Source organism: Phodopus roborovskii, unplaced genomic scaffold (genome assembly GCF_943737965.1).
Source record: "Phodopus roborovskii unplaced genomic scaffold, PHOROB, whole genome shotgun sequence".
Lineage (NCBI taxonomy): Eukaryota > Metazoa > Chordata > Mammalia > Rodentia > Cricetidae > Phodopus > Phodopus roborovskii.
Genome location: NW_026126517.1, coordinates 35,837,442 through 35,959,337, shown reverse-complemented (window position 1 = coordinate 35,959,337; position 121,896 = coordinate 35,837,442). Strand labels below are relative to the sequence as shown.

The following is a 121,896-nucleotide window of genomic DNA, read 5'->3' as shown; positions in this document are numbered from 1 at the left end:
TGTGCACTAACTTGGGTCCTCTGCTAGAACAGTAACCACCCTTAACTGCTGACCCATATCTCTAGTCCATTTTCTTTTGTATTAAGATTACTGAACTTTTCTGATCAGTATTGACATCTTTCGTTAAATTCAGATAATTCACATATTTCTCGTGTTCAATCTGTTTCCTGAGATCAATGCTGTGTGTAGATGGCTTTGCTATTTTCCTCTAGATTTCAGATGCCTCCCTACCACTTGTTTTAATGTGCATGCTTTTCATTTAACTGTTTTTAAGTTCTCTGGTTTTTTTTTTTTTCTAATCTATTAAAATTATCTGATGACCTTTTCTTCATTTCTCTTAGTTTCTTTTGTATTTAGCCTTCCATTACAATTGTGTAGTGACCATTTACTACCAGTGTGTCCCACTTCTTTTTCCAAGATGGTTTCTCTTTGTAGCCCAGGTTGACCTGAAACTCACTCTGTAGACTACGTTGGCCTCAAACTCATAGAGATCCACCTGCCCCTGCCTCCCAAGTGCTGTTAAAGGCATGTGCCACCACCCAGCTCCCACTTCTTCTTAAAAAGGTTTATTTATTTATTTATTGTAATTACTTTGTTGTTGTGAATGCTTTGCTTGCATGTATGTAGGTGCACTACATGCATGCCTGGTGCCCAAGGAAGTAGTGAGCCTCCATATGGGTCCTGGGAATTGAACCTGGGTCCTTTGCAAGAACAAGTGCCCTTAACTATTGATCCAAATCTCCAATCTTAAAATTGTTTTTAGATTTATGTATTTTATGTGTTGTGAGTGTTTTACTTTCACTTATGTCCTTGTATTACATACATGCCTGGTACTTGTAGTGGTCAGAAGATGACTGTCTGGGACTGGAATTATGGGTAGTTAGTTGTGAGCCACCGTGTGGGTGCTGGGAACCAACCCTGGGTCCTCTTCAAAAACAAATGTTCTGGGCCAGGCAGTGGTGGCACATGCCTTTAATCCCAACACCTGGGAGGCAGAAGCAGGTGGATCTCTATGAGTTCGAGGTCAGCCTGGTCTACAGATGTAGTTCCAGGATTGCCAAAGCTACCAATGAAATCCTGTCTTGACAAACCAAACCAAAACAAAAAATGAGTGCTCTTAACCATTGCCATGTCTCCAGCATCTTTTTTTTTTTTTTAAGGATTTATTGTTTTTATTTTATGTGTTTGTATAGGAAGGACTGTTTATATGTTCACCACAGAAGCCAGAACGTGGGAGGGGGTCAGATCCCATGTAACTGAGTTGCCTAATATGGATGCTTGGAACTGAATTCCAGTCCTCTGTAAGAGACACACGTGCTCTTAACTGATAAGCCACCTCCAGGCCCATTGATTTTTTTTCTTTTAATCCACAAATGGAAGCATACCTGTGTTTACATTTTGTTTATGATCTAACATAAAATTTCCCTTAATATCAGAGTGCAAAACTAGCCACACTACTTAGCCATAACAGCAATGGTGGAACACACCTTTAATCCCAGCACTCTGGAGACAGAGTCAGATAGATCTCAGTTCAAAGCCATCCTGGGCTATATGAAATTGATCCAGTCTAAAAGAGAAATAGAGCTCACACAAAGGTGATCCCAGCAGTAGCATGCCTTTAATCCCAGCACTGAGGAGGGGGTTACAGGAAGGGATATGGTTGGGCAGAGAGGAATATAAAGTGGGAGGAAACGAGCTCAATGCAATCTCTGGAGCAGTCAAGTTTAGTCAGGATTGCCCATTCAGTCTGAGGTAGAGGTAAGAGCTAATGGCTGTCTGCTTTGCTTTTCTATCTTTCAGCTTCACCCTGATAGCTAACTCTGAGATTTTATTATGAAGACTAGAATTTCTGCAACACATATATATTCTTCACCTTTCCCCCATATAATCTGAACCTGCGTTTTTCTTTTACATCTTCAAGAATTTTTACAAACTGCTTAATACATCTTACAATAGCATTTTGTCTTGATTCATTTAAACTGTCCTTTGTGATAGACATTTGAATGTGTCTGGGATTTTTTTTCTCACAGGCAAAGCACTGTTTATGCTTGCCGACATTCTCCACTGATTACTGTTATTTATGCTATCATGAATAAGAAATATTTCATGAAGGATTTTTGAAAAATATGAACACTTAGTGTTTTGTTTTTTTTAAGTGGCATTTTCCTACAATGTTGAATGTATTCTTGGAGTTAATGGGAGTGTGGGTCCTGAGAGGACTAGATATTTCTAAAGAGACCTGAGATTGTAGAGAGTTGCCCAGCAGATGACATCAGAACAAATATTGGCTGGGGACCTTACAGTCCAGAAATTAAAATACTAAAAATGGAGAAATTTAGCTGCAGCTTCTTTAAACTTACACCAAAGAGATGGAAGTTAATGCTTTTCTAATTTTCTTTTTCTTCTTTTCTTTCTCTTTAAATATATATAAAATTAAAACCTTGGTTGAGGGTATTGGGGGCTGTGAGCTACCATGTGGGTGCTGGGAATTGAACCCGTGTCCTCTGGTAGTCAATACTCTTAACTGCTGAGCTATCTCTCCAGCCTCAGCAATTAATGCTTAATTCTCTCCTGCCACAAATCAACTCCATAATTTTAACAATCTAATAAGCAGGGCCACGTTACTGAGAGTTTGCTAAGGGAATGAAAATGTGCATGTGACACACAAAACATGCTCTGAGGAATTTCTAGGACTTTTTTTTTTTGAGGACATTCTAATTACCTAATTGAAACACACTAAGTTTGATGAATGCAGTTTGAGAAACTAATGCCCATTTTATGAAAATGGTAGCTCTTGCAATTAAAAAAAAATGCTTTACCTTTATCCTAAGGCCTGGGGTCAAAGGTTTGTGTAACATGGGTCAGTGGGTAACAGTGCTTGTTGCCAAGCCCAATGTCCTGAATTCCATCCTCAGGACTGACAGTGGAAGGAGAGAGCCGAGGCACCACAGTATGTGCACCCCTCCTCAGGATAAATAAATGTAAATTTAAAACATAATGAAGGCTTCTACATGTTAAAAATATCATTTATCCTTACAGGACCCCTTCCAAGGAGAGAAATAAGATCATTAACTTCTACTAATATCATCATCCTTAAGGTGCTGCTTCTTAGAAACTGGCTGAACAATTCACCTGATTAGTTTTTGCCTTTTGTTTTTGTTTTTGGGGACAGGGTTTCTTTGTATAGCTTTGGCTACACCTAATTTGTTTTTGAGGTTAGAAACCTGGCAGTATTCCTTTAACAAGAATATTTCCCTCATTCATCAAGATTAATTTCTATGATAATAGGTTTACTCTAGCTACTTCCTACATTTCTTGAAGGTTCTTTTATATAGACTAGACTGCCCTATCTTGGGTGATCCTTTTGTCTCTGTCTCTGTCTGGGATTACTGGCATGTGCCACTGTGACTGGCCTATTTGTTTTGGAGAAAAAGTCTTACCATACAGCTGAACCTAGCCTGGAACTCATATGTAGTCCACAGTAACCTCAAATTCATGAAAATCCTCCTGTTTATAGTTCTCCTGAGTGCTAAGATTGCTAGGCCTCCTTTTTTCTCCTTTTTATTTATTTACTTATTTTTTGAGACAGTGTTTCATGTAGCCAGACAGGCTGGCCTGGAATTAAATCTGTTCATGAATTTCTTGTCTTTCTGCAGCCTCTCAAGTGCCAGGGTTATAGATGTGTGCCACCACCCACCTGCTCTCTCTCTCTCTCTCTCTCTCAGTTTGTTTGTGTGTGTGCCCCATCTCTTTTGTCCGGGCAAACTAACCTTTTGTAGATTATCAATTCTTATCATTTTTTTTTTTAAATACAGTCTCATTATTTAGCCCTGGCTATTCTGGAACTCTGTATTGTAGATCAGACTGGCCTCAAACTCACAAATATCCACTTGCCTCTACCTCCCAAAGTTCTGGGATTAAATGTTTGCCACTACACCCTGCTAATTCTTGGCATTCTTGTTTCGTTCTCCACTCAATAGCTAACAAGAACTCTTTATCTGTTCATTCTGATCAAGGTCTTCCTTGCTCAAAACTAGGTGCCTTCCCACTGTCCTTTCTAACAGACCCCCCCCAATATGGCCTTGGTGGGTCTACACCATTGGACTGTACAACCTCCTCAACCATAGGAACCAACACTTTTGAAGTTTTTTTTTTTTTTTTTTCTTTTCCAGCCATACTGTCCTCTTTTTGCTGCAAACTAGCCAAGCTTTTTCCATCTTCAGGGTCTTGGTACAATTTCTCCCTCTGCCTTAGAATTCTTCCCTGGGCTGTACACTTCTGAAGCCTGTTTCCTCCAGCTTATAATGCCTTATTCTGTAGATGTGATTTAAAATCTCTGACCTAGAGAAAGCTTGCCTTGCTAGTTTAGGTTGAAACCCTGATTATTTTCTCCTACTGTTCTACAATTTTCCTTCTTAGCAGTTATCACAACCTGGATGCTATGTGATTTCATTATTTTATCTTTATTACTGGCATAGATAATATGTCTATATAGTGTAAAATTAAAGTTGTAAAAAGTCTACCTCTGTTCTTTGCATCCTTGCTACCCAGTTCTCCTCTTTAGAGGTAGCCATTTTTAGTATCTGAATATCCTTCCAGAAATATTTTCCAATAAAGAACTGTGTAAACAAGTCTTTACTTTTGTTTTATCCTTATTAACATAAATACTATATGCACTTTTGCACCTTGTCATTATCTGTTAGTGTGCTTTGGCAATTCTTATCATGTAAATAATTGCCTCCTTTCATATGCCACACAATATAAACTTATAATTTATTTAATTTCTACTGTTGGTTACTTGGGTTGTTTTTTAGGCTTTGGTTTATTCCAAACAATGGCACACTGGATACCTTTGTATGTAAAGCCATGTCAAATGTCTATACGTATAGAATAAATTCCTATAATGAAACAATTGGGCTAAAGGTTATGTGTATTTTTAATTTTGGTAGTTGTTGCTAGCCTGCTCTTATTGGAAGTTTGACCATTTCATTTCCACTAATGAGGAAGAAGCATGTTTTCCTCACAAATACGTCAGTGAAAAAGTTTGTTGTCAACGTAAGAGGTACATCAAATCTCTTGCATTTCTCTTCCTGGAAGTTTTATTTTTGTACGTTTAGGGGCTACTTGCATTTACTGAGTGAAATGTTTCTTCATAAGCTTGGCTTCGTTATATAATGTCTGACTGACATGCTACACTCTAAAGTCATCCAGACCGGTGCAGCGATCTTCTCTGACTTCCGGCTGCGCATCCCCTCAACTTTTCCTTCCGAGTTACGCCATCTGTGGCTGCCTCCACGCTGTGGAGACTCCTGAAGTTCATCCATCTCACCGTACCTAACTTCCACTGGGCACCCTACTTCCTTCCTGGTTCAGGTTCCTCCTTCCTTCCTCGGCCTACAACTTCCGGTTCTCCTGGGTGTCCGGGAAACGGTTGGCTTCCGGTCGCGCATCGGTGGGCGGAGTCAAGATGGCTGAGGAGAAGCTTAGGATGGTAAGCGCTGAGGTTCTTTGAGGTTTCGTGGCCGCCTCAGGGCGGGCCCGGCAGGGCAGTGTGGCCGGGCGGGGCGCCGAGGCCCCGCAAGTGCGTACACCGAGCCCCTTGCTGAGGCCACAGGGAATCGACGCGGCCAGGCCTCGCTCCCCGCCAGGCTGGGTGACTGGGAGCCTGTGCAGTGCTTGCTCTGTATTGGGTCTGCGCCTCCATTGGGCAGAAGAGCGCGTTTTTCATTGGAGATTGCTGTTTTTCCTGCTCTCTAGTTTTTTGTTTTTTGATCGGGGGGCGTACTGCACCTTTGCTAGACAGGTTTTGATAACCCGTGGATTAGAAATTTGATAAGACGAAGCCTAGAAGCTCTCATCGCCCCTGCCCTCTCTCTCACTGCGATTGACCCATGTCTTGGAAACGTGCTGTTTCAGAATTGAACTGTTTAATTCTGTGTTTGTTAATTCCACAAAACAGCCTACGTGAATTCAGGTTGACCCTTTAGTAACCGGCTTTTTGCATCACTGTACATCTCTCGTGTCTTTGCTTGTTTGTGACGGCCTTGCATTTACATAGTATTTGCCCTGTAGTCCAGGCTGCTTTCGGATTTGCCGCAATCCTCAGCCTTAATCTCCCTAGTGCAGGGTTTAGAGGAGTGCGTCATCACTCCCGCTGAATTTTTTTAATTGTATAAAATTGTACGTTCATGAGGTACAGTGTGATGATAATCAGCACACGAGTACTGTGTATAATGGTCAAATCAGTGTAATTAGCATTTCTATTTTAGCATTTATTCTTTGCGGGTTTGGAGCCTTTAAACTGCTTTTCCCGTAGATCTTTATAGAATGTAAATTTGTGAAGAGTAGCCAACCTACTGTGCTGCAGAACATCGTCATTTGCTCCTCTTAATTATTGGTCCTATTATTGAACTTTTCTCTGGCTCCATCTTCTCCTTTTCCTAACTTCTTGTTCTCCTACTTTCCCAACCTCTTATTCTAGTATATTTTCCCATAAAAATCAACTTTTTTAGCTTCCACAGAGGAGCAAAAAGGTGCTTTGGCTTTCTCTGCTTGATATATTTTCTTAGCATAATTTTTCCCACACTGCTGCAGGCTAGACCTCACTCTTTCATGACTAAATGATATATGCATACCACAATTCATTTACCCAATTGTTTTTAATCCATTGTTGGGCACCTCTATTATCTCTTTGATAACAATGATTGTATTTTCTTTAGGTATGTACTCAGAGGTAGTATGATAGCCAGATCATAGGGATTTTTGTTGTTTTGAGATAGTTTTCTCACATATCCCAGACTAGCATCAAACTGCCTTTCTTTTGTCTCAGCACCAAGCTCTTGCCACTGGGCAAGGCCTGATTATTCTATTTTTAGTTTTAGGGTTTTTTTTTTTTTTTGGTGGTGGTTGTTTTTGTTTTTTAAGACAGGGTTCCTCTTTGTAACAATCCTAGCTGTCTTGGAGCTTACTGAGATCCACTTGCCTCCTGAGTGCTGGGATAAAGGTGTGCGCTGATGCCACCATCCATTGTCTATTTTTATTTATTTATTTTTTAAGGAATATGTTCATAATTAGACCAAATTTCTAAGAAAACTCAAGTATGAAACCTTGTCCCTTACTTTACTGCTGCCTTTCAAACCATGCCCTGAACTAATATGTTTTTTTTTTAAAATATATTTGGAAACACCATGGAAATATAGACTAAATTAGCTGTCTCTGGTTGACAGTTTTATAATGTAGTGTTGTCTTAGGTAGGGCCCTCTGTTTGTAAGACCCTAATTCAGGGGTCCTGTTTGGCTGATGGGAGAGACACAAACACTAAAACCAGGATATGCAACAACCAAGAGGTGTTTATTGAACGAGTGCACACTTGGGTGTCAGCAATCTCCAGGAATGCTGAACACCCCCCCCCAAAGGGTTCAGGCTCCTTTTTATAGAGAAAGACCACAAATTAGCACACATGCATGGGGCACAAGGAGATTGATTACAAAGTATGATCTCATGCTTGAGAGATCACCCAGGTGTGGACCTGTTCTTTAAAGGAAAACCATAGAATGACTTGGAAAGTCCCCAAACTGTCTGTTGGCCAGGTGTGACCCAGACAGGACCGTTCATATGGAATCATTTGTTCCAGGGTTGGGGGCCTATTTCCTTGTTGTGGGCCAAGGCCTGTGAGAAACTTTTTATTCCTTTTTTTTCTTTGCAAACTAAATTCTTTCATACTCTGGCTTTCTCTTGGCTGTACATTTAGAGCCTTCAGTTATTCCACAAAGGTTTGATGATTTAGTACCTAGCCCTATTTAACAAGATCAGCCTAGCATATAACCACTAGCCCCGTCACCATAGTAACTTTTCTTGTTCTCATAATTCCTGATCTTCCCACCCATGTCAATGTCCATTTGTGATTTTCTGTATTCTGCTTGCAAGAACTATTCTCTTGCCCCTTTCCTACATCCTTGCTCTGCAAACTAAAATCTTTCATGTTGTTTGCCCTTTTATTTGCAGAATAATCACAGCAGTCTATAATCAAAAAACTCAATACAGAGAAGAAAGTTCAACACATAAGCTAAAAATTAAGATAGTATGATTAATGTTACTGGGGTGTCCACCAGAGAAGACTTTTCAGACATTGATTTAAACCAATAGAAAGTCTATTAGCTGACTGTCTGGAGACTACACTAGGTGTTCAGGATCCCAGTGTAGCACCAAGCCTTTCTTAGGGTGAGCTTTTAAGCACAAATCCATACTCTGGGTTGACTTACTTCAGTTAATAAGAACAGTTATATGGAAGCAGAACCAGAGAAGCCAAAAGGGAAAGTTAGTACATTTAGAGACTTTCCCAGAACTGTGGACTTTGGTAGATTATGCCTTAGTTTTCATTTTGGCAGGTGATGCTTTCTGTGTGTTGAGTTTTGAGGCTTGAGTGGTACTTCCATCATGGAATAAGTTGTGCTAAGGTCTTGGGCCTACTAAGGTCTGGAGGCCTGTTACAACCATAGGGGAAATTCATAATGTACACAATCCTAAATATTAAATATGAAGAGTAATATAATACCACAATATTGCTGTACTATGCCTTTTTACTTTCTTTGAGGTAGGGTCTTAGTATGTAGCCCTGTATATCCTGAACTAACTGAGATCCTCCTGCCTCTGCCTCCCATGTGTAGTGCTGGGATCAAAGGTGTGTGCCACTGCACTTAGTATGTATCTTATTGCTATAAAAGATAAGTGTATAACAGACCTTGAATTTAATTTCTTTGATGGCAGAAATTGGGCAATATGTTTGAGTATAATTGTATTAGAGAGGATGGCTTTAATTTTGAAATGACTTTAATACTTGATCCTTCACTTACCTATTTTCATTGTTACCACATTTACTACTAGAAGTTTTGGGGTTTGTAGTAATTTTGTATTTTCAGTGCATGGAAACTAGAATTTCAGGGGTGAAGTTTGTCGTTGTCGTTTTGAGACGGGGACTCACTAGGTAGCTTTGGTTGACCTGGAGTGAGATAATGTAGACCAGGCTGACCTCAAACTCACAGTGATACTCCTGTCTGTATCTCCCATGTGCAGGGATTATTTGTTCATTTAAAAAGTGGCTTACAGGCTAGAGGCTGGAGAGTTGGCTCAGTCGTTAAGAACACTTGCTTGAGGATCCTCCTGTAGAGGATCCAGGTTGGGTTCCCAGAATCCATATGGTGGTCTTCATTTTCTGACAAAGGAAAACACATACATCTGTAGATAAATGCTGTAGATTTGGAAGAGAGGAGCTAGAGGTGTAGTGCTTCCCTAGTACATGTGAGCAAGACAAAAACTAGAACTACAACAGGACCAAACAGATACCAAAAACAAAAATAAAAGCCCTTACTTTCCCTACTACAGTCCTAGCCTTGGCATTGCTGTCATGGTTAAGAGTTGTTGTAGGATATGCCTGCTGGTGAATTGCTGGATCATTGCAGCGTAATTGTTTATAGGAAATTCTTAAGGTGTTTATCATAACTTATGCTTCTACCAGAAGTTCTTTAGATTGCTTACATCCTTAAGACTGCTATTTCATTGAAATTTCTCAGTTATGGTAGATATAACATTATGCCTTACTGTTATATTAACTTGCATTGTCCTGATTATTGGGGTAGAAAATCATTGGCTATCCCTTCCTGAGATACAGTGATTCTTTGTGTTGCTTATTTTTGTACTTTTATGTTTTCCTGATTGGTTTGTATTGTAGTTTCTGCTGCTAATCTTTCGTCATTTGGGGGTTTTGTAAAGCAAATACCTCCCCATAATTTTATGTTCATTTTTGAGGCAAAAATAAGCCTTAGACTCAGTTTCTTTTATACACACCAATAAGACAAATTGCTTCCTATACCGAATGTATGTGTGGGGTTTCCTCACACTTAAACAAGGGAGCAGTTCTGCAGCAGCAGATGCCAGCTGGATGTCCTCTTAAATTTAATTCTATTCTGGCAGTACCAGAGCTCAGCCTCCAGGACTGCCCCATTCTGTGCCAATTGAGCTGCAGCTTGTTAATTTGCTTCTGAGAAGCTGCTTATTTATTGGTTTGTTATAAAGGATTCTGATGAAGAGATATATGGGACAAGGTATGGGAGAAGGAACTCAGTTTCATGCCTTCTCCAGCTTTCCACCCAGGAACTCCCATGTGTTATCTCTCCAGAAACTCTAAAATTTGTCCTTAGGGGTTTTTTTTTATGGAGGAAGGCAAGGAAGAATAGGGAGGAAGTAGGAGGAGACATGCTTTGAAGCCTTTAATAATGTTCTGGTAGTATCCTGACCATTGAGGAAGTAACAAGAGTTAAGGGTTATAAGCTAGTAACCACAGATTTAACTGTGTGTGTATCTATATATCTCACAGCTCTTCTGTGAAACAGAAATTGTGTAATGTAATTGAATATGAGCTCTTTTTCTTATTTGTTTACATACTGTTTAATCCTTACTTTCTGTATACTTTATTTAGTCTTTAGTCTATTCTAACAAATTTTCTTTTTGAATGTTTCCTCTAAGGTCCATTTTATCTAGTGTGTTAATATTGATATTCCTTTTTTTGTATTTTCTTGACATATCTTTTCCTATCATTTTTCTTTACCTTAACATCTTAATGTTAACATGCATCTAGTTTTTTTTTAATGTTTTGCCATATTTTTAATAACTTTCTGTAAATTTGATGTATATGTGTGCGTGTGCATGTGCATTTGTTGTATATCATACAGCACATGTGTAGAGGTCAGAGAACAACCTAAGGCACTCAGTTCTTCTATGGAGCCTTGAACTCAGGTTGGTAGGCTCGGCAGCAGGTACCGTTACCTGCTAAGCCATCTCACCAGCCCTAGACATTTTTGTTTGGGGATGAGTTCTTTCTGTGTTTCTTAGGTTGGCTTCAAACTCTTTAAGTGATCCACCTGCCTCAGCCTCATGAGTAGCTGGGGCTATAGACACATGCCACTATGCTTTGCTTAGTATTTTTAAAGATCTTTTTTGATTTTTTTTTTCTTTTGACTGGAGAATTTTGATTTGCTTTTCTTGTCCTTCTGTTCCTCTCATTTTAAGTTGGAAGTCATATACCTGGAGCTGCAGTGTAACCTGTAGTTCACTCCACCAGTGTATCTCCTCCTTGACCTTGTGATTCTAGTACTTGCTGAGCTTCCTGAAAAGTTACTTGTAAGTTTCCTTAGCTCCTCCAGTCCCATCAGGAGGGAGTGTCAGTGTTGTAGTTTGGAGGAAATAGCTACACAGCACCACACTACTTCTGCCAGCTCTGACATTCTCTCAGTTACTTTAGAGGTGTGGTGCTGGTTATTTTCCTCCATTTTTGGTTTGAATATTGAGTCTTTGGCCTACTGTGCCAAATAGTCATTTATTCTCAGAGACTTGATAAGGTATGAGTTTACACTGCTCATTGCTAATGTGAAATTTCCCTCCATGGCCAACCAAAGACAACAGTAGCAGTAATCTGTGGGCTTAAGAACAAATGTCCAGAAGGCAGTTTAACAAGCATATCATGTTTGTTTAATAAGATGTGAATAGTTGCTTCCCCACTAGAGCCTATGAGTTCCACAGCCACAGGTGTTTGTTTTAGCTTATAGGACCAGACAGATGTTTCCTCTAGTGATGCCAGCCTTCAATCCAATCAGAAAGTAATTGATTACCCCAGTGGGTACCTCATGCATGTTGGTAGTGGAGTTTGCCGGTCCATAGCAGAGCAGGACTGTTAGCAGTAGTCATCATCCACTCCCACCTATCTGCATATTGCTTTTCCACATTTGGAAATCCAGCCAGCAATGCTGGAGCTCCCAGATCAACCCTTACCCTGATATCTCCATGTCCTCCAACTGAAGTGTGTGGTGTTTTAAGCAGCAGAGTCCTCCCTCTATATTTCTGGCTTGCCTCCAACAGCAGTAGCAGTTGCCTGTATTGTTTTAGAGGCATTAGGGACCTCCTTAGCCAATAACTCATGGGAGGTAGCCCACTCCTTATACTAGGATTTTTACCCAACAACCTTAATGATGCCTGAGTGACCTTTCCTGCCCATGGTTGTTTTTATTCTGATTCCCTAATTGCTATTGTTACTGTCTTTCTAGATGCTTTTTGAAATCTGTATGACTCTCAACACCTAGTATTATATAATGAACGCTTTTCTTTTGCATATATTTGTGTGTATGATGTGTGTATGTATGTTTCCATATGTGTGGGCTTACATCTATGGTGGGTCAGTGTGCACATGATGCCTGTGGAGGCCCAAAGGTATGATAAATGGTCTTTCCTTGTTGCTTTTTACTTCTGTTTATTGAGGCAGGGTCTCTCATTTGAACCCAGATTGTTAGCCAGCTTTTTAAGAGGATCTTGTTTCTGCCTGCCATACCTACCCAGCTTCTATGTGGGTTCTGGGTATCTGTATTCCAGTTTCCACACTTGCAGGGCAAGCATTTTCTCCATGAGGCATCTCCCAGCACTAATGAAAACTTTTTATAGAGGGTGGGTAGGATCTGCTACAAGCAAGTGCCAGATGGTCTTGGGTAGCTAAGGAGATGCTAAAAATGAAATGTTAGTAAGGTTCAATATAGCATGTAAAGATCTCATCACTTGTGTTGCTTTTTACTCAAAGAACAATGTTGGATACAACAGTTGCACAGGTGGGTAGTCCTTCATAACCTACAGTCATTCCCATGAGCATCCTGGGTGCTGATGTACACCTTCCCACCTCTAATAACCTTGGCTGGGGCTGATTTGTGTTGGTAAGCTTGATTCATGCCCAAGGGGAAGCAGGGATGTGTTTTGCCTGCTGTGTTAAATCTGCATCCAGCAGGCTCTGGGCCAGCACTGTGGCACTTACCTTTCCGTTACTAGACTGTTGGAAGGATTTTGGCCTGCATTAATCAGCTCTACCTGCAGTGCCTTTTCTTACAGTGGAGAAATGGACACCACATATTTTGGAGAAATAGCTGTTCACCTCTGGAACAATCCTTTTTTTACTTCCACTTCATTGATGCAATCTGTGAAATTTTTACTTGGGCTTTAAAGTTCCCCAGAAGTTTACTGATACCACATTTTTGTTGTTGTTGTGGTTGTTATTTTTTTTTTTTTTCACTCTTGTTCAGCACAAGTCTTGCCACATCTACCATGTAATGTCCTGGACAGAACCCATTATCTGCTTTATTTTTCTCTCATCCCCATTTGGATGCTTTAGCACCTTACAAACTAAACTTATGTATATGCCTATTAAATTACATCTTCAAGGGCCTCTCCTATCTCATAAAGATCTCATACAACCATGGAATTCAACAAAAACACTAAAGCCCCATGCCTGTTGAGTACATGAAATTGGATGTCTCAGCTGTCCCAAGCTGGTGCTGGAGCCCCAGGGAAATCCTAGAGGGCTTCCAGTTTTTAGTTTGCACTGGTATCCCAAAGAAGTAGGTTCTAGCACCAATGAAAGAATGGCTCATGAACAGGATAAATGAACTTGCCAGTGAGACTGAGGGCAAGCTGGCAAAAAGCAAGTTTCCTTCTGTGGGCTGTCAATGGAAAGTGTGGCCCAGGTTTAGTGTGGCTCTTCTAACCAAGAAAAAATCCCTAATAGGTGTGCCCATCTGCTTATGTTTTGGTCAATTCCAGATGTAATCAATTTGACAACCAAGATTAACCATCATAGTATCTGTGTGAGTGCAGGCACACATGTGCTAAGGCATGCATATAGAGGTTAGATGACAACTTTCAGGATCCAGTTTTCTATTTCCACTCTTGGTTTCAGTGATTGAACTCAGGTTGTCAGGCTTGCGAGGCAAAAGCTTTTACCTACCTGTGGAACCATCTCACCGGTCCTTTTTTCTCTAAAACCTTTTTTATATTTGCGTGCGTGTGCGTGTGCGTGTGCGTGTGTGTGTGTGTGTGTGTGTGTGTGTGTGAGCGCGCGCACGCGCTCATGCAGTAGCACACATGTGGAGGTAGGACCTTCTACCATGTGGATCCTGGGGGCTTGAACTTAAGCTGTTAGGCTTTCTGAGCCATCTTATAGTGCCTTCAGGTCCAGTAGACTGGGCATCAAATCCTGCCTTTCTCATGCCTAATCCCTCAGTAATGTTTGTCCCTCTATTGTCTTTCATGGGCCTCAGCCTGTAATAACCAAGTGTCCCTAATGACTGATGTGAGCCAGTCCATCAGAGACTTTATTTTCTTTGTATTGCCTTAGGTTATGCAGCCTTTTGTTCAAGGAAGGATGGGTAGTTATATTACTGTTTTTCTACTTGCACAGCACTTGGATTGATCACATCCACCTCCATGTCTATGGTCTCAGGCTATAAGAAACTCTTTGATTCCCTGTTTAAAAGTCTTCCTCCTGTCCAAGAGTTCAGATGGAGAATTTTCCATAAGTATCACAGTTTCCTATTCAGGGCCAATATTGAGGCCTTTGCACACTGAATTATGGGTTTTCCCCTTCCTCTGTCTTGAAGGTCAGACTTGAGGGGCATCTTCTCTCTTCTGTGTTCTTCTACACTTCAGTTCTTCCTCTGAGTTCCAAGTTCTTGGGTCCTAGACAGAGTGCTTCAGATCTCACTTGTATTCCTTCCTTTGTATCCATCCTGTCAGCTGTAAGACATGGCAAGGTAGCTCTCCATCTTGCTCTCCCCCTTTTCTGCCAGATCAGAGGCTATAAACTGAAATTCTGAGCTATGTCTGATTTTTATTACTGTTATTTGTGGAACTGAGAATTAAACCTGGATCTTATACATGCTAGGCCTGTACTATACCACTGCATAGCATCTTAGCCCTTTAGAGTTTATTGAGCTAGGGCTGGATTTCAGCGGGAATTACTTAGTATACATGTTTTTATTACCCTTGCTATACTTCTTTTTCGTTGCTATTATTGTTCTGTTTTTAGTTTTTTTACAAAAAAATTACATGTGTGGGGGTTTTATCTGAATATGTTTGGGTGCACCACCTGTATGCCCACAGAGTCACCCCATGAGTGCTGGGAATTGAAATTGGGTCCTCTGTAAAAATAGCTGTCTGCCCCAAAGAACTTGCCTATATTCAAAAAAAGATATAGATGCTCTTAACAGCTGAGCCATCATCTCCAGTTCTATTGTTTTTTTTTTTTTGGAAACAGGGTTTGCTTATATATCTGTTAGCCTCAAACTGGAGATCATCCTTTCTCAACCTTCCAAGTGATGGGATTATAGGCCTGCATTGCCGTGCTTGGCTTGGTAGCTTTCCTCATGATATATCGGAGTGTGGAGTTTCTTCTGCCAGTTAAGGAGATACAACTAGTAGTATATGTTGAAGTGGCAGAGGTAGGAGAATCATGAGTTTTAGGCCAGCCTGTGCTATACCTTTTTAAAAGTTTTTGCTTTGCTGCTGGAGAGATGGCTCACTGATTAAGATCATTTGCTCTTGTTCTTGCAAAGGACCCAGATTACATTTTTAGCACCCACATGGTGGCTCACAACCATCTGTGACTAATTCCAGGGGATCCAGTGCCTCTTCTGACCTTTGTGGGCAACACACACACACACACACACACACACACACACACACACACACACACACCCTATAAAAAAAATTCAAACACTTTTGATTTGACAGCTGAGTAGAGCACTTTATAAGGTATCTAACAATTTAGTATATTAATATGAGTGTATGTTGTACATTGTAATTTTGGTACATTATAAATGCACATATAATATGCATTATACATTTTGAACAAGTTGGATAGCCAAGATTATTGTAATTTAAGTCATAACCAGAATGCCTCTTTATACATCTCTTTGTCTAATGGATTGAGTACATTTCTGGTGAGTTACTGATCATTCTTGTTATGAATGTTCTTTCAATTAGCAATACATGGGGCTGCTTTAACACAGATAACTTCTTTCATTTCAGAAAACTCAGGTTCCTGAATCTCAAAAACCCAGACCAAAAAAAGGTCTGTATGCAATTTCATTGTATGTCTATGTACCCATTTCTTTGCCTCATTCATTGCTATAAATACCAGAACTTTAAAAAGTGTGTTAGGAAAAGGAGTTATGGTTCAACTTACACTATATCTAGCTTTTTCTCTCATTAGAGTTATCATTGACCTGTAATGTACTTAAATGTTGTTTGGTTAACATGTCAGTGTACACTAATTTTTATTTGTGTCATAAGATTCAATTATTGTGCAAATCAGACCTCTATTAATTTTATGTATGTTATGTAAGTGTGGCATTTAATTTTACTTTAAAACTTTTGGGGGGGAGGTGACAGGGCTTTGCTATGTCAGTTTTCTGAGGGAAGAATCCATGCTCTTTTTGTTGTTGTTGTTTAAGACTGGCCCAAGCTGGGTGGTGGTGGCGCACACCTTTAATCCTAGCACTTGGGAGGCAGAGGCAGGAGGATCTCTATGAGCAGCCTGGTTTACACAGCTAGTTCCAAAATGGCCAGGACTGCACAGAGAAATGCTGTCTCGAAAAGGGGGTAGTGGTAGAAAAACCTCTGTCTCAGAAAAGCAAACAAGCAAAAGAGTAGCTCAAACTCACTGTGTAGTTAAAGCTGGTCTTGAACTTGAAATACTTCTCAGCCTTCTGAGTAGCTGAGATTTATGAAATTCAATTGTAATTATGCAAGTATCTGACATAATTACTAGTATTTTTATACCATTTCTGGATATGTGGATCATCCTGCTATTACCTCATTTAATGACCAAATGATTGAGCTAGTTAGGTAGGGCTAGTATATGCTGTGATTGTCAATCCAGTATGTATTTTACCCTTTCCTTAGAGTCAGACCCATGGGTCAGTTGACCACAGGCCTAGAAGAATTATTCCAAGGGTCAGCAAGATTGCTCAGTGGGTTAAAGGACTTGCTGTCAACCTGATGATCCAAATTCAATTTCTAGGATCCACATGGTAGAAGGAGGGAACCACCCTCCAATATTGTCCTCTGACTTCTGCATGTGTGCTGTGTATACCCACACATGGAAAGCCACAAAATAAAGATAATTCAGAAAACAAGATCTTTACATACATTTCCAAATTCCATGAAGAATTTAATATGCTGTTGTAAGTACTTACAGTTAGCTTAGACATGAGGATATGCTAAAGGAGAAAATCTGACAGTGATTATATTGTTTGTTATGTCAAAATATGATTTCTAGCATCAGAGTTTCCTATTGTGGAGAAACTGAACTGGCTGATCCATCTCCACTATATCCGGAAGGATTATGAAGCATGCAAGGTGAGAGAATGCAACACTGGAGGGAATGAGAGGCAGGCTGGGCAGACACTAGCAGGGTCTGAAACACACTATGGCATTTAATATCTTGAATCTGCACCCCCTACTTTCCTGCTTTAAATTTCATTGTTTTAATTTAAATAATAACTTTGACTTTAATATTGTCTCTTTTAGTGTGTTTCTGTGTAGCAAATAGGACCAGGTTAAAACTATCGAGATTTTTCCCATTGTAGTAAAACCCTTTAGTATGACATTTTTAGTCTTCCTCTTTCCAACCCTCTCATTTGCCTTAGCTTTTCTTCCACCCCTTGCCAACACACAGTTTGAAACTTTGCCTTCCTTAATTCTCTGAGTTAGGATCAGAGATGCTGTTTTTTGAACTCCTAAAGTACCTGAGCCAGGCCTATCACTGTATAGAACCCATGTGATTTGCTCCTCAGAGGATCCTAGTGTCTGTAATGGTGCTTAGAAAGCTTTGCCTGTTTTTTTAGCTTCGCTTGTTAGATTTTAAATCAGGGTTGAGAAAATGTTTCTGTCATGAGCCAGATAGTAACTTAATTTAATTTTTTTTGAGACATGGCCTCACTTTGTATCCCTGGCTAACCTGGAACTTGCTAAGTAGACCAGGCTGGCCTTAAACTCATAGAGATCCTGTCTCTGCCTCCTGAGTGCAGGAATTAAAGGTGTGCTTGCCTCCATGTCTGGCCAAGACACTAATTTATAGACTTTTGGGTTACTGTAGTCATCATTTCATATTTGTCATCATCATTTTCTTTGAAATGGGGTTTCATGGAGCCCAGGTTAACCTCAAACTCAATAGGTAGTAGAGGATGACCTTGATTTCTTGACCTTGTTTCCACCTCCTGGGTGCTTGGATTGTAGGCATATAGCATAATACATGGCTTCTTTTTTAAATAACAGAAAATGTTTTTAAAAATTTGATTTTATGTATTTGGATATTTTGCATACTTGTCTGTACACATCATGCAAGCAGTTCTTGAGGAAGCCAGAGATGGTGTCAAAGATTGAAGTTACAGTTGTGAGCTGCCTTGTTGATGCTGGTAATTGATCCCCAGTTCTTTGGAAGAGCAGCAAGTGCTCTTAACTGCTGTGCTGTCTTTCCAGCACTAAAAGTATTCTAAATGAGGGATATACAGAAATATCCCAAGAGCCTTTACAGTGCTAAACTCAGTCTAAAATAAGTAATCATAATAAATAAATATGAAAGGAACTACTTAGTCATTATTAGTGTCCTGGGTATCTCATACATGCCCCTTGTCTATTTCTACTGTTTTCTTGGTAACACCTAATCACTAACTCAGGTATTCTTATCTTTTAGGCTGTGATCAAAGAACAGCTTCAGGAGACTCAGGGGTTATGCGAATATGCTATCTATGTCCAAGGTAAGACATACTGTTTCTTTTCTTACTGGACAAATATATTTAGCCTAGGTGCTTGAGAAGCAAAACAACTTGGTGAATACTTAAATTCAAATAATGTTTCACAAAAGACTTATTCACTATCCTTTGATATTTGAACATAATTCTGTGTGTGTGTGTGTGTGTGTGTGTTGTGCATACACCTGGAGGCCAGTACATGACATCAAATGAATATCTTTTTTAATATATTTTGAAATTATTGTTTTACATTTTGAGTGTTTTGTGTGAATATATATATCTATGTGTCATGTTCATACCTGGTGCCTGTGGAGGCCAGTAGAGAGCATTGGACCCCTGGAGTTACAGATGGTTGTGAGCCACCATGTGGATACTGGGATTTGAACCCCTGTCCTCTGTAAAAGTAGCAAATACTCTTTTAACAAATTGAGTCACCGTCAACCCTTCAAAATATTATTCTTAAGAATAATTTCTGTGATTTGCAAAAAGACTAGCATCTGGGTATAGATGCTGGGAGCAGAGTGGGTAGGTGGAAATTAGCTTATTACAGATTTTACCTTACTAACACTTTACTAGTTTTTACCCATTTGGTAATGACTGATCGAATTAAAAGTTATCCCAAGACTTTCTCTGATGTAGTATCTTACCTCCTCTTCCTCAGTTTTTCTGATGCCAGCCTTTTCTTCCAAGAATATGGTTTATTTTCTGTATTTTCTTTTGCTTGGCAGCACTGATTTTCCGCCTGGAAGGGAATATCCAAGAATCCCTAGAACTCTTTCAGACATGTGCTGTTCTCAGCCCTCAGTGTGCTGATAATCTCAAGCAGGTGGCCAGATCTTTGTGAGTATTGGAGCAGTCACTGAAGACCACATAAAACGCGTTCTCCTAGCTGGGTGGTGGTGTCACACACCTATAATTCCAGCACTCAGCAGGTAGAGACAGGCAGATCTCTGTGAGATCCAGGCCAGTCTCATCTACAGAGCCAGTTCTAGGACAGCTAGGGTTGTTACACAGAAAAATCCTACCTTTGGGGGGGTGGGGGATGATTTTTCCTGGCTAGGCAGTGGTGGCACATGCTTTAACCCTCCATTTGGGAGACAGAGGCAGGTAGATCTCTGTGAATTTGAGGCCAGCCTGGTCTACAGAGCCAGTTCAGGACAACCAGGGCTATTACAGAGAAACCCTGTCTTGAGAGGAAAAAAAAAAAAAAAAAAAAAAAAAAAAAAGAAGGAAGGAAGGAAGGCACCTGTTGCTGGCAGCCAGATTACTGATAGGTAGAAGACTGTAGAAAGAACTTCATTTTGAAGAGCATGGATTATATCTGGAAGTCAGATAATATTAAGGAACTCAAGTCTTTCTAGTTGGATGAAAACACTGTCATTGTGTTATACCATAATGTCTCTATAATCATATGGGCAACTCATAGGCTGTTGTTCTGATATTAATAATGAGCTTATGGTATGTTTAATGAATGGCCTGCAGATTCCTAAATGGAAACATTTCTGAAGTCTTGGTCAACTTTTTTAGAGTAGTCTAGTGTTCCATGCAGTGCCATCTCCATGTTCCTCTCTACACTGCCTTTCATCCGTGCATCATTTTTACATAGAAACCAATTCTCTTTTTTTTTCCCTCCAAATTCATGATCAAGGAAAGAAACTTGCATTCGGGAGGAAAAGACATGCTGTTATTGGATGATGCTTAATGTCATGTCACTTGCCTTTTGTTTTTGTTTATGGAATTATACAGGAAGTCGTTACAGAAGAGTGCCACCAACAATGTGGAATATGTAGGATGTGGAATGTAAACTTACAGGAGTTAATCTTACAGGAGTTTAGGTTAGCTGGATATGGCAGTACACACCTGTAATCCTTGTACTTGGAGGTGGATCCATAAGGATCAGAAGTTCAAGGTCATCCTTGGTTACACAGTGAATTGGAGGCTAGTCTGAGTTACATGAGAGAACCTGCCTCAAAACAAACAAAAAATAATGAAATATGAATAACTGTAGAAAATGTATTTTCACAGATTTCTTCTGGGAAAACATAAAGCCGCCACTGAAGTTTATAATGAAGCAGCTAAACTTAACCAAAAAGATTGGGTAAGAAATGCCATTTCTTTCTTAGCATGTTAATGGTTCCATTTATCAAGTGGCTTTTTCTTTGGAGGTGGGGTTTCATTATGTGTATAGCCCTGTCTGGTCTCAAATTCATTTTGTAGACGAGGCTGGCCTTAAACTCAGAGAGATCTGCCTGCCTTCTGTCTCCATAGTGACCAGCCCTTGGCTAGAATTCTTAGATGATCAGACTGTCTTTTTGATTCTTTTTTCCAGCATGGCATTTCTACATAACTTTGCAGACGTTGTTGTATAGCTTCCACCTGTTAGTGTTGCTGATTTTCACTGGTCTGATTCTGATTAGGAGCTGAGTTGTTTAACCTTTGGAATTTGAAAACATGAGCAGTAGATGTCTTATTGCATTTTTCATATTTTTTCCTTATCTGCTTGGCAATCAGTCAGCTGTTTCTTTTGCCTTTCTTTGGATCATGATAACTTTAAGTGGCTCTTTGATTATTTTCCTTCCATTATCTTCCCTTTCTTATTAGTGTATATTAATTGTAAAAAACAGTGGGTTTCACTGTGACATTTTCATGGTTTGATCATAGTCGCCTCCCGTATTTCCTTATTTTCATCATGTATTTATATATATTGTGGATTATGTGTAAGTATAATACAAAAATCAGACTAAATATTCTCTTTACAAATTAATGGATTCCCGCCCCCCCATGAAAACCCACATCACTGATTTTGGCATTCATTTGGTAGTCCTAGAATTTCAGGGACAAGACTTACTTAATGGTGACTGCTGCAGCTCAGAAGTATTAATTCTTAGATAAGGAACTCCAAGAAGCAAGGAAAGCAATCCCTGATAGAGCCTGTGTTTCTGCCACAGCCTCTAAAAGGAAAGTTGGAAAGTACTATTTCATTGTGTAGCTCAGCTGGAATAGGACTGGCTAGTAAAGTGTCTCTGGTGAATGAATAGTCCCATATGTACACGGAATGTCACTTCCTATCAGACACAGCAGCTCTGTGGCTTTTAACTTCTCTCTTATTTTCTATTATTTTACTCTTTACACCCAGTTTTGCATCTTTTCATTTCTGTCTTACCTCCCAGATCATTGTTTTTGCTTTTAGCTGTATATATTCTAGTAGCCTATCCTTTCCCTTAATTTCAGCAGTTGATTTCTAAGTAGTCTCTCTCTCTCTCTCTCTCTCTCTCTCTCTCTCTCTCGCTCTCGCTCTCTCTCCCTCCCTCCCCTCCCTTCCCCCACCTTGTTTGTTTGCTTGTTTGAGACAGGGTCTTACTGTGTAGCCCTGATTGTCCTGAGACTTGATCTGTAGATCTGCCTGCCTCTGCCTCCTGAGTGCTAGGATTAAAGGTGTGCTCCACCATGCCTGGCTTCTTTTCTTTTCTATCCTCGCCCTGCCCCTTCTCTTATAGCACCCTCTCCATATCTTAGTCTTGTCTATGTTTCACATTACTGTTCTCTTTCTGCTTTCCTTTTAGTTCTTTTTCTACTGTTGACTTATTCTTGCAGACACCTTCCTTCAGAGAAGCAGATTGATTATACTAGAGAGATAACATGGTTCTTTTTAGAATCCTTAGGGCAACTATTTATTAAAAGTTTAATAATGTTTTACTTATTGTGTGTTCACAGGGTATTTGGAGTGAGGGTAGGGACAACCTGTGGGAATGAGTTCTTTCCTCCCCCATGGGTGCAGGGTTTGAATTCAGGTCAGTGGACTTGGCCACAAGTACCTTTACCCAGTGAGCCATCTTGGCAGCGTTATTATTTTCTAAATATATTTCAACCTCAGTTATTTTTTCCTCTCTGGGTATGATTATTAAGTTAATTTTTTTATCACATCAGTATTTATTTTTGTATATGTACTATATTATATGTGTATATGTAAGGACACATATGCTCTAGTGAGTGTAGATGTTAAAAGGACAGCTTGTAGGAGTTGATGCTTTCCTTCAGTAGATGGTCAGGGTTGGTGGCAAGTGCTTTTGCCCAATGAGTCTTTTTAGTGTCATTTCTCTTGTCTTTTAGACAGGGTCACATTTAGCCCAGGCTGGCCTTGAATTAGCTGTATAGCAGAGGATAGCCTTGAATTCCTGATTTCCCTGTCTTCACCTCCCAAGAGCTGAGCTGAGTTGAATCATCAGTGGCCAATGTGAAACTATACATACAGTTAGATTATAGAGCTGGGAGCAGCTCAGGAAACTTTGGGCCTTGCAGGTGAGCATGAGTAAATGCACACTCATTTATTTTCTGATTTTTGTCTTTGAGAAATATTTGGACAAAGTAAATTTTAGGTTCTGGTAAGATGTATAGTTGGATGTAGAGTCATGATGTTCTAGGTTATATATGAACATTTTGGAGTCAGGAACATAAAGTTAGTACTGAGACCATGAAATTGGTTGAGATAGCAGTGAGTTGAGGGTGGAGCTCAGGATTAGCAGAACAGAAAAAAAAAAAAAGATGGAAGATGAGTCAGGAGGGCTGGCAAAGGGGTGGGGGGGATGAAGCATGCCTGCTGCTCCGTGTAGTTGAAAGAGCTCACTTGTAGTATGACTCACTTGGTACTGCAAATACCCAGATATCATCTACATGATACCTAATAAATGTCTGTGGGAAACCTTTTAGCTCTGTTTCCTTGTCCTCATCATGATATTCCACGATCTGGTTATAACAAGGCTATAATAACCCTCAATGCCATTGTCTTGACTTCAGAATTAGCTGTTAAGTAGGGAGAATTTCCACTAATGTCAAGAGAGAAATCTGAGGCTTTGGGGGGATGCAATGACATGGCAAAGGGCACCCAGTGAGGCGCTGGAAGAACAGAAGGGAGTCGCAGCCTGCAGTCTAGGGTTGCTGAGTATAGCCTGAGGTTTTTCTGCAGTGTCTACTGCCTTGGCAGGGTGTCCCTGGACACTCATAAGGGAGAGGATTTGACTCTAATTTGTTGTGTTTTCCTTTCCACATTTCCTGTACTGTTCATTATTTAAGATATATTGATGCTATCTTCTCAACTATCGCCTACAGCAGCATGTTTCACAAGGTTAGAGGTCAATTAGTATGCAGAGCATGAAATGACTAGGTGTTTTTCTTGTCTGTCCATGTACTTATAACATGGTAAAATGGAATACATACAAGTTTTGGAGACAGGCTTGAGTTGAAGGCACAGTTCTTGGTAATGTAGACATTATTTCAATTGTAGTTTAAGAGAAATAATTTTAAAATGTGAGACCTTTATGAGACAGATACTCCTTTTGTTTTTCAGGTAGAATAATAGTATTGTAGGTTTAAAACAGTTTTTAAAAAGATTTATTTTGGGGGTTGGGGATTTAGCTCAGTGGTAGAGCACTTGCCTAGCAAGCACAAGGTCCTGGGCTTAGTCCTCAGCAAAAAATAAATAAATAAAATAAAATTTATTCTGTGTGTGGGGGTGCTGTGGCTACATGTGGGAAGTGTCTGCAAGGCCAGAAGAGGATATTGAATCTCCTGAAAATGATGTTATATATGGCTGTGAGCCACCATGTGGGTGCTAGGAATGAACCCAGGTTCTATGCTACAACTGCCAGTGCTCCTAACTATTAAGCCATCTCTTCAGCCCTGATTTTTTTTTTTAAAGACCATGTGTCATTTGAGAAATGTACTGAGATACTTGTGAGTGAAATGTTACACTGTTTGATAGTTGATTATAAAATAGTAATAGATAGGGTAAGGATTGGATGATTATTGGGCTCATGGTTTTGCTGTTTACATTTGTACATGGTTAGAATACAAAACTAAAGAAAGAAGAAAAAAATAATCCCAGCACTGTCACTTTCTGTGTTAGGAGAATGAACCTCTCTGAGCCTTGGTTTCCTATAAAAGTAAAAAAAAAAAAAAATAACTTCTTGGAAAATTAAATATATGAAAACATGTGGCATTGAGCCTACAGTATAATAGGTGGTCTACACTGATTGTTTTGTTGTTCTAGATCTGGAACAAAACACATTAAACTAGTTGTCTGTTCCTAAGACGGGGTTGCATCCCTACCAAGTAGGATCATGGGCCCTTGCTGCCTTTCAGGAACACTTATTCCCCCCCCCATCCCCCCTTTGGTTTTTCGAGACAGGGTTTCTCTGTGTAGCTTTTGGAGCCTGTCCTTGAACTCTCTCTGTAGACCAGGCTAGCCTCTAACTCACAGAGATCCACTTGCCTCTGCCTCCCAAGTGCTGGGATTAAAGGCATGCACCAACAATGCCCACCTGGCAGAAACATTTTCTTAATTCTGGTTTCTTTTCCAAAGCTGCTAATGTCAGATTTATTACCAAGGAATTCCAGAGATTTCAACACTTATGGTCAGAAGACAGAGTAGTCTTACAGTGAACTAGAATTAGAAATTGTCAGCATCCAAGGCAGTCACTTTAGATTTTTGATCATCTTTCTTTTCTGCAGGTCCAAAGCTGGCAAATTCTTTTTTTTTTTTTTTTTGGTAAGGAACTATTTAGTATATAGTCATTACATGTATTTACATAGTATTGCAGCTTTTCACACTTACCGCTACTTAACTTTGTAGCTTTGATTCTAGTTTAGATCTAGTCTAGGAGAAGAATGGATTTCCCCCACTGACCTCTGTTATAGATTTCAACAATTTAGCCATCGATCTGGGAAGATTCTGTCAGCTCTTTTGCATCTTATATTCTTTTTTTTTTTTTTTAATTTTATGCGTCTGGGTGTTTTTTGTCTACATGTATGTATGTGCACCACATACATGCCTGGTGCTGGAGGCCAGAAGAGGGCATTTAACACAGAGTTACAGATAGGTGTGAGCTGCCATGTGGGTGTTAGTACTCAAAACTTAGTTCCTCTATAAGAACATTCAGTACTTCTAACTGCAGAGCCATCACTCCAACCATACATTTTATAATTGTAATTAAAAAAATATATACTTAGGAATTTTTTTGTAGAATTGCATATATTCATGAACACAAAAACCCCAATTACAGTCTTGACTGCTGTGCTCAACTGCTTACTGTAGACTAACTCCTCACCACTCTCCTTTCTTTTGTGTAGGAGATCTGCCATAACCTGGGAGTGTGCTATACTTATCTAAAGCAGTTCAACAAGGTAATTCATAAAAATGGTGATGATGGCTGACTGGAATCCACTGTGGTTCATTTGTCACAGAAGAGCCACTGTCCATTGTTTATTGGTTCTACTGTCTGCAAAGCTTGGGTGGTAAAAATTGCCTTTTATAGTTACTGCTGTGTTAATACTTGTCATTACTCATTTTTCCTACTTTCTTATGATTTATTTAATTTTATTTTAATTTTATGTGCATTGGTGTTCTGTCTGCATGTATGCTTGTTGTGAGGGTGTCAGATACCTTGGATCTGGAGTTACATACAGTTGAGAGCAGCCATATTGGTAGTAGGAATTGAACCTAGATCCCTGAAAGTGCTCTTAACTACTGAGCCATTTCTCCAACCTATTTTTTCCTACTTTTAATTTAAAGGGGGTGGGGGTCTAGACTATCAGTGGCAGTCCAGTTGCCTTTTCTCTCCTTTCTCTCTACCTGCTGTTAAATGTTCTAGTACAAAAACACATGAACAGTAAGACATTAAAGTGAGTATTAAAAAGTGGACCTTCTTGGGGCTGGAAAAGGAATTTAAGTGGGTTGAATTTTGTTTTATGATAAGAATTTTTTCTGATGTGAATTTATATTTCATTCTGACAAACTCTATGCTCTAAGACTTTGATATAAGATAAAGCATGTTAATCTTACCTTGGTTCTCAAATTAAGAAATAGATACCTGTTTTTTTGTTTTGTTTTGAATTAAAACTTGAAAGTTTTTATTTTATTACGTGTATGGATGTTTTGTCTAAATGTATGTCTGTGTACCACGTGTGTACCTTTGGTGTTTGTTTTCACACTGTAGAGGCTAACGGCCCAGCTGGTGAAGGTTGTGCAGGTAGTCAGGAGTATAGGTGGCATTGAGTTTACAGTGGTATTCTATACTATGGTGTCCCTTTGGGGTTTTGAAGTTTAAGTCAGTAGGTGTAAATACCAAAGAAAACATTCAAAAAGTTGATCACTGAATATGAGCTTAGCAAAGCCAGCTAGGCTATGCTTGGTTTTTAAGTGGTGAAAACTATATTGTGAGACATGATGTTCCCACATGAGAACATCAAAGCTCAGCCTTCACATTCAACAGTATTGATTTGATTATCTTTACTCCATTAAACTTTAATTAGGCACAAGACCAATTGCACAGTGCTCTCCAGCTTAACAAGCATGATCTGACTTACATAATGCTGGGGAAGATCCACTTATTGGAGGGAGACTTGGACAAAGCCATTGAGATCTACAAGAAAGCAGTAGAGTAAGTGTCTCTTTCTCTTAAGACTCCAACAAGCATGTCTACCCTTTTAACATTACAACATGAAATTATCACCAACAAAGTTCACCCTCAAGAACTGCACAGTTGAATAACAAAAAAATTATCTACCTGAGTTCTCTGTAAGTGTGCCATTTTTGTTGGGACACATTCATAACTATCATGGAACCCTTGCAGCCCATGGGCACAGGTTGGACACACCCACTGAAAACAACGAGAAAAGCAATGGAACAGATATGTAAACTCTTAGGAGAACAGATTGTTTCTTTTTTCTGTAACAGTGTTTGTTCTAGGCTAGCTGCTTCACAGGCCAACTGGGGATTTAGGTTCCTAGGTGTCTTTTGGGTTTTTTTTACCTGCATGATTAAAAGTGGGTAACTTAACTGTAACATGCATTCTAGGCCATACTGAAGGAAGATGATACTAGAAGCTAAATATGGCATAAACATCTCTACCTTTAAATAACTCTAAAATTGTACACTTTTTGAAATTAGGTAGGAGCACACAGCTGCAAAGAGGGTGGGCATACACTCAGCAAGATTTTGGGGGTTAGCTGGTAGTGTGATCTAGTTTAATACTTTATAGCAGATCCTATGTTCCTAGAGATCACATTAGGGACAGAAATCTCCTAGCTCAGTAACAGACAAGTGGTTTTATTAGTCTAAGGCCAAATATGCCTTGTATTACTGTTATTTTATCTTTTTTTATGCTGAGGATAGAATCTTGCCCATGCTTAACTGAATACAAGTGCTACAACTCAGCTGTACTCCAATCTATGGGTTTTGTTGTTGTTGCTGTTTAAAAAATGTATCATTAAGGTAACATGTTAACCTGTTGATAATGGATGACTAAATTTCTCATGCTACTATCTCAAGTTTCCTCTCTAGGGACACATGGAATCTTGCCTTTTCGGTGTAGTATTATCATGTTTCAATTATTTATTTTGAGATAGGATCTCAGTATGTGCCTTGGCTGCCTTGAACTTGCTATGTAGACCAGGTTGGCCTGGGGCATACAGAGATCCTCCTGCCTCTGTGCCTGGCTTGATTTTTTAAAATAGGACAGCTGTAGTACAATGCTCAGGTGTTTTGTTTGACCACAGAATAGAGTATGGACTAAAATTTTGAACTGGTGTAGAGTACTGGTCACTTCTTAGCTTCATCTAACACAGGGTGAATTTCCTGGCTATATCAATCATAGCACTGCATTATGCATTTTATTTAACCACATTTTGTGACAGAAAAATCTCTTGTGTTTGGTAAGCTACAGCAAAAAGGTCAGGCTTATGTAGACAAGTAGAAAGGAGCCTTCCAACAAGTCAAAGGTTTCTGTAATGCTGGAAAGTAGGCCTGTTCCTGACCCTTGTCCTATACAAATCGGCATTTTGAGTTAATACATACAAACCCCAGTTAAGGGACTGACAATGACTACTCAAGAGAGTTGAGTCACTTTCCAAGGAGAGAACCCAACAGTTGAGCATTTGAGATGGTAGGTTCAAGACCCAAAGCTCTTCAGAGAACTGTTCTTGGCAAGGGGACAGGTACTGATGGAATCAGAGGAATGGGAAGTACAAGTTATATATGTGGTTTGGGAAGGGACAGGATCAAAATGGATCCTTACTACAGAAAGGTGAGAGGCAAATTCTCTATTGCACTGAGAAAGCTGTTTGCCAGCTCAGGCATGGGTTGGTTGGGCTTTGACGGTTCTGGACTTCCTACAAGGAACAAGCATTTTCCTTCCTTCCTTCCTTCCTTCCTTCCTTCCTTCCTTCCTTCCTTCTGAGACAGCACCTTGCTATTTGATGCTTTAACTGTTGAAACTGATGATCCCATATTTTAGATGGTCTCACCTGTGTTGCTTTGGCTTTTTGAAAAAGACAAGTATCAGTGAGAGACTGAGAAGGCAGATAGTACTTAAGTGTTTTTCTCAAGACCCAGTGTCTAAATCTGCCCAGGGCTGGAATGTGCCTTTCTTCTTTTACTTAGTTTGGCAAGTTAGAGAGTACAGTGTCAGGGGCCTTGTAATCCTAAATAACACAGGAAGTAGGATGGCTTCCATTGTTAAGCACAAAGTGGCAGAGAGACTTCTCAACAGAGGGACTAGCGTAACTGTGGCCTAACTGACTTGGCTTAAACTTGTTTATTTTCAGTGTGATGAATCATTCCACACAGTTCTTTTTTTAAGGTTGCTGGATTCTAAGCCCCATTTTGTTCTGCTAAGCAGGTCTTTTCTATTGCCAGGATTGAGATGTTTTGCTTTTGAAGGAAATTGCCAATCTGCCCTCAGAAGTTTACATGGGAACAGAAGAAGTTTAATAAAGGGTCCTGGGTGTTGGCAGTGGGGCAGATGGCTGTCCAAGTCTGTATCTCATAACCATGGTTTCCTTGTGAGCATCTCTATGTTACAGGTTCTCACCAGAAAATACAGACCTTCTTACAACTTTAGGATTACTCTACTTACAGGTAATGAAAACTGTTTATTCACACACTGGCATTAGAAATGCTTTTTTAGGGTTTGTATCTATGGTGGTTTCCTTCATTTTTCTATTTGGCACATTTTACTAACAGTCACAGTACATACATGAACCTTGGTTTGTTTTTTTATAAAGAATTAACATTGGTTCTCAAGTCATAATTATATTTCAGCCTAGTGTAATAGCAATTCTTATGCAATAGGGAATATCTATATCTATAGATGCATACACACATACACACACATGTGAATGAAGTGGCTGTGTGGTTTGGGGGGCAGCTGTTGGGAGAAGGAAGAAAAACTGATATGTTTTTATCACTTTGTGGGGCTTTGAGGCTAAGATTGTTCCTGTTTGTTCATCTTGCTAGCTAAGGTCCTGCAGGAATTAGGAGTGAGGAATATAATTTTAGAGAGGAATCCCCCCTTCCCTTCACATTCGTAAGTGTGGATGGGACTCTAAAGTCTGCCACTTCTGTCTTCTTAAGTACCTGAAGCCCCAGATCTCTGAGCTGTCTTACCCTACCCACCCTACAGTCTTGCTCAGCTGATGTGCCTCTGAAGTAGCTTTGTAACTATTGCTTTAAGAAGAACCAAGGGTTTAATTCTGTGTCCTCTGGGCTTTGTTGTGCACAGGCCCAAAGGTACATGATGCTAACTACCACAGTCCCAGCTAGAAAGCATTAATATTGACCAAAATGAGTGTTTCTGAAATTTTTCTTGGTTTTGCTTTTTTTTTGGCAGAAGGTATTTAACCTTATTAGGAGAAAAAAAAAAAAAAAACAGAAACATGGAGATTTATATTTTATTTGGTATACTACTTCATTATTTTTTGTCTTTATTATTTTTTAATTCCAATCCCAGCCCCCCCCACACACACATTCCATCTGCTCCTCAGAGAGGGTAAGGCCTCCCCTAGGAAATCTACTAAATTTGCCCCATCACCTTGTTGAGACAGGACCAAGGCACCTGCCCATCCCCTACACCCTTGTGTCTAGGTTGAGCAAGGTATCTCTCCATATAGAATGGGCTCCACTATGTCAGCTTGTGCATTAGAGTTTGGTCTTGGACCCCACTGCCAGTGGCCTCATATATTGTCCCAGCCACAACATTGTCACCTATATTAAGGGAGTTTAGTTTGGTCTTATGCAGGTCCCCATTTGTCAGACCAGAGTCAGTGATCTCTCATTTGTTCAGGTCAGCTGATTCTGTGGGTTTCCCCATCTTGGTCTTGACTCCTTTGTTCATATTATCGTTCCTCTCTCACTTCTATTGTACTCTAGGAACTCGGCCCAATGATTAGTTGTGGATTTCTGCATCTGCTTCCATCTGTTTCTGGAAGAGGGTTTAGCTTCTCTGGGGTTGTGGATCGTAGGCTGGGTATCTTTTGATTTATGCCTGGTATCCACTTATGAGTGAGTACATACTATATATACCTTTTTGGGGTCTGTGTTACCTCACTCAGGATGTTTTTTTCTAGTTCTGTCCATTTGTCTACAAACTTTAGGATGTCATTATTTATTATTATTATTATTGCTATTGTTATTATTATTATTAGGGGGTAGGGTCAAGAGAACTCACAAATGACTGCATGTTTCCATTCAGGGTACAGTTGGCCAGACTCCAGAACTGACATCTGCCCCCTGAGGTAAATCCTTTGGTTTGCTTTCTTTCAAGCTCGGTGTTTACCAGAAGGCATTTGAACATCTTGGGAATGCACTGACTTACGACCCTGCCAACTACAAGGTATTGCAGGCTATGGAACTACACACAGAGCCTTCCTATAGATGGTTCCATGGCCTCTATAGATAATCAGACCCTAGGAAACGGGGGATAGGTTTTTCATTTTAAATACCCAAGAAGTTTACTTTGTGTGTATCTGTATGTTGGTACTGAGGAACAAAACCAGAGCTTTGTGTGTGTTAGGCAAGTAATCTACCATTGAGGTACATTCCTGTCTCAGAATTTATTTATAATTCTCACTTTTAAAAGTTACTTTTTGGGCTAGAGAGATGGCTCAGTGATAATGAACACTGGCTGCTCTTCCAGGGGTCTTAAGTTCAATTCCCAGCAATCACATGTTGGCTCACAGCCATCTATAATAAAATCTGGTGCCCTCTTCCAGCACGCAGGCAGAACACTGTATACATAATAATTTTTTTTGGTTAGTTTTTACTGAAACAATAGTAAAGTGTTGATGTTTAGTTTCTTTAGAAGGAGCACATTTGTGGTAACAACTGTCACAAAGTCTGAGTGCCATTAGAGTTCATGTGTTGCTTGAGAATTTAGCCAAGCTTCCATAACAACTGTCTTAATCCTAATGAATTTGAAATAATAACTTGGAGATGTGACTTGGGGATGAGAAAGTCAAGTGAATGAACATTACTGAGGGAGACAAAGCTGTTCGACACGCATGGTGGCTCATGTCTTTTATCCCAGCACTCAGGAGACAGAGGAAAGGCATGTAGATTTCTGTGAGTTCCAGGCCAGCTTGGTTTACTAAGGGAGTCCCAGGACAGGCAGAGCTGTTACAGAGAAACCCTGTCTTGAAAAATCAAAACCAACCAAACAAAACCGAGGAAGAGCTGAATACTAAGTAGCCATATACAGGTAGGTGTATGTGAGTTATCTGGAGCATTTAGTATACAAAGCAAGGTAGATAAAAGGCAGATGTTACCAGAATACTGGTTTCCCTAGCCAGAAGGAGACAAATGGAGCTAGATAGAGCCAATTATATGTTTTTTATGTTGTGGGATTCCAAAGACATTTCTTAAGAAAACCTGTTGTAGTAATATGGATACATTCATACCTGGAAGAAGTTCCTTGGTCATGTCTGTGCTGATGGGCTTACTTTGTACACTCGGGAGACTGTCTCATGGCCTTTGTGGATGACTGAATTACTAACTTTACATGCACTGTGTTTTCAGGCCATCTTGGCAGCAGGCAGCATGATGCAGACCCATGGGGACTTTGATGTTGCCCTCACCAAATACAGAGTTGTAGCTTGTGCTATTCCAGAAAGTCCTCCACTTTGGAATAACATTGGAATGTGTTTCTTTGGCAAGAAGAAATACGTGGCAGTGAGTGTTCCTTATAATCCTTGTTGGTACTCATCCTTGGGTATTACATCTGCTGAGCTTGTCTTATGCTGGGTTGAGTGCCCCTGTTTCTGCAGGCTATCAGCTGCTTAAAACGAGCCAATTACTTGGCACCCTTCGATTGGAAGATTCTGTACAATCTGGGCCTTGTCCATTTGACTATGCAGCAGTATGCTTCAGCATTCCATTTTCTCAGTGCAGCCATCAACTTCCAGCCAAAGATGGGGGAACTCTACATGCTCTTGGCTGGTAAGGGACATTTATATAAAAACCCCTTCTTGTGAGTTATAATGATGGAAAGTTAATTAGAATCATAGGTTAGTAGTTAAATGTCCTAAAGTAGATATTCCTTTGGAGATCTTATAGGAATCAGAATTACTGCCTCAGAGTTTGAAGAAGTTTAAAAGAAAAGGTATCCAGGCAGTGGTGGCACACGCCTTTAATCAGGAGGCCAGTCTGGTCTACTGAGCTAGGACAGCCTCCAAAGTTACAGAGAAACTGTCTCCAAAGAAAAGGTTTCCAGGTATCTAGTTGCTTGTAATCTAAAGGTTTTGAACTCAGAGTCTTAACAGATTAAATTAAAGTCTTTTTTTCTTAAAGACAGAGTCTTACTGTGTGGTCATTGCTGGTCTGAAACTTACTGTGGTCTTCAATTCAGAGATCTGCATGCCTCTACTTCTAGAGTGCTGGGATTAAAGGCGTGTACCACCACACCTAGCTTTTTTGAAAGATTTTAAAATTTATTTTTAAATGTCTGTGTGTGAGTTTATGTACACGTGAGTCCAGGAAAAAGCATTGGGTTCTTTGGAACTAGAGTTACAGAGAGTTGTGAGCCACCTAATGTGGGTGTTCTCACAATCAAATGTCAGGGTCCTCTACAAGAGCAGCAAGTATCCCTCAGAGTTCCCCTCTTAACAGTTTTTTCTTTTTCTTTTTTCTTTCTTTTCTTCCTTTTCTTTCTTTCTTTCTTTCTTTCTTTCTTTCTTTCTTCCTTTCTTTCTTTTTTGTGCTGGAGATTGAACCCTTGGCTTTGCATGTAGCTTAGGTAAACATTCTACCACTGAGCTGTACTAACAGCCCTCATATATATTGAACCTAATTTAATTGAGCTCACTAATTAAGAAACAGGGTGTAAGTACAGTGGAATTCTGCCTCCGATACTAATTGTATATAGTCAGGGTTGATGTGAGATTGTATGACCAAACATAAACCTTTGGGGTTTATCATAGTTACTAAATCATTTGTCCCTTTTCAAAAACAAAACAACAAAAAGTTATACCACGGTGCACATATGGAGGTCAGAGGACAACTTGAGGGAAAAGTTTGTCCCTTTCTGTCATGTGGATTCCAGGGATCCAACTAAGGTCATCAGGCAGCAAGCACCCTCACTCACAGGCCATCCTACTAATCCCATTATTATTTTTGTTACTATAACTGGTAGTTCAAGTGAAATTAGACTACCATTCTAGCCCCAACTTCCATTTATGCCAATACAATAAATTAAAATTAAGGTGGGCAGAGGTGGATTGTGTCTATAATCCTGGATTTTGAGGTAGAGATAGGAAGATAATGAATTTGAAGCCAGACTGAGCTACATTAGTGAGACCTCGACACTGTTTCAAAAACCACAACAAAACCCATTTTAAAGAACTAAGTAGTTTTTTTTTAGGGAGTTTTTCCTAGTGTGTATTTTGACCATTACTGTGGTGTTTTCAATTTATGAGAGAAAGATCAAATACAATTACATTGAGGTTGTTTGGAGAACACCAAGATACAATGCTAGCTCAAGTTTCAGGAGAGGTACAAAGCCTTACTGTAAGAGAAGAATGTGTCACTGCTTACATTAGGGCAGAAGCACCAGTTCTAACTTGGCAAAGTAGAGCCAGCCTCATTCAGTCCTAAGGACAAACTAGACTTGAATGGCTACATAGTATATGGTTGTGGAATGACTTATGGTCCTTCTGTATTCCTAGGTCTCAAAGTTGCCTGTTTGGCTGCTAGGAAGGTGGAGCTGCCAGTACTTTCAGAGTAGCTATTTTTAGTTTTATATATTAGGCTTTCAAGAAATCTTGAATTTGAAAAAAAGAGAAGAATTGTCTGTGATTCATTAAGTTCTAAAGATCATGGGTTCTAAAGAACAAGTGAGGATTCTTAGGTAGGACGATGATGTGGTCAGTTTGTTTGTAAGTCAGCAAGAGGGTGGAGGCAGGTAGGGACAAATGGAGAACTTGGTTTGGGCTTGAACAAGGGCAATACCAGAAGAACAGTGGCTAACGTAGGACCCATGACACTGTAGCTGATTGCTGTGGTGAGGCATCTAAGCTGAAGGATGAAAGTGACTTTATTTTGAGAGTGGTCTAAAGTACAATTTTTGCTCTCTAAGATTAGCTCTCCTGATTTTCTCTGTGGCAGTGGCTCTGACCAATCTGGAAGATACAGAAAATGCCAAGAGAGCTTATGCAGAAGCTGTCCGCCTGGATAAGTGAGCATTCTGTTCTGTGGGGGAGGGCCAGGGAGTGTTATTCTGAAAATGTGCCATAGGACTGATGCTGCAGGAGCCAGCTTAGCCACTGTGTGGCATAAATTCAGAAGGTTGTGGTTCTTAACAAGTAGAGCATGGCAAGAATTAAAAGCCCGAAAACAATTTCCAGTTCTGAGCTTTGTAATCAGGAATGCAAAGCAAGTTAAGAGCTAGCAGCACTCTGGTTTGGGTTGCTGATAAACTGTGAGCTAACCAGATTAGCAGGAGGGACTCTGGGCTCAGCTTAATCAAAGATAAATGAGATTCCTGGGGGAATTTATTCCACCAGCATTTGCTACACAGCAGGTCTTGGACCTCTTGCTCAGCCCTTCCCTGGGAGGCTTTGTTGGTGCCAGACTTGGTCCTTATCCTGTTTGCTGCTTGGGAAGGCAGTTCCTTGACTCGGCCCCCAATGGTTCAGTCACATAGCACTTTGCTGTATAATGGGGACAACCCTAGTTAGCTTTGTTTGGATTTCATATAATGAGAAGGATCTTCAAATGACTAGTTTTTGCAGAGCCCCAGTCCCACAGAGTCCCTGTCTCTCTGCCACAGATGTAACCCTTTAGTAAACCTGAACTATGCTGTGCTGCTGTATAACCAGGGTGAGAAAAAGGGTGCTTTGGCCCAGTACCAGGAGATGGAGAAGAAGGTCAACTTTCTCAAGGACAAGAGTCCTCTGGAATTTGACTTTGAGGTATGTCTCTTATTAGTAGTTATCATTAGCCTCTCTCTCTTTCTCTTTTTTTTTTGGGGGGGGCAGGTTGAGACAGGGTTTCTCTGTGGCTTTGGAGGCTGTCCTGAAACTAGCTCTTGTAGACCAGGCTGGCCTCGATCTCACAAAGATTCGCTGCCTCTGCCTCTTGAGTGCTGGGATTAAAGACCTGTGCCACACCACTCTTATTAGTATCATCATTATCATATCCCTTATTAAACAAGCTGTTAGCAGATGAAAGGTATCATGAGCTCATGTTTCTTTGGGCTTCATGTTCTTTTCAGCATGAATTTATCATTTAGTTACAGTCTGAGACAAACTTTGCTAGAAGAAAGTAACAAAATACAGGCTTACTAAGTTATGTTCTTACTAATACAGCTTATCAGAACAGGCAGTTTGGCCAGTGAAACATCAAACTTGAATTACTGCATTTTGAGATCCTGTAAGGAGCCCCCTTTGTATCCAGTAAGCAATCGGCATTCTCCATTAGAGAATGATTTCCTTAGGCCAAGTGCTGTAAGCCCAGCACTTGAAAGTGATTTCCTTATTAAGTACTTCCTCCTTCAACTGCTAGTACCAGCAGGCACCTTGGCTCTGCTGGTCTTGTCAATGGCTTATTTCTTCCTATGTGGGCACAAGATGGTTGAGATGGCTCAGAAGTTGGGAGCTGCCCTCCAGGTTGGAGAGGCACTGGTCTGGACCAAACCAGTCAAAGATCCAAAGTCAAAGCACCGGACCAATTCAGCCAGCAAATCTGCTGCTCTCCAGCAGCCTCTGGGCTCCAATCAAGCTCTAGGACAGGCGATGTCTTCAGCAGCTGCATACAGGAAGCTCCCTTCAGGTAGGAGGCTACACAGAGTTCTGTGAAGACTTAGTGGGGATAAGCTACTTCTATCAACAGAGATTTCAGCTTTGAGAGAGGCTTGCACTCTGCAAACTAATGGCCAGTTTAGTACTAGCCAGAAGGGAAAAGGTCAGAGTGACCAAACTGGCAGAGTGACCAAACCTAAGGACAAGCTGTTAGGTAGATAACAATACATGCAGGCTTGGCTGGGTTGTCAGTTTTTAGGTTTAGAAATGCATTACTAAGTGCATGTTGTACATTTTTGCTTTAATTTTCATAAGCTTAATGTTTTATTTCTTCAGTTATGGGTATCCCTCCTAGCTGGAGTGTGCACTACAGTCTTGACAGTCTCAAACAATACAGGGATCCCTCTTAAATGATTTCTTCTGAAATGGAGTAACTAAGAATTCAAGTTTTGTTTCCTTGCAAGGTGCTATAGGAGCCCAGTTCACAAAGCCACCATCACTTCCATTGGAGCCAGAGCCAGAGCCCACCGTGGAGGCAAGTCCAACAGAAGCATCAGAACAAAAGAAAGGAAAATAGCAACAAACACAAGAAAAACAGGATGACCCTGGAGTAGGGGGTCTCTTAGGTGAGACCATATAGAAGTTGGTCATATGACCAGGCAGATGGAGGCCAGCCCTGTTTCCTGGGTGGGCACTACAGAATGAATACAGAACCCAGGGTGCGCTGTGATGATCAAGAGGAGCCTAAAGCCCATGCAGCTCTTAACCTGGCCCCATCATCCAGGAATGAGGGAGAAGAAAGACATGCTAGATAGGCTTGAAGCCCTGCGTGTATAGCTCCAAGAGTCAGCAAGGCAGATGATCAAAGACCATTACTGAAAGAAGGACTTTTATCTTGATAAAGGGAAAGGGACCTCTGGTCAGTAGCCTGTGGTGATGAAGCCCCGTTCTAACTGGACTGGGAGAACACATCAGTCCCCACTATAAACAGAAACCTTGGATTAAGAACCTAGTTAAATGGCCCCCTTCCCCTTTAGATTAAGTTGAGACCCTATCTGGAATGTATCCTAGTTCTATTTGCTCAAAAAGAATCTAAAACAAGTCCCTATTTTATTTTTAAAAGAGGTCAAAGTCTGGAGCCAGATCATGTCAGTATAAGTAGTAGGAGTCAAGGCTGGTCTGGATTTGGCACCAAGGATTTAAAGAAAAGGGTGTGGGTAGGGTGACTGAGGGTATATATATATAGTTCAGTTGTTAAGAGCCCTGGATTCAATGCCCTAAACAAACAAAAACAGCTCTTAGCCAAAGAGTTTTAACCAAGACAATCAATGATGAATGTTGACAGATGCTCTCATGGCCTATTAGCAGCCTTTGTAAAGATTATGGACTACCAAGAGGTCACATTAAAAGCTTTTTTAAAAAAACAAAACAAAACAAAAACAACTTATAATCACTGTCTATCTTTACTAATTTCCAAGCCTGGTTTGAAGCTGTAACTACCTCAGAGCCAAGTTGGTCTTGGCTATAGTGCGGCCTCACAGCACCCTAGAATTTTGACTTTCCGGGCAGTCCTAGTTTTCACCTTAACTGGTAGCTAGAAAACTGACATACTATCAAGCCAGAAGTGTGGAGTTTCTTGATATTATAGTTGGGTCTGATTTAACAAACTGAACAGAGGTCTCTTCTGTTCTCTTACTCAGAAGGCAAGCACAATACCAGAAGTGATTCCTTTGCCCAGGTATCAGGTTTGTCATGGGGCAATCAAGAAAATGCACTTCTACATCTTGATGAAGGGTGTATAGACTAAGTTGATTGACCAAAACTATGAGGTCTTAGAAATAATAAGGGTACAGGCTTAGAAGGAGAGGAGAAAGAAAAATGTGAAAGAAACCCAGGAGCTAAATCAGCAGAAAGGAATGTCTGGCTGTAGGTGGCAAATGAGAAGAAACTATATAGGGTAGGTAGGTACTCATTCTGGACTTAAGACTAGGAATATGGATGACTAGGATCAAGACAAAATCTGTTCAAAGATTTTGCTAGAGAAGTGGTCCTCAACCTGTGGGTTGCAGCCCCTTTTGGTGTCATACAACTTTTTTCACCAGGATTGCATATAAGATACCCTGCATATCAGATAATGCATACTATGATTTATAACACTAGAAAAATTAGTTATCAAATTAACAAGTAGCAACAAAATAACTTTATGATGGGAGTCATCACACATGAGGAACTATATTAAAGGGTCAATCATTAGGACAGCTGAGAGCCACTGTGCTAGAGAAATCTTGATTTTTGTGCTAGCTGAAGAGTGTGGGCTTAGAAAGTCACTTAAGATGAAGGCAAAGACTGAAAAGGGAAAGCAGCTATTGAAGGAGAAAAGGTTCAGAAGGGAGGTCAGTCTCAGGAGTGTGTCTACCACAAAATTACTGTCAGGAAGAGTAAGTCTATTGGGGAGGAAGCTATAGTTAGGAAAGAAAACCCATTTCAGAAGGTACATGCCAGGCTGCACAGGACCTGCGACTGGATATAGCCCCTGATTGTTCATCACCAAGCAGCGATGCACTCTTGGGGGAGCAGTGGTGGAGACAGAAGTTCATGCAGAGATTAAGCTACTTGTTTTATAAAGCTTCAAAGTAGAGGAGAGAAATCTCTAAGGGTGGAACTGAGTTCCTTACTCTGAGAGAACTTTATTTTTTAAGACAGGGTGTCATGTAACCCAGGCTAACCTCAATCTTAATATGTAGCTCAGAGACTAGCTTTTATTCCTGATCTTCCTGCCTCTACCTCCAAATGCTATGGCAAACAGGTGTGCATCACCACCCCTAGCTAAAATCTTAGTATCTGAGGATAGACAAATGCACATTGCTGTTTTCTCCAGATGAAGTTTGGCAGAAACTAAGGCCTGCTTAGTTTTTCCATCCATCAGGGGCAGTATGGTACCTGTCTTCCAGGAACAGTCATAAAGCAATGTTTTCCATAATGCTTGGGCATAGGTTTTCTTAGATAACAGGCTACACATGTCCAGTCTGTTGGGTGTCTGGATTTGCAGTTTCTTTTGCATTCTGAAAAGAATAAAAAGTTACTCTATGAATACAGCTCACAACACAATTTTAACAGATTCAGGAAAATGAGATCAAAATGATAATCACAGATACAGGTATGGTTTTGACCCTTCAGAAAATCTGAAACCCAAAACATTGACAATACTAAGTGCTAGCAAGGCTTCAGCATAGGTAGGGACCTTGGAACTAAATTAAAAAAAATTTAACAAACTAAACTTATAATACAAGAGTCACACTTAAAGTATTTGCCAAAGTGAATTGAACTTATAATACGAGTCACACTTAAAGTATTTGCCAAAGTGAATTGGAAACAATCTCAATCCCCTACACAGATGCCTAAACCTGTAAACAATCAAGATATCTACAAGTGTTCAGCCACTTCCGTAAGGTTCTTTGCCTGGCCATTCTACAGATTCTCACCTGAAAAGTACCTATTCAAGCTCTTGTTGGTGAAAGTTTATTCACCTGAAAGTGTAAACCTGCAAGTAATTAGGGCCATAAAATACCAAGCTGTAGGAAACATGCATGACTTTCCAAAGTACAGGCAGTGAATATTTCACCGATAAACCCAGAACAGGCAAGTTGAATTTTTTTTTAAACATTTTTTTTTATTTTTTTACATGCCAATCCCAGTTGCCCCTCCCTCCTCTCTTCCTACCTCCCCCCTCCTGTCGGCTCCTCAGAGAGGGTAAGGCCTCCCCTAGGAATAAGCTACTTGTTTATGGAGGGATAAAATAGTTGAATGCTGGTGATGGACACACATTTGCTGAGACTTACCAAGTAATATGTGTGCAGCACCATCACAAATTTTTAACCTAAAACACAAGAAAAAGCTGGATTACAACAGCTTTCAAATGACTTAAAGTGGTCTTAGACCCAAAGGTTACCTGTTCAGCTTAGTGAGAATTGGTAATTCATTAAACAGTATGTGCTGCATACTGTGCTAAATACGTACAGGGCATCTGTCTTCCTTATCAACAGCTCCAAGGGGAAGGTACCAGGATAGCTCCATTTTACAGCTGAGCTGAATGAGGTTATGCCAAGGGAACCTGTTAGCATTATCAACTAACAATCCCAACTCAAATACCCTTCAAAAATATGGATTTTTGCCTACTGATGTTTACTCCTGCCTCAGACACCACAGTAAGAAAATAAAATGAAGATTGAACGGATAAATGTTACATGATTGTAGCTGCCATCTTACCTTTTGTCTAGTGGTGTTGCAGGCTGCAGCTTTTCCCAGGTTAAATCAATTTCAAGTGAGTGCAACAGGAGTGTACAGTTTCTAGGTAGCCTGCTAATGGCTAGGGGATGTTCAAACCCTGTCTCCTATAAACACTGCTAGATAGATGGTGGTGCAAGCCTTTAATCCCGGCAGAGGCAGAGGCAGGTGGATCTCTGTTGAGTTTGAGGCCAGCCTGGTCTACAGAGTTCCAGGACAGATTCTAAAGCTATATTAAGAAACCCTGTCTGATAAACAACAACAACAAAAATAACCCTGTGTGGAAACCTCAGTCAAATGCCATCCACAGCCTAGGGGTAAGCAAAGCCACACCTGTTCTGTTTCACCCACCTCCACACCCTCATCCCAGGTAAACAGATTCCAGTCTTTCATGGCTTAGCCTCCTTCACAGGAAGGCATTCTACAGACAGAATGCACTGTCAAGTCTGTGTGCATTTATTCTATACAATACAGTCAATATCTTCTCACATACATTCTGGTACATTTTACTCTCCCCATAAATTGACCTATCAACTTTAGACAAACTTATTTTGTGTATTTGACAATGTAGATGCAGGGATCTGAACTGGATTGCAGTATGCAATCTCCAGCCTCCTAAATCTACATCTGTTAATGTGCAAGGCCCATCTGTTGACACACTTGGAGGGGCTGGGGTTGGAGCTTGGTGCCAAAGCTGGTCCTGCTAATTCTCAAGAGGAAGCAGACATGAAGGTCACTGGTCACTCACTACACTTCTCTGTATAGTCTTTATGGACATTACCAGCAACACCCATCAAGGTGTTTGAGTCTATCTCAGGGCAGAAGCTGAACAAATAACTTGAAGACTATGGAAAAGAACACACAGGAGTTTACAAAATCATGGTGTTAAGAAAGTTATCTCTTTTCACTTCAGTCTTCCTAATAGGGTGAAGCCGTGGTGGTGCACACCTGTAATCTCAGCACTTAGGTAAGCCCCACCTACAAACAAAAAGCAAACAAACTTTTTTTTTTTTTTTTGGAGACAGGGTCTAACTGTGTAGACCAGGCTGTCCTCAAATGCAAAGATCTGCTTGTTTCTGCCTCCCAGAAAACTAATTTTCTTATTTATTTACTTATGAGACAGGATTTCTTTGTGTAGCCTTGACTGTCCTGGAACTCACTCTGTAAACCATGCTGGCCTTGAACTCACAGAGGGAAAAACTAATTTTAACTGAGCTTCCTTGGAGGCAGAGGATTAAGCAGCAGCCACCAATATCCTTAGTAAAACATTTGCTTCCAATTTCAAGATTCATAATTGTGTAGGCTTTACTTTTCTCTAAAAACAGGAAAAAAAAAAAATAGAGTAAGATTTTCCCTCTTACCCAAAGCAGGGAGTAGAGGTCTGTGGTTCCAGGAGCAGCTGCAGGGACTAGTGTGAATGGCCCCCGTCCTGGGAAGACCTGCTTCCAAGTCACATACATCTTGCACTTTGACATGGTTAAGATTCCGCTTATCTTCGGGCTAGCTCCACAGCAGTAGCTTCTGAGACTTTATGCCTGACAGGCCTACTGCTAGGGCTTAGCTCGGGGACTGCCAATGGCAGGAACAAAGAACAAATGAAATGCCTCAGCAGCCAAGTGACATGCAAGTCACTGGATCCTTCCAGAGTGAGGCGAGAACAAAATCAATTAGATTTTTAAAAGCACACAGAAATCTTGATTTATTAAAAAAATATACAGCATGACACATTTATTCATGATCTTGGGGCTCTTATGAGGTCAAACTCTTTAATGGCTGTGTCAAAGCAAACACAAAACACATGTGTTCTACACAGAAGCACATTCCAGTTGTAAAGCAGATCTCTTCAAGGCTCAGAAGGAACAAGTACCAGGGTTCTGCAGAAAGTTCTTCCAGGGCTGAGTAGTAAGGTTGAGCCCAGCCAGCCCCAGTCTACAAGCTGGGGCAGGAAGGCGTGGTTCTTCCGAGCAAGTTTAGAGTGGTCAGGTGGCTCAGGACTCGCCAAGCATCTCCATTAAAGCACAGGACTGTTTCATCCATTCTTGTAGCTCTGACCTATGTCTGAGAGTAGGAGGCTGAGAAGGTATGCACATCAAATATTGTCACTGTAACACTGAATGAGCAACTTGATTCTGCCCAGGAGTGTAAGCTGTCATGACTGCCTTTGCCAGGCTTTCTGGGCAGTCAGGCTTGTGAAGAGGGTCTAGAGGGCAAAGAGAGAAGTGCTCTGTGTGGCTGGACAAGCTCTCCGAAGCGTGTCCTGTAACACATGGTGGTACATCAACTGGGGTCCCAGGAATGGAGGTTTTAATTAATCTTTGTAACACAACATTAAAAAAAAAATCCAGTCTCATTAGTACATAAATAAGTTTCAATTAAACCTGAAGTATTTTTATGTAATTGCCAACAGGCTGGAATGTATCTGTACAGTTTAATCTGCTGTGATTTCTTTGGCTGTCTTCCAATTAGATCTAGGAACTGTTCTGATACCAACAGCCTATGTTCTTCCTGTAATTCTTAAGAGGGTGGTTTTCATTCCTCACACAAACTGCTTACAGCCTTCCTAATCAGGGAGTGCTTCTGAATAGAAGAGGCCTTCAGCTGAAATGGCATCACCGAGGCCCACAGTTCGAATAGGGTCTTTACACACCAACACGGGTGTGAAGTGGAAAGTTACTCCCTCCCTGCGCCATTCCATCACTGGCTTATTTGGATTTAGTACAATTTTGGAGCCGGACTCCGAATGGGATGTCATGAACTCTTGAGGTGCCCTTAGAGATACTCGACTGGCATCTATGGTTTCAGTGGCGCAGGCTTGTGTCCCAGCCACACGAGCTCCTGCTGCTACAGCTGCGAGCTGGTTGGCCCAGTGTCCATCCACGGTTGCCAGGATGTGGTAGACCAGTGTGTGGAAATGGATTCTGGTGAGATCTGAGGATCTGCTTTTACTCCTCCCATGTTCTTTCAAGATCCAGAAGAGAATGTCACTGACCATGCCCACATCAGGAATGCCATCCCAAGAGGAGAGAGAAGCATGGGGTCCAGATGCTGACTGGCTGAGAAACAGCAACTCCTGTTCATTTAGCCCAAGAGAAGTCACTGCAGGAAAGACCTGCTAACAAAAATATTGACAGGTCTCTTTTTGGTGGACACAAAAAGCCCCTGGAGTATTAAGATACGGCCAATGACTGAAATGTCAGGCAGGCATCATTTTCTTCTTATCATGGCCCCTGCCTCTGAAACCAGTTTCACGTATTAAATCTTTAACTGTCTCCACCTTCTTGACCACTTGGGAAAAGGTAGAGTTGCCTTAACATACTCCAGACCTACTCTTGTTAGGTGTTACTGTAAAAAGGGCAGAAGACACACCGTGGAGGTTCTTCCCTGTGCCTTTTGCCTCTGCACATAGATCAGATAGATCTCTTACCACTGAGGGCTAATGGGTGTCAGCTGGCATCCTGCCTGATATGCCTTTATGTTTTCTTACCCATGCATAAAAACAACACTGGAGCTATAAATGAAACTGATGAGATTCCTCAGGGCAGGTATCTGGGAGGAAGCAGAAGAATTGGATGAACGAGCTCTCACCCCACTATCTTTTCATACTTTCTGGATGTAGATTCAAATATTTCCTAAATTCATAAAGCTAATGAGTAGCCAAGCTGACATGCCAGCCCAGGTGTGAAAAGCCTGTGTTTAGGCCTGGCTCACTAGGACTTACCCAAACCATCCCTGCTGTCTAAAGGGAGGTGACCTAAGCTACCTAGCACTAGGAAGTCATGTTCACCTCAAGTTTGTGTTTAATTGAAAGCAGCTAAGTTGAGCTTTCAGTTTGCCCCTGGAATTTGAAAAGACAAAATCCTCTATACTCTTCACTTCAATATCCTCACTCCAAAAGAAGAAACATGTCTCAGGCCCGTCAGTTATCCTGCCACAGTTCTAACTCAGTAGGAGACATTATCCCCAACAGTCCTGGCTCCCCTGCACTCAGATCTGAGTGATACAGCACTCACATGTCAGATAGTAATCCTCACAGAGTCTAGATGTCTGGTCTCATGGGAGAAAGGAACTTGCATTTTAGCCCGCAGGGTCAGGGGCAGTCTATGAATGGCCCGTGTGGTTACCTGATGCACAATGCTGCTCATGAGCTCCCTGTTGGTCATACTGGCCAGCTCTAGGTGAATTGGAATACCAGTGGGGATGTCAGAAATGGAGGTCACAACCTGCAGAGAGGACACAGTGCCATTAAGAATAGAAGTGAGGCAGGAGGGAAGGCAAGATTAGGCCCCGAGCGGCCTGGATGTACTCAAAACACCGTTTGCATTCTTAAGAGTATAAGTAGCGTGGGTCCCCACCTTCTCTGTGGACAATAGCTACTTTTCCCAATAGAAAAACTCTGCAGGGAGCAACCAGGGCTTTAGAATCAGAGGATACAGAACTGGCCCCGTATGTTCATGCTGTCTTCTATTCCTGGGACGTAGACTGAGCAGTTGGTCCCAATGTATACAAACCTGCATGAAGCACAGCTTAGCTAGTGTGAAGTGAGATGGTACAGAAAACACAAGACATAGCTACAAACCCTGCAGCTTGCAGCCACACTCAGTTAAGCACAGGATATAGCAGCTCAGGCAAGATGTCTTCAATTGCCTTACTCCTGCTACTGCTTTGATAGAGCAGAGCCTAAGACAAGGCAGCATCAGCTAGAGGCTCAGTGGCAGGAGCCTGAAAGAAAATACCAGCTGAGACCTGTAGGTCTGTAACAGAGCTATTACCTCCAAGAGTCTCTTCCTCTGGAGCTCCTTGCTTTGTCCCTCCATCATGTGCAATCCAGAGAGGACCACCAGGTCAGGCTGGAACTCCTCCAGGCTAGACACAAACACCTCCAGCATATTCATGGCCCCGTTGGAGAGGTCGTGAGAGAAGATGAACCGGTTGGCATGGGGAGCTTTAAACGGGCCCCACTCCTCCCCTAGAAAATCCCAGTCAACACAGTGGGAAGAAAAGGAGAGGCTTTCAGTCTTCCAGCTGCAGGACACTTGCAGGTGTCTTGCAGGTGCCTCACAGGATCCTGCCTTGGCTCTGAGAAGACCCCTACAGTGGTGTAAGGTCACCAGGGTACTGCATCCAGGACAGGACTGCAGTAAATAAATCAAAACCTAAACCCAAGTCTAATAAAGAAACAAACAAGATGAGCCCTGTGCCTTTTAAGGTCATCAGCTCGCCTTAAGTTCCAAGAAAGCTCTGCTGAACTAAAGCACAGGTCACAACTATAGAGCACATGACCGCCCCATATGAGCACACAGGACATACCAGCATACAAAGCACAACAGCACACCCAACAGATAGGCCAAGCTGCCCTCCCAAGGGTCACACCCTGATCACTTTTCACTGAGTTGGAAGCTAAATAGGATGAAAGCCAGAGCCTAGCTAACCATACCTCTTCCTGCTGCCACCTGGAGTTTTCTGACCTTGTGGTCTAAGACTATCTAGCTGTTCCAGCCACTTCTATGCAGAATTGCTTTGGAGTAGTGACTCTTCAGTGGCAAGTTAAAGTGCTACTTCTTCACTAAATGTGTCTTCCAGTCCCACCCCATAAAGATATGATTACTTCCTTCTCAGGGCCACTAATGTGCCCTATTGTAGGAGCTGGCCCAGTACTGCACTGACATATTCAGGTATCCATCTCCTACAGCCCCTGAGCTGAGAGCAGGCCTGTCACATCCCTACTGCTTCACAATGCGTCTGCCACACAGCCACAAGGATGAATTAGCAAAGAACAAGGGAATCAGAAAGCAGACAGATGAGCTAAATGACCATGAGGACAAAAAAAAAAAAAAAAAAAAAAAATCCAGTACTTCAGCATTCAAGACTGCACAATGGTAAAAATAACATACTCTCCACAGGACACTGCTAAGAAATACCAAGGGAAAAGAGCCACACAGGTTTCAAAAACAAATGAGTTCTTCAGGGAATGGCCAGGCAAAAGTAAACAGACTCAGTCAAGAAGACAGGAGAGAATGTAGAGAGCTGCTGTTTCCTCAAGACACGGACTAAAGAAAGGAGTGGCCTGAGACTGATGGAGCTTAGCCTGTAATAGCAGCTAATGCTCCTTTCCACACAAAACCCTGAATTAATCTCTACAAGCAATTTCTTCTCTCAATTTATCAACTCAGTGAAACCTCTGCAGTGACTCAATTGACTCCCAGACCAAGCCTGAAAATGAGCTTTTCTGGGGTGCCCTAGTGAGAGAGAAGAAAAGAAATAATAAAATAAAGGTGACAGATATTCTTGGGATTTACCAGTCTAGGCTACAGAAAAGCCAAGAACTGCTTCTGTTAATGTTGCTAAGGACTGCTGCCATCAGGCTCTACCTAGAGCCTCTGGCAGTGCAGCTTCACATGAGGTTAACAGAAGGCCAATGCTCTGTTTAAGAAAATAAACCTAGGCATCCAAAGAACAAAAATGGGAGGTGTATCAGGCCAAGGACAGAGACCCTTCTAAAGACAGCAGTACTGTGTCTACTCCCCAGTCACTGTGAGAAATTGGCTGCAAAATGCTCAGACAGGCACGGGTCTACAGAGTGACAGGGACAGGGCTCTGACACACACCTCACCCATCCAGAACCTGCCAGGCAGTGATCCTGAAACAGCTCACAAGGCTTTAAACCCACTCACAGGTTCATCCTTGCCACCATTGTTAGTGATTAAAAAGTCACACCTATGTCCCATTTGGGGAAACTGAACTCAGCAACTCAAAGCTTAAATGTCGATTTCCTACTAAAACATTCTGCTTCTAAGTTTAGACCTGCTCTCCATAAGTCCCTGGCTGTTTCTAGTATGTGCCAGAGAGAACTGGAAACAACCAATCCCTTCTGTGTATTTGGAGAAAGGGGTACGTTTCAAGAAGCATATATTTGTACCCCACATGATAGTTAATTGGTCTAGATGAGGGTCCCTGTTTGGCTTGGAAGTGACTCACTGAAGAACATTAAGTACTGTTGTAAGACACCCATTAGTCTGTGTGGATCCCCAGTCAGAAACTAAAGAGTTCTTGAGCACAGGAAAAGATATAACAGAAAACACACAAAATCAGTTGTGTCCAGACCTCCATTCTTGTAACATAAAATCCACTGGGATGGGTTACTTTGGATTCATAAACACTGGAATATTATGTAACAGAAAGAAACATAACTATCACTACATTTCACCTCCAGGAAAACAATGAAGTGCTCCCATGAAAAAGCTTGCCAGAGGCCAGGTACCAGTTTCTAGAGCCTGGAAGGGCTGGGCCTGAAAAAGTCCTGGGTAGAATACAGGAGAGCTGAGCAAACGTTTGTTACCCTTCTTGGCTCCTGGTAATAAGGGAAAACTCTGTTATAAGCATGTGCTGAACACATTCTTACTTTTAATCAAGACAAATCTCTCCTGTAGCCTAGGTTCTGCAGATGGAAACACTGTCTTCAATACTGTTATACTCTTACCATCCTCCATGGAGACAATGGCTAATGTTAGCTCCTTAGACAAGGGGCTAGGAAATCTTTGGTACAGAAGCCTGCTAATTGACAAGGGCTTCTGGCACAGTCACACCCTGCACTCCATAGCCCTCTTCCCATCCCCCCGTCAGCACTCATGTACTCTGCTACCCACACCCCTGCATTCCTTACCTGCCAGGTACTCTAAAATGAGATGGAACTCATCCACTTCCTGAAGTGACTCTGGTGGAACAAACACATTGTCATCAAGAAGTTCATGCAGCTTTGGACCAATCGGACCACAAAGAAGAACCTAGAGATAATAAAGAACATCAAGTTAGTCCTCCCAGGAGACCAGTTCCTATCCTGTGGAATCCAAACAGTAACCCAAAAGGAGTGTTTGAGCTAATTCTATTCATTCAGCAAGCTATCAGAACCCAGTTGAATTTCCAAAGCTCCTGCTTTGGAGGCTGTAGCACAGGGACTCTTCATTGTCAGGATTGAGGCCTCTAAGAGTATGACCACAGTGTACCTAGAAAATGGAGAATGACAAAGTCCTAGTTATTCAATATCTACACAACTTCTGAGGCCCATACTCAGTTACAGAATGTATTTATCTTCTTCAAGTCTGGACTGAAGGCCTAACCCCAATGTGATGCTGTTGGAGCTAGAGCCTTTGTGAGGATGAAGATTAAATAAGGTCAGACGGAACTAGGAAAAAAAGAACTGTACACTCCTCACCCAAAGCTAAACTGGAACACAGTTGGCCATTTACAAGTCAGCAAAAGGGCTCTTAACACCTCCATGAGACCTTCATTTTGGACCTTTGAGCCTCTAAAACTGAGAAAGTAAATTTTTGTTTTAACATAGTTTATACACATAACCTATATTCTCAGGAGTGGGATAGGTGTCTTTCTTTCTTTTCCAGATATGGTATAGGCTAGCTATGTATCCCAGGCTGGCCTCAAACTCACCTTCTGCTTGCCTTAGCCTCCTGGGTGGCTGGAATGGCACGCATTACTATGTGAAGCTCCTAGTCTTTTTTAAACTCCTTTGTATTCTGTGTGGACAGACAGACAGGCAAGCAGGCAGACAAGGAGTGTTTGCTCAAAGCTGTCAGATAATAAATACTTGTTTGAATTTTTATACAGTATAGGAAGAGGGCTACTTCTTTTTACCAGATCGCAATGACCAGTGACTTAACCTGCGACATCGCACACTCCCGAACACAGCCTTTCAAGCTTAAGGGGTATGCTCTGCAACTTTTCCAAAACCTTTTTCTTCACCCTGAACCTGGACTTCCCCCTCCCCAAGCTGTTACCTCTAGAAGCCCTTTCCATCTCAGCTGAACCACAAACCACAGTTCAGTGCACAGTTTGTCACACCCCTCAAGGCTAGGCTAACAGATTCAAAACATGAAGGAGGATTTGCAGGGGAAATGCCTAACTTTGGTTCAGATTGATGCACCCAACTCACATACTTCAAAGCCATCTGCACTGGCAAACAAGCTCTGTATTTGTATACTGTTTTGTACATAGACTCTTCAGCTTCTGGGTACAAACATACTTCCCCCCCCTGTTCTCTACTTTGATATGAGCCTCTTGTCAGTTCTGAAAATTCTTGATCCTGCCACTTTATATCCTTCCCCTAATTCTAGCCTAGAGTTTCACTTCTGAGGTAGTAAGAGCTATATGCTAAAGCAAAACAACAAAACAACAATAGGTTAAATATAGGAAATGCACTTGGACATTAGGTAAAATACAGTGATCTATTTAAAGCATGAATGAACCTGTTGAGCCTACAAATACATCTTACCATAAAAGGGCTTCCAGATGTTCAAAATCTGAAAGAATTTATGATTCAGTAGCAGACCCCCATCAAAAGAAATGTTATTAATAAAAGGAAGTCCTTCAGGCAGAACAGCATCAAGAGGAAGTGGAAATACGGATCAAGAACAGGAATGAAGAACAATGGAAATGCTAACTCTTGAGTCATACCCGATTAAAAGATAAAGACTAAAAACACAAACAACAGAGTGGAAGATTTATAACACATGTACAACAGGTACAGCAGTAACAATAAATCCTGAGATGGCTCAGTAGGTAAAAGCACTTGCCAGCAAGCCTGATGACCTGAGCCTGGTCCCTGGGGCCTATATGGTAGAAGGAGAGGACCAGCTCTCAGTTTGTCCCCTGACCTCCATAAGCATCCATATGCATGCTGTGGCACCTGCACCTCCACACACAAACACAAGAGAATATATAAAAAATATAAACCAGGCATGGTGGCTCATGCCTCTAATCTCAGCATTCCAGAGGCAGAGGCAGAGGCAAAGGCAGATGAATCTCTTGAGTTCAAGGCCAACCTGATCTACATAATGAGTTCCAGACCAGCCAGAGGTACATAATGAGATCCCATCTCCAAATAAACAAAATATATGTACATATATAAACAAAATTAAAAAAAAAAACTATTTTAAAAAGAGGTAATTACTAAAATCTAGTGTATTCAAAATCCTTTGGCAGTCTATAAAACTTAGCATTGAGGGGAGGAAGAAAAATTGGGTATTTTAAAGTTCTTACAGAACATGTGTGTTAGAGCATGGATGTGCACTTTAAGATGTAGTTATTCTGAGAGAACAGAGAACTCCCAAGTTGCTCCTGAGACTGATGGAGCACTCAATCCTCAGTGGAAAAGGCAAACCCAGTCCCTGCACCTGCTCCTGTAACTATAAGAAAGGTTGTGGTCTTACCAAGTGTCTGGCTTCTAGGCTAGACTAAGTCACACAGTCTGGAACTCCAGCTATTCCCTAGAAGTTGTGAGTCAGAGACCCCCATTGTGGAGAGATCTGAAGGCTCTTTCAGGTCTCCTGTCCTCATTATGCTATACATCACAGCTATCTCTCTTAAAGGTCTTCTGTAGGTGATCTCATGTCATGTCTTTTCCAGGAATTTGCCATTCTGTTCTCATTTCTAACAACACATGGCTGTAATAAACTGTGAAATGCTATTTTCAGTGTCACAGGCATGACACTGTCTTGAACTTTTAGCAACTGTGATCATCTATACAAACATTCAGCCTATTAAAAGCCTTTATTGGGGAAGAGAGATTCTTCAGGCTGCAAACCTACAAGGTTCTGTTCTCCCACTCTCTAAGAAGCAGTTTACTAGGAGAGAGGTTTTGTGTATGTGTGTGTGCATGCATGCATGTTTCCTCAGTGGTGTATCAGCCTCATGTTCCTATAAATGCCTCACCCACAATCTTAAAAGCAACACTAATTAAACTCACTGATTCTGTAAACTAGATTTGAGTAGATGTCTTACTTTGGTCTGCTGTTGGTGCCCTATTTGGGGTGATCAGACATCTGTTTGTCTCCCTAGGAAAAGTTCACAGAACTGTGATAAAGACATTCAATTTAGGGCTGAAGAAATGATAAATTAAGAGTACTAGCTGCTTCAGAGGACTTAGATTCAATTCCTAGCACCCACATGGCAGCTACCACCTACAACTCCAATTTCAGGAGATATGATGCCCCCTTCTGACTTCCATGGGCACTACATATATTGATGTACACAAACACATGCAAAGCACCCATACATATATTTTTTTAAAAAATGTTCAATATAAACCTTAAAGCAATCACTAAAATATCAAAACTGAAAATCATAACCAGTAAGTTAAAGAAGATAAAACTAAATGGAACAGAATACTAAAGAATACAGGGGAAGAAAAGCAAAAGATGAAGATTAAAAGGTAAGACAAACAGAAACAAACGGCAAGATGTCAGAGTTAACTCTACCCCAATATGCCAATAACAGCATTAAATGCAGATGATCTAATACCCCATTGTCTTAGTTGCTGTTCTTTTGGTGTGAAGAGGCACCATGACCAAGACAACTTACAAAGGAAAGCATTTAACTGGTGACTTGTTCCCAGTTTTAGAGTTGATTCATCATCGTCATGGCTGAAAACAGACAAGCCCGGTGCTAGAGTGTGTAGAGCTGAGAGCTTCACATCCTGATCTACAGCCAGGCAGTGGTGGCACACACCTTTAATCCCAGCACTCGGGAGACAGAGGCAACGGGATCTCTGTGAGTTCGAGGCCAGTCTGATCTACAGAGCTAGTTCCAGGACAGCCAGGACTGTTACACAAAGAAGAAGAAAAAAGAAAAAGAAGCAAGAAAAGAAAAAGAAAAAAGAAAAACCACCCTAATCTGCTGGCAGTAGGCAGAGAGGGACTGGGCCTGGTGTGGACTTTTGAAAACTCAAAGCTGACTCCCAGTGACGCACCTCCTTCAACAAGGCAACAATTGTTCCAACAAAGCCACACTTCCTAACCCTTCCCAAACAGTTCCACTCCCTGGTGACTATATGATATATGAGCCTATGGGTGCCATTTCCTTCAAACTACCACATCTACCTGAAGGTAGAGACAGTGAAACTGGATAAAAAAGCAAGTCCCAGTATATACTATCTAAAAGAAACACACATTAAATATGAATATGCAGCTAGGCTACAAGCACAAGGATGGAAAGAGGTATACTCGAAGGCTGGAGAACACGCAGAGGTGACTCTGTCTCAGTGTAGTGTTAAGAACTGGACATCAATACCAGAGTCAACATTAGAAAGTGTTCAAAGCTTTGTTGGAGAGGAAATAGAACAAGACAGAAAGTGACAGAGGGCATGAATATCTCTACTTGTCCCAAAGATCTTAGAGAAAGGAAACACTCCATAGTCCTTTGCCCTCTTCCAGTGGCCACTCACTAAAGGACTCTGTGTAAAAGCACAAATAAACCTAGCTTACCTAACAGTTTGTCACCAGGAAGGCCAACAGAATGGGATTAAAATAGAAATTAGTAAGAAAATGACATGTAAGAAAACCCTCAAGTATTTAGGAATCAACCAACATACCTCTAGTCCATCAATGGCTTATTTAAAAGGCACATTTTTTAAAAAAAGATTTATTTATTACATCTACAGTGTTCTGTTTGAATGTGTGTATGCCTGCAGGTCAGAAGAAGGCATCAAATCTCATTATAGATGGTTGTGAGCCACCATGTGGTTGCTGGGAATTGAACTCAGGACTTCTGGAAGAGCAGCCAGTGCTCTTAACCTCTGAGCCATTTCTCCAGCCCTTAAAAGGCACATCTTTAAGAAATCAAAGATAATAGTAAGTTTTGAACCTAATGATAGTAACAACCTTCCCATACTGAAAACCCTAGGCCCAGAACATAGTGAATTTAGGAACATATAATAAATATCAAAATTCATATATATCCCTTTTAAGTGGGGCAGGCAAAATGGCTCAGCAGTTAATATACTTGTTGCTAAGCCTGGTACCTAATTTGATTACCAGAACCCATAGGGTAGAAGGAGAGACCCAACCCTGAAGACTCATCTTCTGACCTCCAGAAGTTAATTGTGGCATGGGGTGTACATGCAACCCCCATTAGCCCATCCCCACAATTAATTTAAAAAACAAAACAAAACAAAAAATCCAACAACTCCACCACTCCCAACACTTGGGAGGCAGAGGTAGACGGATCTCTGTGAGTTTGAGGCCAATCTGGTCTACAGAGTGAGTTCCAGGACATTTAGAGCTACACAGAGAAATCTTGCCTCAAAGAAGAAAAAAAACAAAAACAAAAAAACCCACCTTGAGTTGGAGGAAATAATCTCAACTCATTCTATTACTGAATGCCATTATTATCCTTATAGCAAAATCAAACATTATAAGAAAAACACAAATCACTATCTCCCCATGGAAACTAACGCAAACATTTTAAACAAAATTTTAGCAAATGGAACCCAAGAATTTACAAAAAAAGTAATGCATCATAAACTAACAGTTTACCCCAGGGATCTAAATTTGTTTTAACCTTGGAAAATGAGGCTGGGGGTAGAGTTGGTAGTACAGTGCTTCTCTAGCATGTACAAGGCCCAGCAACATTTTTTTTTTTTTTAAAAGAAGCCAGGCATGGTGGTATACACCTTTAATCCTATCACTTGGGAGACAGAGGGAATCAGATCTGAGTTCAAGACTAGTCTAGTCTGTCCAAGTTCCAGAACAGCTAGAGCTACAGAGAAACTATGTCTCAAAAATAAACAAACAATTAAACAAATAAATGAAATAGCAATGTTTAAGAAAGGACAAGTCAATATTTAAAGGGGGGGGGAGGTGCCTGGAGCAACAGCTGAGGGGTTAAGAGCCTGGTTACACACGTGCATATGCATACACACATGTCCTCTGCCACCTGACAACTTTCACTGTTGCACTAAACTGGCCTTTGCTAGACCCACCAGGTCTATGTCTATGAAACAGTTCTGAAGCTAGACTTAATTGAGTTCAAACTGGGTCTACTTAACACTAAGCAATGAACTGTTAGGACTTCTGTGCACCTCACTTTCCTATCTCCTTCCCTTAGGCACTATGAGGATTACATGAGTATGTCTGTATGTGAATAGCACTTTGAACAGTGCCTGGGCTATAGTAAGAACTATGTTTGTGTTAGCTCTTTTCACCACTTCTGGAAGACCTAGTTCTTAATTTCTGCTAGTTCTCAGGGTAATACCTAGTCTATATTGGGATGTATTTGGATAAGTTCAACTGAATTCCTGAGAGAGCAGTATAGGAAGGGGTAGCACTTGAATTGTAGCTCTGCCATTTATCTGGCTTAGGTAACCTTGGATACCTTCTTAATTATGAAAATCATAAAACCATTAGACTGTTGTATGGACAGAGCAAGTGTCATGTCTTTTTTCCTCTCAAGGCCAGGTTTGTTTTAGTGTCTTTCAACCAGACTGGTACTAGGCCAGCTTCTCCAAAGACAGAGCTAACAGTGGCCTCAGGAGAGTCCATATGAAAGGTTAAAATAGCATCTGAGTAAGTAGTTTTCTTTGGCAATAAGTGGAATGGGGAGGCCAGTTGGAGCTGATTGCTGTTATACTGAGATCATCTTTGTTAATCTGTTTACCATTTTGGTTTTGGATAGATACATTCTTTTCTCTTTTGGAAGCTCTAATCCAAACTTTGTTTTACAGTACAATAACAACTACCTGCATGCTGGCTTCTCCCTTTACATCTATCCCAATACTTACTCAGATTTTACTTTACATGTATCACATGTAAATAACTAATATTTATTTATCTGAGAGATTTTTTTTTTGGAGGCAGAGTTTTATTTTTATTTGTTTATTTATTTATTTATTTATTTATTTATTTGTGCCCCCCCCCCCCCGATTACAGATGTGTACCACCAAACCTGGCTATAGGTGTCATCTAAAAGTCTACTTACATCAAAAGGTTTAAGACTTGAAGACACACCTCAACTTATTTGCCTGTCTCTATAGTCACCAAACCTGACAGCTCCTGTTTTAGCACTTCGGATCTAGGCTCACTAATACAGCCAATTCCATTTTCTCTTATCACTGTCTCCAAAGTTCACATGCTTTTAGCCATTATGTGTTCATCAGAACATGGGCTTTTAGGTCAGGCTATCTAGATAGAATCTGAGTCCCCTTTGTACTAGTGTGAATGTCTCTAGGCCTCCTATTTTCCATCTACAGCAGAATTAACTAGCCAGGACTACTGAAGAATCAATCTACACATGGTAAGTACCCAAATAGCATTAGTTACTACTATCATCTCCTAACATATACTGCTTTCTAACCAGATGCCCAGGTAGATCCACAGACTGAATTAAGGAATCAAGACCCACTCTTGCTCTTAACGTTGAGGAAACACTAGTTTGAAAGACATGTTTAATTTGGAAATGTGACCTACCTTTAAGTCTGCGTTGGTGGCAAACCTCTGTCCAATTAAAGCTGCATTTCCTCCTACATAGTGCTGTAAGACAGTTCAAAGTTATCAGTATTCAAACAAGTATAGAACCCAAGCTTAATCATTTCTAAGGGTAAAAAATATAGCTCATAGCCAGGCAGTGGTGGTGCACACTTTTAATCCCAGCATTCGGGAGGCAGTGGCAGAGGCAGGTGGATCTCTGTGAGTTCAAGGCCAGCCTGGTCTACAAAACTACACAGAGAAACCCATCTGGGGGGGGGGGGGAAAGCTCATTTCTACCCCAACACTTTCAACCTTTTTTTGAGATTTATTTTTATGTTTATGAGTGTCTTGCCTGTGTCTGTGTCTGTGCACCTCATGTTTGTAGTACTTGAGGAGGCCAGAAGAGGACATTGGATCCCCTGGAACTGTGAGCCTCCCTGTGGTGCTGGGAATTGTACCCTGGTCCTCTGGAAGAGGAGTCAGTGGTCTTAACCGCTGAACTATCACTCCAGCTTCCATCAACATACTTTGATTTTTTTCTTTTTTTTCCTGGCTTTTTGAGACAGAGTTTCATGGAGGCTAGCCTCAAGCTCACCATGTAGCTGAGGCTGGCCCTGAACTTCCGATTCCTCTGTCTCCCCACGGGCTTCCCATGGGCTAGGATGACAGGTATCTACCACCAGGCTACCTGCACCAAGTTTAGAGATGGCCTGATAACAAAGGGTACAAATGAGGTTAATAAAACAGCCAGGCAGTGGTGGCACACACCTTTAATCCCAGCACTCAGGAAGCAGAGACAGGTGGATCTCTGTAAGTTCGAGGCCATCCTGGTCTACAAAACAAGCTCCAAGACAGCCAGAGCTACATAGAGAGAGAGACCCTGCTTCAAAACAAAACAAAACAAAACATTCAAATGCAGCTGGGCATTGTTGTTGTTTGTTCTTTCCTCTGCTTCTTGAGTGCTGGGACCAGGAGTAAGCATCATCACACCCGGCTCTAAAATGTAACTTTTTTGTGTGGGGTTTGGAGGTGGAGAAGTGGGTGACACAGTGTCTTGCTTTGTGTTTAGGGTAGTTTGAGCTCATAGCAATCTTCCTATATCAGCCTCCCAAAGTACTGAGATTACAGGCATGAAACAACATGTCTAGTTTAAAATGTAACTTTAAAAGAATCTTGTATTTTATTTAATTCAATACCCATAATATAGGTAAGCATAAATTCCAGTTATGAGCACTTAATTAACATTAGTTCCCAACAACACAGCTTAAATTTCAGCTTCTCTGGTAAGTTTTACTGCATAAAGTACAAACTTTGCTCCTAGACTATTCAGTTTACAAATTACCCCATCAAGGAGAGATGTGCATTATTAATAATTAATCATACCATCTCCTTGTATTCTATACATCTGTTACTTGCTTTAGGAATAGACAACAAAGTATGCAGCTGTATGGCCTCTGTTTCCCAGTACCAAACCCATGTGAGATTACTACAAGGAGAGATCTGAAGGAGGAAAAGAGAGAGTATAATAAAGGACAAAGGTGTGAAATGGACTCAGCCATACTATAATTGCTACAAACTAACTATAAAAAATTATAACCTAGCCAGGCATCGGTGGCATTCGCCTTTAGTCCCAGCACTAGGCAGGCAGATCTCTGAGTTCTAGGCCAGCCTGATCTACAGAGCTAGTTCCAGGACAGTTCCAAAACAATACAGAGAAACTGTCTTGAAAAAAACAAAAAATAAAAATTATAACCTGGGGAGGGCAGAAAGGACAGGGGGGGAGCCTATGGCCAGGATGTAAAATAAATAAATAAATTTATTTAGAAAAAATAAAATGTGCCAGGCACATCTTTAATCCCAGCATTTGGGAGGCAGAGGCAGGATCACTGTGAGTTCAAGGCTAGCCTAGTCTACACAGCAAGTTCCAGGACAGGCTCCAAAACTACACAGAGAAATCTTACTTCAAAAAACCAAAAATAAATAAATAAAAGTAAAAACACACACTCAAAGAAATGGAAAAAAATAAACTATAAATAGATATGTTTCCAACTTTTAGCCTGGTAACAAAAAGGGGGAAAGGGGTTCTGAATGATACAGAACAGAAATCTGAATAAAAATCATAGAATTAATGGCATATCCAACACAAATTTTCAAACAGGGCAAAACCCACAGAATTGGACCACCAACTTGGTGTATACTGGAAGAGAAAGCTGCTTCTAAGATCATGTAAGGCTCTCCCTGACCCACAACACAATTCATATAGCACTGATGAGCAGGGCAGACCTGGGCTCCGGGGAACTCAGACGCAGTCTGGGCGATGTCATGGAAGGTTTCCTTATCACTGAAGAAGCGTTCAGCAGCAGCTCCCTTTCCCATGAAGTAGACAAAGGCTTCTTCCAGATCACTTCTTGAGTGTAGAACAGCATGATCTCTTCCACTCCCAGGACTGAGACCAAGTGCCTGCAAAAGCTTCACACCAGAGAGCACCACATCCACACAGGCATTGACTCTGGAAGGAGAGAGAAGAGGAAAGAAGCTGAAGCATGGGGGCAGCAACTCTGAATTTTGCTAGAGACCAGCTTTGGAGAATTGCATTCATACAGCAAACAGTGGGCATGAGCTTGACACCAGGGCGATAAAGCAAACATCATAATCTAAGGAATGACTTTATCTGTACATACATATTGGCACCCTTTTATTGCCAGTTACAAACTGAGAAGACAGGTACTCATACTCAGAACAACAATATCATGGTAATAAAATACATTTATGAAGAGATGCTGTAGAGTTATGCTGTCTGGATGCAAGTCACTTTAATTTTTGAGTCTGTTTCCTTGCCTATAAAACTGCAACAACAGAAGTTAACTTACAGTAAAGATTTAATAAATTAATGTAAGTTTAAAGAAAATTGATAATCAAAAAAACTTGTCAAAAGGCAGCTATCAGACACTTTCCTCCAAAGACAAGAGTACATGGGGCAGAATGCACTAACCACCAAATACTCCAAGCTGAAGCTGCATCTAAGAACTGAGACTGGCTTGGAAGACTTGAGCATACATGTGGCCTTGTAGCAGGTCAGTTCATAGAAGTGGTCCACACACTACAAAGGGCTGGTGAGAAACCAGTACAGCATTACCTGGTTGGTTGTATGAAATTATAAAGCCCTATCAACTTAGTAAAACCTTGTTTTATAATTAAAAAAAAAAAATCACCAGGTATGTTGGCTCATACTTGTAATTACAGGATTTAGGAGCCTGAGACAGGATTGCTATGAGTTCCAGGCCAGCCTAGATAAGTCTACAATGTAAAAATCCTCATAAAAAAAAAAACAAACAAAAAAAGTCAGTAATAATAACAAAAAATGTTATTGACCATCTACTTCTAGTAAAATACCAAACTAATTACTCCATGTTTACTTGTCACATCCTTTCACCAATTAAACTCTTTCTCTGAGCTTAACATTGAGCGTCCCTCAATGTCAACATATACATTACCTGAGTGTCACTGTGAAGGGTAAATGAAGGCAAAGAAACTAACAAATTATGCTCAGAATTTGAAAATGTATAAATGGTTGTGTGTTAGAGAGGAAAACAAAATCAAACAACTAGGGAACAAACAGAACAAAGATACCAAGTGTCTATCTAATGAAGGGGTCAGAGAAGGAACTCAAGCCTAGCTTCTGGGTATGAGCAGAGATTCATGGTGGGAGAAGACTTTTTCCCCCTAAGTGCCTCTCAGGTAAGGACAGTGTTTCTTATCCTTTCCCCGACTGCATCCTCTGTAAAATATGTCCTCAGGCTCCTTCTAGCTTTAACATAATCTGCCTCAGATATTAAAAGAATGAATCATAATCACAAGATACCTAGCTGGGGGAGCTATGGCCTTGATGGTGGCACTGAAGTCAGGACAGGCATCTTCAAGATAAGGAACACCAAGTCAGAAAGGGCTGTGAGATTGGTAATTAGTCATCATGGCTTCAGCTGAGAAAAGCTACAGTATCGATTAACTAACACTCCAAAAGCCAGACTGGAGCAGCTTAATTCAAACCTACATTCCTCTGATAATTCCTCACATAGGGAAAAGGTAAGCAGGGCTATGAGTGAAAGGTCTAACCTTGCTTAGCATACAGCATGAATGTTGATGTAGAGTGGAGGGTTTAGAGGAAGGGAGCAAAGCTCAGGGCAAAGAAAAACTCAGGGGTGAATGTGAGGTCGAAGGCTTCATTTTTATCCCATAAACAATGGGTACCAGGGTCCAATTCAAAAGCAGGGAGGGCAGAAGTCACATTTCTAGAGAGTCAAGGTTGGCTCCATTTAAGCACTGACATCATCTCGAAAGCAAGCAACACAGGCTCCCAACAAACCCCTAACTACAGTCTCATTCTCAGAAGCCGCTTCATCTGAAATCCCACAAAGATATGCATTCCTGCCTCTGAAGACTAGCTTAGCTTTCACCACCACTCCTCCTCTCTGTCTCTTAGCTGTGGTAACACTGGGCCTCAATATGAAAGCAGAAGTGGGAAAGACTAGTCTTATACTGTACTTCCGCCAGCTGATGGCTGTGTGTGACTGTGAGGAACCAGTATTTCTAAGACGGCTTATCATTTTTGATTATGTAATACTTAGAACCACTGCTTCATAAAGTTGCTACACCTGGTATGGACGGCCTGCTTTAACTGCCTATCCATCCTGCTACCCAGCATCTCCACGCTCACCCTCCAGTATCGTGTTTTGAGTGAGAAATGAATCAATGTGTCAAACTACAATCCACCCCGAAACCAAAATGAAATTTTAGTACATTTGCTCCCCCCACCCCATGCCTTATATTTTACACTTAAACATCTCTGGGTAAGAAATAATGTTGCTAGTGGGTTTGTGTTGGCCACGGAAAGGTGCTGAGCAGTTGGAACAGGTTTAAAAACCTGCTCAAAAAAAAAAAAAAAAAAAAAAAAAAAAAATCTATCTTTTCCATTCCCATCAGATATTTTCAACAAGGAACTTAGCAGCACTTGCCTGTTCATAAAACTTAAAGCTCTTCTCCATTACTAACTGTGAATTACAAAACTCCCAACACTGCCTTCTTAGTATTCTCATTCTCAACAGTTTTCCTATTGTAGTTCAGGATGGCCCAAGCACACCATCTTCCCACTTCAGCTCCCAGGGCTGGAAGTAGTACAGGAGTGTACCACAACAACTAATGTGGCCTTGTTTCTTTCCCATGGGTCCTTGTTAATTTTCACACACCCAGTTCTTGTTTAGGTGTATCTATTCCATTCCCTTGACCTGAAGAAATCTTGTTCCCTCTAGATCACACAAATTACTATAAAATATATTTTCTATGATGGTCTTAACAAGATGTCCCATTCACATGGTTTTGTTACTATATAATTTTGATATTCCTCCCACCAAGGAGTGATCCATGTCCCTCCCCTTAAAACCAGGTAGACCAGACTTTGGGAAATCTGATCCTATGGTTAAGCCATCTGTCTGATCCTCTTTGGGCATTCTCCTAGCCAAGTCTCCCTGTTGTGAGAATCTGAACAGCTAGAAGATGTCTCCTGTAAGTGGAAAACCCCAGTGGATCAATCTTAATAATAAATCTAGTCCCAGCCACTGTCCTACTATAACTGTAGAAGCCCCTTCCCATGCTATAAGTTGAACACAATCCTATCTTAGAATAATAAAAGATCATGAAATATGGCTGTTTTAAGTTACTAAGTTTGAGGTGGGAAAGATTAGGTGGTGTGGCCTTGTTGAAGAAATGCATCACTGGGGCTGAGTTTCAAAAACCCATGCCCTTCTCAGTGCTTTCACTCTAGCTCCTACTTTTAAATAAGGATATAAACTCTCAGCTACTACTCCAGTGTCATGGCTGCCTGCCTGCTGCTATGTTCCTTGTCTTGATGGTTACAGACTCATCCTCTGAAACTATAAGGCCCCAATAAACTCTTCTGTAAGTTGCTTTCATTATGGTGTCTTGTTATGGCTATAGAGAAGAAACTAAGACAAACAAACTCCAATCCCCAGTGTAACTGTATTTGGACTTAGGGTCTTGCGGGAAGCAATTAAGATTAAATGGGTAGCAGAGTGCCCCCTAATTCAACAGGAATGGTTTCCATAAGGGGGAGAGGCATCACTCTGGACTACAAAGTAAAAGCCATATGAACACAAGAAGCTGGCCAGCTACAAGGTAACTGGCATCCCCAGAAATCAGCTTCCCTAGAAACCACTCTGGAATCTTGACTTAGGATTATCAGACTTCGGAGCCACCACAAAATTTTTGTTGTTTTAAGCAATTAGTCTGAGTTATTCTGCTCTAGTAGCCCAAGCAGTACAATAATGAATCTATCTACTTCCAACAAAGGCAGCAGAAACTTGGCTTCCTTCATACGTACACAATCAGAACTCAATACAGCTCAAAGATGAACAAGAATCTGATAGGAGTTGGGCCTGGTAGTGCACACCTTCAGTCCCAGCACTTGGGAGGCAGAGGCCAGCTTGGTCTACAAAGAGAGTTCCAGGACAACCTGGGCTACACAGAAAAATCCTGTCTTAAAGAAAAATAATTGAAAAAAATAAAACTTAAAAAAGAAGAAACAAAATCAGATACGGACAACTGGAGAAGGCTCAGCAGTTAAGAACACAGGATGCTCTCCCAGAAAACAGAGTTCAATTCCTAGCACCAGCTTGGAATTACATGTGATTGGGTACAATCACATGTAACTCAGCTCCAGGTAATCCAACTCTGCTCTGGCCTCCAAGGGGACCTGAATTCACATGTACCTGCACTCACATCCACTCCCACACATACAGATTTAAAAATTTTTAAATCTTAAACTAAGACTTTGATAAAGAAGGCTAGAGAGGGGTTGGAGAGATGGCTCAGAGATTAAGAACACGGGCTGCTGCTCTTCCAGAGGTCCCAAGTTCAATTCCCAGCAACCACATGGTAGCTTACAACCGTCTATACTGAGATCTGGTGCCCTCTTCTGGCATGTAGGCAGAACACTGTGTACATAATAAATAAATAAATAAACCTTAAAAGAAAAAAAAAAAAAAAAAAAAAAAAGGCTAGAGATGGTTCAATGATTAAGAGCAGGGTCCTCTTGCAGAAAACCCAGGTTCAAGTCCTAGCTCACAAATGTTCATCCAGTCCCAGGGCATCAGAGGTTCTTGGGAGGCACTGCACAGACAAACTGGATGACAAAACACCCATACATACAGGAAAAAAAAAAAAAAAAGAATCTGATAAAGGGATGGGTTAAGAGACCATGAACTTGGAAAAAGTTAAGAAATACACAGTAAAAAAAAAAAAAACAGTGTTAGGATACAACTAACATGTGTGTTACTTTCAAAAGTTAACATAACATTGGGCAAATGATATGATTATTTCATTGATTCGGGTCAACTTAACTCCACTTAGCCACTACATTCACACAAAATAGGAGGGTACCTGACAGGCTTGTTTTTGTAGGCCTCTTGTGCATACAACACCAGCACAGGAGCAGACAGATCTAAGGTTGAGGCCCACTTCTGATTTATATAAGTTCCAGACCAGCCAAGGAAGCCCTAGCTCGATAAGAAACAAAACCTCAACAAATCCAACCTAAAGAAAAACATACAAAATAATAATAAACTCGTTGTTGTATGGTATCTTTGACATGACAAGAAAACCAAGCTGAACTGGAGAGGGGCTAAGGTTAGTATTTAAAAAAATAATAAATTACATTCCTGTGAGTTTTAAAAAAGAAAAGAGGTACTGTGATTTGGGAGAACCTTAAAAGTATGGACTGTCACTCAGTTTCAAGAAGGATTTGCTAACTTGCTAACCGTGAGAGGCGCAGAGAGCAGAAAATGAAACCGTAACAAAAAAAATGCTGAATCTGAAAATGAGCAGTTTCAGTACAGTAGTCTTCAGACGAGATGACGTAAAGAAATAAAGTCAACAGCTAGAGACAGATGATATGCAGCTTCAAGTTCAGAATAGGAAGAGTGCTGGAATAGGAATCTGTGACCACCAGAGAACAGTTGGCCGAGGAGAAGGGATGGAAGTCAGGACAATGGAGTAACCTCAAAAAATATAGGTGAGAGGCAGTTAGATTTCTAAGAGGCTAGGGCAGGGCCAGCCAACCCAGAGGGAAAATTATGCTGAGTGTCCCTGCAGCGATGACGAAAGGCTCGCCTCACACGGACGGCACTTTTGCCAAGAGGGCAACGCGGACACCAGCGCGTCCAGGGCAGACCCCAGGGCGCGCGCACTTCCCGGGGAGGCCCAGAGCCGCAGGCCCCGCAGGCACTCACCCCACAGCCACGCGGCGCCAGCGCCGGGCGGGCTGCACGATGAGGGCTTCCCAGGCGGCCGCCAGCCGGCCCTCGGGGGACAGAGGTCCCGGGGACACGGGCGCGGGCCCCAGCCGCAGCGAGCTCCAGAGAGAGCGCAGCGCCGAGCCCGGCAGCTCCGGCTCCAGCAGAAATACGCAGCCCACGGCTAACGCCAGGAAGCCAGCGCACGCAGAGCCGCGCCACAGCGCCATGTGAACACACAGCCGCACTAGTGGCGACAGGATCCTCTCTCGGTTCGCGCCTCCTCCCAGCTGGGCGCGTGATGACGTACACGAGTTGGCGTCACACCCGCGCGCCACATGCTCCTCCTCCCTATGGGCGGAGCTACTGGTGAACGGGGTAGGTATGGGTGGAGCTATAGCTGAACTGGGGACGGCGTTCTGGGCGGAGCTATGGCTGGGTTCTGGGCGGGGCGATGGGCGGAGTGACAACGGCGCCGGAATTGGGGATTCTGTATGTCCTCGCCCTGACGCTGGGCGACGCTGTTGTGCGGTCCCGACTCTGGATGAACAAAGACGAGAGTGTGGCCCTAATCCCTTTCTGAAACTCACCTGTCTTCCAAGTAGAGTAGGGAGAAATACGTTTGCTTCTCAGGCAGATAGCGAAGCAGGCAAACCTCGCGATTTCTCAGTGTCTTCAGAGTCAGTCGGTTTCTCAGTGACACGAGCTGAGACTGAAATGAGCCCTTAGAAATCTTTTTTGATCTAGAGATCAGACTCAACACTCAGACCCCTAAAATAGCCCTTTTAGGGGTACTATTTTAACAACCTTATTAATAATCCATAAAGGCATGAGATCTTATGTGCAATATAGAGGGACTATAGACTCGAATTAAGACATCCTGGTTTAATTCTTCTCCGTGACACTACAGAAATCCTTGGTGTGACACTTCTGTTACACCAAGCTAGGCTGGATGCACAGCTCATTCTTAGCCTCATCTTCTATCCTGGTTTGTTTCTATTCGATTTTCCAGTTCTGCTAGCTCCTGACCAATTTTCTACTCTGTCATGACTTTTGGAGTTGTTAATGGAAATGTATTTCCCAAGCTATGATCTTTGACATTAGTCTTCGTTCTCCTTCACCCCACCCAGCTGACCTGACCATTCAGTCCTTTTCAAAGGAGAGCTTCACGTAAGAAGAGATTTGGGGTGCTTTGGGAAAGAGAAGCAGAAAGGCATATGAGATTTGTGTAATTCCAGGAACACTGACTTTCCTAGAGTCACCTATGCCAAGCTATTCGGGAGAAACTGTTTCTGTAGTGGCCCTCAGTTGTCAAATTTACGTCACCAGAAGTGACTGAACATCTGTTGCCAAAACAGGAGATCCATTAACTGGCCAGAGACTGTTTACTGGTTTGTTTATTCATTTACGTGTTTATTAAATAGGGTCTCATGTAGCCCAGACTAGCCTCAAACTCACTATGCTGCCAAGGATGACCTTGGACTTCTGATCCTCTGCCTGCACCTCAGTGGACTGTGCTAAGATTATAGGTGTACATCACGGTGCCTAGAGCTTGGGAAGAACCCAAGGTCTTGTGCCTTTCAGACAAGCACTCTACCAACTAAATAGCATTTTTAGTTCCTGTTTACAGAGAACCACTACCAGGTGTTTATGATAAATTGGTTTGGGTAGTGGACTGGCAAAGTCATGTGGTTGAAGATTGGATAGGGTCCATTAAATAAGCTCCCAAGATCAGCTTTGGGAGGACCAGAGGGAGCTGAAATGTGAACTAAGCACACAGGCTGGGAGGACTAGGGGAAGACTCACCAACAACATGAAGGTCCCTTGGAATGCTGCTGAGTTTCTAGCACTTCACACCTGATTCTCCTGCTTCTTTCCAGGCTAGCAAAAACTGTTGCTGTTTAGTCTCAGAGGCTAAACAGCAAGAGCTAGAACAAAATCAATGTTTATTTCTCATGTAAAAGTCCCAATGTGGTATGGATGCCACTGTGGACTGTGCTGGAAAGCTAGATCCCATCTGCTAGGTTTTTTTTTTTTTTTTTTTTTTTTTTTTTTGGGGGGGTGATCTTGTCCTCTTCCGGATTAGGTCAATGTGGGTTTCTATTGGGGAAGACAGGGAGATGAGAGTTGACCTCAATTCCAACTACAAGTTAAGAGGTCCAGAGCTCCAGGAGGTGAAGGACAGACACCAGCAACAGCTCATGCAGATTTGTGTGACTTCTGGCCACACACACAATCACAGCAGCCTTGATTGCCTCTCACACTTTATCGGGATTCAGGGTCAGGCACTCAGTTCTCTGGGAACTACAGTCCCTCTTGAAATACTTCCTTAATGAACAAAAGTCATTTCAGATTATCTGTTTGGCATCTGGGATATCTGGAATGCTTTGCTGGTCAGTTGTTTCTCCAGAAGTTAGATTTCTGGGGACAATTATACAAAACAGTTCTGAGTGGGCAGACAAGGCTCCATTGCCTGAGCTGATGAGGGGGGGCCTGAAAGAGCCTAATGGCTACTCTTCCCCCAGCCCAAATTACTGCCAGACATGGTCTTTCTCTCCTAGGACCTTAAAATGAGAAGGGGAAATAACAATTTCATTATAGAAAATTCCGAGAACAGCATAGGCTCCAGGCGTTCCATTCAAGACTCTGACCAGGAATGTCATAAAGTACATCTAGGATTTAAACAGGGAATAGCAGAGCCCATCAGAACATGAGTCTACATCACCCCCATGGTCTGGAAGGTTTTGAGGAACAAGTTTGCTTCCACCTTGGAGCAGAAACTCAAGTAGGACCAAAAGATCCCCATGTTGTGGGGCTAATCACCTTTTCCACTGCTCAGAGCCTCTGGGGATTCATCCAAGCTGCTTTCTGGAAACTACTTCCTATCAGGTGTTTGTTGATGCCAGGAACACTGCCAGCCACAGGTCAGAACAGAGCTTCAAAGGATATATATATATCAGCTCCAGAGAGACAAGAGAGGAAAAGAAGGATCCCAAGACCCCAAAGAAAAAGGCCTGTGTTCTGGTCAGTGGGTGTCCTCCTCCCTGTCATGCACTCATAGAGCTCTAGAAGGGCTCAGGAGATGGGCTGAGGCAGGGGCATGACCAGAATGTCAGCAACAGGCTGTGAGAAGGGCACACATGTTTCTTGATGGTAACAGGATTCACATACTGGGAGTAGCATCTTCTTACTGGGAGCAGCATCTTCTCGTCTTGCCAGGTAGGTGATGAGACACTGTCCCAAGACTTCCACTTTGGGATGAACTACATTGGATGGAGAAGTGCTGAGCTTGGGAAAGCAGGAGGCTGGAGCTGCTGGGATTTTTGTCTATTGAGCACCCAGGGGCTTCATAGAACCAATCTGAGTTTGGTTTTCAGCCTCCATGTTGAGTGACTCACAACTGCTTATAAATCCACCTTCAGGGAGATCCTACACCTTTGGCCTCCCAGAGTACTTGCAGTCACATGCACATACCCCTCCACTCCCTTGAACATACACATAATTATATATACATTTTTTTTTTTAAAAAAAGAAGTAAGCCAGGCATGGTGGCACACACCAGCACTTGGGAGGCAAAGGCAGGTAGACCTTGGTGGGTTGAAAAAGAAAAAGAAAATAAAGAAGGAAGGAAGAAGAGGAGAAATAAAAAGAGGAAGGAGTAAAGGTTATAGAAAGAGGAAAAGGCAGAGATATGATAGGTATGGTAAGCTGGGTTGAGAAACATTCACAGAAACCCTGAAACCTAATTGAGCACTATACAAATGCAAAACCATCACACATCTCACATGTGGGAGTGGAAATGAGATAGCACGGAAAAAGAGAGAAAAAGGAAACTTATGGGGTGAACTACTGGTGCACCTGTGTTGAGCTGGACTGTGAAATTCTCAGAGCCCTTCAGCTCTAGCAGTTTCCATGTAGTAGTTATTGCTGGGTGGGTGGAGGGGCCAAATGAGAACCACTGGTTTGTGAGGGCTGCATATTCCATGGGGTTCTGTCATGTGGGGGAAGGGAGGCTCTAGGACCTTTTCTGGTGGTTATCAGGGACCCTGGCAGTCTATGACAGCATCCTCTGGTTTGTAGGTCTCTGGTTATGAGGAACAGTACTGATCTTGTAGCTGAAGAACTTACCACTCTAGCTGGTTTTGCTAATTGAAAAGGGCTTCCAGCCTTCCTCTGCTTTCTTGCCTGCTTCACTGCAGAGATCTCTCCTGGCTCAGTGAGTTGGCTTACAGACCTTGCCATTTGCAAAGAGTTCACTGTGTGTTGTCTTTGCTGTTTACTTTCCTTGAGTTTCAGGGTTCTTCTCCACTATCTTACCTGGATTTTGCATTTTCTTGCCAGTCATACTGATGAGGATCATACCCAATGACCTCATTTAACCTTAATGATTTTTTTAAAGACCTTATATCAAAATTGAGTCACATTCTGAGATTCTGGGAGTTAAGGTTTTGACTTTTGTGTGAGTATGTATGTATGTGTGTTACATGCACATGTGTGTGTGTAGGTGTGCACAAGTGTGTGTTCATGAAAGCAAGAGTAGGATATTAAATGTCTTGGTGCATATCACTTTATTCTCTTAAGACAAGTTCTGTCACTGAACCTGGAGCTAGACTTGTGGCCAGCAAGCCTTAGCTATCCTCTGGTCTCTGCCCCCTATAGCTCTGAGATAACAGGTGCTTACAACCAAGTCCTGCTTTTTATGTGGGTGCTGAGATCCAAGCTCAGTTCCTCATGCTTGCGCAGCAAGCATGCTTGCATACTCACAGAACCATTTCTCTAGCCCCAAGATTTCAACTTCTAAATGTTCTGTTTTGGGGAATGGAGAAAAACAGTGTGTACCATTTTCTCCTTAGTAACTGCTGTGGCTACATTGATATTTTATTCCATTCCTTGTGTTACAAAAATCAGAAGTCTTTCTCCCATGTCCATGTCTCTTACAGTCCTCTCTTGGAGCAGTGTGGTCTCCCCTGTCCCCCAGTCTAGGCTATGGCAGATGTGATGCTCCAGTTCTGAGCCAAAGCCTTCAGCAACACCCTTCCACTCTTTTGAACTCTGCATTAGCACATGATCAAACACACAAGTTGTGAAAGATACATGGCCTAGCTACTCCCATCTCCCCAGCTCCTAGCCAGACAATCCTAGGAGCAAAGACACCAGCTGATTGATATTAGCCAGTACCAAGAATAAGACCATCTGAGACCAGAAGAAGAACAACCCAGCTGAACTCAGCCAAGAGCCAAGTTACTGGCTTACATACTAAATAAATGGCTACTATTTTTATGCTACTAACTTTTGAAGTTTTTTTTTTTTTAGAAATAGGGTTTCTCTGTGTGTAGCTCTAGCTGTTAGCTGTTCTAGAACTTGCTTTGTAGACCAGGCTGGCCTTGAATTCCCAGAGATCCATCTGCCTCCTGAGTGCTGGAATTAAAGGTGTGTGTCAATACTGCCTGGCTCCATATCTTGTTTTTAAACTCTGAGGCAAAAATCAGAGAAGACCAAAGTTGGCTGTGGTCACCTCCTTCTATGGCAATGGTTCTTATCTGTGACACAGACAGGCCACAGTGCTTGAGCCAGGAGTAGCTCATCTCTCAGTGGCCAGTTATTGGAGGAAGGAGTCCATAGGGCTCCTTCGGCAGCTCCTGAAGCAGTGGCTGGGCCTGCAGATTCTCATGTCCTTTCTTCCCAACCTCCCAGAAGGAGCAAGCAAGCAATTGGCAACATTCCCATTTATATGTATGCCCCTCCCCCACTCCCAGTCAATTAATGCTGCAACTAATCTACTATATCTTCTTTTGAAGGGAGGGACATTACAGTTCCTTAAAATCTATTGCAAACAAGATTAATGAAGTGATTCAGTCCCAACGTTGAAACTGTAATACAGTGGGGTTTTTTGGGGGGTTTCTTTTAGTTTTGAAAACTTTTACTGTTTTAAACAATCAAGATTAAGTTCAATTATAAAAATTGGATGATATTTGCTGTAAAATTAGTCTTAACAAAAACATGTGATTTTCACATCAAATACTACATATATTTAAAGTTATGTTAACAAGTTACAAACTGAATATGGTGGCACAGGCCTTTAATCCCAGTACTTTGGAGGCAGAGGCAGGCATTTCTGTGTGCCTGGTCTACATGGTGAGTTCCAGGCTAGCCTGGGCTACATAGTGAAATCCTGTTTCAGAGGGGGGAGAGAGAGAGAGATACAAGAGTAAAACTCACAATGTGGGCTAGTTTTTTCTGAGAAATTCTATTAAAAACAGATTCTGTTGCTTGCTTTTCACCAAATTCCACTTTGCTGAATCTCAGAAGGCAGAAGACTAAGTAATGGACAGTTTCAGTACTGTCTCTGTGCCTAGGAGAACTGGGACCTGCTCCAGTGTGACAGTTTGATTTGTCACCACAGACACCAATAATATGATGGCTTTACATCTTTAAATAGCCCAGGGCTGTCAACCTGGGAAGTGGAGAGATTCTGATGCCTCTTCACTAGAATCCAGTCCATGAGCTCCAATTTGCATGGAGCTAGAACACAAGAGAAACCACATCTTACTGCAAATGGCCAGCCTTATTGCAACAAAGACTTGGCACATGTGTCGATTACTCAACCCATTACAACATGAGTAGATACATATTGCACTTCAGCCCTCAGAATTTCTCTCTCTCTCTCTCTCTCTCCTAGATACAGAGTGAATTCAAGGCCTTGCCCATGATAGTCAATCAGCCTATTATTTTCTCTTTTTAAAGGAATTTTAACTTATATTTTTATTTTATGTGCATTGGCATTTTGCCATTGGTGTCAGATCCCCTGGAACTAGAGTTACAGACAGTTGTGAGCTGCCATTTGGATGCTGGGAATTGGACCCTGGTCCTCTGGAAGAGCAGCCAATTTTTTGTTTTGTTTTTAAAGATTTATTTATTTATTTATGTGCATTGGTATTTTTCCTGCATAGATATCTGCATGAGGATGCATGATCCCCTGGAATTGGAGTTATAGACAGTTGTGAGCTGCCACGTGGGTGCTGGGAATTGAACCTGGGTCTCCTGAAAGAGCAGCCAGTGCTCTTAATCCCTCAGCCATCTCTTCAGTCCACAGCCAGTGGTCTTAACTGCTGAGACATCTCTCCAGCCTCTATTATTATTTCTTATTTTGAGGCAGGATCTCAACTTAGGGTCTCTCTGAGGTTGCCCAGTCAGCCTCTGGAGTAGCTGAGATTCCAAGCCTGCAGCACCAGGCTTTGTTTTTGAATTATGTTTTAATCTATGATACAGTCTGGTCATGTTATGAACCCTGTTAACATCAACACTGAGAACTTCATTGTCACAGTAGCATTCTTCCTAAGGAACTTCTCTTGGTGGCTTTTTCTGTGGCTATCCTGGGATTTGGGGAAAGGAAATGCCTCATTAATACCCATCCTTTCTAATCCACCTTGTTAGGCCTCTTGGAGTGGGGAAGAAAGCAGTGGGGTCCTTCTGCTTAAAAGCAAACCCACAGCATCGTGCATGCACACACAGTATTTCTTAGAAATATAGAAAACTAAAAAGAAATTACTTTTATTTTATTTCTGAGACAGAGTCTCACTGTCTCCCTGGCTGGTCTAGGACTCACAGAGCTCTGCCTGCCTCTGCCTCCCCAATGCTTGGATTAAAGGCACTTGCCACTATGCCCAGTTTACAAAGTAAGTTTTAAATCACCCCTAATTCAGTCTTTTTAGTTCATAATTTGAAGAGTTTTTTTTAAAAAAAACGTATTTAACAAGTGAATAAAATTATTTTAATGTGTACACACACGCATAGTCACAGAAATGGACTTTTATTTCCTACATTTTTTGGTGCTTCGGATCAACCCAGGGCCTGGCATGTGTTAGGCAAGTGTTCTACCACCAAGCTATATACCCAGCCCAATTTTATTATATATGTTGTATTATGACCATTTTTCCCTAACCAGAGTGAGCATTTTGATATATCACTAATGCAGTTCATTCAATGAGATTTTTCTTGTTGGTGTAGGCTGTTATTTATTTAAAGCAGAGGGTTAGACTGTACACAAGTGTGGGGCTGTTTATAACAAGAAAAATAAAAGGACCAGAGACTGATAATGGTGTTCAAGCTGAAGATCAGGGAAGCAAAGCAGCTGGCCACTAGCTCTCACCTCAAGCTCAGACTGAATGGGCTGATCCTGTCTCCACAAGCTGTCACCAAGCCTCAGATTGTAACCTCTCCTCAGCGTGCCTGGAGAATGAATACCTCATACTGAATATTGAAGACTCTGCTTCTATCTTCTAAACTCCTCTAGGCATGTGATCTGTTACTCTTTTAGATTGATTCAATCTCATGTATTCTTGGGTGGCCTTGAACTCACAGAGATCCACCTACCTCTTAATCATGAGTCCTAGGATTAAAAGTGTGTATCACTACCTCCTAGCTTCTGGCTGCTGGGATTAGAGGTGTGTGCCTGGCTCCTATGTTTGTGGCTGACTTTGCTTTCTGAATCCTCAGACAAGCTATAATATACCAGAAACCATATATTACCATAGCTGTTGTGGTCAATGTTTAAACATTCCTAGAACAAAATCTTTGTGGAGTTACTTTTTTCTTTTTTGAAACAGGGTTTCCCTAGGTAGCCCTGACTATTCTGGAACTCACTATGGAGACCAGGCCTGCCTAGAACTCGCAAAGCTCTGCCTGCCTTGGTGAGTTTATTGTCTCCTTAGTGTCACATAGAAGGACTTGGTAGTTCCAAGGCTGCACTTTATGCTCATTTTTTTTTTTTTCTAAACGATGTAGTCACACCTCCTTTGGAAGTAGGTAAAGGCAATCCTACCTCATACCTCTATCTTTCTGTTCTGTGGAGTTCTCAGATCAGGGAAAATGGGCACTCGGGATGCCACACAGCCACACCAGAATTCTCTAGCATGAGGAGGGGGAACGTGGGTGAGGGAAGTTAAGGTCCTATAGTAATTCATTGGATTGACTCTTTGGGCGGCTGTTTCTCCAGAGGGTATGGGATCCCGCGGCGACGAAGTTGCTTGGACATGGCATCTTGGGTGCACAGAACCTAGCCAGCCTGCAGGAACAACCCCTGCAGCTGCAGTTATCCCCTGAACCAGGCTGCACCAAGGCTCAGCGCTTCCCACAAGCGGGCGGTTCCCCGCGGTGGTCGGCTCCCGGAGAGCGCCTTTTGGCCAGCAGGGGGCGCTGCGAGTACACCTCCGGAGCCGCCGCAACGCTGGGCGAGCCACTCGGTGGTCCGACCCACAAGCCTGAACACAAGCACACGCTCGCGCGCGCCCTCATCGGTCCAGGAATCACGACACAGCTCTAGGGGTCAAACGTCAAGGCCAATGTCACCACCTGGGGCAGCCTTCCTGAAGTCCTCCCAGACTCTCCCAGACTCTCCCAGACCACTCCAGACACACCATTCGGGGTCAGGGCCGTTTAGTATAAAGGAGCCACTCCTATCTCAGAGAGCACAGGGGAGAGCCCAGGAGGAGAATTGATCCATCCCAAACCTTCAGGAAGATGAGCCTAGAGCAGACAAGGAGCTTGCAAGGTGTCCGTGTGTGTCCGTGTGTCCGTGTGTCCGTGTGTGTCCGTGTGTCCGCGTGTGTGTTCTTGTTCACCCCACGTGGCCCCCTCTCCTAGTCTATAAACTCCACAGAGCAGGTGTGTGTGCGCGTGTGGTGGAGGCAGGAGGACAACCCTGGGTGTTATCCTTAGGAATGCAGTCTCTCACTGGCCTAAAGCTCACCATTTAGGCTAAACAGACAGCTGAGCCTGTCTCTGCCTCCTAGTGTGGGATTTTAGGCATACCACCATGCCCAGGATTTTTATGTGGTTTCTGGGGATGGATTCCAAGTCCTATTTAGAAGGCAAGCGCTTAGGAGTTAGCCTTCCCACCCCGGAGGTATATATATATATATATATATATGTGTGTGTGTGTGTTTGCCTTTGTTTTTGGAGACCAGATGTCGATGCTGGCATCTTCCTTGATAGAGCACCACTTTATTTATTTATTTAATTTTATTTTTAGATAGTGTCTTGCTGTGTGGCCTTAGCTAACCTTAAACTCAAGATTTCTGCCTCTGCTTCTCCAGTGCTGAGATTAAAGGCCTGTGCCACTACACCAGGCCTCACTTTTATTTTTTTGCCACAAAGTTTCTCACTGAAGCTGGGGCTCATCTATTCAGCCAATGAGCTCCAAGGGTTTACCAATATCTGTCTTCCCACTGCTGTAGTTATAAATACTGCTGCTGCCACTGGCTTCTATCTGGGCACTGGGATTTGAACTCATGCCTGTTCAGCAGCCACTTTAGCAACTGAATTGTCTCCCTAGTACCTCAAAGAAGTTTTTATGGGGGGGGGGAGGAGAAAACATGAATCCTACACAAATATAAAATAAGAACCTATGTCTGTGCCAGGTGTTGGTGGCGCACACCTTTAGTTCCAGCACTCGGGAGAGAGAGGCAGGCAGATCTCTGTGAGTTCAAGGCCAGTGTAGTCTACAGAGCTAGTTCTAGGACAGGCTCCAAAGCAGTACAGAGAAACTCTATCTTGGGCAAAAAAAAAAAAAAAAAAAAAAAAAAAAAAAAAAAAAAAAGAAAGAAAGAAAGAAAGAAAACCTATATCTCCTGGACAATGGTGGCTCACATCTGTAATCACAGCATTTGGGAGGCAGAAGCAGGTGGATCTCTGTGAGTTTGAGGCTAGTCTGGTCTACACAGCAAGGTCCAGACAGTTAGGGTTGTTACACAGAGAAACCCTGTCTTGAAAAACAAAGCAACAACATAAAAAGAAGAGCCTGTGTTTAAGATGTTATTTAATTCGTGAGTGGGGCAGCAGACATGAGGAAGACTAAGTTCACAAATGACCAATCAAGTAGATTATGAAATGAATCTTATATTTATACAAACTGGCTTCTTCCACACTTGGGCAGGAATGGGGTGGATTGTTAGGAGCAGTTTTCTTGGTGGTTTGGTCCCAGAGCTGTGTCAGCCCCAAACACACAGACATTGTATTAGGTAAAAAGCTGTTGGCCTGTTACTAGTGTTTCTTATTGGCTAGCTCAGTCTTAAATACTAACTCATTTCTATTAATTTAAGTGTTTCCATGTGGTCTTATCTTACCAAAGAGAGGGTTGGGACCTCATCCTCTCAAGTCTCTACATCTTGACTCTCCTCCACTACCTCTCCCAGAATCCTCCTTGTCTCCTAGTCCCACCTATCTTGTTTTCTTATTGGCCAACAGGGCATTATTCATTAACCAACAAGAGAAATATATTTACAGAATGACATCTCTCATCAGTGGATCATTTCCCTCTTCACTGCATAATATTTGTTGTGGGAGAGTCGACCCTGTAGGCCATAAGTGTGGGAAAGCTATCTCTAACCCCCACCAGCTACAACACTCAGAGGAGCAGGCCCTGTACCACCAGGACAGCACAATAGAGCCAATCTTGTTAGTGCAGGTGTGGGTGAGCTAGCCCTTAAATTATGATCATAGGAAAGCTGTTCCCATTCCCCATTCGTTGAACAAAACCTACAGCTGCCCAGGCCCAGACCAAGGGGTATGGCTTGGTTTGCCCCAACATTAACCTTCTCTATGATCTGCTAGAGCATGTGAAGGGACCTGCCTGAGTAGCAGACCCAAACACAGAGTCTCCACAACACAGGGTGGCAGAGAGATGTCCAGGAAGAGTCCTAGTGGGGGCCCAGCATTGAACGTGTAGTGGAGACCAGGGACCTTGAACCAGACCAATGACTCTATCATCCATCCATCCATCCATCCATCCATCCATCCATCCATCCATCAATCCATCCATTTATTGTTTTTTCAAAACAGGGTTTCTCTGTATAGCTTTTGGAGCCTGTCCTGGAATTCACTCTGTAGACCAGGCTGGCCTTAAACTTGCAGTGATCCTCCTGCCTCTTCCTCCCAAGTGCTGGGATTAAAGGCATGCACCTCCACCACCTGGCCCAATGACTTTGCAATGAGCAATTGCAAGCAGAGATATATGGACAAAGGGATATATGGCTTGACTTGTTTCGTCACACTGCAGCCTCCATGATGAGATTTTTAATTCCTTCCCCCCATTTTTTATTTTTCTCATTTTATTTTCTTCTTTTTTTTTCTTTTGAATTCTGTTTTATTGGGGGGTGTGAAGGGGCAGAGGGCAGATGCAAAGGGAAAGGGGAATGAATGGAATGGAGATACATGATGTGAAAAACATAGAATAAAAGAGAAAAAAGAAAAAAAATAATAAATTGTATTATTTTTTTCAGTTGCCCATAATTTAGAGTCAAAGAGGATGAAAAATGGCAATATCTATATGCAATCAGGTCTCCTGGACGTGCACACTAGGCCAGTACTCCATGGACTACTTCTTAATCCCTATTTCAAAAGTCTGTCCAAACTTTTCCTGGCTGCTTAGACAACAGGTTTGTAATGTGTAAAAGTTTCCAAAACAGCTTAATAGCAGTGGGATTCATTTTCTAAGCGAACTCCCACAGGAAACCCTTATATGTTAAAAAAAATCTCAACATTGAAATTATCTGTTCCCGTAAATTACCTATCGCTGTAGAAAGTAAACAGTGCTAAAGACTTACAAGTAAAAAGTAACCTGCCTTCATGTCCTCCTTGTTCTCACTTTTTATATCTGCCAGCTTCTCATGTAACTTATGATTGCTTTATATACCTATGTGAACATACACATGGAAGACGTTGGTTATGTGTGTGTGTGCCAAGGCCTGCATGTATGTTCTCCTGAATGGCCAGGGAGGATGTTGGGTAGTCTGCCACTTTATTCCCTTGAGACAGGGTCTTTCCTGAACCTGGAGCTAGGCTGGCGGGCAGCAAGCCCAGCAGTTCCTGTCCCATCCCTGGGTCACAGTGTAACCACACCTGCATGAGTGCTGGGGATTCTATTCAGGTTCTCCCATGAGCAACAAGGACCTTTACCCCCTGAGCCACTTCCCCAATCCAAGAGCATAATTACATTAAAATACAACCTGTTTTTTCTGTATCTCTTGTTTTTATTTTCAACTGAAGTCTATATTGTGGTTGTTTTTCCTTAACAAAACATAGAAGGCTACCTGTGTGTTTCATTTTACTTTTATTATTTCATTTTGTTTGCAGTACAAAGAAGTGAATGGAGGGCCTTGCGCTTACACTCTATCACTGAACTATAGCTCCAACATTACCTCAATGTTTTATTTTATTTTATTTTATTTTATTTTATTCTTTTTGATCTTGGTGGCGATTCATGCGAGATGACAACTGGAGGTTGGGGCTGAGCAATATAGGACACTTAACTACCATTTCTGCCTCCTTTTAGAATAGCAACGCGTGGGGATGAATTTGATTTCCTCTCTAATTTATCAGCTGTCTACGATAGCTGCTCTTCCACATACCTGTTTCTCAGCCACAAATCAGAACACCCCAGTATTTATTCCTGAAGCCACGTGGTAGCCACTTGGCCTTGTCTTTCTCTCCCTTCATCTTTTCTTTCCTACACTGCCCTGGAACTTCTACCTCCTAGACTTGTACACAACATCTTACCTTATATTACATTAGTTACATTTCTATCTTAATAAAACACCATCGTCAAGTAAACATCTAAAAGAAAGTGATTCATTTGGCTTATGGTTTCAGAGGTTAGAGTCCATGGTGTCTCAGCAACAGCATGGTGGCAGGAACAGCTGAGAGCTTACATCTTGATTTGAAAGTAGGAGGTACATACACACACACACACACACACACACACAGAGAGAGAGAGAGAGAGAGAGAGAGAGAGAGAGAGAGAGAGAGAGAGAACATGATAAATGAAAGACCCATAGGCTGATATAGGGCTTCAAGCTTCAAGCTGAAGATCAGAAAAACACAGCATCCAACCACTAGCTCTTATCTCTACCTCAGCTCAGACCAAAGTGGGGGGGGTCCTCAAGCTAATCCCAATTTTTCTGCTCCTCAGATTCACTCAGACTGCTATGCTCTCCTCAACGTGGCTAGAGACTAACTCTCAGAATGCCTTCCTACCCTCAATGTGGCTGGAGAATGAATGTCTACCTCAGTATTTTAAATGTTTAATAATGTCTCATGCTTTGCTAGTCACATTTGGGCAACTGTGTCCTAAATCCTTTGACATAAGTAACTTGAAACAGGAAAGGCCTAATTTGGCTCCTGGTTTCAGAGGGTTCATTCAGGCTATAGTTGGGCAGAGCTTATGTAGAGGACAGAATCTTATGATGGACAGGAAGTGGGGTGGGGAGAGTACAACATCTAAAGCAAGGCAGCTCTTAGTGACCTACTTCCTCTAACTGGATTCCAGAACCTCCCAAATGATCACCAGCAGCTGGGAACCAAACATTCGACACAGGAGCCTGTGGACAACATCTTATATTCAAACCAAAACTGATGTCATGTTTTTAATTTGCTTAGAATTCTATTAATGGATGCTTTTTTGTTTGTTTGTTTGAGACAGGGTTTCTCTGTGTAGCCCTGACTGTCCTTGATCTCACTCTGTAGACCAGGCTGGCCTCAAATTTACAAAGACTCACCTGCCTCTGCCTCCTGAGTGCTGGGATTAAAGGCATGTGCTATCACCACCACCCGGCTTAATAAATACTTTTTAATGCTTCTAATTTTATGGCATTATAAACAAATGCTACAATGAACCTCCTTAATTTTTTATAATGATAAAAACTTTATTTTATTTATGCATATGCGTGTGTGTGTACCTGCTTGTCTTTCTGTATATCACATATGTGCATGCCCAAGGATGTCACAAAACAGTGACAGATCCCTTGGAGCTGGAGTTACAGGCAGTTGTGAGCCATCACAAGTGGATGCTGGTGCCTGAACCTGGGTCCTCTGCAAAGCAGTCAGTCAGTGCTCCTAACTGCTGAGTCACCTCTTTAGATCCAAAGTTCCATAGTAATAGTAATAGCAACAATAATAGCAACTATTGTGTGAGATCTTGTGTATATATGTGTGTGCATATATGTATATGTATATGTGTATATATCTGTGTGTATATGTATATGTGTGTTTATTGTATATGTGTGTATATGTATACATGTGTGAGCCTTCAGGTCATCTAGAAGAGCAGTAGGTATTCTTAACCACTAATCCTTATCTCCAGTTTCTAATTTTTTAAAATTCTGAGACAAGGTCTCAAATAGCCCAGGCTGACCTTGAACTCTCTGTATAGAAGATGACCTTAAAATTACCTCTGGAGTTCTGAGGTTACAGACAAGAACCACCACACCTGGTTTTACATGGTGCTGGGCATGGAACCCAGAGGCTTCATGTGTACTAGGCAATCACTCCACCAACTGAGCCCCAGCCCCAGCTCTAACTCTGTTTTCGATTATTTTGAGTCAGGCTCTCACTATTGCAATTTATTTTCATCCTACTGTAACCTCCTGGGTGCTGGACTTATAGATGCTCCTCACCAAGCCTAGGTTAATCAGTGTTTGTGTGTGTGATGGGAGATGTCATTCTGTAAATATATTTCTCTTATTGGTTAATGAATAAAGCACTGTTGGCCAATATGAAAGCAAGATAGGTGGGACTAAGAGACTAGGAGGAATTTTCATTTAGATAGAAAAGAGGAGATGATGGGAGATGTCATTCTGTAAATGTGTTTCTCTTATTGGTTAATGAATAAAGCACTGTTGGCCAATAGGAAAGCAAGATAGGTAGGACAAGGAGACTAGGAGGAGAGAGGAAGTAGTAGGGAGGAGATTCAAGATGGAGAACCTACAGGGTAGTATGCTGCTCTCTCTCTCCAGTAAGATAAGACCACGTGGAAATACTTAGATTAATAGAAAGGGGTTAATATTTAAGACAGAGCCATGTGATAAGAAACTAGTATATATATATCAGCATCTTTTGGGGCTGGCACGGCGGTGGAACCAGACCAACAGGGAAAACCTACTCATAACATATGTGTGTACGTGTGTGTGTGTGTGTGTGTGTGTGTGTGTGTATGCATGTGTATTTTGGCAGTGGAGTTTCTGGCCTTAAGGGTAGTGCCATGTAACACTTTGACATATGCTGCTGAGCTGCCTTCTCCAGAAGTTGTAACACTTTATTTTCTGAAAAATGTCCTTTTTTACACCCCACCTGCATTGGGTGGCATCAAACTATTAAGCCCTTGTCAATCTGATAGAGAGAAACAATACCTGGTAATTTTAGCACACCCTTTGCAATTATCTGTAGCAGCTAAGACACTCTGCTTTGGAGAGAGCTTTCTGCAGAAGAGCTCTCGTGATGTGATCCTGGGGTACCACAGACTGTCTGGGTTCTCAGATTCTGGGCAACAGGCACTCTTAGTGGGTGCGCTTCCTCTGCTTTTCTGTCACTGTGGAGCCACATGCTGCCCCAGTGTGTCTGTGTCTCAGGGCTAGTGAGTTCATGTCTCCCTACTGAGAGGAACAGACCCACTCAGGAGAGACTAGGGTATAAGAAGGTTTATCACAGGATGCAGGGATCACTCCCCATTGGAGGAAGAGCAGTGCCTGGACTTTCTGTAATTAAGAACACTGCTTAGGAAAGGATGGAGCACAGAGTCCTGCCAAATCATTGTTGTCACTCAGGACCTGAGGTTCAGGGTTTATATATTTAAGAAAGAGCAATGGTGATGCACACCTTTAATCCCAGCACTTGGGAGGCAGAGGCAGTCGGATCTCTGTGAGTTCGAAACCAGCCTGGTCTACAGAGTGAGTTCCAGGACAGGCTCCAAAGCAATACAGAGAAACCCTGTCTCGAAAAACAAACACACAAAAAGAATCCCCACTCCATCCCACATGCTATTATTGGTAAAGTGGTCATTGCCCACAGAGAGTTTACCTGGAGAAAGAGCAGGAGCTCTGGAGGGAGTCAGACCTGGGTTTTAGTTTCAGTTAGGCCCCTTACTGGCTATGTGTCTGAGGGTTTTGATTTTTCCTGGTCTTATGATTTTGTCTGCAGGTGAACTGTGTCCACCTCATGGGTCATTGTGAGAAGACATAATATATAATAGACCTTTATAAGTGAGTACTCAGGCAGCATTGATGCTCTCTCACAAGTGTCATTTGGATGATCACACTTTTGAAGTGACAGTCTCACAGAACATCAGGGAGCATCACACATCAGAAGAAGAGGGACTCCATTTCTCTGCTGTATCCATTTGATGGCAGTTTCAGGCCTGGACGGAACTGTGAGAATGGCAAGGTCTGTCCTAACCTGTCCTCCTGTGACACTAGTTGAGGTGTGCTGGTAAATTGCAGCCACACCTGTATGAGTGACTGTATTCATTGTAAGGTTCATATCTCAGATATTTGCTTTGTCATACACTGTCCTGTTTCCAAGTGTTCTCACTGAAAATGCCCCCTTAGGGGTGTTGTGGAGACAGCTCAGTCAGTGAAGTACCTGCCATGCAAACATGGGAACCTGAGTTCAGATCCCTAGCACCCCCACAAAAGCCAGGTGCAGTGGTGTGTCTGTAATCCTAGCAATGAAAGTCAGAGACAGGAGGATCCCTAGTAAAATCTATGAGTTCCAGGTTCAGTGAGATACTCTGCATGTGCTAATAAACCATTAAACAAATAAATTAAATAAAGTGAACAGATCCAGCATGGTGGGCATGCTTTTGATCCCAGCATTCAGGAGACGGGCAGGAGTGAGGCCAACCTGGTTTAGACAGCGAGTACTATGCCAGTGAGGGCTATGTAGTGAGAGCCTGTCTCAAAAACAAACAAAGGTAACAGCAGTTGAAGAAGACACCTGGCATTGGCTTTTGGCTTTCACACTCACACCCCCACAAAAGAAACTGCCTACTTAGCTCACAAGCCATATCTGGACACAAACTACACCATTTTATCTGGCGTATCTGCCCCTCTGGAAGAGAACCAAAGTAGACCTTTACCTTACTATGTATGAAAAGAAAATTCCAGATAGATTAAGAGCTGAAAATGCAAAACTTACTAGAAATCTAGCAAACTACCATACAACACTGATCATCTCTCAGAATAGCTAAATGAAAAGGTCAGGTGGTGTCCGGTGTTCAGATGACTATAGAACAAGGGTGTGGGGTCAGCTGGACAGCTGGCAGAATCTAAGGAAACTGAACAGGCACAGTCCCTACCACCCAGAAAGTATAGTCCTGGGTAAGCTGTGTCTCCTCTAAAGACTGTGCATGAAAAAGCTCAGAGCAGCACTGTTGAGCAAAAGCTTCAAACAGCAAGAGACACCAATGTTCTTCAACCTAAAACAGAAAGTGTGTTAAGCCTATACAACAGGGATCTCAGTCATGATGGTGAATTAAAAGAGATAGCAGGAAGTGAGCATGGAGGGTGTTTAGATAAAGTTTAATCGTAAGTTATGGTGTGCACATAGGATGTAGGTTCATTGGGATGGGAAGTCCTGGAGGGGATAGGAGTGCTGGGTGCTTGTCAGTTTTTCCTCTTGCCTCTTCCTTGATTGTCCCTGAGGCTTGGAGGGAAGGGATATGAGATTCTGTTTCTTGATCTGTGTGCCTACTCCTTAAGAGTTCACCTGTCTGCAAGCATACACATATCTCGTATGTATGTTATAATTCAATAAAATTTTGGCAATATAAATTGGACCTCATATAATCTTTTTTTTGTATGTCTGTGTGGTATATATACATGGCTGTGTGGATGTGAACATGTGTGTATGAAGGTGTGTGTGGAAGCTAGAGGACAATGTTGGGTATCTTTCTCAATTGCTCTCTATTTTTTTATGACTGAAAACTGAACTCATCATTTCAGCTCGGTAGACAGAGCAGTGAACTCCAGGCATCTGTCCATCTCTGCTGGGATTACAGACAGTTGCCACCACACCTAGTTTTTTAATACCTGGGTGCCAAGGATATGAAATCACATAGAAAGCTTTTTACTGCCTGAACCATCTCTGCAACCCCATGGGCTTCATATAATCTAAATCTTGGAAGATTTTCTCAAACCAAGTTTAGAAACCTAGATCTAAAAGACAGATATTTTTGCTTTTAAGTATGCATTTTTAATGCACTTTGTGGCAAGATGCTGTAAGCAAAGTCAAAAGACAAACGGATTTGGAAAATGTATTTGCAATGCAGATGATAGACAAAGGTTAATCACTACAATATGCAAAGAGCTCTTATAAATTGATTAAAAAAAAGAAAAAGACAAAAATCCAAAGGAGAAAACAGGCAATGAGGCAATGAATAGGTTGTTCAGAGGGGGAAAAAATTCAAACTGTATGGAAAGATGCTCATGTTCATTAGAATGCAGGGGAATGCAAATTAAAGTAATAAAAGATACTCATTTACACCCTTCAGGCCCACAAAATTAAAAAGAGCTTCTACGAAGATGATTTCATGTGTGTGTGTGTGGGGGGGACCCCCCTCTCTCAATCATTGCTGGTAGAGATGTAAATTATTACAGCATTTTTGGAGGTCAATCTGGAAAAATCCATCAAAATTAAAAATACATAAGCCCTTTGACCTAGGAATTCCACTCCTGGGAAATGAAAGCACCCAAGGATCCATGTGCGGAGGTGGTGTGACCCTGGTTGTTGATGTGTTCCTGGTGTATGCCTGTGTTCCTGCGTGTGCACACACCGTGGAGACAAAGCAAATGTCAGCAGAGAAGCTGTAAGAGCAGTGTGCTGCTCTCCTTTCTAGTTCAAGGCAAAGGCCTGGGGGTTTCCATCTTCTTAGCCCACAGGAGTCCTTTCCCTGGGGCAGAAGTGGACAGTGGGCAGCAGCCTTCCCTCCTTGATTTATCCACAACATTGACACCAGAGCAGGGCATGGAGGAGTGGTTTTCTAGTATGGAACCCCTCTCAGTGGGATTCAGATTCTGTCACTCCATGATCAAAGAAAGAAAAACAATAAAAGAGGTAACAAACATGGCTCTTGGGGATATCTATTGTCCCACTAGCCTGGCTTTCCTATGCAAAGGTAGGCGAGCATCCTTATGATGAGATGTAGAATCAGCTAGAGCATCCCGAGGATGAGTTGTAGAATCAATGCAAGTATCTTTATGATGAGATGCAGAACCAAGAGCAAACAATGGTTTCTAAAAAAACTTCACTGGGAATGATAACACGGCATATGTAGAAATGTTTGAAATTATAAACCAGGCTAATAAACTACATAAAGTGCTCTGAAAAATAGTTCTTTTATGTCTTTTTTATGGTTCCAGGGATTGATCTAGGTCCTTCTGTGTTCTAAGCATATACTCTTCCACTGAGATATACTGTTCCTTGCAGCCCAAGAACGGGCTGAGGATGATGTTAGGCTTGTAGTCTTCTGGTCTCAGCCCCCTAGGTGCTGGAATTGTAGGCAGGTGGCAACAGAAGATATATGTAGTTATGACTGGGATATAGCTCACTGATAGAGTGCTTGCCTAGTATGTCCTAGGCTGAATTAACAACACCACGTACACACTTTATAACATATCTTTTCATTTAATTTAACTTTCTGCTTTCCTTGTTGTAAAATTATTAATTATGTTGTTATAATCAAGATTTTCACTCAGTTTATATTCTCTCGACAGTGATGTGAAATTTGTCTATCTCTTTTGAGTCACTGTAATTCTGAGATAATTTTAAAAAGTAATTTTGATCTAGAGAATGCATTAGTAATACAAAGAACTGCCATCAAAATTGTAAAACAATTTTTAAATTTTGGAATTGAATTGCAAGTTTTACTTATTCAACTATTTTAGTGACAGGGCTTAGAAAAAAAAATCACTGAGGGTCTAAAAATATGGCTCAGGAGCTAAGAGTGTTCCTTGCTTTTCCAGAGGATCTGAGCTCAGTTCCTAGCATCCACTTTGGGACATTCACAAACTGCTTATAACTCTAACCCCAGGGGATCTGGTGCTCTTCTGGCCTCCATTGGTACCTGCTCACAGGGCCTGTATACACACGCAAATAAAATTAAAGGAATCATCTCTACTACAGAAAGCACTACACATTATTTTAATTTCAGTGTAGAAATGTCTATCTTTTAAATTACAGTTATATATTGGATAGTTTGGGGAGTTGAGTAGTAATAAGAAGAGCTGGCGTCATACAAAACAAATCTGACAGTAAACTGATCCTGTGGCTGAAATATTCCTTGGCCACCATGAGCAGCTGCCAACCAATACCATGTTAATGTGTGAGTTCCTTTTGCACCAAAAACCAGAACACAAAGGGCAACGTGAGATGGATGTGTGGCCCTACTGGGAAATGGGATTGCACTGTGTAAAAAACCACTGCAGTCTCACTGTCTGAGTAAAAGGATTTGACAAGTTAATTAATTTGTCTTTTTCTTACCTAAGTGTTTCTGCCACTCAAACCCTCCCTGAAATCTGAAGTGGTTTCTGTCTCTGGTGTTGGCAGAGGCATAACTCAGGAACCTCTGTGACATCCAGATGCAGCTGTCTTCTGCACTGGGGGACACAGGGCAAAAGGTTGAGGATCCGTGTTTCCCTGGGGCCCGAGCAATGTTGTCACCAGAATTGATGTGTTGGGTGTTGTCTGTTAAGATGAAGATGCTGGTGCTGAGCACAGATCCTGCATATTTGTGACATGAGAGCCCTTCTCAAGTGAGGCTGCTTGACCTGGACATTCTGCAAGATCTGATTTTAACTTCCCAATCTAATAAGATCATTCTTCTGAAAAAAAAAAAAAAAAAAAAAAAGAAAGAAAAGAAAAAAAAATAAGGTACCAGAAAGGAAAAAAAAATCTATACAAATAATGGTACTTTTTAATTTCTCTCTCATATCACTTCAAGTTTCCTACCTACCTGATCAAATAGTCATTTGACAAGGACTTAGAGGCTGCCTTTGCTTAAAATACAAACAAACAAACAAACAAAAAACAAAACAAAAACAAAAAACCAAAAACAAAAACAAAAACAAAAAAATCCAAAAACCCCAAAACCCCCCCAAAAAACCCAAAACAAAACAACCCCCCCAAAAACAAAAACAAATCAACAAAAACAAACAAAAGTATCAACTCTTCACTTGGGCCTGAAGATGTCCCATACAGGCGTTTCCTTTATCATCTTAAACTTTTGTTCAGGTTCCTACTCAACTCTGAACATAGATGGTTAATTATTTTTGTGTGGGGGACTGGAAAGATGGCTCAGTGGTTAAGAGCTTGTACTGTTCTTGAGTTTGAATCTCAGACCCCTTTGGGAGTGGCTTATAGCTGCCTTTAACTCCAACCCCAGATATGACGGCCCCTTCTGGCCTCCAAGAGCATCTGCAGGCACATGCACATACACTTAACTAAAAGTATTATATATGTAATTTATTTAAATTTATTCTATGTGCATTGGTGTAAAGGAGTCAGAGCCCCTGGAACTGGAGTAACAGAAGTTGTAAGCTGCCATGTGGGTGCTGGGAATTGAACCTGGATACTCTGAAAGACCAGCCAGTGCTCTTAACCACTGAGCCATCTCTCCAGTCCCTAAAATTTACTCTTTTTATAAAGAATGTTCATCTAAATCTAGTAATCCTAGCTCTTCCTGCTGAAGGCAGAAAGCTTTCAGGAGCAGAAGTCTGAAGGCACACACACACACACACACACACACACACACACACACACACACACACACACCTCTGTAAACGTCTTTTCCAGAGCAGAAGTCTGAAGGCACACACACACACACACACACACACACACACACACACACCTCTGTAAACGTCTTTTCCAGAGCCCACAGAGGCTCACAGACTTTGACTGAAATGATAGCACACTTCTCAGTCTGAGATTTCTTTTTTATTAAGCCCTTTATTTTTATTTTTTTTTCTCTCCCCCTCCCCCCTTTCTGAGACAGGGGTGTTCTCTATGTAGCCTTGGCTGGGCTGGAACTTGCTCTATAGACCAGGCTGGCCTCAAACTCAGAGCTCTGCCTGCCCCTGCCTCCCGAGTGCTGGGATTAAAGGCGTGCACCACCGCCCTACCTGAGATTTCCTGACTGTGCACACATCTCACTCTTTCTTCGTCCAGATCTTTCCCTATGGCTCTACTGAACAGATTCCTTTCCTGTTTCATTACTCTCTCCATTTCTTTCTGGGGAAAATGGTTTGGACCTGGTTTTGGGGGACTCCCTAAAGTCAGAACTTAGAACTCCAAGAACAGTCACAGGGGTAGGGTTCAGCTTCACATGCTGGAAGCAAGGATAATTCCCAAGGAGGAAACTAGCTTTGATTTAGGAATTTCCAGAGCCCGGAGAGGTGGAGTGTTCCTCTCCATCTGGCGAACTTGAGGCAACAGTGAATGCAGTTACACTGCTTCGTAGTGAAACCAGGCCACTGTTCTGTGCCTGTGTTACCTCGCCCTGCCCAAGTGGGAGTGGGCCCAGAAGAGGCGCTCGCTGTGTACTGCCTACTGCGGCTGAGCACAAGGACTGGACAGAATGCCAACCTCAGAGTTCCCAGATACTGCTGTGTTAAACAAATCAGGCCACACCCCCTGCAGCGCTCTACCCTTACACCTGCTGGGAGGTGGTTCTGGTGAGCAAGCTGCTGTGACCCTGCAGTCTTTGGGCTACTTACTAACCAAGCTTGCTGCCTCATCGTGTGGGATCTTCCCCTCCCTCAGAAACCAAAGGAGCAGAACTCATTATCTGGTGGAACTGAAGGTTCATTCTCTCTCTCTCTCTCTCTCTCTCTCTCTCTCTCTCTCTCTCTCTCTGTCTCTCTCTTTCTCTCTCTCTCTGTTCCTCCATGTTATGCTGTCTGCAATGTTAATAACCTTCCTAATAAATTTCACACCCACAAGGGCAACTCAACTCTCACATCAAACCATCTCTCATCCCTCTCTCTAACCTAATGCTGATTGTCGCTTCCAAAGATAGATGTCAGGGTACAGCTGAAGAGAAGGAAGCACAGTAGCTCAGTGTAAAGGATTAAATAAGCAGGTTATGAATGGAAAGTCAATACCACATTAATCTCAGCAAGGACACTGTCGCTTAGCTCAGCTTTACCCTGTGTCTGAAAGAGGGAGGCTATGTGTCTGTGGAGACCACTCCTGCCTTTGGAGGCTGACAAGATCAAAGAGAAGACTATGACCCTGAGTGGCCTTGCCTGGGAGACATATTTATACATGATGGACTGAACTGGTTATTAATACCGAACGGGATCCTAGCCATGTTCTTGTGTCTTTTGGATTACACAGCCTTCTAATGTAAGGGTTCTGAAATACTGTGAAATATATAATTGGTTTTGTGGTATACTGGCAAAGGACTCCTCAGATCCTCCAAACTGGTAGTATTTTTCTTTTTCCTTTTGTATGCTGATGCGTTGGTCACTGTTGGTTGCTTCAGGGTGGGGGCTGGTGATTGGTTATGCATTGGTCATTGCTGGTTACGTCAGGGTGGCAGAAAGATGGGGGTAGTATTAGAGCAGTAGTTCTCAGCCTGTGGGGGTTGAACGACCTGCATATCATATATTTACATTATGATTCATAACAGCAATGTTACATTATGGCTGGGGGTCACCACAACATGAGGAAGTATATTAAAGGTGGCAGCTTTAGGAAGGTTGAGAACCACTGTGCTGGAGAGAAGGTTCCCTGGAGAGTGGAGAGGGGCTCGAAGGCTGCTAGTTGGTTCCCCATGGCCAATGATGCAATCACTTGCATCTGTGCAGTGGAACCTCCATCAAAACACCAAGGAAGAGTGTTGGTGAGTTTGTGAAGGTGCCTGGAGAATGGTGTTCCCATCCTCACGCCAACCCCATGCTATGCATGCTTTCACCTGGACACATTGTAGGGTCCTTTATAATAACTGGTGAACTTAAAATCATACAAAGGACAAACTCCTAATATGGGTGTGGCAGCAGTTTAAGAGACTTCTCCGGCCTCAAGCTGCTGGAGGACGCCACCTTTCTGGTAGAGCCATCTGCAGAGGGTGGGCAGATGCTTCCCTGAAGTTCAGGGTGAGGTTGCCAGCTTGTCCCCTCTCTTGATGGCTGACATGGAGTCTAGAGCTGGGCCGTCCCAGTTGCCATCTGTGTGAGGGGACTGGGAAAATGGCTCTGTGCCTTAGGGAACAGCAGATGGTTGAGTTTGGCCAGTTTATGAAGATCTGGCCAGAAAACTCATAGCCATCCCCAAACAGGGAGCTGGCTGTAGAGAGCCACACAGAGCTAGGAAGGAGCTGCCACCTCCCCTAGGTCAGTGGACAAACAAGAGGAGATTGAGTTCCCAGAATGCCTTGAGCTTTCTCACCATCCTTACCTTGCCAGGGCCCTATCCACATAGTTGTCCCTAAAAATCACACACACACACACACACACACACACACACACACACTCACCCATTGCATTTTGTGTGTGTGAGCTATTTAAATTCTCTGCTTTTGTCATTTCTCTTCATGAATATATTTTGCAATGGACATGGCTACTGTAGATTTAAGGTTCTACCTTTATAATAAAAGTGTGTGTGTGTGTGTGTGTGTGTGTGTGTGTGTGTGTGTATACATGAGCACACACACGTATTTTATATATGTGTACACCACATGTTACTTCCCATCTTATTCTCTTGAGACAGTCTCTCAATGAACCTGGACTTGACGTCTTTCCACCTACGCTTCTGGCCAGCATGCCCCAGTGATCATCCTGTGTTTTCTCCCTCAATGCTCACATTACAGGTGTGTATGGCTTCAAGAAATCTTTAAACATTACTATTATTTATTTGTTGTGCATGTCTGCCACATCACATATATAGAGATCAGAGGAAACCTTGCAGGAATTGGTTCCCTCCCTCCACCATGTGGTCATCTGGCTTAGCTGCAAGTGTTTTTACCCACTGATAAGCCTCAGAAAACCAGCGCCCTGTGTGTGTGACTGAACTGAGATCCTCATGCTCGCCTTCCAAAGCCATCTCCCAGCCCCTATGTGTCCACCTTAAATGTCTTGAAATTAAAAAGGAATAGCAAACTGTATGATACAGAAGTTGGCCTTAATCATCTTCATAGCTGAAACCCCGTCAGCCTACTGCCAAGCCTTAAAGGGTTTTAACAATGTGTCCTGACTAGTTCTTGTCTGTGTGCTTATAAACACCTGCCTTTCTCATCATTCCCCCAGGGGTGGCAATGTCCTGAGTGGCTTAGTAGAGAGGAACTGACACCTCTGGCTAAGGGCTCTGAGTGGGTTTGGAGGAGGCTGCCCAGGCTTCTGGTGACTGACATTCTGACTACAGCCTCTGAGGCAGGACCACCCTGAGGAATTCCTGTCATTGCATAATAATAAACCACATAAATTTAAGATGCTAAATTTTTGGGGATTTTGTGCTATTTAAACAATACAATTTTCATTTCTCTTCAATGTCTGACCATTTTGTTACTTTTTAAGCTCCCCTCTGTAGTAAAGCTCTACGAAAGAGCCATCCATTCCCATTTTCCCCTCCATCCAGTCCCATCTACCCTAATCCACTCATCACTGTGTAGGTGATTTGTGAAGAAAGTGCTCCCAAGAGACACAGGAGAGAACTGAGGAGCAAGATAGAGGAGAGAAATCAAGAGGAGATTCAGATGGAGTCTAAGCCCTGATGCTCTGGTGGAAGGGCTTGCTCCTCTCCACACAAATGAGCAGGCTTTCCCCTCCCGCTCTAGCTAGAAACTGTGCTGGTCATGGCAGGGGATGTAAGTCAATTCCCAGATGTGTTCCCATAGCACACAGCAGTTCAGAAAAGAGGTGTGTACATAGAGGTTGGGGGGATGAACTCATCAACCAGGACAGAAAGCCAAGGGCACCTGGGCAGATGTAGCCAGGTTGCCATGTCAACGTTTCTTATTCTTTCATGTGCTACTGTTCTTTTACAGACTCTCATTAAAATGAAGGCTCTCACCTGGCATGATGAGGTTTGGGACTTGTGTGTGTGTGTGCATGTATTTACAGGTTCATGTATGTACGTTTATAGGTGTGCATACACATGTTTGTGCACCCTATGTGAAGGCCAGTGGTCAGTTCAAGTGTTATGTTTCTCAGAAGCCCATTCACCTTGGTTGTGTTTATTTATTATTGTGTGTGTAAGAGACACATGTATTTGTGAATATGTGTGTCACAGTGTGTGGAGGGCTAGGGGACAACTTTCTGGAGTCATTTCTCTTTCCATTTTTACGTGGATTCCAGGATCAGTCTCAAAAGCAAGCAATTCACACCCAGAGCCATCATGCCAGACATCTTATGTTCTTTTCATTTAAAAGTCTTTTTGGCTAATTTATTTTTATTTTATAGGTATTATATTGGCTGGTTTTGGATGTCAACTTAACACAAGCTAGAGTCATCAGAGAGGAAGGAGCCTCAGTTGAGGAAATACCTCCATGAGATGCAGTCATATGATATTTTCTCAATTAGTGATCAGTTGGGGAAGGCCCAGACTGTGGTGGATGGTACCATACCTGGGCTGGTGGTCTTGGGTTCTATAAGAAAGCAGGCTGAGCAAGCCAGTAAGCAGCATCCTCCACGGCCTCTGCATCAGCTCCTGCCTCCAGGTTCCTGCCCTGCTTGAGTTCCTGTCCTGACTTCCTTCAATGATGAACTATGATCTGGAAGTGTAAGCCAAATAAATCTTGTCCTCCTCAGTTTGCTTTTTGGTAATGGTGTTTCATCACAGCAATAAAAACTAAGACATGTATTTTGTTTGTCTATATACTATATGTGTGCCTGGTGTCCATGGTTGCCAGAAGAGGGTGTTAGATGCCTTGGAACTTGAGTTACAGATGTTTGTGGGCCGCCTTTTGAGTGCTGGAACACAAACACAAGTCCTCTGGAAGAGTAACAAGTGCTTTTAACCACTGAGCCATCTCTTCAGCTCCCCATCATGTATTTTGAGACAGTGTCTGACACTGGAGCTTGGGGTTGACTGATTAGGCTGGCTAGACCATGAACTCTAGGGATCCACCTGTCTCTGCCTCCCTAGTGTGGGGATTACAAATGCACAGCACCAAATTCAACTGTGGCTGTGGGGGGATTGAACTCAGGCTCTCCTGCTTGCATTGCAAGCATGTTACTGATTGAACTATCCTCTAGCTGCTAAACTCTATATTCCTGACATGGTCCCTGATGCTGCCTGTGCACTGCAGTTGGGTGCTACAGGACCACTCATGAGGATCTTTTCTCAGGAAAACATCCTACAATGAAACACCATGGTCACTTTTGTCATCTGTGGTGTGTTTGCTCCCAGGCCATAAAGGTTCAGACAGAAATTCATGCATCTGTGATTGACGGGGCTCAGTTTAGCACTCCTCGGTATAATTTAGCACTCTCTAGTATAACTGCAGTGAGGTGTTATCAGCCCTGAATGTCTGTAAGGATGTCCCAGAGTCCCATTCACATTGCTGGCACCTGGCACACTTTCGTGTGTCCTCTTCCTGTGGTTGGGGCTTCTTACTGAGTTTGGTAGCTATTCTGAAGTGTCCTTAGGATTTATTTTAATTAGATATGCTAGGATGTAAGGATGTGGAAATCGTTGTCATAGAAGCAGAGTACTTCATGCAGGGCCATGATGGAACCATCAAGTCTTCTGGAGACAGAAGGAAAAGGTTCTCTTTCTTGGGAAGAACTTCGTGAGGCAGGGTAGGTATGCCGAGTAAGTTTACAACTGTATCGTTTGAATAATTTGGAGGGATTTCAGGTTGATATAGGATGATATCTAGGTCTCTAGAGTCTGGTCTGTTTTAATTTAAGGTGGGAAGAATATTAGCTGAGTGTGTGTGTGAGCTTGCTAATGGAAGTGGCTGGGGTGTGTGTGGGGGCCTGGATAGCTTGGTTGGTTAATCAAAGGCAGATGGTTCTTAGGGAATGAGAAGTCATCTTTCTTCCCTTCCCTTCCCTTCCCTTTCCCTTCCTTCCTCTTTTCTTCCTTCCTTCCTTCCTTCCTTTCTTCCTTTCTTCCTTTCTTTCTTTCTTTCTTTCTTTCTTTCTTTCTTTCTTTCTTATCTCTTTCCTTCCTCCCTCCTCCCTTCCTCCTTCCCTCACTTGACCCTAGAGAGAGTGATCTTTTAATGGGAAGTAGCCATGGAAAGACCAGTCTCTCTAGGGTCAAGGTCCCCAGTGCTACAGCATCAAGGATACTGTGACAGGGTTTGGGGAGAGAGAATCCCAAATGTGAACAGTGCAAGGGTAGGGAACAGAGGGTTCCTGGACAGTTGGGGGCCCTTCCTGGAACTGACATGGTGACTTCTGCTGTGCTGTGGTGATTAAACAGACCTGGACTCCTTGGACATAATAGGGATGTACATATCACTTCTAGTGAGAGGATGGCAAAGTCAAGTTGCCAAAAGGCCTGATGCTATTGCATTTACCATTTTGCAAAAGCACAATCTGTTACTCATTGTTTCAAGCAAGTATTTGAGTGCCCAAGTGGGTAGATTCTGCTGGTCAAAATTTTCCCATACAAAAAGTTCTTCCTGGCACTGGACAGTCACCAATTTGAATAAAAGGAAGATTTTTCCTCTGCGGTATTCCAGAAATAAGCAAGTAGATTTCAAAGTCTTGGTTCTTGCTCATTGCTGCCCTCTACTGGAAGAGCACAAACTTAGCTACTCCCACCACTGTCCAGTCCCCTGACTTCCCACCCTCACTCCTTCTGGCTTCAGTGCTTGAATCTAGTCCTGGTATGATTTAAAGTGGGGAGATTAGCTGAAGATTGGTAAGGGAGGTGGTCAAGAGCTTGGGCTCTGGGTTGGTTGGTTGGTTGGTTGGTTGATTAAAGCTGTGTTTGTAGGGGAGTCACCCATAGGCTTAGTTAGACTGCAGTTCCAGGACAGTAAGCCTTTTTTTTTTTGTAAAGATTTGGCTGTCCATTGCTGAAGTGTGGTTTCTGTGAGGGCCCGATAACATCAGACTTGGCTTTCTACCTTCCTCCATGGAGGTGCAAGTGGTAACTTTCTCTGTGGCAAGAACAGTGCTAAGGATTTAGTTCAAATCTCCTGCTGGCAGCCTCCAGGCCCGTCCTGTGGAAATAGACATGCTGCAAGCAAGTTGCCACCCCTTTGAAGCCCCAAAGCATCCTCAGCTCACAGACACAGGGATGGCAGGGTTTCCAGATATGGATAGGAAGAAAATAGGAACGTTCATTCTGCCATTCCTTCTACATCAGAGGCTTTCCCAGATAGAAGGTGCCTAAAAGCACCCTCAGAGCAACTCAGACTTCCATGTTCTGAGTGATGCAGGCTTGATACTGACTGATGAGTTCAACCCCTCACAGCCCGTCTTCATTGTGTGATTCTTATCAGCTGCTAGAATCCTTGAGCTGCCTCCAAAGGATTGCCTGTTGGATAGTTGAGCAGGGCCCCACTGGTGCTTCAGAAATTGCCATGATACTGAGCAACTCTAGGATGCTAGGGGTGGGTTGTAGGGTACACTCATTCCCATGATTGATGAACCAGTGCCCTAGAAAATGGTGTCCCATTATGACACGGCAGGACTTCGGACACCTCACAGCCTCTCTCTGTATGTTCTTGCAAAGGTCCCCATGGATCTTCCTGGCAAAGATATTTCACACATTTTTAACTGCTTGGCAAGTGGTTTACAAATCCTTCTAAATGCAGCAGATTTGTCAGTGGAAGTCCAAAATTTTAGAAAAATTTAATTGAAAGAGCTATTGAATCGAGGAGGGTTTGCTTGAGTAAATATTTTCTCTATGGAATTCTGATCCATTGATTTAATAATACTAACTATAGTTTGGTTAGTTTGGGGGTTGTTGTAGAGAGTGCCTTATGTCTTCGTGTACCTCATACCCTTCTAAAGTTCTCTCCCTTTTTTCTTTTGGGGGCCTCCTCCCTCACATCATTCTTGGTTCTCAACTCAGCTGTCACCTCCCTTAGGCAGTGTTGTCTGATTTCACCAATAGTCTTGGGCCATCTAAGGACAAAGTCTGTTAATGTTGGATGTTTCATTGCAGGCCTTGTAGGCACCTCACATTAAGCATGGCCCAAACTGGATGCATCACTGCCCTCTCTTCCCCTCCTCCTCCTCTCTGAGCCTTCTTCCCCCTACCCCCTACACTACATGTCTCCAAGCAGGGCATGGTGGGCCACCAAGGAGACTTACTGGTTTGTGTGAGTGGATATTTAGATCTGATGTGGTTTCAGGAATGTGTAAGTCCAGGGCTTTGGGAATCTGTCTTTTCAGCTTTGCTTTTCCCTATCGGTTCTCTTTGTGTAACGGCAGGAGAGCTACTTACAGGTTTAGAATGTCCCATTCTCTTAGGATCAAACCCAGCATCTATGTCTGTCCTAGTTAGCTTTATTTGTCAACCTGACATCATCTAGAGTCTTCTGAGAGAAAAACCTTGACTGAGAAGTTACCTAAACCAGACTGGTCTGTGGGCATGTCTGTGGGAGGTTGTTTTAATTATTCACGGACAGGGGAGGGCCCAGCCCACTGTGGGTAGCTCCATTCCCTGGGCAGGTGGTCCTGGGAAGGAAGCTAGTTTCTCGTGAGTCTAGGAGTGAGTCAGCAAACCACACTCTTCTATGTTTCTGCTCCAGTTCCTCCATGGCTATTTGCCACATCTACATTCTTCCATTGCCTGTGCTACCTCCCAGAGTGGAGGAGCCCCCAGAGTGCTTGTTGACCGAGGCAGTGGACTGGTTGGAAGTTGTCATACTTATAACTCAGCATCCTAGCCCCCTAGGGGGAGCCCTGGGGAAAATGACTCCCATGTGCTGTGGGAAAACCTAAGCTGTCCCCCATTAGAAGGCACTGGGAGGGGGAACAAAGCCTGCTCTCCTCGTTAGCAATCATTTCCCTTGGGTCTTTGGCTTTTTTGTCTTGGTGGAGCCCCTTTTTGTGAGGTTACCTCCTGGGATGGCTCCAAACTTTCCTGGTGTATTAAGCAGTGCAATTTAGCTTCCTGGTTTCTCATCCTCTGGAGCAGCCCTGGGGCTTCTCTTTGCATAATTAAAAGATCCATTAAGGTGTTTTCCCAAACAAAAGAGCAGTCTCTCTGCCTCAGAGGACTCTGTTATCCTCTGAGGACAACCACCTCAGCTGCAGTCAGATTTTAAAATAGTTCAGATTTGAATAAACACATGGGCAGGAACACACACACACACACACACACACACACACACACACACACACACCTCTCTAATCTCTTTTCACTAGTTATATGGAAAGAGGTGTCAGACTTCTTTTTCTGTGGTGGGCGCATGGGGAAACATGTTAGCTGAAGCTTCTGGAGTGATTTGCCAGCATTCATGACTTCAACGCCACGTGTACACAGATACACAAAGGGGGCAGACACCTTCTCCATGTCTGTGGGCATAAAGGAAGTGTGGAGAACCCTGGGTGATTTCACCTCTGGATTGGAGATGGCTTCCCTTCAGGTCCCAAGACATCCATACCCGCTGCTACATCCAGTGTCTATCTTGACACACAAATACCTCAAGCCCACAACCCAGTGATTTCCTTTCCTGCTGTGTTTGTGTGAGTCCTGCTGTCACCATCCTAGATGACTCTCCTCCTTCCTGGTTCCCCTCTTTTAGACTTTCCCTTTGGAAACTGAATTCTTGAAGTAGGGTTCCACCAGTCCAGACTAACCCAAAATGGAGTCGCATATGTTAAGCGCCACAAAAGCAAAGTGAATTAAGAAGAAAGACTGACTTTTCCTGAAAACATGAAATTCCATACAGGAAAGTTCCCTCTGCTTTTATACTACAGAAAAGGCAACCTGATGCCAGAACTGTGGCTGAATACACCTCTTTTCTTAGGTGTTTTGTTACAGTAACAATCAGTGAACTAATACAGATGGTTGCTATTGCAAATGCCATTTCCCTTGTGAGTGAAAACTGGAAAAAAAGCTTTCTGCAGAGATTGACAGACTGACAGCAATTGTAGTACTGTGGAGTGATTGGAATGTTGCAGGTCCAGAAGTGAATTACCTCTGAAAGGCCCAGACCACTCACTCAGGCACCTGCTTTGGCAGCCATGACAAGCTACAGAAAAGACCCAGCAAGGCATAGGCCTCTGACTCAGCACCATTTGCTGAGCCCCCCCACCCCCCACCTTACTCTACCTTGCCCTAAACACTAGGAAAGCCAGATGTCCTCCATGTGGCAAGGAACCAATCAGAAGTTAGCTGGCTGGCTCTGGATGTGTTTTATGATAACAGTGGAATGCAGAGCTTAGCAACCTGCCTGGGAGGGGCTCTAGGTGCTGCAACCTTCCTGCAGATGCAGCTGAACAATCAACAAAGGACAGGTTGCTGTGACTGTTGCTATGCAACTAGCAGACCCCCCCACACTCCCCTTACTCTACCCAAATGTATTTCCTGCCCCACTGCTGCTCAAAGTTCTGCCTGCTTCAACTGTGGATGGACAGGGAACCCCGTTAACTTGTAAAATTAAAGACTCTGCTTTTGCATCAGATTGGGTCTCTTGGTGAATTTTGGGTTCAGAGTTTGGGCACAACACCTCATCTTGGGCTAGTTCTAATCTTGGAACAGCCGCTTCTTGTCCATCTCTGTGTCAGAACTAACATTTTGTGACTGAAAGACAAAACCATTTGAAATTTGTTAGCTTAGCAGACCACTAGCTTACATCAGTCCAAAAAGCTACAAATGTCATCAGCTAGCATCTTGAGCACATAGAAAAGCGTCCCCCATGTCTCTGTAACTGCCTCCCTGATGTACCCACCAATGTATTTTAAACTTGCCTTGCTTTATGACTTTCTTTGTTCTGTAAAACTAGGAAACTTCATGAAACTGCTTCCAGGTTGGAACATGGAATTTGGGGTAACCTAAATCTGTGTCCCCAGGCCAGGGTCACTCAAAATGGCTCCAGAATAAACTATCTCTTATTCCCCTTGAAAGCTTTGACTTTTGAGTCATGAGGCAGAGAATAGACCCAAGCAGCCTTTGGCACTGTGGAAGGTTCAGGGAGGTCTCCTTCACTTTGCAAGCTTGTAGGAGAGGCTTTGTATTTGGGCAGGTGGCTCCCCAGAGATGGGCCCAGGGGGCTTATCATAAGTAGCAGTGACAGGTGAACACAGTCCCCAGCAAAAGGGGAATAAATCTGCACCTGTCATAGGTAACTGACCAGCCTCACTCATGACCACACAGGGATCCCTCCAGGGACTCTCAGAAAGCATGCTTCCTGAGCCAAAGAACCAGTACCCACGGTGTTCTCTATCTTTAGCGCTTTCCAGCAGGCTTTGAGGGCGGGGCAAAAAGAAACCAGGTTTTCTGTAGAAGAAAATAAAACTTCACCTTTGCTTGTAGTCAGATCTGTTCAAACAACTGCTTGTTGGAAAGAGCTGGGCTTCTAGATCCCTGCCTCACATGTGCCTTGGAGATGAGAGGTTGCCCTGGCAGAGCTGTCAGTGGCTGTGGTTTAGGCTGTGGAGGCTGTAGACTCCCGACTACACAGACAGTGTCTGCTTCCAGCACTTGCCATTCCTCAAGGTGAATGCTCTCTCCAGCGGGTCATTCTGGCTGCATCTGAGTGGTTTTCTGCTGGCAGAATCATTTATTTCTGGTGTCAGGGAGGCCCAGACGGCTTTTCCCACTGGCTATAAATGCTCTGAGCGTCATCGATTCCTCCCATCCCTGGAAATCTGCTGGAGCAGCAAGTCTGGGATTCCTAGCCAAGAAGGGGTCGGGAGGGCAGGGCCTAGTGGCTTTGTTTCCTCCCTTTCAGTGGGGGTGGGTAGGATGTGAAGGCCTCCTTGGTTCCCCTGGGAGCTGCTCTACTGTTCAGACATTGTGCTGCAGTTTCTCCAGACTGCAGCAGGGAGATTGTATCCTCTTGTCTATCTGTATACTCTTGGGCTTGCAATGCTAGCAGACACTTGCCTAGGAATAGCCTTGTCATAGGCCAGTGGTGTGGCCAGTATGTTTTTAATCCCTTGCAAGATGCTGCAGAGCTCAAGAGACATTTGTCTTGTCACAGGACATGGCCCACCAGATATTGGCTACTGCCAACTACCTGGCTGTAGAGAGGGGTGCTCTAGCTTCAGTGTGACCCAGCATGATACCTGCATCTCCTATTGTAAACCTCATGCAAACATGCCTGCAGGAGTGCCTATGTGTTGGTGGCAGCATGTGTGTGTCTCCATGTCCTCTTTGTGTTCGCATTTGTTTCTGTGTGATGATGTGAGTGCCTGTGGGATTCTGATAGGAAGGTGTACTTATGTAGGTATGCCTACTTGGATGTAATGCTTTGGCATTTGTGTTTCTGTGTCTGCTACTAGTATCTGTGGTTGTATGCCTATTGTGTGAATCTGTATGCTTGCTCATGGTATGTCTATCTACATGTGGATGTGGAGCATGAGCACACACGCTCATGTGTGTCTGTGTACATGCTCATGGAGTATGTGTGTCTGCATGTGAGTGTGAGGTATGGGCATAGATGCTGTAGTGATTCGAATGAGAATGGCCCCCATAGGTTCATATGTTAGCCTGCTTGTTCCTCACTTGTGGAGCTGTTTAGAAAGATTAGAAAGTTGGAGGAGGTGTGCCATTGGGGGTGGGCTTTGAGGTTTCAAAAGATTTGTGCCCAGTGTGTTCTCTGCCTCCTTCTTGTGGTTCAAGATGTGAACTCTCAGCTGTTACTTCAGAGACATGATGCCTGCTATTTCCACTCTGCCGTCATAACTCTACCCCTCTGAAATTCTATGTCCCAAATAAACTTCTTTTATAAATTGCCTTGGCGGTGGTGTCTTATCACAGCAATAGAAAAGTAACTAATATAGAAATTGGTACCAGGAATGGGGCATTGTGGCAGACCATGTGTTTGGTTTGGTTTTTTTTTTTTTTGTTTGTTTGTTTGTTTGTTTTTTGTTTTTTTTGTTTTTGAATGAATATGGGAGACTTTGGAACTTAGGACTAGAAAAGCAGTTGAACAAGTATATTCAGAGTTTAATGGGCCATCCTGTTAGAAGCTCAGGAGATAGTAACACTGAGTGCTGTGTGGACTAAGGAGGCCCAGCTAGAGAGGCCTCAGAGGGAAGCAAGGACTTTATAGCAACCAGGATAGAGGCTACTCCTGTATTATTTTGGCAAAGGATCTGATCTGGCTGCCTTTGCTTTTGTCCTAAGAATTTGCTTGGGGCTGAATTGAAAAGTAATTTCTAATTTCTTTGGTGGAGAAGATTTCAAGACGTCTAATATTGACTCTGTTGCATGGTTATTGTTATTAGTGAATACTATTTTTTATTTATTTATTTATGGGTTTTGGAGACAGGATTTCTCTGTGTAGTCCTGACTGTCTTGGAACTCTCTCTGTAGACCAGGCTGGCCTTGAACTCACAAAGATCCACCTGCCTCTGAGTGCTGGGATTAAAGGTGTGTGCCACCAATGCCAGGTTTAGTGATTACTCTCACGCAGGTCTACATCGAAAAAGAACATGTAGGACAAAAGGAAGCACAAAATGAAGTTTGAAGAGAAAAAGAAAGTCAGGACATTTAATGTTGGAGCCAAGGTTTGTGCTGAAAGAGCTAAGGAGACCAAGGTAAGGCCTGACCAGAAATGGAATAAAGGAAGGGATGCCCTCAGCCAAGACCCCACTCAGCTTCAACTTGTGAAAGGAATTTTCTACTCCTAAAAGGCAACAACAAAGGAGAGCTCTTGCAAATGTGACTCCATGTCTGCCTGTAGACAAATGAAAGAAATGTAAGAAAGTGGATTTTCGGAATTTTCCTCCTCAGTTAAGGAGAACTGCTGAGGCCGGGTGATATGTGTCTGGGCAGTCCCTGAATGAAGGCCCTCTGAGGGCAAGGGGCCTTGAGAGGACATTGTGTGAAGATCTGAAAGTGAAGCCTGGATTACGTTAGAGACCCCAGGATGTTGGAGATGCCAGAGCAGTGAGACCTCTGCCAAGGAGAGCTGCAGACAGTGAATGGACCCAGCCCGAGAAGGAGAAGCTTTACAGTCAGCAAAGCTGGAAGGGTGGGGCCATTTAAGCCCTCTGACATCAGACATGGCACAGGTTTGGAGTCTTCCTGCTGGGGTTTGGTTTTCTTTTGATTCAGTATTTCCTCACCATGCCTTTATTCCTCTGTTTTGGAGTGGTAATGTATATTCTGTGCCATTGTGTATTGGAAGCATGTGATTTGCTTTTGATTTTACAAGGATTTATAGAGACTGTGTCAAGTCTCGGAAGAGATTCTGAACTTCAGGCTTTTAAACTGTGTTGAGACTGAAAGACCATGAGGACTTGTAAAGTTGGACTAAATGCATTTTGCGTTATGGTATGGCCACGAGCCTGTGGGTGCCAAAGAGTGGAATCCAGAGGTTTCAATGAGAATGTTTGAATGCTTGGTCCCCAGTTGGTGGGGACTAGAAGGTGTGGCCTCATTGAAAGAGCTGTGTCACTGGGGGTGGGCTTTGAGGCTTCAAAAGACTTGTGTCATCCCCAGTCTGTTCTCTGCCTCCTTCTTGTGGTTCAGGATGTGAACTCTCAGTTGTTGCTCCAAAGACCCTCTGCTGCTACCTTCTTTCTGCCATGAGCTCTACCCCTCTGAAATGCAAGTCCCAAATAAATGCTTTCTTTTATAGATCGCCTTGGTCATGGTTAATGGGTTTTCTGTGTAACATGATGATAAGTTTCTCCACCAGTGCAGTAAACCTGATCAAGCTGAATTGAAAAGGCAAAATAACAGGTTTGTTTGAGCAAAGCAACTCCCACATGAGTCCTCCAGCCCCAGAGATTGGGACGGAGAAGTCACATGGACAAACTAAAGCAAGGAGCTTATGTACCTTGTAGGTCAGCAGGGGTGATGATGTGTCTTCCACAAGCTGGGTTTGAGCCCAAATACGGCCAAAAACTGACCAATTTAGGCAGGCTCTTGGGCTACTGGCAACTTCATGGGAGGAGCAGCCACAGCTGCCAAGAATGTGGAACCGAGCTTTTTGGCGCCTTTTCTTTCTTGGAGATTCTCTGAGAGGGTGGGGCTTGGAGAGAGAGGAATGGGGCTTTCTGGGTCAAGCAGGAGTGAGCTGGCAGTTCCAGCCAAATAATGGTGTCTTGTAGTGGCATCATGACTATGAACCTGTAACAGTGGCCACATCCCCTTTAGGCGTGGCTTCAGGTGCGGAAAGAGGAAGGCGTGAGGCATGCTCTCTTGCATTCTTGCATGCTGTGTCCCTTTGGTTCCGGATTGGATGGGAAGGGCAGAGACAGGCAACAGCGGTTCTTTATTGTTTGGTGTAAATTGTTCCCCAATAAAACACCCGTTTATTATTTATCTCGGGTCTAGTGAAATCATTACACCCACGCCTTCAGTGTCCTATCATAGCAATAGAAAATTAACTAATACACATTCTGGTATGTGTGTTGTGTGTGCTCATATGTTTATAGCATGTGTGTACTAGTGTTACTCACTCGTGGCATGTGTGCTGTGTCTGAGTGGGGTGTGTGGGCGCTTGTGTAGGGCACAAGGATGCTCCTGCGTGTGCACTTCTGCCTGTTCATCCCTCTCTCTCTGTTCTTTTCTTCCTGTCAACCAAGAATTTATGGAAAATTCCAGGAAGGAGGTGGTGGCTGGGGACAGATCTCAGAGCTGCTTTGGAGCTGGAGGGGACAATATTTCCCAGGCTTTAAAGAGCCTCTCCTGAGAGAGAAAAAACATCCATCTGCTTGTCAAGGGGTCCGAAAGGACCCAAGGGCAAGCAGGGCTGGGCATGAATTGTTCTTCTGCTTCAACTCAACTCAGTGCATGTGACTGTGAATGACCATATACTCTGGGACTGGTACCCAGTAGAGTTGGGGATGGGTGAGAAGGAGGAGCTGAGGGAAGGTGGCCTGGATGATGCTGAGCCTGGGCAGCCCCAGCTGCCAGCTAGGGCAAGTGGCTGGGGATGGTGTGTACACTCTGAGGATTGGTCAGGGGACAGGATTCCTTTCTAATAGGCACGGGGAAACATGGCAGGAATGGGACCCAGAGACACTCCCAACCCTGACCACTAATGCTGACAGCAGATCAGGAAGGGAAGGCTCTGTTAAAAATTTCTCTGGGGAAAGGTCAACTTCCCTATTTCCCCACCCTCTGCTCTATACCCTTTCCTCAGTGCCTGGGACAGCAGGACTCTAAAGCTGGACGCCAGGTTACAGGTGCCATTTCCAGGCCTACCTTTCCATCTGGGTGAGGACAGGGCCCTCCTATTCTGCCCACCTATGACTGTGTGGCTGGGAAGACTTTTCTGAGAGCAGGAGACCATATGGTGGTGGGAAAGTCTGGCCCACTGTCTTGTTGCCTTTCTGTCCCTTGCTCAGCCATCTGTCTTGGCCCCGTGGGGAAAGTATTGTGTTTCTGGGCTTCAGAAGAGAGTCCCTTCTAGTCAGGGTAAGCCAGTCATATTGACACCCGAGATGCCCACTGTGGCTGCTCTGATGGCCTTTCCGGGCCTCTCCAGGCTTGTTCTATGTCCATGTGAATGGATAGAGGAAGGTTATATATGCTGAGACCTAGGGGAAGGCTATGGGGATGATACTGTGAAGAGCTGTGTAATCTCTCTCTCCCCCTCTCTGTAATCTCCCCTCCCCTCCTCTCTGAGCAACTCTTCATCTGATGAGGGAAATACATGTTCATTTGTTCATTTGACATAGCCACTGAGCCCTTACTCTGAGTCATAGCCCCCATTTGCCTAGAGCATCTCATATTCCCTGATCTTCAATTCCCACACCTCTATAGTCTGCCTCTGTGCTGTAACCCACTCACTCAAGCAAATAAGATGCAGATAAATGGATAAGGGGAATGCGCAAGTTTTGAGTCTGGTCTTTAGGGGATTTTGCAGCCTCTGCTTTCCTTCCTAAAGAAGCTGTGCAGGCTCCTAGGAAGATAGCAAACCCTGTGCAGAAGGAGTGTGGCCTAGCCCACCCCAGCCCTGTCGGTTATCCCAGGGTTAGGCATGTGAGTGAGGTCCTCTCAGTCCCTCCACTTCCAGCTGAGGCAGCAGCTGGCTTCAGGTCCATGAGTGACTCAGAATCTATGAGTGACTCAGCAGTCATGAGTGACTCAGCAGTCTATGAGTGACTCAGCAGTCTATGAGTGACTCAGCAGTCCATGAGGGACTCAGCAGTCTATGAGGGACTTAGCAGTCTGTGAGTGACTCAGCAGTCTTTTAGTGACTCAGCAGTCAGATGAGTGACTCAGCAGTCCATGAGTGACTCAGCAGTCTATGAGTGACTCAGCAGTCTATTGGTGACTCAGCAGTCTATGAGGGACTCAGCAATCTATGATGAGTGACTCAGCAGTCCATGAGAGACTCAGTAGTCTATGAGTGACTCAGCAGTTTATGAGGGACTCAGCAGTCTGTGAGTGACTCAGCAGTCTATTAGTGACTCAGCAGTCAGATGAGTGACTCAGCAGTCCATGAGGGACTCAGTAGTCTATGAGTGACTCAGCAGTCCATCTGAGTCACTACTCAGAAGAAGCCATGTGTTGCAGAGACAAATCTCCCAACAGAGCAAGCACATCCTGGACTGCTGAGTTCAGGGCCCTAAGTTCAGAGATTGATTTTTTTTTTTTTTTAATGTGTCAAGGCTGAAATAGAAATTTGCACATAGGCTTAGAGGTACTACTATAATACAGTTTCACAACATGGGAACAGACTGGGACTGGGACTGGCTAGAGTCTGGAAGGATGGTGCAGGGCTGCTAGTGGTTGTCTGAGGGACAGCAGGGGGAAATGGCTACTGGTGGATGCAGAGAGGACAGTGTGTGGCATCTTGTGGAGGGGCAACTAGTGCTATGGAGAGGAGAGGATATAGGTAGGGAACCTGCAGACCTGGCTGAGGCGATTCCCATGGCCAATGTTGAATGTGCCCGTTGGTTTCTTTAAGTAGCACAAGATAGGCATTGTAAAAGAGAGGAGGTCCAGGAGTTGCTAAGTTTGCAGGCAGAAGGTGAAGGCCACAGATGGAGTCTGGGACAGTTTTTCAGCAAACGATTCTCAAAATAAGAAGTAGTCTCTGAGCAACAGATGGAAGTGTATTGAGGCAGTGACATTCTTTTTGCCCTTCTCAAAGACTTAAGGTGGGTCTTTGTAGATCCTTTCAGATGGACGGATGGACTTCTAACACAAACCACACATCTTCTCAAAGGAGAAAGGTCCAGTTTGGAAAGAGTGACGAATGTGGCCTTTGTGGCTGTGGAATGCCTCCAAATCAGATTTATGGAAAACTCACAGAATTTTAAAGAGAAATTGTCAGGCAACAACAACATGAACAACTCCCAATAGTTTGGATTCAAAAGGGCTCTAAATAGTAAAATAGAAAGAGATTCCCCAGAGATTCCCCAGGCATCTAAGTTATGTAGGAAGTATTCAGAGATTGAGCTACCTGCTGAAAATATGACCCACTAATCTTTAGAAAGAGAGATGTCCCAGGGGATGAATGCCAGAGTGCAAGAATCAAGGACATTGCAAGTCAGACTTACTGACCCTCACCTCTAATCCCAGCACTCAGGAGGCAAAGGCAGAAGAATCACAATTTCAAGAACAACCTGGGCAACATACTGTGTTCCATGTCTACTCAATGTGAGCCTGTCTTAAAAATAAAGCAAAACAATAAACAAGAGAAACAAAAAGGGTCAATGGATCAGGAAAGCTCTCCTAGCAGGGAGAGATTGGGCGCAGTCACGTGATGCTTTTTGCTCCTGGAGTTGAGGGAACTGACGATATCTGTCCAGCTAAATTTCAATCACTACATTCTTGTGTTGGTTAGTTTTTTGTTGCCATCTTGACACAACCTAGAGTTACCTCCTGTCACAGTCACTGTTCCATGGTGGAGAGACTCCAAGACCAAGAAAACCCTTAAAAAAGGAAGCACTTAATTGGGGGTTTGCTTATAGTGCCAGAGGTTTGGTCTATTATCATCATGGCAGGGAGCATGGTGTCATGCATGATGCTGGAACAATAGCTGAGAGCTACATCTTTACCCACAGCCTAGAGAGAGAAAGAAACACCAGACCTAATGTGGGCTTCTGGAAACTTCAAAGCTCACCCCTAGTGACACACTTCCTTTATAAGCCCACATCTCCCAATCCTTCTATTCCTATCAAAGAGCTCCACTCACTGATGTGTAAGCATTCACATATATGAGCCTGTGGGGGCCACTCTTATTCAAACTACCGTATCTGGGAAGAGGGAATCTAAATTGAGGAATTTCTCATATCAGTGGCCTTATCTATAAGGAACTGTCTGATTGAATGTTGGTGTGGGAAGTCTCGGCCCACTTTGGGCAGCACCATGCTCCAGGATAGCTGGTTCAGGTTCTGTAGAAAAGACAGCTGAGCATGAGCCAGTGAGTGAGCAAGAGGGGTAAACAGAGTTCATTAATGTTTTCTGCTTCAGTTCCTGATTTTATTTGGATGGATCATGACCTGGAAGTATAATCCAAATAAGCCCCCCCCCCCACTTTCTTTTTGTCATAGTGTTTGTCACAGCAGCAGAACAAAGCTAGGATGAGATTCCTACCACTTGCCTTCTTTTAAAATGGGGGTAGTTGATTTCTTGGCATATCTCATTTCTTTCTCACCATTATAATTAGTGTGTTGAGGTCAAGTAACTTTTCTTTTCAATTCACCAGTTTCTGGATCAATAGGAACTAAGCCCAAGAAGTTCCATCAACCTTTGTTTCTGGGTTAAGTGTGGCAACAAGAATTGTTTTACAGGGACCCTGGCACAGGCAGCCTCATTTGGTCTCTCTGATACTTTCAGAGTTATCTTCCCCTTTCTCATTGTTAAAGATTTATTTAAAAGTTTTTAGTGTGTGTGTGTGTGTGTGTGTGTGTGTGTGTGTGTGTGTAGTGCCCATAGGGACCAGAAGAGGGCATCATATCCTCTGGAATACCTCTGGAACTGTAGTTACAAATATGGTTGCCGGAAATCTAATTTTGGCCCTCTGGAAGAACAGTCAGTGCTCTTGATCACTGAGCTATCACCACAGTCCCATATGAATTAAATCTAATTTATTCAGTCCTCTGAAGAATAGCTTCACAATTTTTAAACAGAAGTTAAGAGGAGTGAATTTAATTCAAAAGAGACAATGGCAAACATCTGCCCAAGCTTCTCTCCTGGCTGTTACTCTATACCGCTCACTGTGACCTTCTGTTCCTCCAAGGGTTCCTTTGGGGTAACGCTCTCTGTTTACCACAACTAAAGACTTAGTCTCTTATTGACATTTCCAATCCTTGATAATTGTCCTTGATAAATATGTCCTTGATTTCTGGTATTCCTCACCATTTATGTTTTAGGGGCTGGAGAGATGGCTTAGCCTGTAAAGCACTTGCCTTGCCTTGTAAATGTGAGGGGATCTGAAAGCTCTCCCCAGAGTACAAATTAAAAAGCAGTATGCACACTTGTAATCCCAGCCATGTGGAAATCCAGACAGAGCCGGGAGGATATCTGGGGGCTTTCTGGCTAAGTTCCTGGAATGACACCCTTGGTTGTCTTTTGACCTACGCGTGCGCGCGCACGCGTACATGCACACACACACACACACACACACACACACACACACACACACACAGAGGATGTATGAATATCTGTACATGTACCCATGAAAACAGGTATACACATACAAAATTCTTATTTTACTTTTTCTCCTTGCTTATTGTTTACATTTTTCACTAGAATAGTCTCTGGAATGGTAAAGGATTTATTTCTCATTCTATTTACTCCTATATCTCTACTACCCATGGCAATATCTAGAACACAGTAGGTCCAATAACTGGATATGTTATTGAGTGAGAGGATTTCTGGGAAGCGGGCATCTAGCTGCTGCAGGCACTCTTCTCTGAGCAAACATTTGCTCTTTTAAGCTACTTAGTGAACCTCTAGATGAGGCAGGGCCAGGCCTCCCATGCCCTTGCTTTAAGCTTCATTGGTCTGAAGATTTCAGAGTTTTGGAAAATAATTGGCATGGTTGGTGGACTGAAGGTAAAAACTAAAATCAGAATCAGGATGCTTTGGGCTGTCACTGGCCTGCTGTTTCACTCTGCTACCTTTGATCCTTCTTTCCTGGCCTCTGGCTCCACAATCACTGTCTCTCTCACTTGGGTGTTTAGAAGGTAGCTGTGTTCTCTCCCAGGCTCTGTTTCCCTAGGATATGGGAATTAAAAACAAAAAGTCTTAAAACCACTTTGAACTGCTTGGACGAGGGTGCCAGCTAAGCGGAAGATGTTATTAATCAAAGACGACTCCTTTGAAAACAGAAATCGCAACATCACACAATCTCTCTCAATCACAGGGTGGAATTAATGAGGAGTGTACCCAGGATACACAGCTTCAAAATGATCTTCCAGGTGGTCAGAGGAAATTCACATTTACACTTCCATCGGAAACCCCTCTCTAGACACTGGGAAGGGGTGGGCTTAATTTTCTGAGATCATAAATGGTTACCCCCTTCTCAAGAAGAAGAAGAGAACCCTTGATAAAGACCACCTGGTATCTGGGGACCCTCCTGCTAATTAGAAAAAGTGCATCTAATTTCACGGAGTTCAGCTTGTATTAATTTATTCTGGGCTTGTTGGTAATGAAGCTGTGTGTTTGTTTCTTAAGAGGGAAACATCAGAGAGGAAAAGAATGGGCATGAGCTTGTGCTATCTACCCCCTTCCTTTCTGTTAATTGACGAGTAACACACAACTATATCCACACTACCCTGTCACTGAGGCAGCACTTGCAACTCCAATGTGGTTAGTCCAAAGTAGGAAGTCTATTTTAATACGACTAAAACACTAGTCAGGTAGGATCACCAAGCCATGAATCATGAGCACGCCTTCAATTCTAACCATGACCAATATTGAACAAATCTACTTAATTCTTCAGAAGCGGGAGGTGACTGCTGGAAACACACGGGGACCTAACACTTTGTTCAATATTTCTATCTCTTTACTGAATCTGATTTCCAAGGCCTGGATTGTCATTTCTGTCAGCCATGTGCCTATGCTTTCTTGGGTACCACTCAGCTGCTTATTATTATTCTCTTTGAGTTCACTGAGCTATTTGTTCGTGCTTTCTTTAAGCTCCTTGACTTTTTTTGATGACATTTATGATTTTTTTTAAAAGTTATATGTCCATGGGGTTCATCTAGGTAACTTTTATTGGAGAACTCTTCAGTAGGACTGGTGTTTTTTTGTTTTTTGCTTATTATTTTTTTTTGGGTGGGGGCACATGCTGTCTTGGCCTTTCATATTGTTTATGTATTTATGATGGGATAGAGGCATGTAGACTTCTTTCATTGGTTGTATACCAGGTGTGAGGTTCTAGGCTGCCTCAGACTGGACCAGAGTCCAGGATGAATGACCCAGGCTAGGCCTGGAGGCTGGATGTAACATGGGTGGGCTAGGGTCAGGTGGGCTCACCAGACTGGACTGGTGCACAGGTATGCCACTGGGGCCAAGTCTGGTGCTTGGGAATATGCAGATAATATAACACTTCTGTCTTGAGCTGACTTTATTGCTTACTCCCATGGCTTTGGGTTGTATCCAGGAAGATTTGGATCTTGGCATCTTGGATGCCAGGGCTTCTAGTTTTCCTTAGTTCTGAGTTTGTTCATAGCCTGCTGAGACTAGCCTGCTCTGGAATTTTACATTTATTTAGACACATATTGTCCTTCATTAATCTCTAGAGCACGGGTCATACTCTGACACCTATGTCAGGGTCATTCCACGATGACCACAGGCTAATGGAGGTTTAGACAAGTCTCTATGGACAGAATTTCCTCCCTATCTATGGAAAGAAACACACCTGGGAAGAAGAGTAAAGAGGGCTGTGTGCCTTAGTTGCTCTTCTGATGGTGTAACAAAATACTGTCTGGAAGCAACTGAAGGAGGCTTTACCTAAACTAGGCAGTCTGGATGGTATAGGGCTCACATTTCCACGTGGCAGCAGAGGCTGCCCCTATGCCCCCACCCACCAAGTGGGGGCAATGTCTGTTGCAGTTTGCAGAGGTTCCACTAGCACCCCTTCTGGATCACGTTTGCTGAGGGCAGAATTGTATACTTTTATTCCTCCAGTGTTCCTTTTTCTCGCTTCCTCCCCACCCACAGCCTTCCTTTGTTCGTGCTATTTTGAGATTTACTTTATACTGAACTCTGGGTCAGACAGACAGGGGGGGGGTGGGAGGGAGGGCTATAGAATAGCCACTTGGTACAAGTGGGAAAAACAGAGTCTAACTCTTGTTTGCTGGATGAAATGGTCCTCCAGATTCAGTAGCTTGCACACCCCCTCCCCACACCTCAGGAAAGAGAAACTGCTCTCCTTACTTTCTGGACCCAGGGAGGACCAACCTCACCCGATGAGGGTGCTGAGGCCTCGGATTTCCGGCAAGCCCGCTGGAGAGTGTCCATGTGTGGAGGACAGCTGGGCACAGCCTCCGTGTCCTGGCTGCACACCTGTTGGAAGTTATATTTAGAACAGTAAATCTTGGGGAATGGAGAGAAGCCAAAGGAGAAAAGGGGAGGGAAAAAAAGGAAGAAAGATGAAGCCCAGAACAGGATGTTAATCCTGGAACAGCAAAGTCACAGACCCCTGGGCTTCTCTGTAAGGAGAGAGAATGGACGGTGGGGCTATGGGCATGTGGTGGGGGGAGGGGCAGTGGTACACATACACATACATACATTCCATACATGCATGTATTTCCTATCTGTGTGGTTTGTGTGCAGGTGCACATGCCCACACATCTGTGGAGGCCAGAGGTTAGTGCCAAGAATCTTTCTCTAACTATTTTTACTTTATTTCCTGTGACAGGGTCTCTTACCCAGACTGGAGCTTCCCTATTAGGCTAAGCTGCTAGCCAGCAAGCCTCAGGACTCTCCCCTCTTCCCAGCATTGGGCAGACACATGTCTTTATGCCTGGCTTTTTATGTGGGTGCTGGGGATCTGAACAAGAAACTTGTGACCTTGAGGCCTAATATGGGATAACTTAAAGGTGAATATTATGCAAATCTGGATCACTGAAGTACTTCCACTTTAATCTAGCCACCTACAACAAGTTACAGGATAATGACAAAGCTAATTTGAAGAGACAGTTGCAGCGCAAACAGCAACAGCGGCAGGTCAGGGGACCAGGGTGAAGCACTGAGCATAAGACCTTCCCAACGGAAACCCCAGCAGTGGTTTTTACAATGTTGCTAAGTGCTGAGCTGTGTGGCAGATAGATTCCTTGCAGAGGGCACAGCTAGTAATTGTAGTTTATGAACAGCACATTTTAGTAACCCTCCATGACTCACTCATTAGCTTAGCAGTGAGCAACCTTCAGCAGACCCAACGCATGAGTCACTTGCCTGCGAGAATTAAAAGAAAGGCCTTAGCCCTGTGGGTCATGTTCCTGTGGCCTGGAAGGACGCCACAGGCCACCATGTGCACACTGCTCTCACTAGTGGGTCTCGCCTACGTGAGGGCTTGTCTCTTTCATTAGATAGTACAGTATCATCAGAAATCTCTGTACCGATCCGACCCCCGACCTGTCAGCATACAAACAGGCATTATTGATTCCCATCTCGAAGCCTGTTTCCTTGACTTCATATTTCCTCCAGCTAAGATCATAATCCCCTCCTTGCCCCTGCAACAAAACTCCTCAAAAGAGCTATTTATGCAGTTTATCCACTGGTTTAACCAGCTGAAGATAAATACACATTATATATGAAGGCTGCAGAGATTTCTCAGTGTTTAAAGTGCTTGGCATGCAAGTATGAGGACCCAAGGTCAGATCCCCACATCTTAGTAAATGCTGGGTGGTGTGGTGGCTTGCCTCTAATTCTAGCCTCTGAAGATGGAAACAGGGAATCCCATAGAGCAAGCTTGCTAACAAGATTAGCTCAATTGGTAAACTCTGGGTTTGACTGAGAGACCCTAGTTCAATGAATGAGGTAGAAGAGTGATCATCCACTCTGACATCAACCTTAGGCCTCCACAGGATGTGTATATGCCCACATACACTTGTGTGCACACACATACAAACATGTGCACACACATATAACACACACAAAAGTGGAAAAAGAAAGAAACACTTGACAAAACTTGACTATATACAACATGCATGGCCTTTTTCTTGTCAGCGATCCTTAGGAAATACAATATGAGACTGTATAGCCAGTAATTGTCTATCTATAGACTATATGTAAGTTGCTGGAGGATGATCATAGGCCATATGTAAATCAGGCATCATTTTGTATTGATTTTGGTACCCAAGGAGGATCCTGAAATCAATTCCTATGGATAGCACGACCAAATGTAGGGTCCCCAATTCTTTCATTTTGTTTTGACCTATTTATTCATCTATTCCCTTCCCCTCCCCCCCCCTGCCCCTTCTTCCGGTCTGTTCTAAAAGGTTTTGGTTCACAGCATCCCATCAAAGCAGCTTTTTCCAGGCTGCCTTTTCCCATGAATTCCCCTATCATTCTTGTTAGTGTTGTTAAAACTCTGCCAGCCCATCCCTGCTTCTCCATACTCACCCAGGTTTTGAAACTGAGTCTCAGACAGAGAGTTACTGTTGGCCGTTGTCCTTATTATTGCTGAGTTCACTAGTAAATACTGTTAGTCTATTCCCTGATGTTCTAGCAGTCTTTCATAGAGCATCTTTACTAAGGAGTAATTTTAAGCGCTAGACTGCATACATGTGACGCATACACATGCCTATGCTTTGACTTTGCACACACCTGTGAAGCCACTACATCATACAGGGTCATAAATGTCTTCATTATACCCCTAAATTTCCCCATACCCATTTGTGATCCCCCTCTCCTGTATTTCATATCACCTAATACCATACATGTATTACATTTTTGTTGTTGTTGTATAAAAATAACCACATCTATTATTTCCTTAAAACAATAGACATTTATCACTCCCTGTTTCTTCTGGGGCCAGGGTGTGAGGTTAAGTGGCCTGAAGGATTTGTATCAATATTTCTTCAAAGGCTGTGATCAGGTCATTGACTGAGCTTGTGAGCTTGTCTGCACCCATGTGTGGTGAGAAACTGAGGGTTTCATTTTCTCACTAGCTATTAGCTGGAGGCCTCACTCAGTTTCGAGACATATGGACCTATTTTTGGAACATAGTAGTTATTTCACCAGGTGTGTGTGTGTATGTGTGTGTGTGTGTGTGCGAGAGAGAGAGAGAGAGAGAGAGAGAGAGAGAGAGAGAGAGAGAGAGAGGAGTGCATGCATACCAGTCAGCAATATGGAGCCCACCATCTGTTTATAACTTTAATCTCAAAACTGAAATATTTTTAAATCATTTTGTTCATTACAGTCACATGTGTACACACACACGTACACGTACACACACATACACACACATGTACACATACATACACACATGTACACACACATACACACACACGTTACTTCAATGTTCAGCCAATGTTCCAGTCTATTGCAACTACTAACTTGTTCTCTGTCACTATAGAGTAGCTGTATTTTCTAAAGCTGTGTTAAGTGCAGTCATTCAGTATGTATTCTTTTTTTGTCTGTCTTCATTCACTCAGCTATTTATTCTGCTTTATTTCTGTTGTGGCATTTATTATTCATTTTTCATTGCTGAATAGCATTCCATTGTATAAATATCAAACAATTTGCTCATCCAATTTGCTAATCAGTATTTATCGTTTTTGCCCATTATGAGTAAATCATACACACACACACACAAATAAAAATTAGTATTTAAAAACCAGCTGTTTTTTAACTGTGTAGTGACAACACATTGCAATTTTAATTTCTGTTTCCCTGGTGACTAGTGTTACTGAAAACGACCACATGCTCATTCACTACCCACATATTGTTGATGAGGTGACTGTTTGCATCATTTGCCTATTTTAAAATTAGGTTATTTTTTAAATTCAGTTTTGAGACTTCTTTGGATTCATGTCTGGTATGGTTTAAATCTGAAATGCTTCCCATTACTCATGCTTTGAACTCTCGTTCCACCGGTAGCAGGTGTGGTGATTATTATTTATGATTTATTAAAGCTTGCCTGAGGATTCAGTAAGCAAAGTCAGCCACAAGCTATAGAAACCAGGCAGTGGTGACACACACTTTTAATCCCAGGACTCGGGGTTAAGAGGTAGATGGATCTCTGTTAGTTCAAGGCCACACTGAGCCTCACAAGACGGATCCAGTTCTAAAGAGAAACGGCTCACACAAAGCTGATCTCAGCACCTGGGATCACGCCTTTAATCCCAGCACTAGAGGGGTATAAAAGATAGGAGCAGGGTCTCAGTAATCAGGCATTCATTCTCCAGCCACATTGAGGATAGGAAGGCATTGATTCTCTAGCGAAACTGAGGAGAGGCAATGGTCTGAGGTGAGAGCTCCTGAAGACAGGCCCTTTCAGCCCGAGGTACAGGTAAGACCTAGTGGTTTGGCTGCTTTGCTTTTCTGATCTTCAGCTTGAAACTTGAACTCAAATATCTGTCTCTGTGACATTTATTTTTCGTGCTACAAGCAGGGAGTGAGGTAACTTGTAGGTGTGGGATAGGTCACTAGAGGTGGTCTCTGAAGTCTACAAATGACTTCTGCTTCCTACTGCTTGCTCTACTACTTGGTTCCTGAGATGCAAACAGCTCTGCATGTGCCCTTACCTCCAGGACCTGGGCTACTGGCTGTGATACCTTCCCTGTCACAATGGACAAGAATCCTCTGAAACCCTGAGACAAGTAAGTCTTCTGTTGTGTAGGTCAGGTACACGGCACACATGGTATTATTTTTATTTTCAGCCTGTAGTTTGTCTTTTATTCTCTTAACATCACTTTTCAAAGATAGGAAAACGTAGTTTTCATGAAGCCCAACTAACTCACATCTAAGCAATCTTTGCCTAATCCAAGTGAATTTCTCATGCATTTTATTTTCTATGAGTTCTGCAGTTTTAGTGTTTACATTTAAACCTACAATTCATTTTGAGTTGATTTTTTTAAATACATGATGCAAAGTGTGAATAGTCTCATGCCGCTTAAGACGATCTCTGCTGAATTATCTCCCATTCCATTTCCAGAATCAGTCATGTGTAGACACGAGGATGACTTCTGGGTTCTGTTAGTTCGTTGATCTCTCTCTGGGGCACATCATGAAGACTGTAGCTGTACAGCAAATCTTAAGATTACATAGTGTTGACCCTTGAACTTTGTTCTTCCTTTACAAAGCCTTCCTGGTCCTTCTGGGTCTTTTGTATTTCAATAGGAGTTTTAGAATTCACTTGTCTGTTTCTAAAGGAAAAGCCTGGGGAGATTTTGAGTGGGATTGCACCAAATCTGTCCATTGATTTATGGAGAAGTAACCAGAGAGCCTTCCAACCCTGAGGCCAAAGATTATATCTCTCCATTTGTTTAGGCTTACTTTAATTTTTTCCATCAATGTTGTATAGATTTCAGTGTTCAAGTCTTTAATATATCTTTCAGATTTATTCTTATGTTTTTTATATTTGTTTGTATATTTTAGGTTTTTTTAAAATTAAATGTCAGTGTCTGACTGTTCATTGCTATCATCTAAAAGTATAATTGATTTTTTTGGCATATTGATTTTATATCCTGCAAACAATGCTAACTAGCTATTGATTCTGGTAGGGATTTGTTTTGTAGATTCCATTAGATTTTCAATATAGCAGATCATATCGCTTACATGTAAAGACCAGATGCCTTTTATTTCTTCCCTTAGCCCCACTTCTTAGGCTAATTTAATGTTGAATAAGCAGTAGGGAAAATAGACAATTTTGCTTTGTTCTGACCTTAGGGGTATGTATGTGTGACAGTCTGTCTAACATTAGCTGTAGGCTTTTCACAGATTTTCTTTGTTAAACTGAAGAGATGTTTTTCATCTCTATCTTGATGAGGGTTTTCAGGTAAGAGGATGATGGATTTTGTCCAATTATTTTTCTGTAACTGTTGCAATGATATCTTTTTTCTTTTTTTGTTTATTAATATGGTGAGTCATGCTAATTGACTCCCTCATTCCTTCCATAAACTCTGCTTAGTCTTGATGCATTTTATACTTCTTTAATATATTGTTAATTGGATTTACTAAAATTTCATTTGGATTTATACATTTCCTATCATGATGGATATTGGTCTATTGGTTCTCAAACTTCCTAATGCTGTGACCCTTCAAAATGGTTCCTCATGTTGTGGTGACCCCCAACCATAAAATTATTTTTATTGCTACCTCATAACTGTAATTTTGCTACTCTTATGAATTGTAATGTAAATATCGGAGATGCAGAATATCTGATATTTGACCTCTGTGAAAGGGCCATTTGACCTCCCAAGGGAGTTTCAACCCACAGGTTGAGAACTGGTCTTGAGTCTTCTTGAGTTTATTGTAGGCCTCACTGTACAATGAACCAACTGCCACTGCATAGGCTATCTAACTTTCCCCGCGTGCCAGTCCTTCAGTTCTGCAGTGAGGTGTGTTTTGCTCCCTTCCACACCCTCTCTAATAAATGTCTCCAGATGTTTCACATCCATGAAGCAGCGAGCTCTGGTGGGAGGAAGGAAGATTCCCAGGCAAATGTCAGTCAGCTTTCCACCACGGCAAAGATACCTCAATAGCCAACTTAACGAGGTCAGAGAGAGAAACACACACACACACACACACACACACACACACACACACACACACACACACACACAGAGGGGGAGGCAGGAATCAATAGCCTAGCCCATTTTGGGATCTATAGGTGAGTCAGTGTTGCAAAACAACTTTTAGGGAATTTTATGTGGAGTGAGGACAGCAAGGGCTAAAGGGACTTGCTGCTTGCTGCCTCAGCTTTGGGAAGGGGCTGATGCCATTTGTTGTAGTGCTGATAGGGACTGTCTGCACTGTGGACTGCTTGTGATATGAAAGTAAGGGTAGAATGAGGATAATTAGTAATATCAAAGATCAAAGTATGATATTCCTATACAGTACCAAGTTGAGAAGACTAGGAAGTGGTTGGATGTATGAGCTAGAATCTTAGGGGGTTGGTGTGGTCTAAAGATGTCAACTTGCAAGCCTTGTGAGGTTGGTAAATCCTTGGGAGTCTTCGTGCCTTGTAAAGGAAGCATCATGGCAGAAGGTGGATCCTTGGAAATGCAAATCTTTAAGAATCAGAAAGAGAAAGTAGGGGTGGAAACACTGGGGGAAGAGAGCTCAAAACAAGCTCTGTAGAATCGAGGGAGCCATTTCTTTCTGGCATTATCAGTACAAACATCAAACAAGTTTGAACATTTGGCTATGAGGCATCTGGGGGCTAGTGTGTCCAGGAATAATTATAGTGGGTACACATGTGTGTGGAGGCCCGAATTTGATGTTGGTAGTCATTGCTAAACACTCACTCTTCCATCTCATTCATTGAGGCATGGTATGTTAGCCAAACCAGAGCTTCCCCTATGGCTCATCTCTCTAGCCAGCTTGCTCTGAGGGATCCTCTGTCTCTGCTTTCTGAGGCTGGAATTCCCAGTGGGTTATAACACACTCCCAGCATTCCTTGGGGTCTGGGAATCTGAACTCAAGTCCTCACCATCATGTGGCAAATGCTTTAACCACTGATTCAACTCTTCAGCTCCAACTGTGAGTTTTTAAAATGTGTGTTAAAGGTTTTAAATTATGTGTATAAGTGTCCTAGCCTGGTCTACAGAGTGAGTTCCAGGATAGGCAAGACCACATAGAGAAACCCTGTCTGGAGAAAACCAAAAAACATAAAAATAAAATAATAGTGATAATGTAAACTCAGTGTTTGCCTAAGAATGAAGCAAACCTCCCTACCCCTACCCTGTCACAATTCACTCAGCTCAGTGCACAGTACTTGCAGCATCCTCCCTGCATACACTGGTCCTTCCCTTAGTTACTTCCCCAAGAACCAGATAGGTTCTTGGTGGTTTCCTCAGATTTCATGAACGACTGTAACACAGTGAAACTGTTTACATCTTCTGAAAACAATCCCAGTAATTTTGTCAAGCCTTCTCTTAGCTAGTGTAAGGGCACATCAGGAACATAAGAAATCGATGATGAAGACAGCACCACCATCTTAATTACTTGCCCGTTGCACAGCTTTTTGGGAAGATTGACATCAAGTATGTGAAACACAATGTTGACCAGCTGAGTGGCGTTGCACAGCACAATAGTGTAGGCAGGGTTGTTATGCTCCATGTCTGAAAAGGGACACAAAAGTCACATACAAAATACCTCTATGTCAGTACAAATATCAAGGAACTGAGATTTTTCACTTATGGTTTTATAGTTATATTACTGATACTAGCTTTCACTCTTACTGCATGGTGCATGGTCAGACACAAACAGTCCTAAATAAGCCAAGCATAAATGGGTGAGTGGGTTTGTGTATGGGAGTACAGGTGCCCACAGAGGCCAGAGGAAGGTGTGGTGTGCTCCCAAAGCTGGAATTAGTTATAGGTAGTTGTATGTCCTGTCTGAAGTGGGTGCTGGGAACCAAACTTGGGCCCTCTGGAAAATCAGTGCATAGTCCTAACTGCTGAGTCATCTTTCTAGCCCCTTGAGATGTGTCTTACAGAAAACATATCTCACACAAAATTTGCCTATAGATAGCATAGTGTTTTTTTTGGGGGTATATCCATAATATTATGAAGCCATAACCATGATATACTTTTAGAACATTTTGTTTTGTTTTGTCTTTTTCAAGACAGGGTTTCTGGAACTTGCTTTATAGACCAGATTGGCTTTGGACTCTCAGAGATCCATGTGACTCAGCTATTTTAGAACAATTTTCAATATCTCATAAGGAAATTCTAGATCTATTAGTAAATAGATAATTAGACAAATCATTCAGACACATGCTATTTTTTTTCTGTCTGGCTCCATACAGTTAGCAGAACATGTTTAAAGTTCATCCATGTCATAGCATATACTATTATTGTTTCAATTTTTATCATCTAGTAGTATTCTACTGTGCAAATACACTGTTTAATTTATCTATCAGTTGAATGGATGTGTGAATTCTTCCCTTTTTGGTGGTCTGTAATAAGATTGCATTAACTTGCATGCTTACTTTTTTTGTGTGGGACCTGTTTCAATTCTTTCAGTTAAGTCACTAGGGATAGAATTGTTGGATTATATGTTCATGGGTGTTTAACATTGTAACAAACTGCTAATTTGATTTTACTAATTTATATTGCCACCAACAATGTATAAGGGTCCCAGTTTCTCATCCTCCATCATCAACATTGCTATCATTTATAGTTTTGACATCTATGAGCCATCCTAAGAAGTATGCAATGGAATTGTGATCTGGTTCAATTTACAGCTCTCTAATAATCAGTGATTCTGAGCATCTCATTTCAGGTGGGTTGACCATTTGTAGACTTTTATGGAGGAGCTGTAAGAGATCATGGTCTCCTCTTGGCATTAGCAGATGTATAATTGCAAACATCTCTTTCCATTCCATGGGCTGTCATTTCACTTTCTTTATAGTATCACTGGAAGCACAAACTTAATTTTTTGATGGAATCTAGTTTATGTATCTTCTTTTTTTGCCATGTGTGTCTTTGGTGTCCTATCTATGAATTGCCTTCTAAAGTTCAAAATGTGGGGCTGTAATACCCTCATGTGGTGATATTTAGAGGTGGGACTTCCAGAGGTTATTAGAATAAGGTGACCATGAGGTTCTCATGAAAGGGCCAGTGTCAGAAACCTTGTCTCATGTCTGATCTTGGTGGAAAGTTGTTCTCTATTAAAATCTATTTCTTGTGAGTGTTCTCCAGGAGGGGATATTTCAACAGAAGGAAGTAGCAACACAACGCAGTATGCTGACACTACCGACCACCCGGAATGTTCCAGGCCCCAGCTCACATTACGCTAGTGTCACTACCTTTTCTTTTTAAAACGATCTGAACACTCCTCCTTGCACCCTTTAAGAAACTCAGTTTTAAATATGGAGATGGGAGTTGCAGCCATACAGTTAATGAGTCTCTGGTGTGGACAATTATAGCCTAGAATGTAACTTGGCTTGGCTCTCTGCTGCTCATGTGCACCGTCTGATTCAGTCATGCACACCCACTCACAATTATAATCCTGTTCTGAGAAAATGCCGTACCCAGCTCTGACTGGCAGAAGGCCCAGCGTGGAGCACACACATACACACAGGTACAATAATCATAAATGCTTACCGGCTCCTCATATGCTCAGAGACAGGTTTTTTGTTTTGTTTTGTTTTGTTTGTTTTGTTGTTGTTGTTGTTTTTTAATAGACAACTCTGGTTTCTTAGAAAGGGCTTTCCATTACATCCACTGAAGATGTAGGTCAAGGTGCCTGCTTGCAGCAGGTGCTTCTGTCTTTCTCTGCTATCAGCCATGTTAATTGGACCAGGTGGTCACTTGCCCTAGGCTCCATAAACTCAGGGCTTTTAGAAATCAACTATGCTTGTCTTAGGAATCGGGCTTTTGCAGAACAAGAGTAAGGGCATAGGACATCTTTACAGGGGACTAGAGCTGTGGGCTGGAAGCCATTGTCAACCAAGGCAGCTGGTTCTCTTTCTTCCCCTTTCCCTCCAGGGCAGTAAAGAGTTAGCTTTTTCATCTTACTGAAGTATCTGCATTCAGATCACTTCAGAGCATTTATAAAAATTCAGAGCCACAAATCTCTGGAGATAGAGCCAAGGAAACTACATTTTAAACAAATGCCCTAGGTGAGCCTTTGGCATGTGGAAGTTTGAAAAGCACAGCGCTCAGGGTAGGTGGTTCAAGCATCCTTAAGATATATATGCCATCTTGGATCAGGAGGCACAAGCTAACTGACTCAGCATGTGTAGGTGTCCTGCTCCTAAGGGCTGTGGCTGTCAATTGGAGGAACAGTTTGGCCCCATCAGAATGGACAGAACAGTGAAACTGACCATCTTATCAGTGTAGACCAAAATACTCCCAGGTCCTTGTAACAAATTCCCTTTTATTTACATTGGCTCTGGTAGGGTTACTGCAGTCAAATGACACCTAAGGCACAAATTGTCAGAATGGCTCATGCACACATTCTCATTCTTTCTCACACCTACAGACACATACCAACTCACAAGCACACACCCAGCATTCTGGGCACTGTGGGGGAGATTTATTCTGGTAATAATCTCTTTGTAGTTCAGTCAGACTATTAAAAAAGGTTGAGAACCCTTATTAATTATATATCTTACATTCAGTGAAACATGGCATTTAATTTAAATAATTGTAGGAGGTAGCTTTGATACTTTGGTTTTCTTCCCAGAACAAACGGCTTCCCTCCCTCACTGGCTTGCTGAGTTGATCTCTTGTGATGAAAGACCAACCTGGGCTGTCCCTTTCACAGGATTTTTGTCCTAGAAGATGATGAAATGCTTCCCCAACTGAGTACAAAGCCCAGACGGTGATCACTTGGCACACTTTGCAAGTGAATGCCAGGGAACTATATTCATTTCATCTTCTCTAAACAGCAGATTGAGGAGACAAGTCTTAGCGTGGGATGCTGGAGTCA

At 42.5% G+C, this 121,896-nt stretch overlaps 2 protein-coding genes across 5 annotated transcripts; one reads left to right on the top strand and one right to left on the bottom strand.

Annotated features, from left to right (window-relative positions):
* The first annotated feature begins 5,466 nt into the window (after positions 1 to 5,466).
* Positions 5,467 to 38,453, top strand: Bbs4 (Bardet-Biedl syndrome 4). 3 transcript variants are annotated; one of them, XM_051197617.1, is made up of 16 exons: positions 5,467 to 5,491; positions 15,895 to 15,937; positions 17,147 to 17,226; positions 18,563 to 18,626; positions 19,349 to 19,460; positions 20,646 to 20,718; positions 25,746 to 25,799; positions 26,928 to 27,055; positions 29,478 to 29,532; positions 31,217 to 31,285; positions 32,467 to 32,619; positions 32,715 to 32,886; positions 35,050 to 35,119; positions 35,714 to 35,855; positions 36,513 to 36,714; positions 37,148 to 38,453. In XM_051197617.1, the coding sequence occupies exons 1-16, from the start codon at positions 5,468 to 5,470 to the stop codon at positions 37,258 to 37,260; spliced, it is 1,554 nt and encodes a 517-aa protein (XP_051053574.1). In that variant the 5' UTR covers position 5,467; the 3' UTR covers positions 37,261 to 38,453. The 3 variants fall into 3 exon arrangements, with proteins under 3 accessions (XP_051053574.1, XP_051053575.1, XP_051053576.1); XM_051197618.1 differs by lacking the exon at positions 36,513 to 36,714 and having other exon boundaries at positions 37,148 to 37,247; XM_051197619.1 differs by lacking the exons at positions 5,467 to 5,491; positions 17,147 to 17,226 and having other exon boundaries at positions 15,901 to 15,937.
* A 4,186-nt stretch (positions 38,454 to 42,639) lies between these two features.
* On the bottom strand, positions 42,640 to 64,811 carry Adpgk (ADP dependent glucokinase). Of its 2 annotated transcripts, none has more exons than XM_051197620.1 (7): positions 64,519 to 64,811; positions 58,502 to 58,727; positions 56,219 to 56,281; positions 48,628 to 48,748; positions 45,737 to 45,933; positions 45,089 to 45,187; positions 42,640 to 44,079 (listed from the first exon to the last, which is right to left on the bottom strand). In XM_051197620.1, the coding sequence occupies exons 1-7, from the start codon at positions 64,749 to 64,751 to the stop codon at positions 43,528 to 43,530; spliced, it is 1,491 nt and encodes a 496-aa protein (XP_051053577.1). In that variant the 5' UTR covers positions 64,752 to 64,811; the 3' UTR covers positions 42,640 to 43,527. The 2 variants fall into 2 exon arrangements, with proteins under 2 accessions (XP_051053577.1, XP_051053578.1); XM_051197621.1 differs by having other exon boundaries at positions 42,640 to 44,076.
* Between the last annotated feature and the right edge of the window lie 57,085 nt (positions 64,812 to 121,896).

Excerpts from the sequence above, each read along its gene's own strand:
- Bbs4 (XM_051197617.1), top strand. The coding sequence starts at position 5,468 with ATGGCTGAGGAGAAGCTTAGGATG. Across the intron at positions 17,227-18,562 it reads AGGATTATGAAGCATGCAAG|GCTGTGATCAAAGAACAGCT; the intron begins GTGAGAGAATGC and ends CTTATCTTTTAG. Across the intron at positions 25,800-26,927 it reads ATCTAAAGCAGTTCAACAAG|GCACAAGACCAATTGCACAG; the intron begins GTAATTCATAAA and ends AACTTTAATTAG.
- Adpgk (XM_051197620.1), bottom strand. The coding sequence starts at position 64,751 with ATGGCGCTGTGGCGCGGCTCTGCGTGCGCTGGCTTCCTGGCGTTAGCC. Across the intron at positions 56,282-58,501 it reads CTGAGTTCCCCGGAGCCCAG|CACTATGTAGGAGGAAATGC; the intron begins GTCTGCCCTGCT and ends ACTGTCTTACAG. Across the intron at positions 45,188-45,736 it reads AGAGGAAGAGACTCTTGGAG|GTTGTGACCTCCATTTCTGA; the intron begins GTAATAGCTCTG and ends TCCTCTCTGCAG.